General features: G+C 47.2%; 7 protein-coding genes across 24 annotated transcripts in view; 4 read left to right on the top strand and 3 right to left on the bottom strand.

The window, feature by feature from the left end:
* The first annotated feature begins 63,001 nt into the window (after positions 1-63,001).
* LOC144178481 (uncharacterized) lies at positions 63,002-76,511 on the top strand. Its single transcript, XM_077706369.1, has 5 exons — positions 63,002-63,136; positions 63,926-64,012; positions 65,785-65,935; positions 68,569-68,665; positions 71,281-76,511. The coding sequence occupies exons 2-5, from the start codon at positions 63,978-63,980 to the stop codon at positions 76,359-76,361; spliced, it is 5,364 nt and encodes a 1,787-aa protein (XP_077562495.1). The 5' UTR covers positions 63,002-63,136; positions 63,926-63,977; the 3' UTR covers positions 76,362-76,511.
* Positions 76,512-83,132: 6,621 nt separating this feature from the next.
* Positions 83,133-100,576, bottom strand: LOC144178482 (uncharacterized). Of its 14 annotated transcripts, none has more exons than XR_013324017.1 (12): positions 100,306-100,576; positions 98,770-98,836; positions 97,120-97,197; positions 96,159-96,193; positions 92,407-93,018; positions 90,948-90,989; positions 90,338-90,379; positions 89,942-89,980; positions 89,097-89,288; positions 86,934-87,064; positions 86,054-86,092; positions 83,135-83,383 (listed from the first exon to the last, which is right to left on the bottom strand). XR_013324017.1 is itself a non-coding variant. In XM_077706379.1 (12 exons), exons 5-12 carry the CDS (start codon positions 92,563-92,565, stop codon positions 83,318-83,320), a joined length of 750 nt encoding a protein of 249 aa, XP_077562505.1. In that variant the 5' UTR covers positions 92,566-93,018; positions 96,159-96,193; positions 97,120-97,197; positions 98,770-98,836; positions 100,306-100,576; the 3' UTR covers positions 83,135-83,317. The 14 variants fall into 14 exon arrangements, 13 of the variants coding, with proteins under 13 accessions (XP_077562507.1, XP_077562506.1, XP_077562505.1 ...); XM_077706379.1 differs by having other exon boundaries at positions 86,934-87,107; positions 90,338-90,376; XM_077706376.1 differs by having other exon boundaries at positions 83,136-83,383; positions 86,934-87,107; positions 97,116-97,197.
* Positions 100,577-100,770: 194 nt separating this feature from the next.
* Positions 100,771-112,545, top strand: LOC144178477 (uncharacterized). The gene is made up of 5 exons (XM_077706362.1): positions 100,771-101,035; positions 102,380-102,687; positions 103,591-103,766; positions 107,471-107,760; positions 109,706-112,545. The coding sequence occupies exons 2-5, from the start codon at positions 102,403-102,405 to the stop codon at positions 109,981-109,983; spliced, it is 1,029 nt and encodes a 342-aa protein (XP_077562488.1). The 5' UTR covers positions 100,771-101,035; positions 102,380-102,402; the 3' UTR covers positions 109,984-112,545.
* A 2,201-nt stretch (positions 112,546-114,746) lies between these two features.
* Positions 114,747-125,674, bottom strand: Rheb (Ras homolog enriched in brain). 3 transcript variants are annotated; one of them, XM_077706365.1, is made up of 9 exons: positions 125,463-125,674; positions 125,224-125,317; positions 124,549-124,620; positions 124,398-124,465; positions 123,850-123,932; positions 123,691-123,747; positions 120,164-120,211; positions 117,632-117,713; positions 114,747-115,705 (listed from the first exon to the last, which is right to left on the bottom strand). In XM_077706365.1, exons 2-9 carry the CDS (start codon positions 125,270-125,272, stop codon positions 115,616-115,618), a joined length of 549 nt encoding a protein of 182 aa, XP_077562491.1. In that variant the 5' UTR covers positions 125,273-125,317; positions 125,463-125,674; the 3' UTR covers positions 114,747-115,615. The 3 variants fall into 3 exon arrangements, with proteins under 3 accessions (XP_077562491.1, XP_077562492.1, XP_077562490.1); XM_077706366.1 differs by having other exon boundaries at positions 125,224-125,329; positions 125,464-125,636; XM_077706364.1 differs by having other exon boundaries at positions 125,224-125,635.
* Positions 125,675-126,122: 448 nt separating this feature from the next.
* On the bottom strand, positions 126,123-133,565 carry Cych (cyclin H). The gene is made up of 10 exons (XM_077706363.1): positions 133,276-133,565; positions 133,058-133,165; positions 132,811-132,884; positions 129,367-129,568; positions 128,530-128,637; positions 127,553-127,608; positions 127,400-127,470; positions 126,633-126,744; positions 126,389-126,461; positions 126,123-126,289 (listed from the first exon to the last, which is right to left on the bottom strand). Exons 1-10 carry the CDS (start codon positions 133,396-133,398, stop codon positions 126,230-126,232), a joined length of 987 nt encoding a protein of 328 aa, XP_077562489.1. The 5' UTR covers positions 133,399-133,565; the 3' UTR covers positions 126,123-126,229.
* A 212-nt stretch (positions 133,566-133,777) lies between these two features.
* On the top strand, positions 133,778-135,987 carry LOC144178480 (uncharacterized). The gene is made up of 2 exons (XM_077706367.1): positions 133,778-134,363; positions 135,698-135,987. The coding sequence occupies exons 1-2, from the start codon at positions 134,104-134,106 to the stop codon at positions 135,918-135,920; spliced, it is 483 nt and encodes a 160-aa protein (XP_077562493.1). The 5' UTR covers positions 133,778-134,103; the 3' UTR covers positions 135,921-135,987.
* A 5,434-nt stretch (positions 135,988-141,421) lies between these two features.
* Tsp97e (Tetraspanin 97E) overlaps positions 141,422-141,769 on the top strand; it is a 16,042-nt gene continuing 15,694 nt past the window's right edge. For 2 of the 3 annotated variants that reach the window (XM_077706357.1, XM_077706358.1), the window contains exon 1: positions 141,423-141,619. In XM_077706357.1, the coding sequence (XP_077562483.1) occupies positions 141,560-141,619 (60 nt within the window). In that variant the 5' untranslated portion in view covers positions 141,423-141,559. Of the gene's footprint in view, positions 141,620-141,769 lie in introns of all 3 variants that reach the window. The other variant, XR_013324015.1, reaches the window with a different exon arrangement.

Raw genomic sequence — 141,769 nt, 5'->3', positions numbered from 1 at the left:
ATACTACTCAGCCTCAAATCAAGCACATAAGAGAAAGCCATGACAGCGTATTGATACAATCCAGGGACCTTCCCGTCCTCTCCTAACGTAGCGTGGTTCCCCGCCTCCCGTTACTCACCCTGTCCTGTTAACAGTGACAACGCTACCACACTCGCAGCAGTAATTTTACTCTTGTTCCCTAGGGGTTAAGTGGAGCCGCGCAAAGGTGGACAAAGAGATACCGCTCCTCCCATGCGCTGCTCATAAAAGGGCCTCTCCGTCCACGACGACGACCCTCCCTCCTTCCCCGCGCCCTCTCCCTCTTTCCCGCCTACTTCCGCAAAGTCCCACGCTCAGCGAGCACGCCCGTCTTTACCGCATCACCGAGAGAGGAAGGAAGAGGAAGAGCAAGATACTGGAGGAGCTTCGCGTGCCAAGCCGAGCGGCGACGACGGCGCGCACTGAGCACACACACACACACACTGGCGGCGTTTTCACGCGTCGCCGGCTTCGGTAATCGATATAGGCCGCCTGGTCGGGGCCACCGCAGCAGAGGCAAGGCGGCTGGGGACAAGTACGAACAATAACCTTGAGGCAGCCGACCGTGACGCGCCCTTCATAATTACAGCTGATTAATCGGCTCGCCTAACCATAGGCGCGCGTCTGTGCGTGCGCCCGAGGAGACCGGAGGAGCGTCGCGTCCGCAGGCCGAAACTTGGCAGTGGGAGGAGTGCCCAAAGCCCTGTTGTTTCATCAACGATAAGAGGATCCTAGCGGGAAGGGAGGAAGAAAAACGTATCCTCCCCCGAGTGTGTAGCGTGTATGTGTATGTCCCCGAAACGCGCATTAATTAATCTTGGTCTTTGATCCCGAAGTTCCTTTCCATCCTTCGTGCCCTCCCGTCTTCCACGTTTAGTTTTTTCTTCTTCAAGTTCCCTTTCCTCGGTCTTGCCATGGCTTCGTCAAGAGGCGGCGTCATATCGCGTGCACCAGCCTTGCAATTGCCACCACCCTTTTTCCTTAGTCTCTTTTTCGTTTTCTTTTACGACGTCTTACTTGCTCCGTCGATGACGGCAAGACTTCCTCGCCCGGGGGCACTTCCGACATAGACAAATATTAGCAGAAGCCAGCGACCAGGAAAGACATGTCCGGACGCCAAATTAAAAGTGCCCCCCCCCCCCCTCCCTCCTTCTCCGCGCACACACACACACACACACACACACACACACACACACACACACACACCGCAGTATCGGAAAAACGGGAGAAACAAAATTAAGGTAGCTAACTAGGAAAAATCTTGAAGAGAAATTCGCCGCTTCCGTACCTGGTCCGTGCTGCGAACCCTTTCCGATGAAGCGAAGAGTCGCGTGACTCCGAGACACGGGAGTGGACCTTCTGCTTTCTGGGGCATAGAGAATCTTTTTATGTCTCACCTGTGCTGTCGTTTTGCCAAAGCGCAATGCAGGAAAGCCAACTTTGCGGAATGAGCTTTAGAGAATGACGGTAACGAAGACAATGATAACGATGATGATGATCATGACATGCAAAGACACATCAAGCGACTCAAGCGAAAAACCCTTCCCGGGGTCAGAATTGAACCTGGGTTCCCATTATTTTGAAGGCGACGTCTATCCGATTGCATCATTTTGACACGGTCGAAGCGATTCCAATTTTGGGGCTTGTCAGTTTGACTTGATTCAGGTTGCATGAGAGAAGGCCTCCGGTCCTAAACGTCTTTTCTTAGAAAAAAAGGCTTTGATTTTTTTCGGAAAAGCGCAGCAAGTTACGCGTAACTGCCGCAGAAGTATAAAGTGAGCCATGTCAATGGCGTTTTTCTTAAGTTTTTTTACTTGTTTACGCGATTATCAAAGCCAATCATTAGCTGTATTTTTCCTAATCTACAAACCTAATCCTACAATGCAATTAAGCGACGTGTTTAGTTTATTAACGAACTCTTTATGGTGCATAGACCGGGGGGCACACACAATCCTAGTGTTTTGTACAAAACACGCACTAGATATTTAATGAGAACATGTGAGATATTCGAGGAAAGCCGACTTAAGAGATAGAAAACTGCGTCAACGAGGCCCACTTCTGAAAGTGCTGTGAATTACTTCAAGCTGCTTTATGCTGTTGCCACCTGCATACGTTTCTTGAAATGGGGCCCGAAATTCACAGAGCAAGGACGCATATTAAGCCGCCACTCCGAAATTCCACATTGGGATTTTAAAAACCCAGGAACAACCCTGTACCTCTTAATGAACAGAAGCTTCCCACTTTAAAATGTGTAGCATGCTGCGTCTACATCGCGTCTCTGACAGAAACTGTGGTTTCACAAAACATCATTTATTTCAATCCTGAGCGATAATGCACCTTTTCAACCACATACTAATCTATGTAAGTACAGCTACTTCCCCCTAACAATTAAAAAACGGAATTAACTACCAGGTGAAATTAGGGCATTGCCTTTAGAAAAATTTTTGTGTAATTTAAATTGATTGTGTTGCGTAAATTTTTGTATAATTCAGTCCTTCCTGTATTTGCTGTTACCTGCTCTGTCTCAACTTCTTGGAAACATGCGCGAGTTCTATTGAGTTGTAAATTATGCCGGAATTGATCTGTGCAGAATTGTATTTTTGCACTCTATGTACATACCCACTCCTGCGATAGCCCAATAGGGCTGCAGTATGAATGAATAAATAAATAAATAAATAAATAAATAAATAAATAAATAAATAAATAAATAAATAAATAAATAAGGGTACACTGAGGGTAATGGCATAATTATTTCTGTTAAAATTCTATTTCTATTTCAATTACAAATTGCAAGAGCATCCTGCTTTTGTCATCCACAGGAGAAAAGGACACTGTGGCTCTTCGTGGACCTTGTTTAATACCTTCTGGGGCACTCCGTGGAATGTCTTGAGACGTTTTACTATGCAGTGTTTCCGCGTATTCTTGCTGGTCACAGCTGGTATAGTGTACTACTTCCCACTGGTACCAATAGCAGCTGCAATCCAGATGGCGGTTGGCTCCCCCAATAAGTCCCAGAGATCGTTCAAAACACCGTATACGGCACCAGTGAAGCAACGAATCGATCCCAAGGCCTGCCAAAAATCATGGTTTCGTTTCGTTTCCTGAGTAAACTCCAATGCCGCACGTCTCAAGTTGACAGGGGTCAGTCCAATCCATCAGGCTGCTCGAGTCAAAGCTATTGCCGTCCCTCTCAACTGCAGTCGATAAAAAATATTCGTTTATGTTGCATTGGTTGCATTGACGCAATGCAGAATGCTTGCTCAAGACAGATTGAGCATTTCTTTGTCTAAACCTCTGTTCTTTTATTGTTATTCACAACAACTAACAAAAATGTTAGTTGTGGATAACAGGCTTACAAGGAGCGTTCTTACCGCACTGTGACTACAGCCTCTGTGATTGTACCCTTTCCTTCGTATATTTTCACATGTCACATAAACCGGCGAAGCGAAAAAGAATAACACTCGAGCGCAGCCTTTTTCTTGCAGGCTTCGAGCAGCGGCGTGACACTTGGCTCGCAGGGCAATATCTTTCAATCAACCCACAGGCGGGCACTTGTTCCGAAATTCAATCGACGGCCCCGCGTTCACCTGTAATGAAAGGGCTGCCGGCTGGGAAATCAAGAAAAATGAAGGGGCCACCGAGGCCGCACTCTTACTCTCTGCTCCCGTCGCGGCTCGAAACTAAGTGTCGGGGGCCCACTCTTCGGCGCTGGAAACTGCTTAGGAATGCACTTAAGACCGGCCACGCGTTGAGTGCACCACGCGTTCGTGCTGGTGCCCGGTTGAGCACTGGCCTTAGTATTATTCCTAGAAATAGGCTGTAGGCCTCGCTACTCAGGCCGAGCAATAAGATTCCTTTTTTTTTTTTTTTAAACGAAGCTGTCCGTAATATGGGTTCAACGGCGGCAAGTACGAAGGCCCTGCTACGGGAAAAGAAAAGCCGGCTTTCAGCTAAATTAGGTTACCACTGATTATCTGCAATATAAATGCAATAGAGTTTCTCTGCTAAAGAGTACTGTCTCGAGAAGCTGTACGAAGAGTTTCTCATTGACTTCACCTCCTGTTTAGGGACCTACATCATGCACCTAGAAGGCCCACAACATCGAGTCACTTGTCACCCCTGCTCGCACTCCACACTACCAATATACACCAAGTGTAATGATTTTTTGTTTTTTGTTTTTTTTTTCACGGAGTTTTAAAGGCGCCGCCGCACAAAAAATCCGATAGCGGCAGCGACGTTGAACGTGAGAGAAAAAAATGTCCGCGTATCTGCTCCTTTCGTTGAAATGTCGACGAAAGACGATAGTCGACGGGCGCCCCTGGTAAGTAAGTGCCTCTATTCTCTTTCCCGCTCACCTCTCATGCTGTTCCTGTCCCGTCTCGTTCCTTCCAAGATAACACGCTAGAGGTTTGCCCAAGTCAATTTAAATTTACCGCGTTCCACTGCTCCAAGTCGGGTGCCTTGATGCCAGCGCTGCCGTACGGCGGAGACGCGCGTGAATCGAGGCACCTTACTTCAACGTTTATAGAACCACGTTTCCCTACTCCACGAGCGTTCCAAGCGGAACGTTGAACCTATCTAGTGGAACCTTTCTTTGCTGTTGCCATTTGATTTTGTTAATGCCCCCAGGTAGCGCGGGCAACAGCAGGCGACGGTTTTCTGGAGTTTATGTAGTATTTCATTTTCTATCGCAAAAACCAAGCATCCGTTAATTTTTAAATAAAGGAACACTGCAAATATCACCCATGTATTGGTTTTATGCCTTACATTTGCGTAATGTCTTGTTCTTGTTCAACAATATTGACAATAATTAACATTACACCGGACTTACACGTTTAGATTTGGTTGTGGGTGTATAAAGACTATTGCGCAGACTTTGTTTCAGTTTGGCCGGGAGGCTGAATCGAGTCACAGACAGACAGGCAGACCGACAGACAGACCAAAATTTCTGCGTTTAAGTAGCCCAAGAGCGACTATCGTCCTTAAAATCCTATAGCGCCACTTGCGGTGCCCACTGATACCCTCGGGATTGCATCACGCTGCCCCAACAGATGATATGCGAGCTGGAGCTAACCTAACCAGATTTAAAAAAAAAAAGACATTTCCCCCACCAAACGGTCACAGCATATACCAAAACACACCAGTTTTTGTATGTGCTTTCGCACGCTGTCTGTGCCTCCTATTCGTGCACCCCTCTGTAGCATCATATTTGCGACGATCTCGCAAAAACTTGTTTGCTATCGTAAATTCTTTGTGCCAACAAATACGTGTGCACGTTTGATTCGCAGGGTAAACAGTGATCCGGTACGGATTGTTTATCGTCAGCTTCTTCGGAGTTTGATCAACGAACAGAACTAAATTGAAACATTAAAAATGGGAAGAAAATCCGCTGGTGGGCAAAAGTTGTTTGCCATGCAAACATCATTTGAGAAAAAAACCTTCCGCCAATGTTTATGCTCAGGCGTCTGCGCGCGTCATAATTTAGGCTTTTTACTAATACAAACTCACTCAGAATGGAGGGAATAAATCTAATAATTGGGCGCCCCTTGTTTAAGCATGCTTGTATACAAAATTTAGAAACAACAATTTATGCAGACGCATGTCAACTAACGCAATCATCGCTACTGTTTATTCATCCTTCGCATGCTCTGTCGCTTGGTGTAATTTTCCTCGTTGCGCGCCCCGTTCACAAATTCACGTATTTGATTGCTCTCTCAAACGTTAATGTATAAATTGTCTCCTCTATCATATCTTTCGAATACTGTAATTTGTCGCTGAACTTGTTGTACTCGTTGTTCAAAATTGTAGCTAAGCGCCAGCTTCAGCAGACGTGTTGTCGAAAGCCCAAGCGTCTGCGCAGCTCAGACGACAAAAGGGAACTTGGGGCTCTGCTCGTGCGTGCGTTTCACCAGTCAAATTAGCGCGCCACAAAGGGAGGCATCTCGGGCCTGCATGTCATCTCACAGTCTCTTGTTAACCCCTAACATGGCAGGGTAGGAGTTCCACACGCTTTTCTCCTCTGCACATCCACGTTGAACGGAATTATTTTAGGGCGCAGCCCTTTGGCAGCCGTCTCTGGGCTGAGCCGCGCTGTCGGCGTAACCTGGTATGGCAAGACCGACGAGTGAAAGAAAAAACGAACGATGAAAGACATCAAAGGAGGCGAGTGTCGCGAAATTGGGAGGGGAGGGTGGTTCGCTGTGGCGGCGCGAGCCAGCGCTCTCCAAAAGTATACGGTGGGGGAGGGTAGGGGGCAGTATGCTGTGCCCGCACGAGGCGCTCGACGGCGCGACGCTTGGAGAGAACGTTAGGAGGAAAGGGGAAGGGGGGGGGGGGGGGGGCGTACGCATGACTATGATGTGTGTTCGCTTAAGGCGCAGTTCGCGGTCCCTTCCTGCGACGCACTTCGCGCCGCTGATGCAGAGGCTCGTCATCACTGCGTCGAGAGAATCCACGAGTGAGTGCTGCCTCAGAGCACTGCTGCTGCACCCAAATATCGCATTAGGGAGTATCGAAATCACCAGACAATTTTGTAGCGTAAGCTACACTGGCCGAGGTTGAGCGGTTTCGCGTGTGCCGTGAAGGGCCGTTCGGCGCAAGCGCGAGAAGCATTGGATTGGTTTGGATCGGATCGGATTGGCTTGGATTGCATGTAATTTGGATTTAATTGGGTTAAATTGGATTGTGTTGGATTGAAATCCAATGCAATTGGAGTACGAGTGCTGAACCTTAGCTCACACTAGTATATCCTGGCATAGCCGAGCTAAGCCACTGCTAATTTTTATCGTTTGGGAGGACCAATGATCCCGCTCTTTTTTATTCAAAGCCCTTCGATGCCAGCATTGTAGCATATACCATATACGTCTAACGTGTCAATGCCCAGTGCGTGCTCCGTTGAACCTCTTTAATAATAATCGCTGCGACTGCAGCGATGAGGGTCTAAACTAAGGTGCGGTGCCAGAACGCTTTGCACACATTTGTGGGACTGTTTTTGCGCCGCGTTTTAAAGGGACACTGAAATGATCTGAAAACATTGCCGGATTACTAGCACAAATTGAGGTCTAAATTCTCTAGGCCATGTTTAGACCCCTCCCGCTGCGTTTACGCGACTTTACTCAGTAGAAAAATCAGTTCAGAAATGCCTCCTCTTCTTTGCATTCTCCTTGCCGATTTACTATGACGTCTTGTATGACGTAATCATAGGTATGACGTCTTGTATGACCCCACCTCAAACAAGATGACTTGGCTTGACTGCGCTACGGCATGGCGCACCGACGCTCCGACAGAATCAGTCGGTCCAGCGTGTAGTCGGCCGGCCGCCGGCGGGTCGTCGCAATTCGTTCGCTGAGTTGAAACTAAGACAAGAAGCGTTTGTGCCTGGAAGAATGTGCCGTTAGTTTTTGTGTTTGTAGACTATCAAGCTCTAAGTCAAAGTAGCTCCCCACAAGCGCACCTGCGACGCTTCACTGACTGGTACGCTAGTAGACAAATCTGAGGCCAATTAAAGGCGGGAGAAGAGTCAACGAAGTCAATATAGGTACGAAGAAATAAAATCAATCGAAACTTTTATCATACAGCGTAAAACCAAGGTGAGGGAAGCACTTTTTGAGCTGGGTGCACTAGCACAGTGGTCAGCAGCACGACCACACATCTGCGAAAGCTTTTCCGCCAAATGAATGCAGTCGCTAGAGATGAGATATTTGTGGAAATTTGGGGGACGCTTTCTTCACGAGCGCTATTCAAGAAATACGCATCTACGTTGCTTGGAATGCTAAAACTAAATAAAAATGTAAACTGGCTATACATGATAAACTACCGTACTTACCCGATCCTAACGCGCACTTTTTTTCCGGAAAAGTATGTCGAAAAATCGCATGCGCGTTAGAATCGGATACGAAACCGAAACTGCCAAAACAGCGAAAATTTCGTCCCACCCATCGCCATCGCCATCTCAAGATGGCGCGTAAGGTCTTAGCAAATTTTTCGGACGCAGGAAGCATAGGCGCCTAGGCTTTTCTATCGGCGTTCACACAAATCGTCAAATCGTTCCACTTGCGCGCTTGATAACAGCAATGGCAGCAGCGGCTCTCACGCGTTCAATTCGAGCGGTCGGCTGGAGCGTGCGCCTTTGGAGAAGCTCGCGGGATGGGCGTGCGAGGCGTGGGCCACGATCTCCCTTGCGATCTCATCGACCACGGTTGAACGTTCGTTCAGAAGTGTGTCATCGCGAACGCGCTTGACGGCACCGAGGACGAGATGTTGTGGTCAGCGGAGAGCGACGGCGAGTGAGATGAGTGAGATTACTTCGAGAAATAAATCGCCCTATTCTCGCGCATTCGTTTTTCTGCCTCACAAAGTTCCGTGCACATTTACTCAGAGGTGCAAGTTTTTTTCTGTTTTTTTTTTTTGCCAGAAAAATCGGGTGCGCGGTAGAATCGGGGGCTCGTTAGAATCGGGTATTTACGGTATATTTTCGCCCCTGGCAGCGTTGGCTTATTGCTGAATGTTCTGGAGCACCAGGTGCATTGTTTTGCAAATCGCAAGTTACAATCAACGACAGTGCATGCTTTTTAGATGCGACGCATCTCTTTGACTCGCCTTGTCCCTCCATCCATCCGTAGTCCGCACGCCTCCCCCATTCTCCTCGCCACGCCAGCTGCGCGGTAACGCCGCTCTCACCGCAGCGCCATCTTGCGTTAGCGCTCGCTCCCCTCGCCATGCCAGCTGTGCGTCAGCGCGCGTTACCGCTCGGTTAACACATGCGCATGCGCTACTCTCTCTCATTCCCCTCACCGTTAACACGCGGTACATATAAACGCGATAACTGCGCCGCTCCGCTCAGTCGCTCCACCGCCGCCGCTCCGATGACATCCGATGACCACCGATGATTTGAATGGAGACTAACAGGTCTGCTACCGCGATGGTCGGCGCAACCGTAACAAGCACCGCCCAGATGCGTCGCATCACCCCATGGTTTCCCCCCGCGGAAAGATGTGGTCAATTTTTTAAGTTGATTTATTTGCTTCTGGCCGATGTTTTCTATGCTAAATTCACCATTTTACTCTGTAACGTTCATTGCTCCACGAGCGAGTTTGCAGAAAGCGTGCAGACTAACACTGACGCACTGGCGAGTTCTCGTAGGCGTGGTGTTGCCATATGCCCCGACTGCTTGCGGGCACAGTCCCGAATAAGCTAACCCTTGGCCTGGTGATAATTTGCCTCTTACGATACAGGCACGATACAATCGCATTTGACATACTATACGGTGACGCGGAAGGCGTTCATCCACTGCGTACCCCTCAGCTAGTGACCGTAATGATTATCTGGCGCATTTTTCAGCTCAAGACATGGCAGAAGCGCGTTATACCGACCACTGAGATATCAAGAACGCCCAGCCAACAATAACGTCGGATGCCAAGCATGTTGTTTCACAGACCGAAACCGAAATTAGTTTGAATTCTAATCTTGTACGTCGTCCAATCACCGTAGCACCTCGTTGGATGTCACTGCAGCCACCGCAGACCACGCATGGTAGTTCTTTCTTCTTTCAAGCTTTATAAAATTACCATCACCTTATTGACCGGATAAACTATGAGAAGTGCGTTTATTTGAGTCTACGCAGTGCAAGCAAGAACAAAAGCTTGACAAATTCACTTCAGTGTCCCTTTAAGACGCACGTCTACGCAGGCAGCGACTTCAGGTCTAAAACTTGCGTCAGAACTGATTTGAAGCCAGGAGTTCTGGGCTGTGTGCTCGTCGGTGAAGCTCCCCAGGTGGGCATCTTCGAAACGCACTCCGCTGTGGGTGGGAGGAGGCAGGGTAGAGACTTCTGTCTCAGGCCTACCTATTGCCATTTTAATAAACCGCTCTCTCCCTCCCCTTCCAGTAGGGAAATTGCGCGTTAAGAAGCGCAGCCGTGCCCCAAGCAGATTAAACGAGTAATTCGGGGTGGCGGGCTGACCCTCAGAGACCAGGGGTTTCCATATTTTGCCCGAAGCGATTCTAATGAGCTTAAATCAAGGTGCGCGTGGTGGGCTTGTTCTAAATGGTTTCGTATGTCTCAGCACGACTGGACGGAGGGGAATGGTAGCTCTGAAAAGGGACCGGTACACCTACCCGGCTACCATAAGGGGGCGAACTCTGAAGGTTCCGTTTGCTCGCGAATTTAGCTTGGTCTGTTTCTAAAAAGGGTATTTTGGGGGGCGGCTGCGTAACGCGAAAATTTTGCTGTGCCCTGCCACGCGCCCGTGCCTGTGCTTGTGCTTGTGCATGTGCTTGTTCTTGTGCTTGTGCTTGTGTTTGTGCTTGTGCCTGCCTGCTGGCGTGCTCGCCAGTGAGTCACTGCATCACACTGTAGCAACTGGTGGTTACAAATCAGGGACCCACCCGAGGGTAACCGGTAGGTCACTTGACATAGACGAGGGAGGGGGAGTGTAGATGGAGATGTGGAAGAGGAAGGGAAAGAGAAAAGGGAGGAGGGTAGGGTATGTAGACGAAAGTAGGTGTGGAGTTGGAGGGGAAGGATAGGGGATGTCCGCAGAAGTGTTTCCTGGCAGAACCGGTACAAAAGCTATCGCCTTTTGGCTTGATTTTCCACTGAGCAAGCGTATACGCTGCCATTTTCTTTCTGTTCTAATGAAAAACTCGCCCTTTAGGAAGACGGTAAATTCTATTTCTCGGGCCGCATGAATGTTACAAGAGTTAACACTCACCTCACTGAGACGGCATTGATAATGAATCCTAGTACGCGCCTTGTGAAGGTGTGCCACTGCCTCGTTATCGTTGTGCTTTTTTGTACAGGTAGGAGGTGACGCTTAAACATTTGGGCTTCAAAGGCACCCTTTTTAAAACCAACAGCCGAGTAATCGGCAGACTTTCATTTCATACGTGCACTTCAAGCTCCATTTGTATGTTTTTGCTTGGGGCTGCGCCATTGTTATCATACATTAAATGTTTTTGTTTATTATGTATCTAATTCGTATTTTCTCGGCGTAGCCTAATGTACAGGTATCATGTTACACCCAGCCTTTCTGGTATTCGCCCTAGACTTTTGTACTCTGCCTAATTCCGTTTGAAACATATGCAAAAATTGCAAACATCTTTTCTCGTTCCTGGGCAGAGGGTCCTGACTTACTCTATTTAAAGTCACAGTTCCCAAGCCAACTACTCCCTTTAAACTGGTAGTCAACAAGTACACATTGCCGGTGGCATGCAGTAGCGACAAAGACTCTTATCGCTTTTTTGGGGCTTCGCTGGTGTGAAAAAAGTTGTCCGTAAACGTTTCAGAAGAAATTATTCCTGGGGTAGAATTAAATAAAGATGTTGGAGGAGGGTAGGCAGGATGAGATGAAAGAATATTTACAACCACCCAACTAATTTTTCCAGCATTAGAGAATAAACACGTTTCCTAACTAAACTGAGTGCTATAATTGTCGGTCACCATGTTCTTGGGAGCAAAAGAAAGAGGATTTGTACTTTTTGCTCTCCATCAACATCCTGGAACGCAACACAGTGATTAACCTCCTGTCAGCTGCATCCATTTGATTAGAGGCAAGTAACATTTCGCGATGATGTACAAGTGCTGAAAGGGACAAAAGTCGCAAGCACAGAAGCAATAAAACCAGCATTGGAAGTTGCAGAAACACAGTAGGGTCTCTCAAATGACAGGTTTCAAAGCGATTCTAGGTTAGCAGCTCGTCGGCGTCGAGACAAAAGCTGTTCGGCCAACAACACTGTAACCTCCATCTTCGCCTAAACCAACCCAAGACCTCCCTTTCAAGTGCGCGTTTCTGACTAAATAAAAGCCAAAATTCGCGGTCGTTGGCATCGACATCGCTCACTTCTAGCGCGCTCGGTGTCGCAAGCGAGGAAAGAGGCAAATGGGGAATAAAAATTAGAGCCGCCTCTTTCGCGCTTTCCCTAAGGGCCCGCTGTTCCTTCCCTTCCCAGTCTCGAGCCCATCATCTGTGAGGTCCCAGACGGAGAGCAAACAGCACAACACGAGTGAGCTTGTCAGTCTCCCCTCCCTCTCTCCCCTCCCCGTACGCAAACAATCGGCCTCCTCGTAATCCAAGAACAAAGACTCGTTCTTCTATTCCTACGGGAGCGCAAGAAAGAGGAGCTCCGGTAACGAGCGGACGAAAACACTAACCCAAGAGTGGAGGGCGAACTGGGGAGAGAAAAAAAGCGGCCACGCACGCGAGCGTCTGACAGCGCGCAAGAAGGAAGGCAAAAGCCGACAAGGTCCGCAACGTTGTTTTCTCCTGGGCCGTAGCAGCTCGCCTTTGTGCGTTGGTGCGCGAGCAGCCAAGTAAGTTTCCTGTCGTCGACGCGGGCATGTCAACCATCGCCGTGAGACAATGCCGGGGCGCGGACGCACGAAAAGAACAGGGCGCGCGGGAAAAAGTAGAACGGTCCAGCCGGGACAACGCACAGCAGAGCGGAGCTGGCAGCGGAAACAAGGCAGCGTAATTGGCGCTCGGGAGCGCTGAGCACACGCCGGGTGCGAGCCGCGGTAACTGACAGGCGGCAGCGACAGGGCGGGCGAACGAACAAACCAAGCAACGAAGGCCGGCCCCAGGTCAGGCAGGCACGGAGGCCCGTCGCCGCACAACTTCAACTCTCGTCGCGTGTGCTTGCTGCTGCTGCTTCCTCTTACCGCCTCTCATCCGTCGTTTCCCGCGACGTTTCTCACTCGCGGGAGCGTTACGCACACTCGTCTCTTCCCCCGCGCTTTCTACCTTGGCTCGGGTTGGGGACGGAGGAGGCTCGACGAGGCAGCACGCAAAGAGGATTAAGGGCGTTGACTCAGCACCTGGTAGACAATCGCTGCGATGACAACCGGTCCTCGGAGAGGTTTTACCACACCCCGCGGAGAGGAGAGAGGCGCCTTATGTCTCATACACGGGTTGTCCGCGAAAGTGCACCGCCGAATCATGCGGCGATTCTGGCGTTGGCTTGTGTAATGCACGACAGAGGCGTTCGTGATTTTCTTGCTGCGGTATACGAGGAACGAGAGGTGCCGAGAAAAAACGGCGGCTCATTTGGTGCCTGTCAGTGGACGAAGTGGATGTGGGGCGGAAATATTAGCTTTTGGTGTGGCGATAAATTGGCCCATCAGGCTTGAGTGATTACGGTTCGTAACGACCGCCGTATATCAAAGGGGTCTATGCTTGGATTGTTTTATTTGACTGGCCATTTTACCAAGCATTGGCCGATTTCTCCCTCCGGGCAAACCTGACTCAAATTTCAGCATCAGGTGAATTTTTTTCGTGGGTTAAGATTGATTGATTGATTGATTGATTGATTGATTGATTGATTGATTGATTGATTGATTGATTGATTGATTGATTGATTGATTGATTGATTGATTGATTGATTGATTGATTGATTGATTGATTGATTGATTGATTGATTGATTGATTGATTGATTGATTTACCTTTAATCTGTTCGCTGATTCCGCGCATAAGCCTTGTGTGGCCCTGCTTGTGGTGGTAGGGCACTTAGTCCAGGGCTCCGCTGGTGTGGGCTTGACGCGCTGTATCAGAGCTCGTTGTTCCTGCTCGACCTCGCTATGTGGGGTATGCGAGGTCTTAGAGGGTTTTTGGTGCATTCCCACGTGACGTGGTATAGTTTTGGCGTGTATCCGCAGCGTGGACGTATGTGTTTATACCTCGTTGGGCACATTTCAACTTGACTGAAAAATGAGTGTATTAGCTGTTTTATAATGCGTTGACTAATACACCCCTTCGGGTATGTGCTATGTAATACTTTGGCAGGCTTGAAACATCAGCATATTCATTTCCTGATGTCCGATGGCACCCGTCCTCTGCTGACACATTTCACACATACACCCGCGACACGAATTTCCAAAGTATGCCCATATACACTCTGCCGTAAAAACCGCATCACTATCTATTTGTATTCATAACGAAAGCTGAATATGGCCCATTGAGCGAAGAAGCTGGTGTCGGCGTCTGTAGCGGCTCCTAAATTACCTTTAACTGCAACCAAAGATGTAAGAAAAGGTCAGGCGAGGCCCTGACGTCACGTTTTGTGAAGCCACTCCCGCAATGTCGAGATGTCCCCTGGAACAATGACCCTTTCTCATTCTCCTCTGCTGCGCTTCGCCTTCTCCGCCATTACTTCCGTTCAAAAAGCAACAGTGATAACGCATGCCGGGGCACGCGAACGCCCAAGAAACCTGCTGACGCCGCGAACTCTGTTGCAAATCAGCCATACTTACTTTCTCCTCCACCAATTTCGCTCGCACCCAAAGTTCGCTCGGCGCATGGTTAAAGAAATTCAGCGGAATTTAGCCAAATTGAGCCGCCGTGGCTATAAAAAGACAATCAACACTGCCCGTAGACTTCTTAAAACGACGTAACTTCCTACACACTTTCTGCAATGCATTGGGGATGCTAAGGACCTCTTCTGAGTTTTCTTTTCTCGATGGCCGTGACGTATTATATTGCGTATACCTTAGAAAAAACACTAAGTAAAGGAGAGCGCCCATTGGCTGTGCCGTGTTCCCTAGCGCTTGCTTCTAAAATAAAATACAGGAGAAGCACGCCGCTCATAAATAGTGCATAAGAAAAAGCGTGCAGGCATTCATACATCAACGTGCAAAGGCGGAAGGTGTCTCTGGTTAAACCGGCTTGATTTAGATAGATAGATAGAAACTTTATTGTTCATGGGATGGTGGGGCCAATCAGCCGCCTCGGTCCAGGCAGCCGCTGAGGGCCCTGATGATGTGGGCCGCCAGTTCCCGTTGCTGTTGGAGACTCGCCGCAACAGCCAGCCACTCTCCGTGTAATTGTGTGGTTGGGTTGGGTTGTAGGGGCACTCCCACAGAACGTGGTCCTGGGTAGGGGGAATAACGCAGTGGGGACAGAGTGGGACAGGAGTGTCTGGCGTGCGTTGGAACAGATGGAGCCGAGTGGGTGTGTGCAGTGTATATGTTTGCGCCTGCCGAATGACTACTTGCTCGCGACGGGTAAGCCCGGAATGGAGGGGAGGGAACGTGCGGCGTATGCTTAGAATGTCTGCTAAGGTGGGGAGCGGAGGGGGAGGACAAGGATTTGTGTCGCGAGCGTCGACAGGGGCCCGAAGGAGAGCTTCGCGGGCAAGCTGATGAGCGCGTTCGTTCCCTGCAACGCCTGCGTGAACAGGGATCCAGTGCACGTGAATAGGCCCTTTAACGTTGTTGAAGAGGGACAGTGAGGAGGGGAACGCAAGACCTTGAACCAGGTGGTAGCATGCTGACTTCGAATCGGTGTAGATATTGGTCGTGCGGACGAGGGATGTGTTGTCAGCAGCGGCAAAAGCGATAGCGAGAAGTTCGGCTTCTTCTGGGGAGGTGCAGCGTCGAGCGATGGAGTAGTGAGTACCCTCTGAAGTTATGAAGGCGACCGCACCGAGGTTATCTTCAAATGGCGCATCTGTGAATACGTGGCGGCTGTCGGTATCACGGTTTACTTTCTTGGCGTAGTATGCGGCACGAATAAGACGGCGTTAAGTACTCGACCCGGCGAGCTACGCACCGCGGCGCCTCTGATACACTCACTCCACGGATCAGCAGTCACCAATGATCATAGACACTCTGCGCCGTAGCAGCTTGCAATTGGACACTCAGTGGCGTTCAGGTGGAAATTGTTGCTTTCAGATTAGCCTAGGCGACGTGGCGCTCACGCCACACGGAATTTTTACGCTTGGGCGTATATGCACTTACCTCAAACAGATGTGCAGCAAGATAGGATAATGATGATGATGGTGATGATGGTGGTGGTGGTGATGGTGGTGATGACGATAAGAAGGAGGAGGAGGAGGCTATCGGTGTTTTTGGGTCATACCCACAACGAGAGAATCACCGGGGCTAAATCATTGCATTCCTTCGTGGTTTGCAACAGGTGTAAGGGCTCTTTAAATGCCTCGAAAATGTTGAGAGCCAAACAGCACCGTTCTAACGCGGCGTATACGCGCTTTAGACAGTACTATACAATGCCAAACAAGCAATTATGCATTCCATAATACTCCTGTTGTCCGAACATGGTCACCCTGATTAGAAAAGAAATGCGTCTGGTCACGGTTTTTGAGCCTTTACGTGGGAGTATTGTTCAACAAGGCCTCAGTAAAGTTGCAGCTGATTACAAAATTTTGGGGCAATACATTGTCCCTCTGTGTACGTGTCCTGAATGGCACCCAACGATACGTGTAAGTGCTTCGCATTTCGACTACAATGGGTGAAGTCATTTTGGCCTCAGCCTTTCTTTTTTGTGGTGTGTCGAGACTTTAGCGCACATTAGCATTACAGATAGCTTAAATGAATAAACTCCCAGCCCGGGTACATGGCAAGTCTCATAACCCAGATGCGTAAAAGTCTCAATTTGAGCTGTTTTGTTTTATATTCGAGCGCCTTCTTTGTTTTAGCTCCCACCTCCTCCGCGGCGGTTACCTTCAAACTCTATGATACGTAATTTGTATCGTTTAGCATGACATCTAATATCCTTTTGTGTGGCTTATAAATCTTCAACTGATCGTATCCCACTCTTGTCTCTTTCACCAAGATATTTCCCCCACTTCAAAGCCTTTCTACACGGCTGCTTGTAAAGCGTGCTCCACCTTCAACAGAAATGTAGGTGGAAGAAGCCTACTTTTGCACGCGCATTAAAAACGGCGTTGAGTCCGACAACTTAGTTGAATTGACCAACTGTTGGCAAGAATTTTACGTATTTATACCCATACCGGTGATGCTAACTACAAGCTTTCGCGCACTGGGCTCTTGTTAAAAACGTAATAAAAAGAAGTAAGTGTCCTCCCACTCTGTGAAGGAGGATTAACAGCATTGCTGGGCGCAGTCCAAGGAGAGCAGAAAAGAAAGCACGTTGGTAATTTGCGATTTAAGCATACTTTTTGGCTAATAAGCTGCATGAAACTTGAAAGAACAAAAGTTTTATTTTAGCGGGTGGGGCTGTCAGTTTCCGTTCCGCGTCATAGGCATCTTACTGTCTGTGTAAACAGCAACCCAAACCTCTCGATCACAGAGGGCAGCAGTCAGGCCGCATCGGGCCGTGAGACGGCCACGTTGAAATCTTCCACCTGCATGGCGGGCTCATCGGTGAAGACATGAAGGTTGTAGCCGCGTGTTTATTTCCTCCCCTCCACGCCCCCCTGTTCCTCACCGCTGCACGCATAAATGGGTGGCCGAGGATGTGCGCGTGCTTAATGGGAAATACACCAACCAGAACGTCGCTCCAGAAGCCCTTCAAGGTGCTCGTGTCTGGGTGTGAAAAACACCACCAAAACGTCACTCAAAAAATCCTTCATTAAGGCAACATATTCACTAGCTCAGGAAACAAAAAAGTTCACGCATCTCCACGAAGTGACTCTTCCGAGTGGGCGAAGCACTGGGGATCGTTCTTACCGTAAATCACCCGTGGCATTGCCCACTCGCGCACGTTAATGAGTGATAACGCGTGTATACAGTATATACAATTCCAATCCAATCCAATCCGATACCATTCAATATAATCCAATCCAATCCATTTCAATCCAATTCAATTCAAATCCAATCCAATACAATCTAATCCGATCCAATCTGATCCAATCCAATGCTCCTCGCGCATGCGTAACACTGTGTACACGGACGCCAAGCCCCGGACAAAGCGAGGTCCTAAGGTGCTTCGCCCCTAAAAGAATCCGTTCTATGCGATTTTGCTGACGGACACGACAAGTGTACTGTAAAGTTCAAGGCCATTTACAGCCTTCGAAGGTGGAGGACCAGCGGAGCTGTATAGCACCGGTAGCGAGGGTATGGTACTTGTATCCGTTTGTCGTACAGAGCCGCAGCGCAGCAGTGGGGAGTCGGTTATCCTTGCACGTCCAGCGCACTTTGAACCTTGTCACGTCAGCCTTTTCGGGAAAGGTACGCGGCAACACGGGCATTTCGCGTTCACGATTCGCGACATCTCGAGCGTTACCAATCACCATTAAAACATGCTCGAACCACAGACTGTCGCACATCGGAAAACTGAATCCAAAATGTCCGTCCAGAAAAATCGTCTAAAATTTCGCATACGTACCCTTGAGCTCGTCCAATTGACTGCCGTGATACCCGCGTCGCTTCACTGCATCCTCCGCTCTGCGGCACCCATCTTCCTGTCGAACCTGTCACTTACGAGCAGCCTCTCGGGCACGATCTTCCCTGCAACTCGACGCCCGCTGCTACCGATCGCACTCGCGTTCATGTTCGCGGCGTTTGGCTTCTTAAGTGGCCTGCTCCTTCTCCGAGACAGCCGAATACACTGGGCCTCCTCGATTATCAGTCCCGGATCGTCCGCGGCCTGCTCGAGACGCAATCCGGCTCTCGATTTTTCTTTGTATTCCCATGGGACTTCCGGTCCGAGCGCAGTCCTCGGAATGCCCGCGGACCGTCCAGTACTGCTAAATCAAAAAGGTTCGTTATCGCACGAGCGCAGGACGCTGCGTAGTAAGGGTTGTTTCCCAGCTTTCCTCTTGCTACGTGCGCGCCAGATGTCCGCACATGCCTTCCTTGTATGCTTTGCCACCATATAGAGAACGCTCAGGAACATCCGGGTCCAGACACGAAATCTCTATGGAAAACTAGCCAGTTACAGCTCCGCTATTAATTTCCACGTTGCCAGCGATTGAACAAGAGTTGACATAGCGTGTGCGGCACCGACGTCATATCGCGTTACAGGTGAAAGTGACGGCACTTAAGTAGAACAGGCGCACACCATTCATGGAGAACTCTGTTTTCGGGGCTGTGGCGTTAAATGTCATCAGTCTACCTGTCGAAGTAATTTGCGCCAAAATACGGAGAAATCAAAGCTAAAAAAGAGACGCACCCGCCGTGATGGCTCAGTGGCTAAGGCGTTGTGCTGCTGAGCACAAGGTTGCGGGTTCGATTCCCGGCCGCGGCGGCCGCTTTTCGATGGAGGCGAAAAGCAAAAACGCCCGTGTGTTCGAGATTTCGGCGCACGTTAAAGATCCCCAGGTGGTCAAAATTAATCCGGAGCCCTCCACTACGGCGCGCCTCATCACCTGCGTTGCGTCGGCGCGTTAAACCCTACAATCAATCAATCAATAAAAAAGAGACGCAGACAGGATGTAGCAGTGTAAAAGCAGTAATCTCCAAGTACTGTCAGGGGTATACATAATGTTTTCGCCTTCAAAGCACGTGAGCAGACTTGAGTGCCCGAGAATTCTTTTTTTATTTCCAGCCAGCATTCGCTACTCATGATTCCTTATTTCCCCATTCTTCGCTTTCTTTCTTAGAATTTTTTTTTTATTTCAAAAGGCTAAGAAAGAAAGGTGTTAGGAAAAAAACATCAAAAAGGTGTTTCGACAGAGCATCATGCTTTGTCCAAACACTGACCCATCATTACTGAAGACCATGCTAAAAATATTTAGCAAGTAAGGTAGGCGCTCTGAAACCTACTGAGAGCTTCAAAACAAAAAAGGCAGATGGGCTGTGTTACAAGAATTACAGCAACAAGCTTTTGATCGCGGAAAATCAGGCGCATCGAGTGAGTTCGCGTAACGGTGATTTCAAGAACTGTGCACTTGAAGAATGTTCCCATAAGGCTGTTTTCCGGCCAAATCCCACGAAAAATTTCGATAGTGCTGCGGATGAAGCCGAGTAGCCCCCAGGAAATGACTCGAAGAAACGACTCTTAGGGAACTCTAAGCGAAATGAAGAAGTATTTTGAGCTTGGGAGTGTCGCCCAGGGAGTCAACCTAGTTTTACGCAATTCAGTCTTCAGCGGGCGAAAAAAAGGCGTGAATCCCAGCTCCTAATGGCGCTCATGAATCATCGTACTTGAGACTTAAGTCGACTGTAGCAGTAAGTAACGGCTCGGGGGTAGGGAACGGTAACAAAAGCTTGAAAAAAAATAATGGGAGTCAGGCCAATTCTTTCTACTTAGCGCGCTTTCGGCAAAACTCCATTAGAAAATGCCGGGCAGGCGTGCTAAAATTGGGCCCTAAATCGCCCGTCCGGGCATTTTCATTCCACCTCCCCTATGATTAACGCTTTTTCTGTCCGCTTGCGTGGCAGTACAATGGCAAAACGAGCATGATGAAGGTTATAAAGGCGTCTTCACGTTTAGCTATGCTTCTGTTACTGCATTTTTAATGAGAACCATTATTCGCATCGTCATCCGAGTTTCAAAAGCCTGTCTATCTGGCTGGTTGCCTGGCTGGCTGGCCTCTAATCACAAAGGCATTTGGAACGTCGTAACATAAATTACCGAGTAGTTACAACAACTGCGAGTAATTTCAAGTGATTCCAAGAATTTCTGGGAGTAATTCTTCCAATACGAGCAATGCTTACAATGAAATGCAATCATACAAGAGGAATTCTGCTTCTATACTTTTTATTGCGAATGCAGCCTGAAAATGTTTCGACAGTCCCAAACTTTTTGACGCCACTATTACAGGGAGCTCGAGGTAAAGCCCGATATATTATTGCTTATTTTAGTAAAGGTGGTCCTTACGGGAATACCACTGCTGTATACCTGGTCTGCGAATTCAGTATAGTTTGCATGTTGAAGAAATAGCGTAGTTATATTGAAGCAAATACGATATATTTGCTTTTTTTACCTTTTACTTAAGCAACTTTGAGTTTGGTGTTGGTCAACGCACTAGAGTGCCGGTTGAGATGCGGCGGCTCTACCTCTGACGGAAATGAAACACGAAAACCTCCATGTGGACGAGATTTCACCGTGTCTTGAAGGAGCTCCGCTGGTTTTTATTCAACCGTAGAGCTCTCCAGGCTACCCGTAGCCAGAATGTGAAATCTAAGTTGATAGAAAACTTCATACTCCATACATAATTTCGCACGTTAAATACTAATTCCAAACTTGAATCTAGTATTGTGTTTGCGAAGAAATATTGCTGCTGAATAGCGTCGCAAAATGTGCTTACCTCCCCCAGCTTTATTTGCACTTCATCAGTATAAATTATGCAGTGCTTGTGGACACTACAAATTGAAAGTTTACCAAGGCTTTGAAAATAGAACTACAAATTCACTTCATCGTGTGAACTAACGTACTCGTTGCTGCTTTCTGCTAAGAAACCCTAAGAACGAACTAATTTTTTTGCATGTCCTCTGGTCAGTTTTTGAAACGACGCTAAAAAAATTTAACAATGGATAAAGTTCAAATGACGGAGTATTCATGAACCACTGCAGAATACACAGGTCTCGCCACAGCCTAAAGTGTTCAAAACACTGCCCACTCCGTAACAAACGCTAGCAGAAAAGCCAGTTGTGCATTTGCGCGACTTTTTGCGGGCAGAACGTTTCTTACAGTGACTTCAAGCCAACCGGTTTTTTCTAAGACTGCCATTGAAGGATAGGTTAAATCAGGAAAGATTTTATAATTAGCGCCTTGCCTGCGTGCACATTACCATCATTATCAAATTCATTGTCTATTTCCTTTCCTTCTTTAAGCGCCTCTTCCTGCGCTTATCTGGCTATTCAAGGCAAGACATTTTGCTAGGCTAACAGCTCCATCATGATAAAGACCCGCCCCCTCCCTCTCTCACTCTCTCTGTCTCACCCACACACAAAACCACACAACACACACACACACCCACACACACACACACACAGACACACACACACACACACACACACACACACACACACACACACACACACACACACACACACATACGCACGCACACGCACACTCACATTTTACTGTAGCAAAACTGAATTGTGCAGTGATTGAACGCGGGTATTTTCTCCGCAATAGAAAAGTTTAGCTTCCCTCGTGGCAAAAGTTCTTCCTAATTTCTTCGACGACAGTGTTCGTGGTCCATATAATTAGGTGGAAACAACGTCTACAGATTGTAGCTTGGTGCATAAAAAGCAAAAAAAAACGAGTCTTTCGTCTAGTAAACGCGAAACCGATTGTTACTCGTCTAATTTGTTTTTGTTTCTTTTCCTTCTCTTGGTACGAGGTGTCTCGGGTTGTAATTTGGGTTGCAACCCGAGACACCTCGGGTTGCACCACAAATGGCAAGCAGGATAACATTGTTTTGTCGGCACAGTACTAAAGCATAACGAAAAATTATCCAAGCAAAATTAGTTGAGTAATCAACTCAGTGCTCTAAACTAAATTTTGAAACAAATTTCGTGCTCCTCCCATCACTCTTGTCGTTGTTTCAATTATATTTTTTATTGACTTCACCGGTGCTGCCGATGAGGAGTTTCCCTGTTGTTGGCACTGTTCGTTTATTACAGATGCGCTAAGTTTATCGTTTCACGATTTACTGTGAGAACCCCTGCTTTGTTCATTGTAGGGAATGTAGGGGAGTACCTTCGGCTCAGTGAACAGGGCTTCCGTATGGAAGTCGAAACGTCCTCTTTACCTTTTTTTAAAAAAACCTTTGGTCGGCGATCAGACGTTTTTAACTATGAATGACGCTTTCGACAGGGAAATTAGCATCATTTTCTCTCATTTTGACTGGCTTTTTGTTAGTTTTGTTGTTAACTAAACCACAGTCTTGACACAAACTGTGTTAAGAAACTAAATCAAAAGAATATCGCAGGTAGGGGGAGAAAAGGTGGAGGAAGAAATGCTTTAAATTTGAAGACGATCTACAACCATGTCGCTTTGTCGGCGCCTACAGATTAAAAGGCACCTCGTGCTTCCTATTTGCGACGGTGATAACAAGAAACGAATGTAAATGGGAGCACGTGAATTCAAAGCAACAAATGTACCTATGTCTGTCTATTTTATTGCAGCAAAGCTGATTGCGTATATGAATGTAGGCCAGGAGAGCAAAATTTTCCTGCCGAAAAACAACAAACGCAGCAAAAAGAAATTATTTCATTGTCATCTTTGGTCAAGAGACAAACATTCAGGATTTCTTTACTTGAGTTCAGCCAGCGTTTTTATAGTGTGGTTTCTTTTACAAAACGTGCCACATCAGCGGTCAATTCGGAGGGCAATTTTTTAACCCATCGCACGGGCGAGGCACGACTTGTCGCTTAGAATGCCTTAGGGCATATATTTAAGAGAACAACAAGAATAGCCATTTTACGATGGGTTGGTTAATAAAATATATCGGTAATTATCTGCTCCCAATCCGATTTTGCCTTTCACAGGGTTAATCGGTATCCATAAGCGTAAAGATAGATTGAACATCGAATACCAATATTATTCGCATGTGGTGCGTTGTTGAAAGCTACAGTAAATTGCCGCTCACGTCTAAAAACAGGAACGCTGGCGAAGCCGCATGTAAAGCGACCCGTAGCGCTGTTTAGGCGAGTGTTCTACATATGTCCATTGGGCCGTTTGCGTAATTTAGGTGCTGACTTGTGGTTTACCAGTCATCAATGATTTCTAATATCACAAAACAAAAGCGCTGCTTTCTTTCTGACTGCGCAGCTTTGTCGATATACAAGCAAAACGAGGTGACAACAGGTCCATTTTCCTGCAAAACTCACGGACAGAATTCTTGCCGAAGTCAAATGCCGCTTCCTTTATCCTCTTGTAGCTCCTTTTAAGGGCACAGCACTTTAGGCACTCGCCTTGTCGTCGTAGCTCACCGGCTGGACCCAAGTAAAGCAACAGGGCGGCCCGGGGTAACGCTGTCGTTCGCGGCGCACCCAAGAGGCCGCGAAAGCCAACCGGTTTATACAGTCATAATCGTTCGAAACTCGTGAAACGCTGGCGCTTGTCATACATCTCCCCGCTGTTTAGCAGAAAACTATAGGTACATTTGAGGCAAAATATACGTTATTAACCGGCAGCGCACGCGTTCATTTAGTTTGGATCGTTCGTTGGGTTGGTTTTTGCGATAGTAAGCGAAAAAAGCGACCGCGCAAGAAAACAATGGCGCGTTCGAAATGCCGCAGAAAGGCTCCAGCCTCGCAAGAAAACAATGGCACGTTCGAAATGACGTAAAACAGCTCCATCATACGAAATTAAAGCAAGCACAAAGAGAACATAACTCCCGCTGGCGCAGTTTCAGGCGGAGGGCGCGCGAGCACTGCGAAGGCGGGAAATTTGAATTGCATGGGGTGGTAGCAGTGAGCGGATAACGGTGATACAGCCCATTATGGCGAATCACTGCTCTGCACTTCCGACAGCTTTCACATTGAGTAGAACGGCTTTAATATTTTTTAGTTAGTATCCGCATCCCCGTTTCCCCCAGCCTTCCCCGACAATAAGGCATGCGATACCCAAGCTACCGACAATCTCTACCGACATTCCTTTGCCAAGGCATGATCGCCGTCGCTAGGTGGCTTGGACATGTCCGTCCAATCCTCCCTCCCCAAAGCCATTTTTTTCGCTAACTATCGTAAAAACCAACCCAATAAGCGTTCCTAACTAGTTAAAGGAACGCGGGTGCTGGAGGTTTTACGCATATTTTGCCTCAAATGTACCCGCAGTTTTTTTTTTTTTTTTGCGCTAAACAATGGGCAGATATATGAGAAGCGCCAGCGGTTCACGAGTTTCGAACGCTTATGACTAAATAAACCGCTTGGCTTCCGAAGCCTCTGAAGGACGCCACGACCCACGACGACAGAACGCCGTGTGGGTCTACTTGGGTCCAGCGAGCGAGCTACGACGACAAGGCAAACCCCTAAAGTGCTCTGCACTTAAAAAAGCGCGCCACCTGCACGTCATAAGAAGCGCCGTGAGTGACGTTTGGCCCAGTGTCGCAATACAGGTGTTGCCCCATCAGCGATGTTTGCCAGTCCATTTCAACGTGACTCAAAATCGCCGATAGCTGCGCAGATATTGAAATACGCCTTCTGTAGAGTGCTTGCGAACATTTGCACATGTCAACATCGCTTTACCGTGTTGACATTATCGCATTTCCTACTTTATGAAAGGAAAAAAAAATGCTGCATTACAGGTCTCCAACAAACGGCAAAGGGAGCACACTTCGGCATAACGCGGACTTCTCGCTTACAGGCCAGACGGAAATCCCTAAAAGGCGATAGAGCCTTCCAGCATTGGTGCTGACGGAGCGTATGTTGCCCCCAATGCGCTAGTGCTTGTTCAATTCAGAATTTTATTTTAACCAGAAAGAACTGATTTCTCGCGCCTAAAAATACGAATAAAAATGCGTGAAGGGGGCGGTAGAAAGTGCTAGCACCTAGCAGTAGATCGTTTAAGAAAGACAAGCTAGTACAATGGCCGCATTTTTCCATTTTTATCAGGCTCACCACGCATCGATGATGGCATGAAAAAACTGCTTGGTACTAAACAAAAAGTCGGTTAAGCGGCCTAGTACTGACCTATCTAACCAGCGCGCACACATTGCTGTAAGCCTGATTCTGAATCAGAACGAAAGACTTGATACACGGGGCCAAACAAAATTATTCCAAGCTAGCAGTTTTGCGAAATATTTATCTTTCGTTCAAGGTCTGAATAGGGACGTTAGTTCGGTTGCAACTTAAAGAAACAAGCGGAGCAGTGGTATACGCCCGTAAGTGAAGAGTTTGAAAAGGCCTGAAGCACATGACGCCAGACGTCTCTGGCCGTCTCAACTTTACGTATTAGCCCTGGATCAGGCCAGCCAGTCTACAGACGTTCAACAGCCCGTGACCCCTCGCGGTTGAGGCGAATTCCTACGCCCTAAGAGCCCCATTCCCTCACAACAGTACACGCGCTATCCAGTCCTCTACAAATTTTCCTTTACCGCCTAAAGGAGTCGGAATGGATGTGTGGTCATCGTTAACTCAATAACGGTAACACGTTAACGTTTTGGGCGTTTGCCGCCCACGTGGCTAGATCTGCCCCAGTTTCGTGGCACTGGTTAAGCTGTCTTTTTCTCGCTCCCCGTTTCTGCATGTATGAGAGATAGAGAGAGCGCTTTTTTCTCCAACAGCCCGAAATAGTCCTCTTCCTCCCAAGAAACTTGCCTTCGTTAACTTTTCAGTTCGTGTCGTTCAGACACGCTGAAATTTGACTCGTGAGATGTGGCAAAACAAGCCACTATGGACACGCTTAACAGAAAAGCAAACACCGAAAATTCGTAAGCTGTGTTCATCATAGGCGCTGTTTCACCTTTTTTTTTTTTCTGATTAGCTGTGTGAAAGAAAATTCGGGATCATGACGACGGCATCTGGATCGCGATCACGATGTGTTCGGCGTCATAGTGATTCTCAGCTTCACACACGCTCGGGAGTCTTCGGCTTTCTGTGGTCTCTTTTTTAATCGCAATTTTTACCAGCTTACTCTCGCCATGGACGAGCGACTGCCCTGGTAGTGGTCATTGAATAAGTCTCTCCTCTTTCCTAGCTTTCCATGCATATTCTTCGTGGGTGCATGCACTGACAATAAAGCGACGGGGTGAACAGCCGGTGGGGTGGAACCTTGTCGCCGTTTCTCAACTCGGCACCCGATACGAACAAGCGCTTGCGGGCACGCGAGCACGTCAACGCACCATGTCCGAGAAACGTTGGCTGGCCTTCTGAATTGGCAAATCGCAATCCAAACACATTCAGCCGCTGCACGGGGCGACGCACTCCTCCAGCGGGCCCCGCACACCACTCTGAGAAGTCGGCCGACGGCTGATCTCACCCGTAGATGTTCTCATCACGAACAACCGAGACGGGCGAGCAGGGGGCGGTTTGCTTGTCCACGACGCCGCAGGGTCGATTGAGCAGTGCAGCTGGCCCGGTTCTCACGCGACGCCTCCTCCAGTTTCTCGCAGTTCTCAGGCCAGCGTGTGTGAATCCCTAATTCTCTCCCGCCTGGTAACCGCCGGCGTCGCACCAGTGAGGACCACGACGTCTTCGTACGCTGTGCTCTCCACTGGCATCCGTACGAGGCGTACGAGATAACGAACTAATTAGGGGCGAGGTTAAAAGGAGTATTTTCAACGTAACGTATCATTCTCTTAAAACCTTTTTCCGCCCTTAGTTGGAAGGTTATGACTAATTTTACTGGTTAAGCCTGCTTCGCTGGCCTTTACTTCCTGTTTCCTGACGTAAACGCGTTATCATTCTATCCCAGGTAAGAATTGCGACCCACACGTCTCTACTTCTCAAAGCCTCCAGCACGTTCCGCGTGAAAATGTAGTTTTTCTTTTCCTCTTTTTAAAGACGATAGTCTTTCTTGGGCTACTTAAACCCAGAAATTTTGGTCTGTCTGTCTGTCTGTCTGTCTGTCTGTCTGTCCGTCCGTCTGTCTGTCTGTGACTCGATTCAGCCACCCGGCCAAAGTAAAACAATGCCTGAGCAATAGTCTTATATAGTCACAGCTAAATGTGCCCGTCTAAGTCCGGTGTAATGTTCATACTTGTCAATATTGTTGAAGAACAACAAGACATTACGCATATATAAGACAACAAATTAATACAGAAGTGATATTTGCAGCATTCCTTTATAAAAAATCGTACATGTTTGATTTTGGCGAGATTTCATCAACTGAAGAAAAAAATATCACTCCACCGTCGCCTGCTGTCGCCCGCGCCATATAGCTTCTGGCGGCATTTGAGGAAATCAAGTGGCAAGAGTTACGAAATGTTCCACTAGATAGGTTCCACGTTCTGCTTAGAACGCACGTGGACTAGGAAAACGCGGTTCTATAAACGTTGAAGTAGGGCGCCTCGATTCACACGCGTCTTCACCGTACGGCAGCGTTGGCATCGAGACAACCGGTTTGCAACAGTGGAACGCGGGAAATTTCAAATGATTTAAGCAAACCTTTGGTGTCTTTACTTTGGGAGGAGCGCGACGCAACAGGAACAACATGAGAGGTGAACGGGAAAGCGAAGGGAGGCATTTACTTGGCAAAAGTCGATAAAGACTATCGTCTTTTGACGACATTTCCAACGAAAGCAGCAGATACGCGGCCAATTTTTTTTCTCCTTTCCCTTTCCCCCCTCAATTTTCAGAACAGTGGCTGCAGAGTTCCACCGGCGTCAGCTGTGAGCTACTGCTGTTAGGATTGCGACCGGCGGGAAACAGGGTCCACAAAAAAAAACTGCAGCTGCTCTTCAAGCTATGCTTCCGTCTGCGTGCAGTGTCTTGTTTTCGTTCAGTAACGCTTTCCTTTAAGCCGAACCAAGTTGGCGCCGCTCGTGACAGCGCGAGGCAGGTTTTTTTTTCTTTATCTTTTGTTTTGTTTACCTTTTGTCTCGTGCCTATTTGACATTGCTTTTCAACCTGCGCGTTTTAACAGTGAAGCTGTTGTTGTTGCCAGCCGTAATGCGTGCGATTTGCAACGTCATCAAAAATAGTCATAGTTACTCCAGCCGTTCACCGCGCTGGTGGGCACGCGCTTTACGAGGAGCGCCCGGTATCATCCAGGCTCGCGCGTGGCGCTCGCAAAAAGAATACCAAGAAAACAGTTCACGTGCGTCCGCGCCTTATAGGGGAAGCACAAGACAGCTCGCGCTACAGACGCCCAGTTCGCGAATAAGCCGGTAGTAGCCGGCTGTAGCACGTGCTGACGCGTTCCACTTTGGAACAAAATGTGAAAGCCTGCGGACAAAACGATCCGGTCCTACCAGTCATGCATGAGGAAGACGACGATATAGATGGATATGACGATGACTACTTCTACCACAGTGAAAAGCGTCGACGGAACATGTAAATAAACAATTTCAAGCCTATATATGCAATGCGTGGTGGTATGTCCTTCAGTGCATACATAGAAAGAAATTCTCCAGCTTCGCTATAGTTCAAGCCTTGCGCGTCTTAGCACAAGCTTCGCCATTTTTTTCTTTTTTATTATCGAAGAAACCAATTAATTGGTTGGTGAAAACTTTATTGGTAGCAACCAATCCGGCGCGAATTTTTAACCAGAAACGGCTGAATTTTTATTCGGCTCTTTGGATTTTGAACTAAATATGCTCATGGCCACTTGTGCGCTAAGCAGTGTTGAGATGTACGAACCATGGCACCAGTTGTAGTGGGTAGGAATCACGCTACCTGTATACAGGTGGATAAAAATTAAGTCGACAGTTTTTTTTTTAAACTAGGTGCTTATATTTACGAGAAGACCACCTCTACACTAAGGTTTTTCGCCCAGGGGGACACAGAATTAGGAGGTAAATATTGATGTCGGCGGTTTAATTAACTAAAATGGAATAATTAACTTTTTAGGGACTCCAATAAGCAGGCATATTTGTATTGAAAAGTTAGACACAATCGTGTTTCGACACAGTCTCATTTGGGAGAATGCTTCTAGCGTATCTGTATTCCGAGATATCGAACTGCGATGTTTAATTGCTGTTCCGTTATTTCGTATGCAAGACAGTGAAGACCGCCGCAAAGCTCCTTTCTTTTGTTCTGTGTTTCGATAGCGGTTCAGAGTAGTGCAGATTGCGATAACGCCAGCCAAGACTGAAAGGGTGCCAGTTATTACTTTTTTCAATGCCTCCACCTCGTTGTCGAACTATACACCGTACACAGCAGGCACGTCACAAAAGGGAGGAACTTCGCGTCGGTCTTCACTGTCTTGCATGCATAATCATGCGAACGGCAATCAAAGTTCGCAGTTCGGTATCTCGGAGTACGGATTCGCTAGAAAAATTCTGCAAAATGAAACTGCGTGGAAACACGATTGCGTCCAACTTTTAAATACAAACATGCCTGCCTACTGCAGCCACTAAAAAGTTCATTATGAAACTTTAGTTAATTACGCGACCCACATCAATGATTACTACCTTATTATGGGTACCTCTGGGCGCATAACCTCAATGTAGAGGTTCTTCACGTAAATCTAAGCGCCTAATTTTAAAAAGACCTGTCGACTTAACTTTGATCACCCTGTATGGCGAGCCTACTTCTTCTTCCAGCTCGCTACTAAGGAAACCACATAACGCAAATGGCTTTTGTCGTACCAGGAAAAACTACTGCAGCGAATGACCGAACCCCTGAAAACCCGAAACTACTACATCCAAATAATGCTACGCATTAACAAGAACGGCTTATGTGCCGATTCCTGTGCGTACCATGGGACTGTGGCGGCCATTCGGAGATAATCGCTGTGCGTGGTTTTCCCTGATGAACATAAAGGTTGTAGCGAGTGAGTGAATAAAGTTTAATGCATGAAAGATGGCGACTTGACCAGGTCTGGGGAACGGAGGCAGCGGCGTTTATGTTTCCTGGCGTCTTCACATCTGTAGGTGGATGCCGCCTGCACGAGCAAAGTCCAACCCGCCTATCGATGCCGGTTTTAAGGGCAGAGAGAGAGAGAGAGAGAGAAAAGACTTTATAGAAAACATCCGGCGTGCGGGAGGTCCCCGGCCACGCAGGGCGCGGATACTCCCTATCTATAGACTATGGTAATGGTCCATTAGTCTTAGGCCTAGATCTCGAAGATTCGTGCCCCGGCTAGGCTGCTGATACTCGGATCCCTCCGCTCCCATCACTGCCTCTGGCATTTCTGCCGTTGGCGGTCGGGGCGTCGGGTCCCTTTCTCCGCTGCTTCGCCAGGGCTTCTTCGAGCCGCTGGATGGCCTTCCGTTGATGTTTGAGTTCACTAGAACACACACACACGCGCACTTCCTCGGGATACGTGTCTCTCGAGCACTGCACATCCCCAGCGCGCACCACACTTTCGCACCCCCCCCCCCCCCCCCCACATGATGTGCTGGAGGGTGGCCGGTTCTCGCTTGCACACACTACACGTAGTGTCCTCGTAAAGGTCCGGGCACATGTGCCGGGCCAGGGTCGGCGTCAGCACACACTCCACCTGCAGTTGTCGAAGCCTCACCGCCTCCGCTCGAGACAGTTCTTGGTGCGGAGGCGGGAAGGTTCTTCTGGCTTCGCGGTGCCAGGCCAGGATCTCGCCGTAGTCGGTGAGGGGCTCCGCGAAGTCTTGATCTTCCCCGCATGCCCCGAGGTGGCGATCGGCCGCGACCCGGCACGTGGTGAGACCACGGGCCGCAGCGTCCGCCTCCTCGTTGCGGTTCACGATGTTCGGTGTTAGCTCCCTGCCCGCGTGGGCCGGGAACCACTCGAGAGTGATGAGTCTGGGTACGGTCTCCCGAGCAGCCCGCGAGACCTCGGAGGATCTTACTAGCCACTCGGTGCCCCGCCAGACTATTCCTCGGGCGAAGTTGCTGATCGCCGACTTGGAGTCGCTTAGCACCGTGCGCGTGCCCGGTAGGCTCATGGCCGAGGCGATCGCCATCTCCTCCGCCTGGCCGGCCGTTCGGGCACGCAAGGTGCTCGCCGTTAGGAGTTCCCCGGTGGTTGCTCGAACTGCCACCGTCACGAAGGCACCGCTCCTCCCCGGATACCTCGCGGCATCCGCGAAGACTGCACCTTCGTCCTCTCGATGTTGACGAGCGAGCGCTAGCGCGCGCGCCGCCCGTCTGTCGCCGTCCCGTTCTGGATCGGTGTTCTTTGGTAGCGGGTAGATGACTGTTCTTCGGACCACCTCGTCGCCCAGGGGCACGAGATCGTCCTGGTCGTCCGTCGATTCGCCGGGAGGTAGTAGCCCGGCTCTGTCTAGCAGTCTTCTGCCCGCTGCCGTGCTGCCCAGGCGGCTCAGCTGCGATGCGCGTTGGGCCTCGCTGATCTCCAAGAGCGTGTTATGTACTCCCAGAGACAGCAAGGCCGACGTCTTGGTTCCTTGTAGGAGCCCGAGGGCCCCCACGTAGGCTTGGCGGATTGCCGCGTCGATTTTCTGTCTTTCCGCGTTGGTCCACCGATGGAAAGCCCCCGCGTATGCCGCATGGCTATTGACGAAAGCCTGCAGCAGACGCAGGAGGCTTCCTTCTCTCATGCCTCGCTAGCGAGACGAAATCCGCTTTACGAGACGTGCCGCGATGCCCGTCTTGGTGACGATGTTCTTCACCGCCGTACCATTGGTTTGGGTGCCGTCCACGAACATACCCAGGACTCGGAGCCCCGGGACGTGTGGGATCGGTTCCCCGTCGCCCGTGCGTACGACGATGTGACGAGCCGCTTCTTGGCTTGCGCTCTTCCTGTGCCGTCCTGGCGGTGGTAGGATGAGCAGTTGTGATTTTTGCGGCGAGCATCGCAGTCCCGTGCCCGAGAGCGCGGACTCCACGGCATCCACCGCAGCTTGCAGGCCTGCTTCTATGTCGCCGTCGCTGCCACCCGTTGCCCAAATGGTGATATCGTCGGCGTACAGGCAGTGTCGGATTTTGGGATCGAGTGTCTCCAGGTTCCTGGCCACCTCTATCATAACGAGGTTGAACAGGAACGGGGAGATTACTGAACCTTGTGGAGTCCCCACGCTGCCCAGCTCTCGCTCTTCCAGCTTCGTTCCTCCCACCTCTAGCCGAGCTGTGCGGCGGGAGAGGAAGGCCTTGATGTAGTCGTACGATCTTGTTCCCAGCCCCAGGCGGGATACCTGAGCCAGGATTGCCGAATGGCGGACGTTGTCGAACGCACTCTGCAAATCTAAGCCCAGGATCGCTCTGTTGTCGTTCTTCGGGATCCCGCCCGGGAGTCCAGGATTTCCCGTTGAAGCAAAAGCATGGCATCTTGGGTTCCTAGTTTTGCTCTGAAACCCAGCATGGAGTCCGGGTACATGTTCTGGGACTCCAGGTAGCGGTTCCACCGGGTGTTGAGGACATGTTCCAGCACCTTGCCCACGCAGGACGTGAGCGAGATGGGGCGCAGGCCCTCTATTCCCGGTGGCTTATTTGGCTTTGGCAGCAGGATGGTCTTTGCTGTCTTCCAGGCTTTGGGCAGCTGCCCGCTGTGCCAGCACTTGTTGTAGAAGCGCGTGAGCGACGAGATGGCCGAGTCGCTGAGGTTGCGCAGAGCTTTGTTGGTGATTCTGTCGGGTCCGGCCGCCGAACGACAGTTCAAATTTTGCGTGGCCTGGCGTACCTCCCACTCTTCGATGTCTCGGTCGAGGGTAGGGTTCGGCGGACCCGCGTAGCTCGGGTGATCTTCATGCTGGGTGGAGGGGAGATAGCGCTCGTTCAGGCGCCTGTGCATCTCTTCCTCCCCCAGTTGTCTTGCGGTGGTGTACAGGATTTGGGCCATGCGCGTGCGTTGGTATTCACAGCTCTTGGTTTCGTCCATGAGCTGCCTCAGGAGCTTCCAAGTGCCGCCACGGTGCAGCCGCCCGTCAGCCTGGCTGCAAAGCGCAAACCATTGCTGGGAGCATAGCTGTCTACTGTAGCGTTCAATTTCTCGTCCGAGCTCTGCCACTCTTTTGCGCAGCTTCCTATTGTGCCGCTGCCTTCTCCAGCGTTGTTGGAGCGAGCGCCGAGCCTCTAACAAGTGAGCTAGGCGTGGGTCCATCTTTTCGTATTCTTCTGGTGCGTCGACTTCGTCTGTGGCGCCTTCTGTGGCTGTCAACACTCTCGCTGTCCAGTCTTCGATATTGTCAATTTCTCCAAGTTCCGCGTCTCGGAATTTGTGCCAATTGACCAGCTTGTGCTTCGTTGTTTTGCCGTAATTCACTCCTTCGTTGGGGTGACTTAGTGGCACTTCGATTTCTATGATAAAGTGGTCGCTGCCCAAGTTGTGTCCCGTGTTCTTCCACCTTACGGCCCCGCCGTCGGGCAGGAACGCAAATGCAAGATCCGGGTTCGTGTCTCTGGCAGTCGACGTTCCAATTCTCGACGGATGAGCTGGGTTCGTCAGTAGCGTGAACTCGGCTACACTTGCGTCTTCTAGGAGATCTCTCCCCTTGGATGTGGTGTGGGTGTATCCGAGTTCTGTGTGTTGGGCGTTGAAGTCGCCGCAGATGATTGCTGCCGCGTCTCCTCTTTTCGCCAGATCCTTTTGCGTTTGCATCGTGGCGTTCTTGACTTTTTGGAACAGGGTTCTGAATTTCTGTTTTCCATGCTGTGGGTTGCTGTAGGCGTTGGCAATGTGTATCGTTGTCGACGTCTTCTTCTTGCTGCCTCGAGTCTTACGTCCCTTGCTGGAAATGACTAGCTCGGTGACGCAGAGCTCGATTGCGGTGTCTCTGTTGCCCAAGAATTTGTCGTGTTTTACGTGAGCGATGCCTTTGCGGACAAACGTGCACACTCCCTGCGCCGCACCCTTCCCGCATGTGCGGGCGCTCGGCGGGCAGGCATGCGCACGGTATCCGGGCAGCGTCGGCGTGTCTTCCATGTGTGTTTCCTGTATCGCTATTACGTCTGGTTGTTCCGACGGGTCAAGTGATTTCAGGTGCTGTTGTAGTATTGCTTTGCGGCATCGGAACCCATTTGCATTCCAGTGCCATATCTTCATCGTGCTGTCGCTGTTTCTATCCATTATTGCGGCGACAGTTTCTGCGCGTTGCAGTAACGTTGCACCGCCGTCTCGATGAGTGGTTGCAACTTCTCGGGGCTTAGTAGTTGTTCGATCGCCTGCTTTACTTGCAGTTGTATGGTTTGGGCCAGCTGTTGCTGGATGGTTTGGGTGCATTTAGTCAGGAGTCTTTGTTCGAGAGCCTCGAAGTTCCTGCCCCAGCGGTTCACCGTTGTGGTGAGTTGGTTGATGCGTCTGTTGAGCCCGGCATATCCAAGAGGTTGCCTCTTAGCCTTGTCCCCTCCGTGTGTTGCAGTGGATTTGACGGAAATGTCGTCGTCTTCATCGTCTTCGCATTCGCTGTCTCTGTCGAGCTCCTCTGTAGGATGCTCTTCTATTCTTCTTGCGGCCGCAATGATGGACTCCCTAGTCTTGGGAGTCGTCGCCTTAGCGGTGAATTGAAAGGTCTTGGGTACGGTGGTGTTGATGCTGCAGCTTGCCGAGGCTTTTGCCTGGGTGCCCTCGTCATCTTCGTCGGCGTCTATCGACATCATGGTGTTGTTGGCTTCGCTCGTTGCTCTGCCTTCCTTGAGCCATGCCTTCGTAGCTCGCCCCACGGTATACCGTAGTCACGGCGTCCCTCACAAGCTTCGAAAAATAAGCGGTTAATATAGTCATAACCACCCGAAACTCGTGAACCGCTGGCGCTTGTCATACATCTCCCCGTTGTTAAGCGCAAAGAAAACTGCAGGTACAATTGAGGTAAAGTGCCTGTAATTAAGTGGCAGCCCCCGCGTTCAATTAGTTAAAAATGCTCGCGGTGTTGGTTTTTACGATAGTAAGCGGGAAAAAGTGGCAGTGCAAGAAAAAAATTGCGCGTTCCTAACTTCGCAGTAAGGCGCCCGCACGTGCGGAATGAAAAACAAGCACACACAAAAAAAAAGAAACAACTCCCGCTAGCGCAGTTTCAGGTAGAGGGCGCGCGAGCTCTGCAAAGGCGGGAAATTTGATGTGTTGAACAAACCTCCGTTGAATTCATCAGGAGACTGAGAGTGAGACAGGGCGGCGAAGAGCGTGATGGGTGGTAGCAGTGAGCGGATAACGGCGCCACAGCCTGTTATGGCAATTCACTGCTCTGCACTTCCGACAGCTTTCACGTTGAGTGTTACGGCTTTAATTTTTCCTTTCACGGAACGTCTTGGACCATAGGAGAGGGGATAAGCAGATGAGCGCATCGATGCTCACATCCCGATACCCGCCGCTGGGACTTCTATATAAGAGACCCCGCAGCAGGAGCAGCCCAAGTGCGCATCCTTCCCGAGACCTGGGGCCCGCTGAGACCACAGATACGGCCTAGGTCTCCTTGGGGGTTCGTCAGAAGGCTAGTATTGACAATAATGTTACAGTTGCCCCTTTTGTTTTCTCTGGAAACGATGTTTCTCTGAGACAAAGCCGGCAAACTAAATGAAAAGCAGCGGAAATAAAGGAAGGCACAGAGGCGTGCCAAAGGCTGAGTGGACACAGTCAACTCGGAGTTCATGCAAACAGGCACCCAAGAACAATGCACTCTGCACTTGCCGTTTATAACACAAATGTACAGTCATGAACAAATGAAACACGATCATGAAAATATGAACTATAGGACACACAAATAGCAAGATTTCTTTCCATGCAAGTCAAACTGACGCGTGGCTTAATTACAGCAACAAAGTTGGGTAAGGTTGATTTCCAATAATGCAAATAGCGCTCCATCACTGAACCTCCAAGAACAGTATTTTTCGTTTTTGCGTGTTCTGGTTCATATTTTCGTGTTCGCGTTTCTTGTTCATGACTGTGCTTAAAATTTATTTCTAAACAGACATAACTAATGAGCTCGCTGCAGGAATGAGAGCTGCAAAGCAAATGCAGAGCGCAAAGATGAAAGGATGCATACACATTCAAAAACCTGGATCCCTCCCAGAAAACAAACGTATTGTGCATTAAAAAAGAACGCGCGATCTGTCGCCATCTGTCCTCACTTTCTCCAGCGTTGGTCCGCTGGTGCGAAACTATCGGGGGGAAGCAAAATAAATTGTTTCCCGAACGACTGCGCCCTCGGCGCGGAAGAAACGACGATCAAGAGGCCCTTAAAATCAGCACGCATCGATGTAGGCTCGGGAGCGCAACTATAAAGTGCGGCTAGCGCAGCCATGGGCGCGTCACCAGGCCGGAAAGCCTGCAGGCGTCTCGAAAACCTATAAACCCCCTCTAAATCGATTCAAGAAAACGATAACAAGATAGAAAGGTTTTCTGTCGAGGCTGATGTTTGCGAGCGCCAAGTGAACAGAGGCGAGCCATGTGGGCTCTATCGACTCAAAGTCGTCGATTGCATGGTGGACTGGCCGCGAGTTTAGCGAGAACTTCGCGTCCGCGACAACGTCGCTTCGACCTTTGTCTACTCTGTTTTTTTTTTGTTTTTTTTTTAGTTCTTGGCACAGCGTATCTTTTGGCGATGAAAGCGTTATATATAAGTGGCTGACGCCACTCGGCCTCGACAGCGGCGAACAAGTTTTGTTTTGAGGATAATGTCCGCAGTAGTGGGAGGAAACGGGTAGCGCCGATCTATTTTCCGCGCTGAGTTCGGCCCGGGGAGGGGTTGATGGTCGACACGCGATGGGCTGTTTAGATTTAATGTCACAACGCTTCTTTTTTTATATAGACTACGGTTGTTATTGTGCCAATGTGTCTTCTATTGTGCCTTACGGCAAACAACCACCTTATTTCGTCCCTTTTCCTTTGAATGCGCTGACAGCGTGCGCATAGAACACACCGGCACATTGAAATAGACGGCAACGTATGGGCTTCAACGCACATAGGCACGAATTTATGACGCGAAGCTTCAAACGAGCACATAGGCACAAATCTATGACGCGAAGCTTCAAACGAAACGAAGAAGAATTGGAGTGTGCCGATCGAGAGGGTTCCGCGGGAGCATCTTCGGCTGCGCTTATGAATGCCCAGGCGGAACAGGAACGGGGCGAAAGAGTGGCTTTATTGTTTGGCCTTACGCGCGGGCGCGGGAGTAGGGAAACGTTCCCGAACGAGACTCTTCCAGAACACAAAGAAGGGGGCAGCCAGGTAGAAAGAAAAATAATATCGGCTGTAATCAAACGAGGGACAAACTGAAGGCTGAAAGAGGGGACGAAATGACGGAAACGATGGGGAAAAAAAGAGGGGCCTGTGTGTATGCGGGAATAAGGGTTCAATATATCGGGAGAGTTCACGCATTCATCCGCTCTATTTGCGCGACTTTGCGCGGATGGTGGGAGTGCCGCCGCTGCGCTCTCGCCGCCTCACGCTTAGCAGCCGTCACTTCTTGTTTGCCCGAGGAAAACAAAGCAGGGCAACACCTTCTGTTTTACTCCGCTTTCGTTCCCATTTTTTCTGTGTGTGCGCGCGATTGCGTGTGGGTGCGTTTTATGGGGGGAAGTTAAAGTAAATATCAAACATAACAGAAGGGGACCTCTGGCTGCGTCTGCGCAATTCGGGCTAGAAGAGGAACGGTAGTGTCGATATTGCGGGAACTCTGGGACCGCGTACTCGTTGCGTGCTGATGAAAAAAATACAATTGAAGAAAATCTCTTCGTGAACTGCGCACGCACTGCGGGAAATGGACAGACGAAATTTATTGGGCAGAAACATTCAGATGGCAGCTAGAAACTACCCGCCGTGGTGCTGCAGTGGCTAAGGCGTTGTGCTGCCGAGTCCGAGGACGCGGGTTCGAACCCGCCCGCGGTGGCCTCTTTTCAGATGGAGGCCAAAAGTGGAAGCGCCCGCGTGTCGATATTTAAGATCATGTTAAAGTCCCCCAGGGGGTCGAAATTAACCCGAAGCCCTCCACTAACATGTGCCTTGTAGCCGAGGCATAGCTTCGCCGCGTTAAGCCCTCAAAACTTGAAATTCCAAGCTACAAACTGGAGTCCTGTTCCAGTTTTATTAATTTTTATTCGTTACTCTTAAAAACTTTCGTCAGGATTATATTATTATTTTTTTAGCTTTCCTCTTTCTGCGAGTAGTATTATCGTAATGGCACTTTATTTTCTCTCATACAAGTATTGCTCCAAGTGCCGATCAAAGTTGTTAAAGGGACCCTGCAACGCTTCCTTCGACTTTTTCTTATATCCTTAACGCTTTCAGAACGTAGTCAACGAACACACTCGGCACTTTGAATAAATGGCCACAAAGTACCTCAGCCAAAAATAACTGCTCTATGCCCATCAGATAACTTGCTCAAATAGATTTTCTCTCTTTCCACGTCTTCGCGTTATTCGAGCGCTCTGATTACGTCATTAGAGTGATGTAGCGGCTATTGGCCGGCTCCCTTTCAATTTCAGCAATAAACGCATTTGTTGGCCACTTTAGAAAACTGCCACAAAAGCAAAACCGATGCCAAAGGTGCATCTGCTGCAACGAGCGAATCACGTAGTGTCGCTCCGGGCTGGCAATAACTGCGGCTTTCGCAGTGCTTCCACACGCGAAGAAAGGAGTGAAAGCGTTTATCGGCAATGTTTCAGAGTCCCTTTAAGTTCGTACCTTGCGCGTCACAAGCGGCAGGCTTTGGAGTCGCACATGATACTACATAAAGTTCATTTCGCACAACACCTTAACACGGCAAAAAAGGATTTACAAAACAATCCAAGGTAATCGCTGTGCGTCTACTTTATTCGTAATGCAAAACATGCCTGAGCGGGAGCCTATTTACTAACCGAAAAACTTCTGGCCCGCAGGTCGACCCAGAACTAGATATGTTCCACTTAAATGCCGTCCACAAGCGTAGCAGATGACCAGTTTCAACAGTCTTCACATAAGCACGTTACTGCAGACTGCAGCTATGGCGGAACAGTGGATGCTGCCCATTGGGTTCTTCCCATACATTTTTTTGCAACAACACTCTAGAGAGGAGGCTCAATGCTCCAATTACGTGCCATCGTGGAAATTATGGGAAGAGGGCGGATTTGTACGAGCTTCGAAATTGGCTGAGACCAACGCTTTACGGAGTGTGGAAACACGTGAAATGCAGCTAAAAATCCGGGAAAAGTTTCAATGACAGAGGTAAATAATAAAAATGAGCTATAGCAATAAAAAAGTAAAAATCATTCATTTTTTGTTCTCTTTCTCTCTCTCTCTCTTTTCGTCTGTGATTCTGACTCACCGAGCAAACCGTAACAAAACTCTTAAATTTCGCAATATCTCACGAAAGCACATTTTATTCCCTCATCCTTACTTAGGAGAATAAATTATCCCAACAACCTATAAAAATGTAAATGTATACAAGAAAACATTTGCGCCGGTTCGTAGCGTCGGTTAGCTTAGGGTTACCGCTAGCAAAATCTAGCGCACTAAATTCAGGGCTAACCGCGCCAGTTAAACAAACTGTCATTGCTCATTGTTTGTTGCTCCCAGACAAGCAGGGTGAATACAAAGTATACTTGTCTCGACGATTCGTAAACATACGCGGTTTAATGGGGGCACTATTGATCAAACGGGGTGTCAGAGGCGTGATGCTCCAGTGAATTCACTTCAAGGTTCCCGCTCTCCCATCATCCTGTCCTTCACTGGCGTTGCGGTTACTCCATCTGCCCACAACGCCAGGAACTAACTCCGGGCGCGAATGTTCAAATCATCGTACGTTAGGCAGTGAAAGTGCGCTGTGCTTACCCTTGCCACACCCCCAGCATTCGCGGCCTGGCATCTGTAGCAAACTGTTGAGTTCTGATTATGGTAAATAATAGCTAACGAAGCACGCCGTTGCATTCTTGGGTGAGGGGGATACTTGCCTTGAACCAACTATACACAGTAACTTTTTCACCTAACTTTTCACTGCCGAAGCACTGCACAACAACCGAAGTGTTTGTCTGCTGTACACACAATGTACGAAAGAAAAGAGAGTTACAGCAGAGCGGAAGACCGGTACCGGTACGGTACCCGGTACGCCTGCGCATGCGCACGAGCAGTTTTCCAGCCTCTCCGGTACCGTACCGAGACCTGTTCTCCGCTCTGCTAAAACTCTTAAAGATCCGGATTCAGACGCGACTAACCGTCCCACTGACCGCTCGGCGCAGCCGGTTGCAAGAAGTAGGAAAACATGCTGCGGGATCCACGAACGCCTCTCCCGTCACCTGCACTGACGTCCCATGTCCCGTGCTGTCACTGGCCTCAGCCACCTGCCGGCTGATTGCCTACGCAGCAAACGCTAATGGCGAAAGGAGGCGGGGGGGGGGGGGGGGGGATATTTAGAACGCTTGATTCGCGTGCAGGGGACGTGGGTTCGGATCCCACCTGGCGGGCATGGGAGCCTGGAGGCTGCGTAAAGGAAGTGCCGGGCTTCTACTGTCGGGGAACGGACTACCGCCACCGCAAAAGAACACGTACAGAGGAGGAGACAGAAGCGTTGTGCCGAGACCACGGCGCAAGAAAATGATATCTTGCACGATGGGGAGCGTAAGAGACAGACGGTTTTGAGGGACAGTGTTACCTGCTGTCTATGTCTGGACAAGTGCGTGCTCGTGTCATGCCATCTGATTTCTTAGGGGTAAACTGCGCTAACGAAGACGCCACACAGAGAGAGGTACACAAGGACGGCGTAGTAGTACACAAGGACATAAGGACAGGCGCAGGTACACAAGGTACAGTTTACCCCTTTTGAGAATATGCACCAACTCGCCCAACAACAAGTCCTTCTACCACAGAGAGAGAAAGAGAGAGAGAAAATGTATTAAAGTTGTTTTGAGCAAACGGTGGTGGTTGCGCCGTAACTCGGTTGGGATTGGTTGGCCTCAGCTCAGGTATCCTTAAGGGGCCATGCAGACGAAACACAAGTTTGGTTCTGGTTCATCGAAATATTTCCTCGTTAGAATTATGCTGACACCACTATTCATGTAATCTTCGCTCAAATAAGCTGCATGACTAGGAAAAAAAGGGGAATGGTCTTGCAACCCACTAGCTCATTTCCCGCACTAGAACCTATGGCGTAAAATGCCCAGATGTGCGATTGGCTGAAGCCGGCAAATGCAAACGCAAGTTAGGCAGGGCATACAAGGTTGCAGAACGAGCTATTTTCACTTAAGTGTAAGGCGTATTCATTTTATAGCAGTGAGAATGGTGGGGTAAACATTGAAGTTTCGAAAGTACACGTAAACGGAGAAGTACCAGTGCGTTCTCCTGTTGGTTCATTTGCTATATGTTCATTTCTTTTGATTTTAGAGTGTCTTGGTGCGTCGTAGTTTCCTGTTCCTTCCTTCTTTTTTGCGCCCGCAATCCCACTGTGTTGCGTATTGTCCTGCCGCCTTCAGGCACACCTGAAGGTGTCCGGAGTTCATGTTTTGACAGCATGCACGCGTATAGCGCTCAGTCACTGCCTCGTGCGTGCACGTGGATCATGTATTTATTTACAGATACCTTACAGGCCCTTGGCGAGGGCATTGAGTAAGGGGGGCCAACAAAGGCATGAGTACAAGTTTAACAAATACCACAAGTAAATGCGTAAAAGGAGCCAGGAAGCAAGCGGGAAACATAAGATGGAAACTAGAACTAAATATCTATAAGTGAAACATGACATATAATCACTGAACCACATAAAGTCAACTCACGGCACATAGCATTAAAAACTATACAATATCTGTAACTGGCCGTGACAAAACTATGTAGCATAACAAACAGGAAATGTCATAGCAGCGCTTACAGGAAATCTGAACAGATTGTTTAGGTAGGGTTTTATAAACAAAAATGAACGAAGAAAGATCAGCGGGCAGAATGATTAGCAAAAGAACTTTCGCAGAGCATAAAAATACCATATACAATCAAGAACAAAGTACTGAGACTTTAAGTTATCAACTGAAGTGCAATACCAATTTGTTGCGGAAGGAAACTGGGTTGGGGTCTAATACCAAGTTATCGGGAAGATCATTCCACAACGTATATGTATGTATATCTCTATATATGTATATATGTACATCTATGAAAATAAACGCTGCGTTTTGAAAAGAAAATCGGATTCATTAGCGTAGGGGTGGGATCTTCGATTTTGGAGCGAACGTCTTGGGTTCGAACCTCAGCACTGTTGACTTCTTTTTTCCAAGACCCGTGATTTTGTTTACTGTAAAATGTCCTCAGCTCAATTCTGCTGATTTATTTTGTATATGATGGTGATTTGGTTATTTTAGGTGGGTGTAAGGGTTCGGCTCGTAATATTAACACGCTTAATTGACGTTATGCATTTCGCCGGAAGTGCCTTGCTTGTAGTACCTTTCTTGACCAGAATATTGCGTAGGAAGATAGAGTGACGGATGGACGCAGTGTAATAAGTGTTCGTAAACGGTGCCAGATGAATGATTCCTCCGTAATTAGTCGAGGGTAGGGTTGAGGTAGAGTAAAGTGAAGGTTGCGATGATGGTGAAGGATGTCGTGATGGCATGATAGAACAGGGGAGGTGAGAGGCTGAGCCAGGGGTTGTGACCCTGAGGAAAATGCCTCGTGTAGAAGGGCGTGGAAAGTGGCGTGAACCGCCTCATTTTACTCGAAGGGCGGGTGACCAGGAGTCTAAACGATGTAGGGAACGAGGGATGTGCAGAGGCGATGTAGAGGTTTATTACAGTGGCGCTGTGGAGTGACGTTATCCCGTTTGGGCTGTCGCAAGATATACGTGGACAAACGGGGAGATGTATTAATGATCGGTTACGCGCGAGCATGCTAACAGTGTACAAAACGCCAAATTAGGCCATTTAGCCATTCACTTTCGCGACTGCGAATTCACTCCATTGTTCTATAAGTCCTACATCATAGCGAAGAACAGGAACCAGGCAACCCGAGAGATTATAGAAGCTGAAGAAATCGCGCGTGCTGGGGACTGTTGTGTGAGCACTCCCTCCCTCTCACTCACGGAAAAGGAATTGCATTTTCTAGAGCAAGCTGGCGTAAATGCAAACGTAGTGACACGTGCTCCTAAAGTGTGGTAACGCACAGGGGAAAAGATTTGCATCTGTGTGCGTGTGCGCGTGTGTGCGTGTGCGCATGTGCTCGCGTGTGTGTGTGTGTGTGTGTGTGTGTGTGTGTGTGTGTGAGAGAGAGAGAGAGAGAGAGAGAGAGAGAGAGAGAGAGAGAGAGAGAGAGAGAGAGAGAGAGAGAGAGAGAGTATGAGGTATGTGTGATCTCTTCTTAACAAAGTTAATAAGGTGTGTTAAAAGTTGCGCTGTGAGTCGTGTCGTCTCTTTTCAGTTTTCGTCGTTTTTACGGAATTGAAGTACAGTACGCTCTATAAGGCCACACAGAGGGAAAAATACACCGTCAAAGTACGGGACATGTGCGCGCTAAACTTGTTGCCGCAACATGTTCCGTATTACGGACTAAGGGATATATAAGCCGTATTGCAGGAATGCGGAACGTGTTTCGTATCAAATATACACGGAATATATTTGTTTAGGAGGGCTACAGAACATGTCCGTGTCCTGCTACTGCGGGAATTGTTCCGTACTCCAAACAACGAAAAATGTTCCGTGTGAGGAACCTACAGAACACGGCCGATCAACAGGACTTCGTAACGTAACCATTGCGCCAGACTGCGGAACTTCGCCGCACTTCGTAACCACAGAACAAAACTGTTTTATCAGGTCACGGAACATGACCGTTTCACCAGATTACCGAACTTAGCCCTATAATGTCTCCACAGAACATGACTAGTTCACTAGGGCACTGTACGTTGCTGTAAAACGGGACTGCGGAACATGATCGTTTCACCAGGCTGCAAAACGTATACCCGTATCACAGGACTACTGAAAAGATCCGGTTGCAAGGGCTAGCAACTTGTTCCGTTATCCCTGCTCCAAAATTTTTACTGTATAGCAGTACTACAAAACGACTCCCGCTCCATACCAGTAGTGCAAGACATAGTTGTCTGACAGGACTGTGGAGTATTGTCCGTATCGCTATACTACGATACATATTCCGTGTCACAGGGGAACGTAATGAGGCTGTGCCGCTGTAGTACTGAACTCTGTTAAAGGGACACTGAAGTGAATTTGTCAAGCTCCCGTTTTTGCTTGCACTGCGTAGACTGGCTCAAATTAGCACACTTTTCATCGTTTATCCGGTTGACAAATCGGTAATTATTTTACAAAGCGCGAAAGAAGAAAAACTACCATGCGCGGTTTGCGGCGGCCGCACCAACTAAGGCTGTGACGTTGAGAGGAGGGGCGCCGTGATTGGACGATGCCCAAGGTTAGCAATCACACAAGTTTCGGTTTCGGTTTCGGTTCTGTAAAACATAACCAATGGCTTTGTTGGATGGGCATTCTCAATATCTCAGTAATCATCGTACCGCGCTTCTGCCATGTTGTCGGCTGTAAAATGCACAAGATAAGCCTCCCAGGACGGCTTGTAGTCGTAGCATTCACTAGCCGAGACCTACGCAGTGCATGAACGCCCTCCGCGTACCCGCAGACGCCCAAATGTCATGCGCTTTTCCCCCATATTTGGAGCTTGCCTCCCTCATGCCTGTATCGTAAAAAGCGTGTTCGCACCAGGCCAAGGGTCTTTTCATTCTGGCCTGTACCCACTGCCTGCAAGCAGTCGGTGCTTATGGCAACAGCACGCCAACGAGAACTCGCTAGCGCGCCAGTGCCAGCCTGCGCGCGTTTTGTGAACTAGTTCGTGTAGCCATGAACGTTGCGGCCCCAAAAAAGGTGAACTCAATATAGAAAACATCGGCGGAAAACAAAAAAGTTAACTTACAAAAAAAAAGCACGTAACCGCGGGGATTCGAACTCGTGACTCGCAAAACATTTGGGGTGAATTCCCAGCGCCCCAGACTGCTAGGCCACGGAGCGGGACGGGAATGTCTTGCTAATATAGGGTATATATTGTACAACCAGTTTACACTTTTATTTAGTTTTGGCATTTCAAGCCGCTTAGGTGACTATTTGTTGTACTGCGATCGTGCAGTAAGCGTCGCCCGAGTTTCCACAGTAGCTCACGTCTAGCAATTGCATTTCGTAGACGGAAAAGCGTTCGCAGATGCGTAGTCGTGCTGCTGACCGCTGTGCTTGTTCGCCCAGCGCAAAAAAGTGCTTCCCGCGCCCTAGTTTTACGCTGTACGGTAAAAATATCAGTTGATTTTATTTGCTTAGTACCTATATTGACTTCGCTGACTCTTCTCCCGCTTCAAGAGGCCTTATATTTTCCTACTGGCGTACCAGTCAGCGAAGCGTCGCATGTGCAGCGCTTGTGTGAAGCGACCTTGACTTGGAGCTAGATACAGTGTACAAACAAACCAAGTAAAGAAAGGCACATTCTTCCATTCACAAACGTGTCCTGGCTTCGTTTCAACTAAGCGAACGAATTGCGGCCAAGCAATTTTTTTTAACCTCCTTGATTGCGACGACCCGCCGGCGGCCGGCGGACGAAACGCTGGGCCGACTGACTCTGTCGGCCGGGGAGCCGTGCAGTAGCGCAGCCGTGGCGCAGCCAATTGCCAGCTCATCCCCTCCTGACGTCACACGAAAACGCCACAGAAAATGGGCGAGCGTAAAGAGAGGAGGACAGCGTTTTCGAATTAGTTTTTCTACTAAATAAAATCGCGTAAACGCGCCTAGAGTGGTCGAAACATGGCCTGGGGACTCCGGACTACAATTTGCGCTAGTAATCCCGCAATGTTTACATATCACTTCAGTGTCCCTTTAATTGAGAAGACAGCAAAATAGTTTTCGTATCGCAGTATCATCGGTTCTCCACTGTGCAGGTACTTCTTGACTCTGAACAGTACATCTTGAACTCTGAGGGGGAAGTTGCAGCATGAAACATTTATGAATGAACTATCATGGTACCGCAGTAAGATAAGTGGTAATTTTTCAGATTCCTTCTGCGTAATTACTCGGACAAAGGTGTAGCACACATAAATTAGGGTCCCATCAGCAGTGTTACATAAGATATTCAGCCTACACGTCAAGGATTTGTACATATCCACTCCTCAACATGAGCCTTTAGGGCTCAAAATGTTTTCAATTTTTCCGTGGTATTAGAAGAGTGTGCTTTGAGGTGAACTGAAGGCAGGCAGCCTACCTGCAGATGCACACAAAAGGACAAAGCTTAATAAATATTGCAGGAAATAGAGGAAGCAAGAGTTCTACTAACACGGAATGAAGTTATTAGGATGACAGCGTGCAAAAAACAAGAACAAACACCAGCATAAAATGAGGTTGTATGCGTTTTGAACTAGTGCAACGCGAACAGATTCCAAAGCCACTCGAGGCACCTGCAGCAGTGAGCTTATTTTCAGTAAACTGTCGAGCTTCAGTATAAGGTCCACTTATGAGATTAGCGGCCAGGCGCCCGGGCTGCGAGTGAGAACCCGCCGCTCTGTCTGGTGGCCCAGCACTGTAGACTCTACGCTGCAGCCGTCGCCAATTCATCACGGCGCGCACGGGAGACGGATTGTCTGGCCCACCGCATACCACAGGGATAATCCCCCATTGAGAAAGCAGACGACGCCGCCGTATTCTGGGAACCGTCTGCGTGACGTGCGGAGGTGGTGGGATTACCGGCGTCGAAGCGCGCGCCGCGCAAGACACCATTGTTAACGCGCCTCGGCCGGCACAGTGCACTGTCGCCGTCTTTCGCTCTCACCCCGCGGGGTCGTGCGCACCTGCTCGTCTGCGAGCGTGCCGTTGACCCAAAGATGGCGGCGCCTCATTGAATATTCCGTGGCGTACTGAGTGACAGCTGTCTACGTGAATTTGGGCACTCCCTTACGCGTGTACGAACGCTATAGGGGCGTTCCCGATAGAGTGTGATCTCGAGGTTTTATAAGGCCGAACTTGGCCGTTGGAAATCGTTCTCGTCTGAGCGCCGAGCTGGGCAGTTCCCGGCGGGACAAGGAGCCTCGACCGTTAAAACTAGGTCGGGATTTGTGAGCCCCCTAGGCAAGAGGTTAACGCGTCGGAGGTTTAAGGTGCAGCGCCGTACCGGGCAACTAGACGGATCTTGCGGCGAGACAGAGTCTGGGCCGTCGTTTCTCGAGCGGTTTGTGTACGCTCCGAGGATAGGAGAGTTAGACGAAGTTGAGAAGCTCAAGTGATTTGTGCGCACTTGGAGCTAGCGTCTAGCTGAAGTTTGCAGTTTCTCCTTTATTACGCATGTACCCAGTTTTCCTACTGTAAATAGCTGTATATAAACTCTTCGTTTCATTTAATCAACCCGAACGCCTTGAGTTCGTCGATTCGACCGCCGTCTCCAAGAACTTCAACACCATCGCCCTGCCAGCCTCCTGCCAAATCAACCGGAGCCCGGACGATTGGGTTCCTGATCGACACCGGACTTTGGGGAAACAATCTTTACTGGCGCAGTCGACAGGATTTTGGCAGAAGAAATCGCCAGGCCACGACCAGGGGCAGCAAGCAGACGCAAGCCCGCCTTCATCGGCAGCGACCGAGCCCCGCGCGGAGTGGAGCGGCAGAGCCAACCAGCGCACAGGGCCAACGACGCGGCAGCCGACCACCGGAGGTGCGGGTGAGTGGGATTTCTCGCGCTACGTTGTGGCGGTGTAGGCTGAGTCTGGGGTTGCATGGTAGCCACGCGGAGCATGCTGGCGAACAAGGCGGAAGGAGACGGAAATGGTCAGACACATGAGGCGCCACCTCAAGGGGGAACGGCGGCAGGAGGGGTGGTCCAAGCGCAGTCTGAGGCAATAATTCTTAGACGAATGGAGTTGGAGTTTCAAGAGCGAAAGGAGGAAAGAGCGCGCGAAGCGGAGGAAAGAGCGCGAGAGGCGGCGGAGCGAGAGAGAAGAGAGGCGCGAGAATCAAAGGAGCGTACGCAAAAACTTCGGCTCGAATCTGAAGAGCGGTTGCGAAGGTATGAGTTGGAGCTGGAGCGGAGAAGGCAGACGCCCTTGCGCTCGGGCACCCGCAAGCAGAAACAATGGGGCACAGACCCAGCGAGTTTTATAGCGACAGTGAAGTCGAATGGCGCCGGCCAATGTTGCGGAGTTGAACTTGGCGATGCCAAAGTAAGTAGCCGTGGCTCCCTACACGAGGCTAGCATTCCCGCCGGTGTCGAACGGGTGGAGACGGACGTCGGGATGAGGAGCGACGAGGTACGCGCGTCCGGTGATACCGTAGAGCGGTGTAATGAAGTGATGCTCGAACATGACGAGCAGCCTCGCAGGCAAAGTTTGGGGATGGAGCTGCAGCGCATAAGGCAGAACCCGTTAAGCAGGCCCAGTTATGCACTGACAGCAAAGTTGAATGCGGGCAGCCCGTTTTTAAACTTGAAGCCGCGCGAGGACGAGATAAGCTACCTTGGCCGCGCACAGGTGGCGAGCGGCTCAGCCGGGAACAGTTGCATGGAAAGGGAAGCGAGCACGCAGAGCATCCCAGCGAGCGCGTCCGGTATGGGAGCAGAGTCAAGGGGTAGCCCCGTTGTCGCGGGTGTAGAGCCGCCAGCTGCCTTTGCACCGGACACTGCGCTAATGCATGCTGAACTTGCTGGCACGGGCAGTACCCAAATTCTAATCGGTAGACCGGAGAAGACTGGAATCGCGCAGGAAAGTCTTGGGGCCCGCCGCGCCCAGAAGAGAAAGGAGATAGAAGACGAGAAAGCATGTGACGAGACGGAGCGAAAAAGAGACGGAGTTGACGAGCCGGCTGAGGAAAAGCTGGAGTTAAAGGCGGATAAGGGAGCTGAGAAGGTAGACTGGGTTGAACATGTAGAAAATGGAAGAAAAAGCGAGAGAAAACGCGAGAAAACGGAGGATGAGGAGCTCAGAACATTTGAAGAGGGTAGGAGCGATACGGAGATGTCGTGTGGATTAGGTAGTCTTGATGGTGAGAGTGTAACCGAGGAGCCTGATGGAGAACACCAAAACGCATGCGTGGAGACTGCGAAACCAAGAATGAGAGCTCCCGAGGAGGTTGCGAAGGAGAGGGAAAAATTCCCCCGCATTTCCCCGAGGGGGAGAATGTGAAAGTGCGAATGCACGGTTGTCGGCCCGCTTGCGGCGCTTGCGCTCGGCCCCCGCAGCCCACCGCCTCGCCGCCTTCTCTTCCATCTCTTCCATCGGGTTTGTAGTATCACGTGTACACCACGCAGTTATCAAGCCGCTATAACGCCGCTGAGTCGCCAACGCACGCCGCTGACGACGTAGTTTGAATGCGTTAAAGATATAAGGCGCGTCACTAACACTGATATCACCGTCGAAACACAACTACAAAGCCAATTGCACTTCTTGCTAGGCATTGAGGCTCAACAGCCTGGAACTTTTACAAAAGAAATAAGAGAAGTTAAAAATAAGTTGGAGGTCATTGACATCGAGAAGTACAGGGGTGCCATAGTGCGCGCACGCGCAGAGCGACTCTGGTTGGGCGAAACGCCAACCAAACGTTCCCTGAGTGACGAAAAGGGTTATGCGCTAAAGAATGAGATTAAAGCTATTCGATACAAAAACTCCCACCTCCCCTCGCGGGAACCCCTGTGTAGATGCGACGCATAGGCGGAGCGGCGAAGGGACCGCGTTTTATAGCGCGCATAACGTTGAGGGGACTGCGTAAGCCGGTCCCAGTCGATGACGACGTTGGCGTACTTGTAAAGCGGCGTGGACTCTAGGTGTTTGAGCCAAGCGTGGATGTTGCTTCGCCGGAGAACGGCACACCGGTTATATGCGCAGCGCGCCCGAAGGAGAGGAAACCGCGGAAGAGATAGTACTGCACGTGTGCCGGCCCCAGCGCGTCTGCCGCGGCTATGACGCAACGTGCCACGGCTATGACGCAACACAATCCAACACAATCCACTTTAATCCAATCCAAATCCAATCCAACCGAATCCAATCCAATGCCCCTCGCGAGAGAGTGTTCGTTATCGGAGAGGAGAGGGGGTGAGCGGCGGAGAGCGCAGCTCGCGCGGCGAGGAGAATGGCAGAGGGGTGGACAACGCCGACAACAACGACGACGACGCCGGAGGGACAAGGCGAGTGAATCAGATGCTCTGCATCTAATAATGTGGTTTCTAGGGACCCTGAAGTCGTGGAGCGCGCGTTTTTTGAACATTATAAGGAACTGCTGGGAACTGAAAAGCAAGGCAGTAAAGATTACGAGCTAACTTTCTTGCCGGCAATGCCAAAGTTAAGCGATGATGACAGAGCAAGCATGGAGGCGCCGATCAGTTTGCAGGAGATAAATAACGCCATCGACGAATTATCCATAGGGAAGTCACCGGGGCCAGATGGATTGGGAACCGAGTTTTACAAGTTCTTCAAAGAAGATATAGCATTAATTTTGTACAGGGTCATAACGGAAGCGTATGAATCCAAAAGAACACCGCCTTCGTTCCGGAATAGTCATATTGTGTTAATTCCTAAAACTGATGATCCTGAAAAGCTGTTGGTGGTAGAGTCGTATCGGCCAATCAGCTTAACGAATGTTGATTACAAAATTTTCATGAAGGTTTTGGCTAGAAGATTGCAAGGAGTAATAAAAACAATTGTTGGAACCCATCAAACATGTGGAATTCAGGGACGATCTATTTTTACCAATATTCATGTCGCAAGAAGTGTATTAGAGTGTTGCGACGCTCTAGGGGGCCACGTGGCGATGATCCAAATTGATTTGCAGAAGGCCTTTGACCGTGTTGCGCATAGCATTCTTTTCTCAGTGTTAGAACACGTTAACGTAGGATCCGTCATCCTCGAAGGTGTAAAGATGTCGTACACTCAGTGCTCAGCTCGTGTTATTGTAAACAAAAAAGTGGGACGAAGTTTTGATATACTCTCGTCAGTGAAGCAGGGGTGCCCCTTGAGTCCCTTGTTGTTTGCGATTTATCTTGAACCCTTTTGTTTAAAGATTCTTCAAAATGAAAATATACACGGATTCCGTTTGCACTGCAGTGAAGTTAAAATTTTGTCATATGCCGATGACATCGCTGTTTTTTGTAGTGATAGGAAAAGTGTGAGGGAGGTGGTGAACGATCTAAAGCGATTTTGCGAGTTGTCTGCCAGTGCAGTTAACTGGAGCAAGTGCATAGGATTTTGGCATGGTGACTGGCAAAGTAAGCCAGTGTTTTTCGAGAACATGCCTTGGACGACAACTCCGGCCAGGTATCTGGGCATCCCCCTTGAAAACTATATGCTAGAGAGTACTGGGACGGAGAAACTGATAGAGTTAGAGAGACATTAACACAATGGGGGGGAAGGGATCTGTCAATGTTTGCCCGTGCATCAGTATGTAATGTGTTTGCTGTTGCTAAGGTATGGTACGTCCTACAGGCGATTTGTATGTCAAGAAGGAACATACAAAAGCTGCACAGAGTGTTTGCGGTGTTTTTGTGGGGCTCAAGTTGGGAGCGCATGAGTCGAACTAATTTGTTTCGCTCGGTGAAAAGTGGTGGATTGGGACTGGCACATTTGTTTATCCGACAAATAGTTTCTAGGTTTATGTTTTTGAGAGATCAGAGAGATTGCTTTCTACGTACTGTGGTACAAGCCCGACTACGTGATGTCATTCCAGGCTATGTAGTTTCAACTTCTGAAATGCGATGTGTACGTGTGCGTGGGTTCTTGCGGGAAGTTGTGGATGCTTTTAGGATTTTAAGGGTTAGGTTTTCCTCGGAGTATTTGAGTAGTGTACCGCGAAAACTTTTGTACAAAGATATGATTGATGTGTGTCTGCCTGTTCCGGTTTATCGTCAGTTATATGCAGTGGGTTCAGGAAAAGATGTTCTAAAAAGAGTGAAACGAATGCCAGTACGTTCATCTGTTAAATCTTTCTTCTTTAAACTTCATTGCGGCACGCTTCCAGTAAAACCCTGGCTGCAGGAAAAAGGACTATATATACACCCATGGTCACTTAACTGTAGACTATGCCAAAAGCTAGAAACAATTGAGCACATCTTTCTGGACTGTTGGGATGCGGTGTTTCACTGGGACATCCTCCAACGAACCCTGAAAAAAGACTTACCATTAACGCCTTATGGCATTCGCTTTTTGCCCGTAAACAACGATGGAGGCGTGCCCTATGATATGTTCATGGCACTTAGTCTGCATTCTATGTGGAAAACTCGCATGGCGGTTCAAAATGCCGAAGAGGATGCTCGCACAGTGCGAGAGTACTTCATTGAAAGCGTTGCTTATATAAGAGAAGTTTATCGAGTGATGCCGAAAGAGCCTGAGTGGTTACCCATTCTGGATGTTCTAGCGCAATTTAAGATGTTTTAAGCCACTCCCTTCAGCCGATTGGTGGCTGGAGCTAGTAATTTGTGTACTGAACAGTGCGTGTTGTGTTGTCGCCAAGCAGGCAATAAAGAAAAAAAAAAAAGTCCGTGGCTTGGTCGGTAGAGCGTCGCGCTGCGGCCGCAAAGTCCTCGGATCGAAACCTGGCGCCGGATGCTGTTTCTTTTTTAAATATAGAGGAGCACTGCGGACGCCGCCGCCGCCGCCGCCGGCGGTGGATGGTTTGGGGTCGCTTATAAAGTGCATTCGCACTTAAAACCATGTGAGGAGGCAGCTACAGTTGAAACAGAGGAACGAGACGCAATCGGCGATCTCGCGAAACCGGTGTCTGAGATAGAGCTTCGTAGGTTTAGTGTCGGTTGCGGCCATTACCGAGATTTAGTCGGGAGCCGCGCTGGAAGGGTTGACGCACTAGGTTCCGTTACCTGGCCGTGTGTCACAGGCCCGAGTTCTGAGTTGTGCCAGGATGAGTGCGTACTGGGACAGCCGAAAAACTGTCTTGGTCAGGCCGCCGCTCAGAATGCACATAGCGCGCACGAGCGGTTTTTGGTAATAACAGATGTTTGTGAGGTTGTTGATGTGGGGCAGTCTGTGTGTAAGGGAAAGAATGATCCCGAGAAGGTCGTCACGTTCGCGGGCCGCCATTCCGCTCCAGCATCAACCCTTCGCTCACGCTGCCAGCACGCAGCATCGCCTTACGTTGGAGCATTGGAGAGGCATGGCCACTTGGCCTATGGGACAGGAAGCGAAGTCGCATTTTGTGATACCACTCCGTCTTCCCCGAAGTTGTGTTCGCCTCATGGGGCTAAATTGTCGAGACTTGCGTTGACATTGCAACGCTCCACGGTCGGGGCCAGTTGCAGAGGGTTTGGAAATACGCGAATGCACTACCCTGTTTTCAGAATGTTGCTTGGGGAGGCCACTATTGAATTGCCTACCAGCCTTAACGGACGTGAACGTTCCCGTTCACCCGTCCTTTTTCTTTGGTGGTGTGTGTGTGTGTGTGTGTGTGCCGAGGTTGTGCGCGACGAGATGCCTTGGGTGCTCGATCCGTGCACCGAATTGATCGATCCGTGCACCGAACCGAACTTTCTGTGCACCGCAAGTGAGCGAAAGCACAGCCGAACATTCTTGAAGGAACGTTATCAGGCTACGCCGTCAAGGAGGACATCAGCGCGCGTGCGCATAGTGGCAATGCAAACTTTCTTAACGTTTCATTTTTGTTGACTGCAAAATTGCCCGTGTTATTTGCCAGTCCTTATTCCTTTTGTTCTTGTTGTCGAGTGCCGGAATGTTTGTGCGTGTTTGCAGCTATAGCGCGCATCAGTGTTATAGGTTGAGTTGTCTCGTTGTTCGTGGCGTTTACGCGCCCCGGAGACACGACCCAATTTCTTTTTACTTGCACTTAGTGTTTTCAGCATTTTTTGTATTTTCGGCTTGCTAGAGTATTCCGTCCCGTTTGAACGGCTAGTGAATAGGTTGTGTTCGTAGTTTAGGCGAGAGAGAGTTCGGATCAGCTGCAGAAATAGAAGGGGGCTCATTTGTGGTTATGCCAAGCTCCTTCCACGTGTTTTTTTTTTTTTTTTTTTTTGTTCCGCTGTTATTGCTGAAGGAGAGATGAAACTAGTGGCCCTTTTAAATTCTTTTCGGATTGACTGAACCAAGAGGTTCAGTAACCCTCTTAAAGGGGGCAGTTGAAAGGTCCACTTATGAGATTAGCGGCCAGGCGCCCGGGCTGCGCGCGAGAACCCGCCGCTCTGTCTGGTGGCCCAGCACTGTAGACTCTACGCTGCAGCCGTCGACAATTCGTCACGGCGCGCACGTTAGAGACGGATTGTCTGGCCCACCGCATACCACAGGGATAATCCCCCATTGAGAAAGCAGACGACGACGCCGGATTCTGGGAACCGTCTGCGTGACGTGCGGAGGTGGTGGGATTACCGGCGTCGAAGCGCGCGCCGCGCAAGACACCATTGTTAACGCGCCTCGGCCGGCACAGTGCACTGTCGCCGTCTTTCGCTCTCACCCCGCGGGGTCGTGCGCACCTGCTCGTCTGCGAGCGTGCCGTTGACCCAAAGATGGCGGCGCCTCATTGAATATTCCGTGGCGTACTGAGTGACAGCTGTCTACGTGAATTTGGGCACTCCCTTACGCGTGTACGAACGCTATAGGGGCGTTCCCGAGAGAGTGTGATCTCGAGGTTTTATAAGGCTGAACTTGGCCGTTGGAAATCGTTCTCGTCTGAGCGCCGAGCTGGGCAGTTCCCGGCGGGACAAGGAGCCTCGACCGTTAAAGCTAGGTTGGGATTTGTGAGCCCCCTAGGCAAGAGGTTAAGATCGCGTCGGAGGTTTAGGGTGCAGCGCCATACCGGGCAACTAGACGGACCTTGCGGCGAGACAGAGTCTCGGCCGTCGTTTCTCGAGCGGTTTGTGTACGCTCCGAGGATAGGAGAGTTAGACGAAGTTGAGAAGCTCAAGTGATTTGTGCGCACTTGGAGCTAGCGTCTAGCTGAAGTTTGCAGTTTCTCCTTTATTACGCATGTACCCAGTTTTCCTACTGTAAATAGCTGTATATAAACTCTTCGTTTCATTTAATCAACCCGAACGCCTTGAGTTCGTCAATTCGACCGCCGTCTCCAAGAACTTCAACACCATCGCCCTGCCAGCCTCCTGCCAAATCAACCAGAGCCCGGGCGATTGGGTTCCTGATCGACACCGGACTTCGGGGAAACGAACCACTACCATCTTTATTTTAAGTGAATGTCTACAAATATTAAAAACAACAGAACTTTGCAGAAGATCGTTGTACAAATATTTGTACTATTATGTGTGGGAACATTACCGGGTGGAAGTCGTACAAAACTTCTGCTGTAATAAAGTGGTAACCATATAAAATTATGCCTCGCAAAAAATTACGACTCCTTGAGTACTGCTCTTGCAAAACTAGAAAAAAAGTCCTTAACTAATGTCGTAAGTGAATTTTATTCACTGCATATCAGGTGAAGTGGAAAGCTAAGTTATATTACCACTGAAACATTTTGGAAGTATAGTTCTCACAGGTTCCCAGACAGTTTATCGAACGCCGTTTTATCGAAAAAATACCCGTTTTATCGAATGCCGTTTTATCGAACCACCTACCTCCGTTTTATCGAAAGTGTGGTTTTGCGGGTTTGATTGCAATTTTCGGGGTTCATTTTGTTTAACTGGCCATCGCGTTAACCTAACCTTCAGTTACCTTCAGTCTACATTGTATCTGCGGCGCATTGCATACAAAAACCTGCCTATATATGTTGACGTGTCTTTCCCGTGTTTTTGATCACCTTTGTTTTATTCGAATTAAAAAAAATTGTGTCTTCATTGATTGCACTCAAGCATGTATGCCCCCATTGTTTATATTACAGAATTCGCCACTATAGTAGCAACTATAATAGTAACCCCGTGCGCAATAAATATTTCCTACATGTGTATCGGTGTATTAAGGTTCGTGTTGCCAAATGTATCCCCTGCGCCATGGTTCATATCATTACGTGATCCAAAGTGTTGACCTCCCCAATTTTTCACGCGGTTTGCACACGACTTCTACTCGGACCATGTGGTCAGATTGTTTGTATCTGGAGAAATATTGGGCCAATAACTTCGGAAAGATTACTGCCATATGAAAAACAGGGGGGAGGAGCGGGGGGTTCCGACAGTGAAATTAAGTGAGGCCCCAACAGAGGTGGTGGAGTCTTAGAGAACCCGTCACAAGCGAACCCGTCACGACCAACTCGTCATAGGCGAACTCGTCAAGTAGGACAGGTCATCATAGCACCTGTTGGTCATGCTCGAATAAAAAAAAATGCAGGATTTCGTATAATTTTCTACGTAGGCGTCGGCACTCTTACGGCCCTCCGATTCACCAACCTCAAGTTTACGCCAGACCAGACAGCGCACTTTGTTGATTTTTTGTGTGCTTTTTTCAGCTTATCGCAAGGGCCATATTAGATTTTGTTTGCTCGTTATCAATTTTTTTCAATTTTACTTTTTTATTTCCATGTAATCGGGTGACGGCGCTCTAATGAGCAGACCTTCACGATTTCTCTCTTTTTGGTGTTTACTATTTTGATCTTAATGTTTTTTTTATGCCTTGCGATAAAAAGGTGAAAGAGTACGGGCTAAAAACCCCAGACATGCTTTGGTGCAACGAGGGGAGAGAGATGAAAACGAACCAGCCGGTAGTATGGTGACTATTTTTGTAACTAACCTTTTTCTCGTTAGTTCTAAGATAGGCATTGAGAACAGTAGGGCATAGCTTTGTAACCTCATAGCAACTTAACTCATGGCCCATTAAGAATTAGGAAGGCATAAATCGGGAAAGACTTTTGCTGGCGTTCCAGTTAGGTTTTTTACATTGGACCCACAAGCGCCAAGAAGTGTCTTACTTATGTAGAACATACGCGGCGAATTATTCATTGTGTGCTGATACAAAAGGGGTGTATACAAAAAAGTACAAGGCATATCGCGGAATTATTGTCTATACACTACAATGCTGTGATATACTTCAGATCAGAGGGGGGACTAGAGACACAACTAGATTCATTATGACAGTACTACCTGCTCATGAACAGAACGAAAAAATTGCGCAGACAAATTTCACGCATAACAAAAACAAAAAGCAGGCAGGACATAAAAGACAACTAGTACAAAGACTACACATTTTGTTAAGTAGGCTAGCTGTGGAGACAAGATTTGCAAATTACATAGCTAGGAGGAAACTAAGAAACGTACTGCAAATTTTGTTACACGGAAATGCCGGCAAAAACACTTTCGATAAAACGGCTTCGATAAAACATCTTTCGATAAAACGGCGTTCAATAAAACGGCGTTCGATAGAACAGCTTCGATAAAATGGCGTTCGATAAAACGGTGTTCGATAAACTGTGCGGACCACGTTCTCACAAATATTTGGGAAAGATGCTGCAAACGACACCCCAAGTGAAAAGAATGCAGTGTAAAAAAAGTCGTTCATAACATCCTAAAAAGTGAGAGCATTTTTTTTTTATTTCACCCAAACCCAGTATTGCTCGACCGTCCCCCTCCCCTCCAAAACTTTATAGACATTTACGGTCACAAAATGGGCGGTAGCCTCCAACAATAGCCTTCTGACGAACGTAAAATACATTGACGGCACTAAGTTTAACAGCAATTCCTAATCAATAGTATATACGTCACGTCAGTGAATTGTTTCACCATTACAAAATCTAGTTACTTCGTGATGGCCTACAAAAACTTGCTTAGAAGTTGGTTTTGCCTGTCCACAATTAAGGTTAACACATAGCTCCAGACATCACAAAAAAAAAATTCAGGCGCCCTCGCTGCTTTTAATATAGTCTCGGACGCTTTTAAAAGTTGAAGTGACTGCGTCGCCGAACAGCGAAAATGGCCACTCCAGAACAGATATCAAGCTTAGTTCAACAACTTTGGGTTCGGTCTGTCACCAGTCTGTCCTATTAAACCATCGTCATTTTTTTTTTTTTTCATATGAAGGGAATCAATGGCAGATGGGAATCAATGGTAATGGTTGGCAGATATTTTAATTTACTTTTTTGTGCTAGAAAGTGGATAAATACTACATGTTACTTACGAAATATAGTGCCGAATGAAAACGTGCGCATTTAGAAGTAACATACGCAACTAAACGGTTGCACTTCTGTTTTGCGGTCTTATGACATGAAAATTATAATGGAAGCCATATATTTTTACCATGTGTTAGCTCCTGACAGAAATAAGAATGGTATACGATCGTGCTGCCCAGGCGGGTCATGATGTCACCCTACAGTGGCTTCCTAGCCACTGCGGCATTGTCGGCAACGAAAGTGCGGACGCTGCCGCCCGGCTGGCGCATCAAACAGCGACAACTGTACTCATCCCATTGTCTAGGACAGACGCAGCTAGGGTCCTCCGCATTATTTCCCGGGAAACAGCTATCTCTCAATGGTCTTCAGAAGATTTCACATGCGCACGTATTGGAGCCTTTGACCCGCACCTGCAACGTCCCTTTCCACTAGGCCTCCCACGGTCTGACGCAACTCCTACTTGCCGTCTCTGGCTGGGGGTGGCATTCACAAATGCTTACTCGTACTTAATAGGAATGGCAGCAAGGGCGGAGTGCGAAACGTGCGGCACATCGGAGACGATACGCCACGTTTTATGCGAGTGCCCACGCTACTCGGCTGAAAGAAAAAAGCTGTCGTCAGCGCTGAGGAACCTGGACTCTCGGCGGCCATTTTCGGAGGGAAAGATTCTGTGCCACTGGCCTTCTCAGTCATCCGCTCAGAAGGCGACTAAGGAACTATTACGTTTTCTACGGGTGACGAAGTTGAACACTAGGCTATAGACTTAGAGCCTCCAGTGTCAATCACTGTCAGTGCCTCAATGCTGGGCATACGTGACTGGTCCAACTTTTCCTCTTTTTTTCCTCTCTCTTTTTTGCCCATTTCCCCTTTCCCACGTGCAGGATAGCAAACTAGGCTCTAGCCAGGTTAACTTTCCTGCCTTTCTTCTACATTATTCCTTCCTTCCTTCATTCCCTAGTCGTTTTGTCGGGGCATTTAGGAGTGAATCAAATTCTGCAACTAGTGGCATCAGGGCAGAGGGTCCCTCTTCGGCATTCTTCAGTGCTGAGAGCACTTGATCAGCATAAGGCAAGAAAGTCGATCCGTGCGTCGCTCTGGTAAGAAAATAACAATGCAGAATGTTGCTGGAGCATTGGCATCCTGTGATGGTAAAGATTTTTATAATTAGGAGATGCGTTTCTACATTTTGTTTCGCAGTTTGTGTAATCCCAATTAGGCAGCCTGCACCTTATTTAATCAGTATGAGCCTAATGGAATGCAGAATACAACTGGAAGGGCTATCTCAGCTATGCAATTCTGGGAGTAAAATTATTGACCCTCGGTAATCTGAGATCAACTCTCCTGTTGAACCTATTCATCGAAGCGCCATTTGCATAATTTTAGTTCTGAGTGTACAAGTTGTACGCATAGCACTCTCTCCAGTGTGCGCTAAACTTCTACAAGCACAAGTTTTACAGAGTAGTTGTAGAGAACTAAGCACAACTTTAGACAACTGTCATTTGTAAAAGCGGGTGACATGCCAGCTAGTGACCAAAAGGAGCGGGCAAAAGATGTGGGTGCTGAACCTTATTGAAAAGGCATTCGCATCTGCACTTTAGAAGACACACGTACCACCTTGGTACTATGAATGAGACAAACTGAAAACTGCGCTGACCGAGGGTGCCTGGTAGCCTACAGATGAAATTGCCAGCAATGCATTAGACATATTAATGACCCCCGCTCCCTCCTCTCCTGTAGTAAACAAGTATTTTTTTTTATTAGTTCAGTCGGGAAAGAGCGCACGCTCGTCATGGCGCTGCCGTCGCGTTAGGATTGCTCCTCCTGCTACTACCCCGTGTTGAACGGCGCAAGCGAGCCATTTTTGCATCAGTGCATAGGCCTTCATTAAAGCAGCTTGGAAAGTGCTAGTTGAATACACGCCGTACCAGTAAAATTAAGAGGCTTGAAGTACCCACACAGAACTGGAGTTATTTTGTTGAATCGAGAATGGCTCGTCCGTATTCAGCTAATTGGGCATCTGTCGAGACGAGGTACGTGGTCAGTGTAAATGAATGTTTAAGCCAGCTAACAAATTTAAAAAAAAATACTTACAAAGCACCTAGCTACTGTGTGAAGCATCCAAGGCGAATGACAAAGAAAGGCAATTGTGATTTCGGATTTGCAGCCTATTAGGCGCTGCATAGATGCCTTGCTGTCAGGTAAATAAAATGTAAATAAAAACATTACTGCTTAAGTAAATTAATTACCGTATCACTCGAAGGACGTATCACGTACGCTGTTACCTTGCCATTTAAATTAACTGTTCTGAACAGCTGCAAATGAGGCTTGTTATGGTAATACGTATTACTGGGTAAGGAATGATCAAGCGTCCAACCAAACAATAGGTGCATAGCCGGATAATTAACATACAGAGTGAGTGAGAAACATTTTATTGAGCCGGTGAAGTGGGAGTGGTTCCTTATTCCAGGAAGCCATGCGATGAGCCGGCAGCCTTCGCTCTGGAGGCCAAAAGTGTCTGGACGTCCAGATCGCTGCTGGTCACCAGGTTCTCCCACAGCTCAGGGGTGGGAAGGGGGGATGGAAGAGGGGGGAGGTTGGGGTTGTGCTTGCACTCTAATATGATGTGGGGAAGAGTACCGTGTTGTAAGCAGAACTTGCATGCGGCCGGGAATCGCGTTGGAAACATGCGATGGAGGCGGCCTGGGTGAGGGAAGGTATTGCTCTGCAGTCAGCGAAGTAGGGATTCTTCATCTTTTGAGAGTTTAGGATGCGGAGGAGGGAAGTGCTGTCGTTCGAACCGGTAATATTGAGTGATGTCTTGAAAGTCAGTTCGGTATCCTCAGTAGCCTGGAGGGACAGGGCGCAGGCTTGCTGGTGAGCAAAGTTGTTGCCCGTCAGTGAGGAATGGCCAGGAGTCCAAACGAGGGTGACTTTCCGGCAGGGTTGATGCAAAGACAGTAGTTTTAAAGTTGAGCGGGCCACCCTTCCGGCTAGAAAGCTTCTGCAGGCTGCTTGATAATCTGTGATGATTACGGGGTTCTTCGTATGAATGAGGGCTAATGCGATGGCGAACTCTTCGGCAATCGATGTTGACGACGTCTCGATTGTTGCTGAAGCTACGAGGGCGGTCTTAGTGGTGACTACGGCTACTTGATGCTGTCCGTTAGGGTAGGTGCTCGCGTCCGTGTAAGAGACATCTGCACGCTTTCCATATATGGTCTCGTGCACTTGACTTCGCGCTTTTCGGCGGCCGGGTTGTAGGTCCGGGTGCATATTTTTTGGCAAGGGGCGAACCCGGATAACACTTCTCCAGTTATGAGGGAGGGGCTGAGAGGCAGTGGATTGGCATGGGACGTGAAGACTTTTCAGGAGGGCTAAGCCCACAGGTGTTTGGGTGAGACGGAGACGTTGACTAGATAAATGGCCTTCAATAAGTTCTGACACCGTGTTGTGGAGGCCCAGTTGTAAAAGACGGGCCGTGGAGGTGTTCATAGGAAGATTTAGCACTTGTTTGAATGCTTTCCGTATAAGCCGGTCAATGGTGTCCGTGTCACTTTTGGTGAGGATAAGGTACGGTGACACGTGAAATAAGGAGAGACTGCACCAGTCGGACCATGTCTTTTTCCTTCATGCCACGGCGGCGGTTAGAAACACGTCGAAGCATGTGGGAGACTTGGTTAAAAGCCTTGGAGAGCTTAGATAAAGTTTCATTGTTGCGTGTATGGCCGTACAGTATGGCCGTCGAGGTGGATGCAGACTGGTTCTTTCTGTAGAGCAGGTGGAAACGTACAGATAGGCAAAGCATTTCCTGCTTATGAGCTTTATTTAAAGGTGCACGAGGACAAAATACAACTTTGTTTAATCTGGAAGAATTAGGCACATTCAGCTCCATCACCTCATTCAGCATTAATACCCCGGGCGAGCACTCCTCTTGGTCTTACGCGTGGAGCAGTCGACGTCACTGGGTACGCCCTCACCACATACCGAGACATCACACAACACTACCGCCTCACCCGCAGAACACTACCCCCACCCAACGCCGAACTTACGATAGAGGAAGCACAGATGTGGCGCACTCTACAAACCCACTCCTTCCCCCATCGCACGCAATTACAGCACTCCCACCCACACCTCTTCCTATCCGCAGAGTGTCCGAGATGCCGCAGCCTCGACACGCTGTACCACTCTTTATGCGAGTGCCCCGCGGACCCCTACCCCCCCTTCCCCACCCCCACCCACTGGGAGCAGGCCTTGGGTAGCTCTTGCCTCATGGATCAACGGACCCTGACGCAGCGTGCACTACAGGTCGCTTCGGCCATTTGGGCTGAGGCCACCCCCCCAACCTGAACCCGGTGTCTCACCAATAAAGTGTTTTTCTCTCTCTCTCTCTCTCAGCTCCATTTTGGCCACGAAAAACGTTTTCAAGTGAAAGAAAAAAGCAATAACTATTCAAAACCTTCAAATTTCGCGCTGTGACGCGTCACTTTATGTGACAAGATATTTAACTAATCTGTTGCATGCAACGTACATACATTGCACGGAGCAAAGACATTGCAATGAACAGCAGCAGTTTAAGCAGTTTAAATGTGTCCGCGTTTTTAATAAAGTTGACCAACGAGGGCAGGTGAAAATTTTGTCATGTTCTCTCCCTACTAGTACATAGGTTTAATTAATTTGTTGTTTACAACGTACGTACAGCCGCATGGAACAAAGATATTGCAACGAATAGCAGTTTGAATGGTTTAAACATACCCGCGCTTCTAATAACGTGGACCAATGAGAACGGACGCTAAGTAGACGTACACAAGCTTCCTCAGAGGAGTCTGGCAGTGGTTGTACACTAGCGCTCTAGCGGACCTTTACAGAACTAATTTGATAGCTTTCTTTTTTGAGTGAGTTGTATTTGCGTTTTGGGAGTTTTGTAGGGTTCAGTCGATTTTACTGCCTGTGGCGCCGCATCGTAGGTACTCGAGGTATTATTCAAAATGGCTGCGAGTTTTGTTTAGAGCGAGTTGTTCGCGCTTGCCAAACGTTTTGTGCTGTTCTTGGTGAATACAAAAACCAGGGGAAATATTTGTCATGGTAAGCAAAATATTATGGATACGTTGTGCGCCGTACTGTCTGTGCACGCGTGCTGTGAACCTAGCAACGATTCAAACTTGGCGAACATGAGATGCTTTAAAACAGCGTCTTAATCAACAAATTATCTGTTTTAGTGGTTTCCTACAGAAAATTCAGCTACATTTGATGTGCGTAGCCCCTTAGTCTTTGCACATGTTTGTCTTGAAATGTCAGTAATGTTGCTTACCGCTTATCTGAAGCGATTAGCATCGCTGCAGCAGCAACGAGATCGTTCCATCGTACCCGCTTGTGGCCTTGAACCTTAAAAACTGTGTGATTTAGTGGTTGCCGGCTTAAAAAGTAGTAAAGCGTGGCACTAGAGAACCGAAGTCATAAGCTCATACTGTCAAGCTGATCTTCTTGCCCTACACTTGCTGTAAATGTGCTTAGGAAACAGCGCGGATCAGCTGTTGAGTTGCTTCGAAACACGAATCGCCGCCAGCCTGTAATCAGCCGTTGGTTCGTTTGGCTTTTTAATACTTTTACATTCTCCTGGTATATGCTTAGCTGTAATCTTGAGTGTCCTGTTACGATCGCTTTGGCCTTGCGGAAGCGAAAGCGGTCCGCAAACAACCAGATGTTTTTTAACCGACTTCATAGCTTCCTACTACGAACCGTCACGGCTGAGCTGAGAGCCCTAGTCAACTAGCTCTTCTTGCGTTGCTGTACCCTTGGACGTTACCTTTGCGAACGGTGCCACATTAACTGTCTCAACTTTTTTTTTTCTTTCGCAATGTTCTCATCATGCAGAAAGTTCGCCCACCACTGGTTCCAGTCTGGCCTGCACAACTCTGTCTGTGCTATGTCAGAACAGTATAGCAGCGACGAGGATGCCTGGTAAGCACTACTGATTTCGCAGCACGAAACACCAGCGTGCGATGTTTTGATCGTCGTGGAAAGCAGTGGCTTATGGTATTTAATTTGAGAAATGCGCTTCTAAACTGGACAGCTACGAACAGCCAAAAAAATTGGCGCAACAAATTCTACAAAGATAGTGCTTATGAATAAATATTCAAAATCTTAGGCTGTATTGCAACACCAAGCCCGTTGCAACCTTTTCACTTCCTCTCTAAACATGCCACAAGTTATTAAATGCATCATAAATGTAGGATACATACAATCTCTAGGAAAAAAGAAAGTGTAAGAAAAACTGAATAATGCTGAAGCATTGTGCCCTAATGCTGAAAGAACTCTTTAAGCAAGTGATGGCTATTCTTAGAAGTGTACTTATTTAGTTGCTTTTAAATGCTTGACAAAACCACTTCAGTGGTGTTTGGAAGTGATGGCCGTCAAATTGAATAGTTAGCAAGTGCTGTCCCATGGCAATTGACTTCACATGGTCAACTGTGTTTCCCATTGTGTTATTCGAGAAACGTTGGGTCGCTTGACTGACAGCCTCCTTCTTGGCACACTACTAAACATCCATTAAAGGTACGAAAAAAAAAAAAAAAGTAAACGAACTTCAAAGTAAAGTTAGTGCACCTTTATTTGCATCGTTTGTTTGATTGTGAGGTCTAACGTGCTGACGCTACACAGGCGATGAGGTGCATTGTAGTGGATGGAGGGCTCCGGATTAATTTTGACCAGCTGGGGATCTTTAATGTGCGCCGAAATCTCAAGCACACCAGCGTTTCCACTTTTTGCCTCCATCAGAAAAAGAGGCTGCTGCGGCTGGGAATCGAACCTGCGTCCTTGTGCTCAGCAGCACAACGCCTTAGCCACTGAGCCAATGCGGCGGGGGCACATTTTTTTGCATTTTTATGCTATACAGACGCTGATAAGCTGTGCAGTCGCAGAGCTGTCGACACCAGAAGGAGTAGTCAAGCTACTTCAAAATTAATAATTTGCATCATTCTATTGAATAACAGCTGAAAATTGAAAGATTATGTTTTAAAGTTTTCATTAAAAGCAAATTTCTTCTCTTAACTTTTAAACTTTTATTATGTTCTCTGCCATGTAGTGTGCACGAATAAAAGTGTTTAGTAACCTATGGAAGTGGCCTATGGAAATGCTTTATCTATTGGAATCGGCAGTTTTAAAAGGTTTCACTTTGCATTGTTTTCAGTGAACACCAAAGCGGCTCTCTGGGAGAGGTATTATACATGGGTGACATGGTTGTTTCGAAGGCTTTCTGAAATCCTTCAAACGCGCTGCCTATCGAGTGGCCCATTATCTACCTATAGGGCGCACTTGTAAGTGGTAAACTGTCAATTGAAAGTTTCCATGTAGCACAGGTGTTAGACGTGTGACAAGGGCAATTCTTCAGTGCAAAGCAAGTGCTGAGAGGGAGGGTGGGCAAAAACCAGTTTTTTGTAATCATTATAGCGTGAAAACTTTTCCATGTTGTAATTGGGCCTAAGCCTAAGATTACTCCCGTCAGTACATGCGTGCATGCATTCATGTGCGCATGCGTATTCTGTGATGATCGCCTCATCTTTACAAGCAACCCAGATGAGCTATGATATACATGCTTTATTGGCAGAAGTTTTTGTATTTCTACAAATTCGGGCTTCCTACGGTGTGCAGACGAACTGTGAAGCGAGTCCTTTTTGAAACTGGGATCAAAATGCGTTGCTGATCCTTTGCCTCCCCTGTGACCTTGCGTGCAGTGTGTGCAACGGAGAGGTGGGGGGTGGCCGTGTGGTCGTCCACAAGCGCAAGGAGAACCACAATGAGGTGGAAAGGCGGCGGAAGGACAAGATCAACATCAACATCCTGCGCATTGGCGACCTCCTGCCCGACAAGGATCCCAAGAAGCAGGTCTGCACATCCTCCCCTCGCTCGTTTTTACCCCCGGATTGGGTCTTGGGTGGCTTTTGTGGCCTTCATTTTGAAGCGAATGCCTTAAGCGGTATTCTGTGCCATTTCTCATTTCTTATAAGGACCCAAAACATCCCAAAAAATGTGAACGCGACAGCGGTGCATCCTTGTGGCAGCCGTCAAAAAAATAAAGCTGTCTCGAAAATTGCTAGGTTAATTTTTTGTTCGTTTACAAACATAAAATTTCCCACTTTGAATCGTACTCCTTTTAATCATAGTTATCATGATTGGCCGATAAGTGCCTACCGTGGGACAAAGGCCTTTTCCCAGCTCTTATCCCGCTTATTTTTAAATCTCATCACTTTGCTTTGTGTTCTGTCTCGTTACGTTGCATTTCTGGTCTTCTGCTAGCCACATAGTTTCTGTTATTAGTGCATAAACACTAGGAGGCTCAAACCCCACATACCTACCATAGCTCAAGCACCTGGGCAAAGTACAAAATTGATTGTTTTTTTTCCGACTACCTTGAAACTTGTATCACACGCAAGAGGGAAGCCCAGTGTGCACTGCCATGCAAAAAAAAAAAAAAAACCTTCTGTTGTTGCACCATGAAAACATATTGCATTCTTGCGTATGATTCGATTGTGGGGTTTAACGCGCTGACGCAACGCAGTCTCCGGATTAATTTTGACCACCTGAGGATCTTTAACGTGAGCCGAAATCTCGTACACACAGGCGTTATTGCTTTTTGCCTCCAGAAAAGCGGCCGCCGCAGCCAGAAATCGAACCCACGACCTCGTGCTCAGCAGCACGCCTTAGCCACTAGCCACCGCGGCGGGTATTTTTACATCTGTCGTAGGTTGCATTTAAATGTCCAGAGTAAATAGAAAAGTATACGTCACATGAAACAACAACCATCTTGAGCGCCATTATTTTTGTAAAGACACCTAAGCAGACGAAGACGACAACATTGAAACTCTTGTAGGAGGACGAGGTGTGGGTGGGCTGAACCGGAGAGGGGGGGGATTCAACTGGCATCACTTTAGCGCCTTTTGCTGTTTGTTGCATTTCCAGCAAACTTTTTAATAATTTGAAGATATCGGATCTGCTTTTGGCTTTGGTGCCTCCTGCCCTGTTACTCTTAATTTATGTGGGCTTTGTGAAAAGCCAGCCTGCTTTCCTTGAGGTGTGGGCGGGGGCATCTTCATTGGCAGCAGTGACAGCTTCGCGACCCAGCTCTCGCTTTTTTGATGTCGCAAGTGTAAACTTCCCTGTCAGTTCTGTGGGTTGATACAACAAAAAATGTTTTCAAGGCAAAAGCATAACATCTCTATGTTTCATGGAACGCATTATGATGTACAGAGCGAGTACATTACCTTGTGGTTGTGTAACGTACTCGCTGTGCGAGTACATTACGGTGCATTATGAGGTACACCCGGTGGCAAAATGCATTGCCGTGCCATCTGACGTTGCACTTCTGGTGTCGAGACATCGATTTGCGCGTGCACGTCCAATTACGCTAGTTATGCTGTCTTTTTCTTTACTTCAAGCGGCGAAGCTAATCACATTCAGCGTTTTGCAATAGGGGTCACTGTCCTTGCTAACACACCTCGCTCGCACATGCTTCGCTGGCAAAAGGTGAGGGTGAAGTGCACGTTCCTCGCTCTGCCCCAATATGACAGATAACATACCTTGCCCCTCTCAGTGGCGAACTTGTGCTACAGATATTACATCTTGTCTTTGTATTTTTTGCCTAAATATGATGCAATAAGTTGGTAACTAAAAATGAGCACACCAAAACGGGAAGGACTAGAGGTGAGGAATAATTTATTTGAATAGAGTGTAATGAGAGGTCACCTTGCACCCGTACTAAACAGGTACTGACAGGAAAAAACACAAAAAGAAATTGGCGCGGTCGAGATTTTGACCCAGAAAAAAAAATAAAAAAATAATGTTTCCATATGCGTTCAGTTGGTTGACACAGACACAGGCCAAAATTTTCCTTTTAGACCTTCAGACAAACTATATTTCCTTTAAAACTGTGATATTAAAATTTCATAGCAATACGTCATTTTTCTGAGCCAAGCAGATAGAGCAAAGCCCGCTTCATCCCTGTCGTCCGCCGCCCAAGCGTGTGCCAGCGAGATGTGTTGAGTGCAAGAAGTGGCCCCTAGCACCAAGCACTCAGTGCTAACAGCTTTGTCGCTTGAAGCCAAGGAAAAGACAGGGTAATATACGGGGGTTGGAAGCACACGCGTACAGCGGTGTCTCGACACCAAAAGTGCAACGCCAGGTGGCGGCGATGCAGTTTTCCACACGTTCGCGTTCCCCGGCTTATTTTGCCGCCGGGTGTACAGAACGAGTGGAATGAGCTTTGGAGAGTGTGTCCAGGGGGCAGGTCAAGTGGTGACGGGCGCAGCAGGGAACTTCAGCGGAAAGTTCAACAGCAGATCAACAGGGGGTGTAACTAGGCTTCTGCCTTTAAATTCTTAGAAACGTCTCGGCTGCGAACTTTTTTTTTTTTTTTTTTTTTTTTTTGCAGTGTTTGGGTGCTGGCAAGTTGTAAAATGTCTGCTATTCTGGTGAGATATGCAGGGCCTCTACAGCGCTGCTTTGTGTTTCTGTCCTTTCAGAGCAAGAATGAGATCCTTGAGCGGGCATCGGATTACATAATATACTTGAAAGATTTGAATGAGAAGCTGGTCATGGACAAGGTCACCAATGTGGAAGGCAAGTGCTGCTTCAGGCATTCTCTGTACTTGCACAGCTTGCGGAAGCATTTTCCTTTTGTTGTTGATGCTGTGGGCACCTGAGCACTTGCTCTCCTTCTTGGCAAATTTGCAAAGTATTCAGGGAACGGGGTATCTGGAGCCGTTTTCTGGATGCTACGACCCTTACTGCAGCCTACATCCACGAACTTGCTTCATGTTCAGTGTACTACAGTTGACTGGCGTTAATATGTAGTCCACGGAGACCGCAAAAAACTCCAGTTGAACAAAAAGCACAAAAACAGCATTATTAGTCCGCAACACGTCTCCCTTCTTGATATTGCACAGAATCTCAGCTGTCGTCGCCAATTCAAGCATTTGATACGGGTAGCCCTGAATGTGCTGACTTGTTGCTAAATTGGAAGCCTCAAGTGTACGCCATGAAAACTGCTCACACGAAGGTGTGCGCAACAAAGAAGGTTAAAGGGGCCATGCAGACAAAATACATGCTTGTTTTATTCAAAAGATTTTGTGTTTTATAGTGCACCCAGTGCTTGCCCGGCAAGCAAATGATGCCGTATTTACTGAGAAATTAATCCATTTAGGTTAAAACTTTTATTCTCCCACCAAATCGTGTGACTGCAATGAAGTCATACTGGCGCCTATTCAAATGAACTTCTGCTGCGTCATTCGACTATGCAGCCTTGCTTGCCATCAAACCTTGCAGATGGCGCTAGCATGCTCAGCCACGGACAATTCTGTGGTTGCTTTGTTTTTGACCATACTACTACCTGGCTTGTTTTTGCTACTGTAGAAAGTGATCGTTTCGTAAAACATGGGGTATCCTCGACAAACAGGGTCGCATAAGACGACCTAAAAGCGGCGGCCTGCTGTGCAGCTAAAACAAGCATAGTGCGCCCAGTACTGAAAGCACTGCGCATCGGTACTTCTATGCTTATGTGTATTTTCTCAACTTTCATTGTTTACCGCACCATTCTTACTGCTGTAAAATGAATATGCATTACATTTAAGCGCAAATAGCTCGTTTGGCAAGCTTATAAGCCCTGCTTAATTTGCGCTTGCTTTTGCAGGCCTCAGCCAGTCGCATAGCTGGGAATATGACATCATAGGTTCTGTTGTGGTAAATGTGCTAGTGGGTTGCATGGCCATTCCCTTTTTTCCTAATTATATAGCTTATTTGAGCAAAGTGCATTAAGAGTGGTGTCCGTGTAATTCTAACTAGACAATCTTTCGATAGAACCAAACTTGTGTTTTGTCTGCATAAGGGACACTGAAGTGAATTTGTCAAGCTCCTGGTTTTGCTTGCACTACGTAGACTGGCTCAAATTAACACACTTTTCATAGTTTTTCCGGTTGATAAGTCGGTAATTATTTTATAAAGCGCGAAAGAAGAAAAACTACCATGCGCGGTTTGCGGCGGCCACACTAACTAAAGGCTGTGACGACAGGAGGAGGTGCACCTTGATTGGACAATGTCCAAGGTTAGCATTCAAAAAAGTTTCGGTTTCAGTTTTGTAAAACAACATGCTTGACATCCAACAGCATCGTTGAATTGGCATTCCCTATATATCAGTAATCATCGTATTGCGCTTCTGCAATGTTCTTGGCTGTGAAATGCAAAAGATAGGCCTCCCAGGATGGCTTGGAATCGTAGCAATCACTAGCCGAGGCCTACGCAGTGGCTCAATGCCCTCCGCGTCACCGCAGACACTCAAATGCCATGCGCTTTTCCCCCATATTTGGAGCTTGCCTCACTCATGCCTGTATCGTAAAAAGTGTGTTCGCACCAGGCCGGAATCTGTTGATTCCGGCCTGTGCCCACTGCCCGCAAGCAGTCGGGGCTTATGGCAACAGCATGCCAACGAGAACTCGCTAGCGCATCAGTGTCAGCCTGCGCGTGTTTTGTGAACGGGTTCGTGGAGCAGTTTACGTTACGGCTGGCTCAGCTGGCTCAGCACAGCAGCCTACGTCATCCCTCCATACTCGTGATAAACAAGGCTGAAAGGGTTCTCTATCATACCCATAAATGGCCCAGTACATTCTGCTTTGACCCTTCGAGTTGAGGCAGCAGTCCGACAGTACAGCCCTCGTTATCGCCGCAGTCACTAAGGGCTTAACTGAAGCTCGCATGCATTTTGCACTCCTGATCATTTGGGCATTCTACACAGACACTCTGAAAATGAGCTCTTGTTTAATTTCAGTAAGGCAGCTAAACCATAGTGTAACCTTCTTTGCAAAATCTTTGTTGTCTGGAGTAATACCAACATTGAAGATCCCCGATGTCGGTGTGCATGTCCAACTGATTTAACCGAAGCCTTGTGTGGTCCTTTTTTGGATGATGATAGTTATCCCGCACTCGACTTTTCTTATACTGTGCAGTATGTTCACTCGCTTCTAGGAAAATTGCAAAGGGAAATGAATAATGGGCTCCATTGTTCCCAGTTTCTAAGACAATGTGTTTTCTCTTTTTTTTTAATAAGCAGATGCTGAGAAGGGCTGGAAAAAGTGTCAAGTTATGCTTAGCGCCCTGTTAAATGGGGGCATTGATGCGATATTGCTGCAGTTAGGTGTCCACTCCGTGCTTACAAGTGTGATGCTTTCTCTCATCCCAAACAGCTACCGTGTTTGCCGGGCTGCGCAAGCAGATAAAAGAGCTTGAAGATCTCAACGCCAACTACGTGAGGCTGCTGACTACCGCGGGCATTCCCCTGACAAGTGGCCCCGAGGAGATCTGGGACCACAAGCCCAAGAAGTACTGCCTGAAGCAGCCCCCGGACAAAGCACGTGCCTTACTCGCCTCCGCCGAGGTCAAGACGATCCTTCAGCCCTGCCAGCATCATGGCGGCACCGTGGTGCCGTCACGGCCAGCCGAGCCTGCGCTGCCGAAAATGGTGCAGCCCGTCGCAGCTGCGGTCGCACCGCCTCCGGCGACCGCGGCCCGCGACGCCACGCCCGGCTGCACGCTGGTGACCCAGGCCCTCCCGTCGGCGCCCGTCATGTCCACGGCGCAGCCGTCGGCGGCGGTCACCGTGTTCCAGCAGCAGCACCCGCTGACGGCCGTCACCCCCACGGCGACGGGTGTGGCCACGGGTGCGGGCGGGGTGGTCTCCCAGCCCATCCTGGTGTTCAACGACCAGGGTGTGCCCGTGCTGCAGAACGTGGTGACCTTCCAGAACACCTCCATCATCCTGAACCCCCAGGGACACACTGTGGGAGCGCGGGCACCCGGATCGATGGTCTCCTTCGCGGGGCCGGACATGCTGCCCCAGATGCACCTAGCCGGGCAGAGCCCGGACGACTTTGCCCACTCGGCCGCCCTGGGCGCCAGCCTGGTTCACTGCGACCCCAAGCTGAAGGAGGCCAAGCTCTGCGGTGTCCAGCACAACACGGCGTTCCTCTCGAGTACGGGCATGGTGATGAACCAGCCGCTCCTCTCCCTCGGTGCCGGTGCCACGATGATTGCGGGACAGACAGCGCCAGCACCTCAGGTCCCTTCCGCGTTCCTTCTTCCGTCGGGCCAGATAATTCCCGTTGTGTCACAGCCACAGGTGGTCAGTGCCCCCGTAGCACCGGCGCAGCCCCTCGGCGGCCAGGTAGCAGCGAACGTCCCCACGAGCAGCTGCGCCGCTTCCTATGGGAAAGTGGTGCACTGCGAGCCCACGCAGAGCTACATGTGCCGGGAGCACGCGGCTGCGATGCAAAGCAAAGCCCCGGCCACACCGGCATCATCGTCCAGCGGTGTTGCAGCGGCAACCGCAGGGGCTCAGCACGGAGCTTGCAAGAAGCAGCATCACCTCTGCCCCCAGCACTCGTCACCGTCATCATCCAAATGCGTCGCAGTACCAGACAGCTCGAGGGCAAAGCCAGCATGCTCCCACACAGCGTCGAAGCAGCAACTCTGCTCGATTAGGCCCAAACCGACTTCGCAGACGCCGGATTCTAGTCAGGCTAAGCCGTCGTGTGCCCGCAAAGGTGGCGGTAAGAAAGTCGCAACTCGGCCATCTCTGGAGACACCAGCCAAAAAGGCACGCACTGAGGGGCCTAGAGCAGATGATGAGAGCGCCACCACGCAAGCTCCTTCCAGTTCCTCGACCACAACTGCCGCTGTTGCTCAAAGTACTGAAGGTGTGAGCAGCACAAGTAACAAAGAGTTGCCGCCACTAGCCGCGGACATCTTGGCCCAAGCCACGGAGTCTATATTCGCGTGTGGAAGTGTTGAGGCCACTGCAAGCCAGGCAGTCCAGTCTAGAGGCAAGAGCCCAGCGAGCCTAAATGATCGACCCCCGATGGCTGCTGCTGCAGCCACCACAGCTGAGGCTGCAACCCTGCAGGCGACGACTGTAACTACGGTAGCCTCACCGCCCAGTACATCTGTTGCACTGACACAAAGCCAGTGCTCAAAGACTTCTACAGTTGCAGAAGCAGTGTGCAGCAGTGATAATCTTCCAGCCAACAGCGGCATCGAAGAGGCTTCCAGCATCAAAAATGACTTTCAGAGTGGAAGGCCTGCTCAAATGGATGCCGAAACGACTTCCACGAGCCAGCCGTCGGTAGAGAACGGTCCCGAGTCCGTTCCGGCAGCTGAACAAGATGACGGGATGCAGGCGTCTGCGAATGATCGGGGCGAACTGCCGAGCCTCAGCTTGCATTCCATTGTGATGGAGGAGAATATTGACATATCTCCTAGTGTGAGCTCAACAACATTCACCGAAAGTTACGTGTCAGTCGGCCCAAGCAGCAATGGCCACAACACGCCCCAAGGTACGACCAAGATTCCCGACTGTGCTGCTTCCATCCTTTGCCAACTCACGCCACCTAGCAGCAAAGGTAGTGAAGACAATAGCAAAGCCTTTGTGTCAAGCACAGACAGTCTGACGTCGGACCAAGAGCTGCCTCTGATATTGAGCATTCCAGAGGACGATGGTCATGGGTCCCTGAACAGCAATTCGAATCCAGGTTTATCTTTCCCATCACTGTCGCCCGGTGATCAGTTAGAACAAGAACTTGGAAACAGCAGCGTTAAGACAACGGAAAGCACAAGCAGCCTCTCCCAGTTTGTTCTGACCCCACCGACGCCTCACGCTCCGGCAAGCAATTCACAAGTGTCGGTCACCTCAAGCTTGAGCAAGAAGAAAGATTCACCGGAGGGCAACACGTACGCCTACGTCACTTCCGAGAGCTTCCCAGCGTCCAGGAATCACTCCACAGACTTGCATGCCGCTGGCAACAACAGTGGCAGCAAGCAAGACTGCCACCATGCCTCCCGATCTCCGCAACTTCAGAGCTTGCCTCCCGCCAAGTTGCACACGGAGACATCGTGCCACAGTTTTGCTTCGAATGCACCGCCTGCGCTCCCAATGTACACAAGAGGCCTGCAGTTCTCGACCGCGCCCGCAGCGAGCACGCACAGTCAGACGCACCACACTTCGCTGCCCGGATTCAGCACGGCGCAGGGCTTTGCCGCTCCCAAGGAGCCCGAATCCCTGCCGTCGCTCAACAGCGGCAAGCCGCCCCCATCACCTTGTCGGATGGTTCGTGACTCTGGCAGATGCACTACGCCAAGCAAAAGCCCATCAGCCCAGTTCTCGATGTCCGTAAACCCGTACATGACCACCACATCCTTTCCCCTTCCACGACCGGAGCAGTACACGGCCTGTACCAGTGCCCCGACCCCCCAGAGTAACACGCAAAGTAGCACCAACACTGCCTTGTCGTGTTATTCTGCCGAAGCTTTGATTGGGGCTCAGAACTTTCTGCCGTCATCGTACCGGCTGACGCCGCCATCCTGTGCTCAGGTGCCCACCACACAGCGGTCATCGTGTCAGCAGTCCTCGCGTCCCCAGATTTCGTACTCTGCGGAGAGCCTCATCCAGTCTCAGGCGAGTAACCCGAAAAAAGATCTGCAAGGCGGCGCTAAGGAACCTGGCTTCTCGAACCATCCCGGATTTGCGAACAGGCTTCCCTACCAGCCTCAGACCAGCACGCCACAGCACTCGATCGGGCAGTCGCACCAACGGCAGCTGCCAACAGCCAGCACGACCCACCTGGGTCACCTGGCTAGCACCAGCGTCGCTGGAGACAGCCGGTCCCAGGCGCTGCCCATGTCGACAGCGGTGGCTCCTCAAGCGGCCACCGTGCACAGCAGCTACAACTCTCAGCGCAGCTTAGCGACCACCCCCAGCCGCTACCCCGTCCACCCTTACCACACGGGCAAGGAAGACTTTCCCATGCTCCCCTCGGCCCCTCTGCACACACCGCCCCTGCACACCATGGCGCCGCACGTTTCGCAGCCGTCGTCTCGTAGCCACCACATGTCTGCAGAGGCTAGCTCAAACCAGAACATGTTCCAGCATCAGAACTACCCTTACCCCAACTTTTCCCTGGGCCACCGGAGCCCCAGCTTCAGCTCCTGCACCACCACACGTCCCGACGTTCCGATGACCAGCCGTGCACCGGCCAGCTGCCTGCAGGCCACATCACCGAGGCAGTCCCACTTCGGAATGCAAGTTCCCACCTCACAGCAGCAGGGCTGCTTCTTCCCGAGCGCCTCCGCGGCACCCATCCTGCCCCTGACGTCTGAATTCGGTCCCCAGTGCTCAGGCACCCTCGCACCGCCTCCTCCCACCATGTTTGGGAACCTGTCCCAGCACTGCGTGCAGTCACCGCACCTTATGAACAACCTGATCCCCGGCACGTTTGCCACCGCCAGCAGCCCAATCTGCGGAGCCCCGCTGGCGCCGCCGCTCGGCACAGACCACGGCGAAAAGCAGGCTGGCCGCAGGGAAAAGCAAAACATGCACCCGCCGTCCGAGGCCGGCTGCCCCGAGCCGGAAAAGCAGCAGCCAAAATCAAAATCCAAGAAGAGCAAGCCTTCAAACACCCTGCACACTACTGTGGCTAGCATACCTTACTTTCCGGACTTCAGAAACGAATCTCACAATCACCACGCTCTCATCACGTTGCCTCCTCCCCCCGCGCCTTCGCAGAAGTTCTCCCACCCTCCCTCCTTGACGTCCACGTCCACTCCGTCGTCGTCGTCATCCTCATCGACCACGTCGTGGCCGCATCCACAGCAGCAACAGCAGCAGCAGCAGCATCATCAGCATCACACACACCAGGCTCTGCACTCGAAGCACGGCGGCCCCGAAGCCGATCGCAGCGCCAGCATCAGCAGCGCGGCCTACAACCCGCTCTTCAGGCCCCAGTCGCAGCAGAACAGCATCAACCTCAACCTGAACGGGTCGGCACCGCCCACGCCGCACTCGTCCGCTCCCCCGTTCTCGCACCACCACAGCCCGCTGCAGAGAAACCTGCAGCACAGCACCGCGCCCACGTCGTCGGCAGCATCCATGCCGTCCATGGCGGCGCCCAGCATCCCGGCGGCCCCTCCCATGGCCCCCTACACAAACTGCGCCGTGGCGGCACCGTCGCAGCACGTGCCCAACTTCAACTTAAGCAACATCTTTCCCGACATTGGCTCGACGGACCAGGGCCGAGCTGGCGCTGGGGCACCCCCACCACCGCCCTCCACACACTTCTATTCGTCCAGCCGAGTGCTCCACAACTCGTTCAATCACATCCTGCCTCCTCCGCCTCCGCCCCCGCCCACGCACAACAACTTTGTCCACTCAGGCCACCACGCGCCTTCTTTCTCCAATGTAATTCCCCCGCTCACGTTTCCTATGCACGAACACTAGACATCCTCCTGCTCTCCTCCCAGTTACCTCTAAGCGGGTCAGGTGGGAAAGGTCGTGTCCCCGGCATGCGACACATGGCGCTGAAAAATCCACAGCTGAAACAGCATTCATCTTTTCAGCGCCAGGGGCACGGCATGCTCGCTGGGAGGCTGGTTTCTTGTGTGCTTCACAGCCATGCTGTGGGCCTCCGTAATTGCTCCTTGAGCCGTAATTGCTCCTCAAGACACTTTGCAGGCACACAATGCAACATTCGTTTCTGTGTCTATCTACAAGACTTTTTGTCCAGGAGCAGTAAGTCGAAGATGCCCGACACGTCTCCTTAAGTATTCTTCCAGCTGTGGTCAGCTTTAAAACGTAGTAGAGCACAGGCATGAGCATACTCCTATTTTAGGGATTTTATGCATTTGGGGCAGCAGAATAAGCGTCTGTAGTGGCAGACTGTGCCTGTCGGGACATGAAAGCCGCATTAGGCTAAGCTTTCGCTCAGGAAATTGATGCGCGTGGTTTTCGAAATTTTAGCTTTGGGTGGTTCATTTGCGGGGGGCCACGCTTTTCCCACTGTGCGCTTCTATTTCACAGTAGTGCTGCTGTTGACGCCCGTTTTGTTACAAGAGTGCTGGCCACCTTTAGCTACACTCACCACGCTTGGGACGGAGGCAGCCTCGCTCGCAAAGATGAATGCATGCTCCCGCTTTTGTATTCGTCACCTCGCTTCTTTCCTAGTTTGAGGCTGGGGTGGTTATAGGGGGGTGGTTCTCGTGATATTTATTTTCCATTGTTCCCCGTGAAAGTGCACGTTTTGTTAACGTCGGCGTTAGATGCGTGGTTTTCGGCTGCTTGCTTCTGGAAAAGGCTGACCTGGGAGCATGAAACGATGCCGCAAGTGTTTGCCTGACACGTACGGGGTGTTTTTGAGCATATAATACCGCTCACCTCCTGCTCAACTCTGACCTCGGTGTATCGAAGCTTGCGTTTAGTTTGCTGCGTCTTTGGCGCTTGCTTGAGCCACGGTCGTGTCTGGAGCATTCCATGTGCTTTGTACAGTCTCTGCAAAGTGTTGATGTGTTTTCACACGTTTTTGGAACGGGGCAGATGTGTGGTTCTGAATCTGCTCGGAGCAATCGACTCAGGTGATCAAGTTTTCGACGTAAAACGAAGCTTCGAGTGGAATACGTAATTGTATAGCAGGCACTTTTTTCTTGTTTGCTTCATCGAATGCAGGTATACGTTTGTGGCGTTATATAGCATAATATGACCACGGTATGACCTCTGCAAGCTATCTGTTAGAGGCAGCGTCATTAATTGATGCTTGCCTTTCCTTATTTAACCGTTGGGTTAAGCTGATGTTCTCGAAGATATTTATTACGAATATTATCCTGGTACTAGTAGCAACGGCAGGTGGGCTAACTTGCATTGTGAATACCAATGTGAAGAATGCAAGACAATGAAGGGAGGTACATTAGGATAAGGACTTGCTAACGAATGAATTTTGCTGGAAAAACTTAACACAAAACACACACTATGCATGCTCGAGCTGCCAACAAACGAAGCCAAATTACTAATATGAGTCAAAAGCACACTTACACATTACGAGACCTCACATGCTTGCATGATTTCTCCCTTCTTTATAAAAGAGCGATAAATCATCCGTGCACACCATGCCAGATCGTGGCCTCCTCACAAAAGATTTTGTTGAATATAATATAAGCTGTCTCCTCTTCTAAGAGGGACACAGACGGGACACTAACACACGTTGCATTCTGGTTCTAAAAATTTGGTAGACAGTTTGCTTTCCCCAACCACAGGATATTCTGTGAAAGCGACTTATATTTCTGCTTTTATAAGCATTAATCGAATCCCCATAGTGGATATGTGCTACTCCGTAGTTTTGTATTGGCCACGGATTACCAGTGTGGAAAGACAAGGCAAAAGTGACTGCTTGGAATAATTTGATTTTCGAGTTATAGCAGCCAAATATGCCTAATGATAGGGCAGTTTTGTTAAGATTGCTGACCTAAAGCAGCAGTTCCTTTATGATAGGGGAATTAGGAAACCTGGTAACCAAAAGTAGTTTTACACTCGTGCAGATAGACCCCTACTTAGCAAGGAACCGAGAATTCGGAAAAAGGGGTTGACTTAGTCATGTCAATATGAACCCGCTGTCACATGTTGTACACCTATTGTGACACCTATGTTGTCACTACCTTTGTACTGAGAAAGTCGCTCTCCCCATCTGTTTTGTAATCTGAAGAGGCTGCACTGGCGTTTTTATTTCCCATTGTTTATGAAACCATGTTTGTTGTTGAAAATACTGTTTTCTTCTATTGGGCTGTGAAAATTAGTTTCATTGTGCTTTCACAGCATGTCACATAACTGGCTGTGTGGTTAAAAAACTTGTGTGTGTTAGGCTTAAAATTTACGAATGGAAACTGTGTTTAATTAATGGTCCGGGTCTACCAGTGAGGCTTTAATAAAGGGGCCATGCAGACAAGACACAAGTTAGGTTCTTTCAAAAGGTTGCCTCGTTAGAATCATACCGACACCACTTTTAACACACACTTCTCTCAAGTAACCTATATAATGAGGGAAAAAGGGGAACGACCCACTAGCTCATTTCCCGCAACAGAACCTATGATGTATGTGCCCAGCTGTGCGATTGGCTGAGGCCTGCAAAAGCAAACACAGATCAGGCAGGGCTTATAAGCTTGCCGAACGAGCTTTTTGCGCCTAAATGTAATGCATATTCATTTTAGAGCAGTAAGAATGGTGCAATAAACAAAGAAAGTTGTGAAAATACACGTAAACATGGAAGTACCGATGTGCACTGCTGTTGGTACTGGGCGCACATGCTTGTTTTAGCTGCACAGAAGTCCGCCGCTTTGTAGTTGTCTTACACAACACTGGCCGATTGGTGTAAGCGACGTATTACGGGACCTTGTTTGTTGAGCATGCCCCATGTTTCACAAAAGGATTACCTACTTTCTACTGTAACAAAAACCAACCAATTGTAAATACGGTCAAAAACAAAGCAACGGCGGCCAACGGTTCGTGGCTGAGTATCGTAGCGTCATCTGGGAGGACTGACGGCAAACAAGGCTGCAGAGCCGAATGACGCAGTGGAAGTTCGTTTTAATATGCGCCGTTATGACTTCATTGCAGACGTCGCAGCAACACGATTTGGTGGGAGAATCAAAATTTTAACCTTAATCGATTAATTTCTCAGTGATTAGGACATCATTTGCTGCAGGACAAGCGCTGGGGGCACTATAAAACTTGGAATATTTCAAATAAAACAAAATCTTGTATTTTTGTCTTAATGGCCCCTTTAATGGCACACAGCAGTTATCTTTGGTTGGTGCATGGATGTTTGCTGACTTGAATTTTGACTTGGATTCCAAGTAACTGTTTCAAGAATACCACAGGTAGCATGAACAACCTTCACTCATGTTTCAGTAATGTGAACATTTTCAGCTGGAATTTAAAATGTCGAATTCAAATCTCTGCACTGTATTTGCTGCAGATGTGGCTGTAGTTGACATACGTGAAATTCATATGTGTAGTAGTACTATTTTATCAAATCCACACAATAACAGGAAACACATAAGCTGGTTTTCTCTTTTTTTTTTTTTTTTTTGCACTTAGAAATTAAGTGCACGTTTCTGTTGGGGAAAATATACAATTGTGAATTGTGTGAATACGTAATCGCAAATTTTGTTGCGTACCGTGCATCTGTGTTTGAGGCTGATTATCCAGCAAGAAGAATAGGCACTAATTTCTGCAGCTATTTACTATGCAATCATTTGTTGCTCTTAATTTATTCTTAGAACCACTGAAGATTTCCAAGTTAGGAGGCATTGAATGAATTGTCTACGTTCTGTGATGCTGACAAATAGGTTTAATTTTAGCTAGTGCACAAGCACAATGTATGCGTAAGTTACCCGGCAGTTTGGTTCGGGGTGATTTTCTTTAACTCACGTGGTACCGAGAAGAAACCCCAAATGTTTCTTTACAGTGAATTATTGATCTTTTATCTGAATCACGTTAGCTGTCCCATTCCAAAATGTTCTCGAGGGAATACTGCTTGTTTATTGTTTTCTGGTACCTATCATGTAATGCTTAATAAGAAGCATTGAAATTAGGCCACGGAAGTGGTGTGTTGCTAAGTTCCATTTTTAGAGCTGCCTGCCGACGTAAGTTGGTCTGAGAGCTTGTAACTACCACATTGCTGGACCTTGGGGTTCCTTATTTAAATATTCTTTCTTCACCATTATTGCAGCTTATTGCCTTTGTAACAACTATCATTGCTTTATGACCTTTGGGCCCATTATTCAGAGAAAATTGCTTATGTGCACCCACTGTTGCCGACGAATTTCGACATCTCAAAAACAGAATTGGGCACAAAACGTGTTCTCTCGAGTCTGCACAGCAACGCGTAGACAAAACTTCAAAGTGTGTTGTATCTGCATAAAGATTCAGTGCTGTCAACTGACAGAAGTTGGTGCGGGTTTCAAATACTTCGAGTCTTAACGCGGGGGTGAGTTCACCACTCTTTGAGCTCCTGTCATCTGTTAACAGTGCATTGACATCAAACTTGCATAGCGTCGAGCTGACTACTGGACCTCAAAGTTCTTGTTGTGTTTTTGCAAGGACAATGTTAGAAGTAAGCTCGTTCAAGGGGTGCAAAAAATATGCTTTTGTCGCTTCATGCAAAACCACATGCATCTAGTCAGTGCATCTGTCCAGCTGACTGCACACTTGATGTCTCATTCGCATTGTAGATACCTTGACTTCGGTCATCAACGCTGTAAGGTGGTGCAATCAAGGGTGCAAAAACCTTCACATTGTATAAAGAACCCCCTTTTGTGCTCGCCCCATACAGGCCCTCACATGCAACTTTTATAATGTAGGTTAGCCATCACCGAAAAGAAGTGTATGCAGTAAGCTGCCCTGTGGCACACCAAAATCTCAAGTTTTTTCTGTGTAGGCAGTTGGTGTCGATATTTCACAAAGTGCACAGAGGCATGTACAAAGCGGTCGCTGGTGTGTTAGAAACACTGGTTTACTCACTGCATGGTGTGTGTTGTCGTTCTTTTGTTTGTGCGTTCTTTTCACCCTTTCGGGGTCACTTTGTACGACTTTGGCTGTAAATAAGCTCGGTGTAAAAGTGTTTTTACCAGTTCCGAGGTGCGAAGTGCTGTATATATGTTGAATAACTGTGCATCGTTGTGAAGTGTTTGTTGTCACACGTGTATGATATGCTCAAATTCTCATTCATGGTAGAGGCACAGCATGGAAAGCTTTTGTAAATTCTGTTTCTGGGCCTGCTTGCTCTTTGAATGTTAGCGCACTGTGCCCCTGTTGACGCATTTACGCAGCGCGGCATGTTTGATAATCGTCCCATCTGGCAAAAACGACTGGTTTGCAATAAGCCTCGTGTTTCTTTGGTTAGGCCGTTACGTATTACGCCAGCAAAGCCTGCCTGTGCTTACTGTGTATGTATACTTCATCAAGACTGGCTGTGCAGATGGTTTGGCCATTGTGGAATTGACGTCTATGAAGTACGGCTGTGTATATTTTAGAATGCAGAAGGCTTTGTAATCTGGCAAAAAGATACTCCGAATAAACAGCTCACATGAGTACGTTCATATATAGTCCTTTTCTTTAATTTATTTGACCTGCCTGGACACCTTCTCAGTGGTTTCTCAGGCACTGCACATGATTGACTGATAAAATAATATTAAAAACATTGGCTGCCTACTGTGTGTCATTGTATGATATTTTGCCTTGCAATGTTAGGAGTATTTGTTAGGTATAATATAGCTTAAGTGCCCTCCATACTAAAGTATGTGAAACCATCTTGTCCTAAAAAATGGATAGCTAGCAAGCTTTTCAGTGTGCCGATCCAAACACATATCAATTAAACATAACTAAATGCACATTGGAAGAGTTTCATTTTGTCTTAACTGTGATGAGAATCACCTTGTGGTGACCGTCTGCAAAGGCATGTTAATGACTTTCCATTTCATTCCGAAATTTCCCACGTCACGTGTGAGACAGCGAATACGCGTAAACGGAAGTTGCGGTGCTTGTTGCTGTTTTTGGACAGCATTGGGTTCTGGCAGGGGGGCCAGCTTCTCGGGGCACACTCAACCAAACGTCATGGAAAGAAGCAGGATTTCGCGTTTCAGGTGCTCATGTGGTGTTCCCTTGGCAGCCCAGCAGAGAGGCATAGAGAGTGACCGTGCCACATTCATTCTTTTCATGAGTTTTCTTTCCTTGCTCTCTAGGGGAAGTGTCATTCATTGCCTTCGCCTACGCCTCCTCTCTGGTTGAACCTGTGCTGCACCTGGAGACCCACAAAAAACCTCGGCCAAAAAGAGGCTCACAGCTTTGGTGTAAGACATATGCTTGGAAGGTGTGTGCATTTGTGTGTGTGCAAGGGTGCTAATACATTTCTTTGTTCTTTTGACAGCCACAATTTCTCCTGGCTAAAATTGCCTCAGCTTAGCCAGGTAAAATTACTCTGCCTTTGTCAAACATCTGAGAGAGTTTATCCACGTGAATCATGCTGAGCAAGGATCCTGAGGCCCTTGGATTTCTTTAAAAACAAAACATTCATCACGTGATTGAAAGTAGTTGTACCACAAAATATCTTCAACCTAAAAAAATTTTGCTTCACATGAGTGCCCTTTGGAAATAGCTCAGATGTGCAGAAGTGTCTGTGCTCTTTAAAGTGTGTAAAGGGCTTATCTATATTGGCCCAAAGAAGAAAGGTCCAGCTTACAAATGAGTCCCAGTAATAATGAATTTATTGAAAGAAAAGCAGGAGTACAATTTTTAAAATCTGTCTGTACTGCTTGGGCCAGCCGAGTCGGCCAAAACGATCAAATTTTAAGGAGGAGAAGCTGGCACCACTTCAAGAGCTGTGTTCATTGAAGACTAAACGTATAGTGCCGTTAGACCTTCTTGTTTGGCGTCGGACCCCGTCGTTTCTTCGCCTGTGACTGCAGCTCCACAAAATCCTGCAAAATTTGCACAATCCGTGTAAATAAATAATAACTGAATGTCGTGAGAGCATCTCCTGTGACTCGCGAGTCGGAGATATAACTAATTTAAAGTCGAAGGGGAGCATTACATGCACACCTGCACACTTAAAAGCCTTGCTGTCGTCAAACAAGCAGGCACGTCTAAAAACAGAACATCATGAGGAGTGCTTCCAAGCAGTTTAAATGAACATTGTACATGTTGCTCCTGTAAAAATGTCCTTCCAGCCATGCTGTTGAGTAGAGTACGGAAGCTGACTTTAAATGGCTCGATGTGTAGGTTCTATTCGCTGGCGTGGTATGCATGCGGGCAACCATGTGTGTGCGCCGTCACTGCTTACGTCGGGCTCCGCGAGATGGCGGTACTAGCCATGCTAAGCACACGACATGCGTTTGATGTTCCAAACTGTCCCCCACCGAACGCAAACTAATGCCTCGAGGCCAATGTGAGTGCGATTAATAACGTATCTGTTGACACCACTACTGCAAATCGGGTTGAAACGAGGCAGACAACGCACGGCGGTGTTTTTTTTTTTTTTTTTTTTATCATCTAGGTGCGGGCGCAGTGGCACAAGCCGCGCCATGTCTGTGCCAAAGCGGCACATGCATGGCCATTTCCAGAGATGCCAAGCGAAAAAATTGACCGCTAACCTTTTCAGTGAATACCATCTATAGCAGAGCGGCTTGCGGATTCATTGAACATTTTACGCCTGGAAGTTTCTACAATTTTAGATGCGACGCTGAGAGGAGCATCTCTTGCCGGCGGCCCTGTCCTGCGTGCGTCCGTCGTCCGCATCCGCACAGCTGCGTCTCTCCTCCGCTCGCCTCCTCTCCTCTCTCCGATAGCGAACATTCTCTCCCAACATCTGCGGTTGCGCGGCGCTGCGCGCGGCTGCGCACTGTGCGCATGTGCAGTACTCCACGGTCTCCTCTCCTTCGGGCACGCTGCGCATAGAAGCGGAGTGCCGCACTTCGGCCGGTCTCTCAGTCGACGATCGTCCGCGCTTGCGCTTGCGCTTGCTGTCTTGCCGTACCTGACGATTGCTTGATGCGAAGCCAATGGAATCCCCTTCAGCGTCGCATCACACCAGGGTTCCCGCGAGAGGAGGTGGGCGTAATTTTTTTTGTATGACTTTTTTAAGCCAAATTCAGCTAACGGCCTCTGCCTCGGCTTGTATACAAGACAGAAGTATTTAAAGGTACCAGTGTTTCTCAAGTTAGCACAACCTTCAACAATAGGTTACATCACTCCTTCTAACTGAACTCGTAAAAAGAGCACATTTCATTGGGCATAAACATTCGTCAGATCAGAAAAGCTTTAAACTACAAACTGTGAACTACATGCTTGCAAACTGCTGCAGAATTTCCGGAGAGGATCGTGACCTTAGTGAAGGATATGGTGTGCGCTGCAACAATGCCCGCCTTGCTTCCAAAGGAATGAAGACGTGAAACGTATAAATTGTCGCAAATAATCTTTAGTGCACCTATACTATGAAACAAATTACACCACGTTTTTCCATGCTCAGAAAGCTCAACATACATCCTGGATTATAAACAAAAAATCTTTCATCACAGTTTCAAAAATTGTACGTACTTTGAGGTTACAGCATGGATGGCCAGCGAAGCTGTACGTTGTTTGAGCAGGTGTAAAATATTTGTATAAATAGAATTATTTGAGTGTGAAACATCTGTGTTCACTTCAGCTTCTCTTTCGCTGCATGATCCACTATAGTTCATCTCATAAGCTAGCTGCAGCACTGTGGAGGCTACATTGTTGTCCCCCTCAGGGCGCCTAACTCACCGCGAAGGAAGCGACAAAAGGCGCCGGGGCCGTGCGGTGCCACTTGCCGAGAGGGGAGAAGGGAGTGTCCTTTCAGGACCCCCTTCACGGCAAATTAGGCGCCCTCAGTGGGCGCACTATTGATAACAATGTAGCCTCCACAGTGCTGCAGCTAGCTTGTGAGATGAACTATAGTTCTGATGGAAGGGCATCGCTAAGTTGTGTGGCATCATTGCTATGAGAATTCCTGTCACGACGTCACTTATGATGTGACTTCAGGTCCTGATGTAGCTCCCCATTATGTATCGCATCTCGTCTACTACTAATGGTTCCTATCAGCTTTTTAAACAATTTTGTACATCATTGAAAGATGTCAACTTGTGCAAGGCTCCCACCACTGACAAGTGCCACTCAACACTGCCTATCAGTACAACGGTAATAGTTTCACTAAGGGGTTGCTAAACACACATCAGGCCAGGAGAGAACAGTTTCTCCCACAACACGGAATGTTTTCTGTTAATGGGCAGCAACTCGCAATGAAGTTCCTAAATGATACCGAAGTAGTACACTAAGTAGAGCATGCTACCTGGGTACGCTAGGCATAGTATGTAACTAGAAAATAAGCAAATAACTTAGCCAATCATTTAAAAACAGCTCTAGCAAAGCTTTGGTTCTTTTTATTATGATAGTATTCTTAAGTTTACCACATAGGGAATTTACTGTCACAAAATGTGCATGCCATTTCAAGATGATTTAAGCAATGTATTTGTCTCACATTCCCTCCGCCCATCATTAAAGAAGCAACTGTTTCCTGTAGTTGAGACCTTTGGACTGTTGTGGCTAGGACAGAGAGTGATCGCACGTCATACCTCATCTGAAGCGTCCCAGACGTTTGTGCTTCTATGGCCCTGTGAAAGAGAGAGAAAGAAATCGTATTGTAACAAATTTCAAATATCCTGTTATCATTCCCATCTTTTTCAACGGTTCCTTCGTGGTCCACTAGTGTCGCGAAGAATTTTCGTTGTGATCTTTGGTTCCAGGCTGATTTGAACCCATATATCATCGGAATGCAAATCAAAGTCATCGCAATAATTGAAAGATGCCAAGAACTCCACTCAAAATTTGCATTTTGGTTTTTTGGAATTCTAAAAATTCCAATTATTTTTAAACAAGCAATGTCATTGAGTGAGTACATTGGTAGAGGCAATAAATGCAGACAGGAAAAAGAAAACTAGCATGCGTACTGTGAGTTATTTTTGTTTCCACATGCACACCAGTAAATGGCACCAGCATGGTTTATGCCCTGAATTGTGGAGCCACAGCGTGTTTAGCAGTCAGTGCAGTCCAGAATATTTATGGCATCATCAAATATTTTGTCATAAGTGAATATTCAAAGATACTGAAATCAAGTTTTCAAATCAAATGTAAATCAAGTATTAAAATGTCTTCTATGCACAATTGAAAGTACACTATTACCCGTGCACTCGTTTAAAATGTGTGAAATATCAGTGATTAGTGAAGTATTAAGTAACGGCGTATATGCCTTGTTTCTGAGCATGTGCATGAGAGACATTTAAGCACAGTAAAATGCATTATCAGATCCGTATCCCTTTGTTGTTGCAACAGAACACACGTAAATTTCAAGTGGACACATTCTTTTACCAACAAGACTGTGTGCAAGTGCAGCAACTCAAAACGGTCATCGGTGATTCCAAATTTGTGACATCGAGTCACCACCAAAGCACTTACTGACTGGTCATTTGGGGTCGATTCGTGACGAGCAGGTACTATTGTTGCTGAAAGTGAAAGTCTGGTCGGCGCACGTGGTGTTGCAGATGCTGCCGGCCTCTGGCCCTCAGACGCACAGGTCGCCAAAGCCACTGCTCGCGTGGCGACGGCAAAGGTCTCGGCAGCAACCGAAACCTGGTAGAATAACACGGCCAAATAGTAATACAATAAGTTGCATAGCAAACCATGGCAATTTTGTCTTTTTGAGGAAGGGCAATCATTTCTTCTGCTGGTTAGTGAACTGGTGATGGTTGCACAATGCCATTGGTGTTGTTTAATTTCCAGTGGCAACATCAAGGTTTTCTTTATAAAAACAGAGGCAATTTGCTTTAAGAGCTTTGAGTATTATTGAATATTTGGCACCACCAGGCAGAGGATATACTTCGAAAAATCAGCATTTTAACAATATGATTCTCCAAACCACTAAAAAATTGTCCACAGAAAGGGCTATTAATTAATTCATACCTCCAAAGGGAGCTGCCCGTTTGCTGAACCAGTATTTAGAAGAAATCTGGTAACGTGCAGATCAAGACATCGCATAAAGAATAAGTGCATCCTTACATATTCGGTGTGGAATTTTTTTTCTTGCGTACACCCCCATGAGAAAATTCAAGATATCGGTTCAATACATGGCAGCACACAGAGAGCCTGGATACTTTGGAATCGGGGGATATCCCGCATTTCATATGGTGGGTGTGGTGCCATAGGGGGATCGCTCTTATCCACTTCATTTGTTTGGGCATAATTTATGCAATGTTACATTGAATTGCAATATCTATTGCGGGACAACACAGGTGTGTGTCGTGCCAAGCACATGACAGGAAATCGTTCTCCCTCGGATCTTTATCATGGGGAAATTGGTGATAAACACTGCCTTGTCATATAGTGATTACCTGTATGGCAGCCTTTTGACATAGTGATGCTTTAACCCGTTGGCCTGTGGCCTTAATTGGGACAGCAGGCTTTGCTTAAGTTCACGAATAAGCGTAACTTTGGCTGTCCGCAGCAACACTTATTGGTACAGTCACGGGTACAGTAAATCATGCAGCCTTGAGTGGTGCACTAATAGCGCGTTATTTGTGGTTTCATGGTTCAGCACAAAGGCAACTGAACATGAAGCAATGCTTTGAAAGAACTACAAGGATATATGCTACCCGTCTCTGCATATCCCAAGCTGTAGCCATGATAGGTCAGAAAAAGTGCAAGTCCTATGTCATACTCGCATCTCATCATTTCAGAACAGAAAGAATAAACATACGTATAAGAGCAGACAGTATTGACATGAGATTCCATCCCAGACCCAGTAGTTTCGCACTTTGTCACTTCATTTTAGAGAGAGAATTAAACTTGCAAGAGCATAGGTGTGGGTGGATATATGCTGACGTCACTACCAATGGGCATCTCCTGGTGGGATGGTTGATTTGATTGATTGATTGATTGATTGTAGGGTCTAACGCGCCGACACAACGCAGACGATGAGGCGTGCCGTAGTGGAAGGCTCCGGATTAATTTTGACCACCTGGGGATCTTTAACGTGCGCCGAAAGCTCGAGCACATGGGCGTTTTTGCTTTTTGCCTCCATCAGAAAAGCGGCCGCCGCGGCCGGGAATGGAACCCGCGACCTCGTGCTCAGCAGCGCAACGCCTCAGCCACTGAGCCACCGCGCCGGGTCCCTGGTGGGATGGGTTGCCCCAATCCAGGTACTTATGAGAAACTTGGGTGCACCGAATTGTATCATCTTCTTTAAGGTCTTGGTGTTGGTTAGTGAGAATTTGATGAAATTTCTAACTTAAATGGCAGTGGGAAAGGATATTGCGGCACTGGATTTTGACTTTCTTTTTTGTTTGAAAGTGTGCACGTGCCTGTGTATAATATTGTACACATCAGTGGTTCTTCCCTACCACAAAAACATGAAACATATACCTTGTACTGAAGGATGTGTGTTCGGGGCACTAAACACATAAGGGCAAACACATTCTTTGATTTGTAGCCCGTTGTTGTTGTAGCACAGCACGTATGTAAATTTAAGTTGACGCATTGTTTTACTTACAAAGCTGCAATAACTCAAAAACAGTCATCAACGAGTCTAAATATATGACAGCTGGTTGCTCCAAAAACACCCACCAATTGGCCACTTGAGGTTGATTCTAGACAATTGGGTTCTGTTGTCGCTGCTGTCAGAAGGCTGGCTGGTGTGCCCGATGTTGTAGGTGGTGGTGACGTGAGCTGCTCCTGTCCTTCTAATGCACAGCTCGCTGAAGCTACTGCTGATGAGGCAACGGCCACGGTATCCGGAGCGGCCAAAGCCTGATGGAACTGAATAGTCAGACAGAAACATTGGTACTATGGTAAGGAATCGGGCTAGCTGGTTTTCGCGCTTGGGGTTACCAGGGGCACACTCTTTAAAGAAGACAAACGGACGATGTGGACAGCACGAGCGCAAACTAACAACTGATTAATTAGAAGTGGAGCATTTTCTTGGGCATCAAAACACGTAGAAAGGGTTACGAGGTACAACTGGAAAGGGGGGAATTGAAAGATTTTTTTTATATGCACAGGCGCTAAACGCCGTAATTTCGTGAATGGCTCTGTATTTTTGTTTATAGATGTGAGCTGCAGCGTGATCTGTGCCTGACGCTTTTGGTTCCCTAGCCATCTTGCTATGAGCTGCTTTTTATGAATTCTATGTCTAGAAATCACACAACAAGAGCACACGTGAAATCTGGGAAGCCTTTCACATATCAACACAGCAGATCGAATGCGCGTGAGCTCATGGTCAATCGAGCTGGCCCCACCCGAAATAGAGTGGAGTGGAGGGAATGGAGGAAGGAAGGGCAAAATGGAATGGAGGGCAATGACGGGAATGACACAGGATATACATGCTTTCACTGTGGGTGTGCATTTGCGGCAAATGGAAGGGTACTCAGCACAAACGTGGCATATATATTGGTGTAGTAAAAGCAACTCACCGCACTTGATGCTTTTTTTGTTCTTTTTCTTGGCTTATCCTGGAGAAAATGGTAAGAACAAATCTGGTCAAGCCCATCTACATGTAAATAATCGTAGATTTCAAAACTACTTTCATCTTGTGGAGCAATCATATTGCACGCAAAAAGCGCTGTTTGTTTGTGCACGCATATGTGACACGACAGGAATGTTACAAGGCATTAACGTTTTGAAAAATGCCAGCATTTGCATAATTACATACAATATGCCTTGAGCTGTTTGTCATTTAGCAATAGGCAACAATGTGACATCAGGCAAAAGAGATGGCTTTTATCACATTTATGAAGCCTTTTGTGAATAATTTGTTGGGCCCGGAAACCACCAGCTTGCATATTTGGCATATAAAGAAAACAACTCACTGCATCTGGCGCCTTCAATGCACGCTTTTTTGGCTCTGTCTGCTGTAAAACGACGTAATAAGGATAGGTACGGTCAACTCATCTGATATATTGAATACAGCAACGATATGTTAAAGCAAGCTACTTAAATAATAATTTTAGAACAGTCTTAAAAGACAATAATCAGTTGTTCTGCGGTAATCTTACAGAACCAAAAACAAGCTATTTTAAAAAAACTAAAAGCCAGACTAAAAACCAGTTAACAATAACATCAAAGTACATTCTGCTGCAGTGGCAATGTGGGCAGTGCAGGCAAAATAGAAAAGAAGCAGAAAAACCCGGAGAAAAAATAAGATTGCCCTATCCCAACAGAACATTAAACAACAACAATAAAAACTTCCATGTTTCAATACGTCTAAAATACATTATTCCAGCCCGCACTATTATCGGATGCAGTCGATAATTTATCTAGTTCAAAGGCTTACATTACCAATAGTTGAAAACGTAAGTATTAATTTGCTACAACACGAAGTTATAGCTGATAACTCTAATGGGGCATTGAAAAAAATGTAAAAAACAAAACATGTGGGGACAAAACCAAAAAGATTACTTCAACCGAAGAAAAACTCACCGTGCCAACCTCCCCTGTTACATGCTTTCTAGCCAGTTGAGACTAGAATGGTAAGAACAAATCTGGTCAGAGTTTTTTGCATTGAACAAAAAGAAAAGCCAAATATTTCAAAAACCCCTTTCATCATTGCATGCAGGCAAACACAATACATTGCTCTTCAGATGACAATAAACAACAAATAGTTTGCAGAGACCTAACTATAAAAAATTGCGGCCATTGTATTAAAATACATTAAACTTCGTTTAGTAATGCATATCAATATACTGTATTTTCCCGCGTATAACCCGCACCAAAAATGCGAAACTTTTAGCGGTGATGTAGCGCTGCGGATTATATGCAAGGCATTTACGCAATACGGGGGGATATATATTTTTGTTATTCGTCGACGGAAAGGGGATGCGGGTTGTATGCAGGGGTGGGTTATACGCGCAAAATACAGTATTGGGCTCAGAGAATTTCCACTCGAGTCTTGCTGCAAGCTTTTAGAAATATTTATGACAATATTGGTGAATACACTACTGCTGCCACCAGTAGTTGCTGCAATAAGACTGCTAGAAATTCTTTTCACCTAATGGTAGGATTTGTCCTGAAGATAAAGCTCTCTATACATGTAGTCAATTAATATATCTTCAAAATACAAGTACAATTGATAATGATTAATGTAAAGGGACACAGATCACAATACACTGCATAAGTCAGACTCAGTAATCCATCAATTCAGTACAATAATATGTTACCACCTTTTAGTAACATATGATCTTTTATCGTAAGCTTCTGGTATCTGCACCTTCTGGGAAAAATGCATTTGTGGGTCGTCATACGGGCATAAAATTGGTTCAATTGCACAAATGGTTAGGTATAGCGCCCGTGCATAACTATTGGTGCCCACATCAAAGCTTTCCTAGATACAAACAATAAATTAATAAAGCGGTCACGTGCTGTTATCCCATCTTCCGGTGAATGTTTACACATTATGAGCTCAGCCAATCCCCTTTGATGATTTGTGAGATCACAAGTCATTGTGGGGCATATATATATATATAGGGCAGCGATAATTCATTTTCAAGCCTTCTGGGGTTTCTTTTTTTCATTATTACATGACCGTTATTGCCAAACATTCAGTGTATACTTGTATTACTGCCATTGCATTCTAGCAAGATGGGCTGCCTTGCATTTTGCCCTTTAAAGTCCCATTGACAGTAAAGGTCTCGGATGTTCTGTATTTCAGTAAAAGTATATATGGCATCAAAATATACATTACAGTAGCTTGTATCTTTAGCTGAAAAACTGTTTGTAAATAGCATGCACCCAGCCTCTTAAAAGCAAAATAATTGTGCACAGACAAGCTACTGCTTCAGCATGATCGTAACAGCAGGTTAGCTTGAAAACAGAAGGTCATTTAGAGTCCTAAACTTTGTCCCCAAAAACTCAGCTCCACCGTTGTCAGACGGAAACGTACTCTCAGTGCCTGTTCAAGCATGTGAATTTCCGCGTCCTGCTCAAGAAGGAGCTGTCGATACTCATGCTGCTTTCGTTCTGCGGCAGCAGCTTCCACCTTGGCCGTGGCTAGGGACTCCCTAATGACACAAAACGCAAGAGTTAGCACAAGTGCATGCATGGGAAGAAGGAAGGCGCATGCAGCAATGTGTGGGTTTGATTGTCACTTGTTATTCTGATTCATTGTCTCTTCTGGGGACGTGGGATGACGCGCAAAAAATTAGTACATAACCATGCAGCTGTTTTGGTTGAACATGCAAGCACAAGTCGGTTGTAAAGTATATATTGAAACTTTTTGTCACATATCCGGAGTTTTCAACCTTTTTTTTAAGGAAATGACAGCCTGCTGAAATCGTTATTCCATTTCTTATTACCCCATTTTGCTACTCCAATTACACAAAGTATTTTAGCAGTTATAGAGAACCTCCGTATTTAATACGCGTTAGTTTGGCTTCAAATTCCTGGCTATATTAAAACAAGCAAACAGAAACTGGCAAGATAAGAAGCATAGTGAAATGGTAAATGCTTCCCTAAGAGATGTTATTTCCATCTGCTCTCTTGTCTCAGGAGGCTGCTGGAAAAAAAAAGGGAAAGAATTGTATTAGCACTGGAAAGCTTGCAGAGGCATGCCAACGACTGCTCCACCCAAAAGAGCTTCTCTGAAATTGTACATAGAGCACATATCACCAAGTGGCCCACTACGGTTTGCAGACTCCTCTGAGCACGCCTCCTTAAAGGGTTGGTTAAAAATGCCTTTAAATCCAGGTTGAGAACACCTCTCTGGATTTTTTTAGTTATACAGGTACCAGGAAAGATTCAGGGCTTAAATAAAATAAGAATTGCATACTGTGTATTACCTGCAAAGACTAATTGGAAGTTGAATATTTTTCTACCGGCCAATCAAAATAAATTTAGAATACTCGTGCGGGTGATGTATGGACCGGTGCCAGTTGTCTGCTACTGAAACTGATTTTGAAATTTGTGGAGTTGAAATAAATAAGCATAAATAAATAAGTAAGCGATATTCTCATAAATAAGGTGATGGCATTATTACAGGTCATATTTAGGTGATAATATGTCTTTCAATGATTTCGTGATTTTAATTAAATATCATTTCACTGTTTTATTGCATTATTACTGATGGCATGCAAATACCCAAATTTAGGACTGTGAATTTAATACAAACAGTAAAAACTGGCTGAGAATCAAATAGAATATTTTCGAATACCAATATATTTGCTCGTATAGAGCTCCTAAAACATATATATACAAAAAAGATGCTACGCAGTCAGGACTTAACACATATGAGTGAATTCTTGCACTAGCACTTGATAAGACTTAACACATATGAGTGAATTCTTGCACTAGCACTTGATAAGAAAATGGTACAAAGAGCTAAAAACAAAAGACTAAGACAAGATGGCAAAGCAGTAGCAGGAAAATTTGTCCAACATTTCAATGAATGAATGCAGATTCCTGCACACTCTGTGAAGACTGCAGAAGTATATTTCACAGGCTGCAGTTTTTTTTCTTCAAAAAGAGGCCTTTGCTAAGTATTCTGGGGACTGGTATGACAAGTATGTGCTATTAATCATACATGCAGTGAGATATACCTACGGCAAGCATTGCTAACAAGTAATAACTGCATGTCGTTTTTTCATCATGCCACTTACATTGACAAAGAAACTTTTTTCCGGCCTGTTTACACTATAACATCCACAAGAGTTAGTTTCACGCGTCAAAGCTTGTTTTAGGCTTCTTTGCACAGCTTTCACGCCGTGCAACAAAGCCAACCCAAAAGGGCATGCCGTGAGGTGAAGCTTTAAGGTTTTTATGGCGTGCAGATGAGCTCTGCCGCACGCCATAAAAACCTCAAAGCTTCACATCATGGTGACACCGCATTGCATTTTCAATTGGAACCAATTGAAAATGCAATGGGTTCCATAGGTCCTATGGTTTTTTTTTCAGCTAGGAGCAAATTTATGGTTCGATTACACGTAAATTTTCATTACATACTCTAAGAATATACTTCAGACGGTGGAACTGGACTGTGAATCTGTCCTAAGCCTAATCGTCAATAAAATATCAGCTTGTTACCCGTTCGTCTTCTTGTTCTACTTTTTCCATTATATCCAATATTTTTTACGCATATATACATACGCACACATACAGGCACAGATTCCTGTGCGTAAAGAAAAACCGACATTTGAGGCGTATAAGGCTAGGCCTCGGTTGCACACAAAAACCTATTTCTTGACCTGTACTAGCGCAACGGAAATTCTATAGCTTTGCAGAAACGATAAACTCTATAAACATATCTGTACCCTCCCAAGCATGAAAAATCACGCCGTCTGATTTTGCACACTTGACGTATCTCTCACCCCTGTGCATAAAAATGAGCATACCAGGTCTCAGTTCAAGGAACTGCCCCAAATTTGCTTCCCACAACTCGCGCTTGCCAACATCAATGCCAGATATTCACATGGCCCACATTTTTACTGACGGCTCATCTACACCTCAAGGTAGTTCATCTGCTGTCTATTTCGTCAACCAGCAAAGCGCTGTCCTACCGCCTTGAACGCGCAACCTTATCCACGTCTGCCGAGCTGCATGCAATTAAGCAAGCCATCCGTATACATTATTCGTCAGCCACCAGCACAATGGGCTATATTCACTTGTTGCAAACCTCACGACGTGCCAGCTGTTTCAGCCTTGCACCACCTAGCCTATGTCCCCACGGGCTCCGTGTGATCCTATACAATGAAAGCCTGCACAAATTGCACCATTGTCGGTAACGAGAAGGCAGGTGATCAGGCAGCTCGCAGAGGGCTACAGCTGCCAAATGTAACGAAATTTTTCTTCACAAAGCACGAGACCGCAGCACTACCCAGCCTACCTTACAGGAATGAAATCGCCTCTGGTCTTTCCCTGAAACTCAACATCTTTTAATTTCCTGCACCATGCAGAGTCTGGCCCCAGAATGTGGCTACCAAAGCGGGTTCCACGACAGCTTGAAACTCTTAACCGGTTGCGTATATCACCGCAGCACTCACAAATTCCTAGCGCCGGCCATCACCTCGGCCAAACCGCGAATCCTTATTGTGACAGCTGTGCATTGCCAGACACAGTTGAGCACGTCTAATTGCTAGAGTGTCTGGAATACAGTCAGGAAAGAAATCGCCTCGCACAGAAGATCAAGTGCCTCAACTATGGATCTTTATCTGTGAAAGCTCTTTTTGGACCCTGGCCCTCCATCACAGGTCAGCGGAAAAGTGTTGGTTGCCTTATTTATTTACACGACATCGGCATTGCAGAGACAATCTAGAACTCCATATCCTCACCTGTGAGACCTTCTGGACTTTTACGTCGCCCACGCAAAGCTTCATGTTAACTTCTTTTAATTACCACTCCCTTTCTTCTCTCTCTCCTCTTCCCTACCTCTTTTAGGGCCTTTATTCCCCTCTTCCCATATCGGCAGAGTAGCATGTAGGCGAGAACACAACGGCAAACCTTTCTGCTTTCATCTTTTAATAAAGAGCTCTCTCTTTCTCTCTCTCTCTCATATGCATATTCTTCCGAGAAAAGAAAATAATCTATTCTGCCTTATCAACAACCCCGAAAGCTAGCTGGTTGGCGGGACACGAAATAGATGTTATACAACACTTTCAGGATTAATAAAACAAGCCCAAATTGTCTGGATGGACAATTGCGTACCAGGACTGGTAGTTTGGTGATTATGCTGCCATCACCTGCAAAGAAAACACATTTATTTATCTCGATAACGGTGCATAATCGTAGTAGAATTAATTCTGCCACACATTGTGTAGCGGACCTAATTTCCTGACAAAACGTGAGCAAATCTTCCTCCTTCAACAGTAGGTTGAGGGGCAGACACATGCGTGTCTCAATTTTCTTTTTTTGTTGTTTTGATTCCCGTTAAGCCTAACGCCATGATTTCAGGGCTAACTTTGTCAACAGGTACCTGTAGCTGGACATGCGCATAATGAGCGTGACGTTGGTTGCACGTCGTAGGGTTAACTTGAAGGTTACTTAACCTTAAGCCTAAATAAAGACGTCAGGCCTAGCATCAGGCTTCGGTCTCGTCAACCGCTACCATTGGAAAAAGTGCTCAATATACTCAATGTACTTACATCAAGCTTCGGGTACCAGTGACATCATAAGTCTTCAAAGCGAAATGAAGACACATATATCCGGCAGATACTGTTTGTCTAGCAAAGTGAACCCTACCGTGAACACAATGTTAAATAAACTGGCACTACTACTACCATAGCAAAAACGATGCATACTTAAAGAGTAGCACATACCCGCTGTGGTGCATTGGAAAGCGTTTTGTAATCATGATGCAATCAATTGCTTCGGCATGCACAATCAAGATCAATAATACCATCAATGATCTATATTGAGTGCCATTATACTAGGGGGGAGGGGGGGGGGGGTCGACCACAAAAATGTGTACTGTTGCTCTAAATTTTGTGTGCATACTATATGAGCCTACGAATTGAGTTACATATCGAGGGGTACCTACTTGGTATGGAGTATTGGAGAACGCCTTTTATAAGCAATATACGCCTACAAGGTAGTATACCAGAACACCTGTAATCTTTTCAATTTTTCTGTAGTATCTTGTACTAGCCTTATAAATTTGCGTACTCACTGAAGATGACACGAAGCCACTCGAACTCGGCGAGCCATTGTTCGAAATATCCAAGATCGCCCTCCGTCGTCTGGTCCCCTGCACGACAAATTGAGGACTAAGCACTCCGCAACGCCACGAACCGCAGTGCCGCTGCAGCCTGAGAACCCTATCTAGCCATGGCACTCTATTGCCACAACTGCCTAGTACCGGAATCACGACTTGCTAGAGAGCTCAGACTGAATCAAGAAGCCATCTTCTGAAGATCGAGTGTCTTCTGCCTGGATAATAATGTTATCCCTCTTCTTCAGGGGAACCCAGTGCATAGAACTACAGTTAAATCTGGATGTAACAAACCTCCATGTAACGAATTCCTGGATTTAACGAAGTTTTTCAATTCCCCATTGAAGCCCATGTGTTTGCGACCTCTGTGCGTGCGACGGTTAATCTCGATGTAACAAATTTGCTACGCTGATGAGTCATTGTCTTTTGTAGTTTTTTTTCCTAAAAATTGGATAAATTTAGCGAATTTCGCCCGCACCGCAAACTACCGTGCGTTTCTACGTGTAAGTGTGGAGTCGGTTAGGTGTTAGGTCTGCCTGTTGGCATGTAGTCACGCGTCTCCACTGCTATCTGTGGTGTCAGTCAGGTCGTCAATGATTAATTCTGCTGCCAGAAAACGAAAAGTTTTTGTCTTTTCAAGACAACCTCCCAATTTTAAACTTGTCTCCTCCGGCGAGAAAGAATAACGTTGCCACTCGGTACAGTATCCCAACTAGCACCCTCTTAATAATTTTGAGTGCGGAAAAGAGCACCAGGTTCGCAAAAAGGCGCCTGTTCAGTATAAGTTTGGTACTTCAAACACATTAAAGTAGTATTTAAAAATGTCAGGGCAAGAGTGATAGATAAATTACGTTTGTGGATACGGGGATGAGTGACCTTGCTTCTTTGAAAAATTGCGCAGTTCTTTTTTTACTGTGAAATAAATCCTTGAAGGGTGAGTTAACCTTCCCTGAAGTCTAGCATTTTGGTTAGGTTTCTGCTTCATTCACGCAAGCGTAACGAAAACCTGCATGTAACAAAGAATTTCGCATTTTTGTCAAGGTTTAACTGTAGTCGCTTTAATCGATTGTCTTCAAGACTGCCGTATGTCTGCGATAATTAATACTGAACATCGTCGTTATTTAAGCGCAGTTATCTCATCATGTTTTGCCAAACATCGTGATGAATAAGTCTAGATGCAGCGATACTAAAATTTGTCCATACAGTACGTGCCATGGGGACCGGTTCTCCGATAGCAGAGCGGAGCACCAGTCCCAGTACGGTTCCCGGTAGGTGACCAGCACTACTGCGCATGTGCAGAGGCGGAAAAGCTGGTTGTGCGCGTGGTGTACCAGGTATCGTACCGGGACCGATTCTCCGCCCTGCTATAACTCTCTGCTTCCGAGCACTCGTAATACGTACCCCATAGAGGATTTAGTAAGCCTAGAAGACTGTTTACGATGTATGCTGGGGCAGAAGTTTGTTATGAATCCCGATTTGCCGGTAGTACAAATGTTTTCAAGGACGAGGATATCCCATATCTCAGCACAGATACGGCACATGATTCTGAAATTCTATCTTTTTCCTGAATTGGTGCACATGCTGGCACAAAATTGTCAATCGTGTTACCTGGCTCAACCATCTCTGGGCCGGTGTTGTTTTTGTCCATGATGAGTCAACAGCTCTGGCGGTGCGTCTGGAAAGAATCCAAATTTAGGGGAGCTCGAATTATGACGATTTATAAAGTGTCGACAGGTGCTGAACCCAGGAAAAGCTCATAGAACTGTACAGCTGTACTCGATCAGTACCCATGCTCGTGATAAAGCATGCGGATGAATTAAGTGGTTCACGAATATGTTTCGTGAAAAAGAAAAAAAAATATTCTGGAGCACTTGAGTCTGTTTACGTCGCTTTGTTGAGAGGGTGCTCCACCAGACCGGTATTCTGGAGGTCGTGAGTTCGTATCCCACCTGGCGGGCATTTTTTTCACCACTTTCTTTCTGACTCAAAAAATCCTTCATCTGTTTCTATGACCTACCGCATTCCCCCCTTTGCTTTCCGAGGTTTTCTTGACTGCCAAACCTTATTCGCTATATATATATATATACATGCGCACTGTCGGCTGGCACTGAGCCATAATGCACTGGCGACAGCTGTCCGCCTCATACGAATTCGCGAGAGAAAAATTAGTCACATTGCGGGATTGTGTAGACGATCCAGTTATGTCCGGGGACGTCCTGCTGGATTCCTTACTTACCATACTTACCAGAGTTGCGGCGAGCAGTGGGCATTTAAAACTGTAATGACGTTCTTGGAAAGCGTGTCCGTGAAGAGACATTTCCATATTTTTAATTTTGTTGTTTTAGTATTCTTCCCTTTCTTGGCACTGCGCTCCTTCTAGTTTTGCTTCATTTGTTACTTCTACCATTCTCCTTCTACTATTTATCTTTGCATTTTGTTTTATTTCCTTATTGCGTTTTATTATGAATATATTTCCGCTTTCCACCTATAGTAGGGCTGATCTCCCAACTTATCATTAACGAGCCATATGTCTCTCTCTTCTCATACTTTCGGTTTTGTGTGATTGAGAATACCTATAAATAGAGCAGCTGATGCTTGGTCATGCAGGTAGACAACAATATCTTGGTGTTGCTGTTGGCATTTATTGTTCCAAAATCTTTCAATAGCGATAAAAAAAGTATATCCGGATCAACTTTGTTAGAACAGCTTTATTCCACAGAACAGTTATATTGCGCAAACCAGTTATATTCCACGGAATAGTTTACTGTGATTTCAAATGAAGGTTGTGTATTTTTGTTCTTTTCAAACCATATAGCTCTGCACAGAAAATAGGTCGAGGGTTAATCTGTGCTACTGCTCCAATTTGTTGCGCGCACCACACCTCAATTCCGTCGAGGAAAGACGACCCGGTACATTAAATATAAGGTACGCAGTGTGTGCGCAGCATATTTCAAATAGCTTACCTTCAGAATACACCACGAAAATTGAATGCCCGCACAGCGCGGTACTGCCAAATAAATTTATAGCGCAGCGTTGAGCATATATAACTCGCCCTTAACCATAAGAGCAAATATATTACTTGCTTTACAAGTAATATATGTTAGGCGTAAAGGAAGGAAGCTCTTAAATCATTTTAGTACTTACGATGCGTACGGATCGTTGTGCACCGTCGCACGGTGCGGACTCCCAAAATCAGACGACGGGCAGAATTTCAAGGCTTGCAAAGTCAATAATTGCGCATCAAAGAACTCAAAATTCTAGCTACATTTTAAATGTAGATTTTGCGTTTCTTTACGGTTTAAGGAGCACAAAGAGAAATAAATGAACCTGCTGTTTGTGAAAACTCTAGCAGACGATAAGCAAGTGAAAAGCGGCACGGTAAAGCGTGAAAGTAACGTTGCGTGGTTTCAGCTGCGTTCCCCATTTCTGTTTGTCGTCAAACCCAAATGCAAAGCCCTTGTGATTATTTTTATTTTTTTTTTTCAGTAGGAAAGCACTGAAAATATTTTATTTATTCGTTTTAGCACACTTAAGAACCGGCCATTAATGGCTGTAAAACTGGCTGTGACTCGAAACCGGCTCCGCGTACCTTCGCTCAATCCACACCGATCCAAAACAATCTCATGACATCCAACGCAAACGCAGCGACCGAGCTGCTCGTCGAAGTTCTGGCAGTTTAGGATCTCTTTTGTGCTGGCCACTGATTTCACTGTTCCCGATCACTTGCTGTGTGACACGTGCTCATTCGGCTGGAATATATTATGGCTATCCATGTAGAACTGCTGCATTGGGTCTTCTAGTTTTTCTTCTGGTCTGCTCGCCCTCTTTAATCACTGCAGTTCGACAGCTCTCTGTGCCGGAAACATTTCCTCTGGTAAGTCGTCACGCATGCTTATTTTCGCGTTTCGCGTTACTAAATTGTTTGTGCTTTGACACACCTGCTTGGAAGTCGTTTAGTATTCCAAATGTTTCGGGGAGCAATGCGTTGTTTTAGGCAGATTCAGCAGAGAGGAGCTCGATCGAGGACGTGTTTACGATTGAAGTCAGGTCATTCTTTTACGCAGTGCGTTCCATTTTCCGGCGCAGCGCATGTATTATATGTGAGATGGTTGCTTCTCAGTGTTTGCCTAATTCCAATTAAATGTGCTTCGGTGGAGACGTTTGTGGATGCTTGGAACTGATTGCGTGGCGTCTAGACCGTCGTAATTAGGGCGACTCTATACCAGTGCTAGATGAGGATGCGGCTCGACTGCCGTTTTTATTTTCTTTTTGTTTGTTTTTTTACAGTTTATACCTGTTTTTGTTTGGTCGTTCTGCCGTTACTTGCAGACAGCGTGGGGTCACTAGTGCAGGCGATTTGCCCGATCGCACAAAAAAACTTAATTGATCGAGTGTGAACTAAATTTGGGTAGCGAAATAAACAGGGCTACTACACATGTTCCGCATGTCAAACAGCAAAATGTGAGAAGAATAGAATGCACGGATGCCGGAAAGAAGTGATTGTAATATCTATCAGTGGACCTTTAAGAATGCGTGAGCATCTCGTCCCTGTCCCTCGCGAACTTAACGCTCGTCCCGATGCGCACGCCTTAAATTCCATAACCCGGTGTTTCTCGCGGTCACCACGATTGTACACCGTGCCAACCGTGCCTTGCGTTCTGTCTGACTGGTCACGTTTACCAGCGGCATTGGGTGCCTGACCAAGAGTAAACGTAAGCTAGCACTAGCTGGTTTATGATGAACTCCTTAATCGCAATTATTAATTTATGATTAAAAGCTTAATCGTAAATGTTTAGCTGTTTCCAGCTGAGCCCAGTTAAGAATTTAACCCCAAACTAGCTGGAACCAGCTAGTGCCAGCTCACATTTGCAATTATTTTTGTTTCCCACTACTATCGGCATTTCACGCCGTCATTCTCATTCCTACCTCTTTTCCCGCTCTGCAACGGCCACACAGTCCATTTTATAATGCGTGCGAGCAGTGACAAGAGTGCAACGGTCACAACGGCAGATGCAGGGGTCGAGCCACGCTTCAGCTCGACGTCTCCATAGCAACGTTGGCAGTGATGTGAAGACAGCACCACTGCAGCCACGCGCTCTGTCTTTTACTACGGCTTTTCTCTCGCTCTGTTGACAAATCAACTTCGAAAATTTTTGCCAGCATGCCTCATCTAATGCTCCCGCAATTAAACCGGGAAATCATATGTTGCTTGCTGCAGGCGCACAGGAGCTGCGTGCGGCCATGACGCAGCGGCGGCTTCCGAGCACGGCCACGGCTGCTCGAGACGTCAAGACTGGTCCGGCCACCGTGGCCGACAAGCAGCTGATGGGCGAAGAGCACTGCAGCCTGCAGGTGGCCTTTGAGGAATTGCAGTGCCACCTGAGGCAGTCCCGGGACGAAATCGCCCGCTTGGAACGAGTCAAGGCCAAACTTCGCGCTGAAGTGGATGCCAAGAATATCAGCCTGGGCTACCTGCAGCAGAAGCTGGACAAGCGTAGCCGAGAAGCTGAGGAGTTGAGGCTAAAGGTGGGAGGGGCGTTTGTTGTTTCGGCATGGAAGTTCCATCGTAAGGAAGAGTTGAGACAGTTTGCTTCATTTCAGTTCGTGTTTTTGCGGTGCAACACACAATATTGTGAAGGAGAGTTTGACATCCACCTCATACAGCCGTACAGCTACAAAGAAAGCTGTATATTTTTCTGGGAAAGCCCTATAGATAGCTGTAAGCCGAGAAAGCTGTATAGCTTTCCTTTCTAAAAAATCGCAGAAACTTACTCCACATTGGGGATTTCCCCTAAATCTGGTCGATTAACACACAATATTTTATGAGCTGCCAGTGTTTCATGTGACCTGTTCGTGGAGCCTTACTGTCAAAACTGGATATAACGAAACAATGGTTATAGCAAAGCAGTTACTATTTCCCACTACCATTTCTTTCCTTTCTTTTTTAATGGAGTCTGGGCATAGTAGCATGATCTTTTCTTCCGATAAACTTTGCTGTCATGAATCTGGACAGTGTAGCTAACATAGACCAAGACATTGTGGCACCAGGAATAAGCTCCCATGGTGCTCAGAATGCATTTGTGTATAAGTAATCATCTTTCTTTGCTACAGCATAGAATATATCCTAAACTAGCCCTTTATGTAAGGATGCAGTATGTTTTTACAGATGCAGTATGCTGCGATGTTGCATTGTTACAGCGGAGCTGCTCTGATGAGGGGTGTTCTTTTTTTTGTTTGTTTGTTTTTTCTGTTAAGTTTTTTCTTGGTATAGACATTCCAGAATTGCAAAAGTAATCTGGACTATTATTCTGCTGGACTGCAGTCGAATATGTGAATTTACTTTTATAGACTAATTTGCCCGGACTTCATTGTCTCAGGAGAAAAGCTTTTGTGTCTGAATGTCTGCACATCATATGCTCTTTGATCCAGCTTGAAGAGGAGAGCTCGAAGAATGCAGAGCTGAAGCAGCAGCTTGCAGAGGCCCAAAAATCACATGGTGGCAGCTTCCCCTCTTACCCGTGGCGAGGAGGCTCCGCAAAGCAGGCCTTTCGCTACCCCGTCGAAGTGGACTCTGAGGATGCTGGCCCCGAAGACCCCTCTGTGTGGTAATGCGTCGCCTTCTCCTGCTGTGGACAGTCCTCTGGCATGTGGGCCTGCAATGCTGACATTGTGTTTCAGCCGAGCCAACTTGCAAGGGGCTGCTACGAGCATGCGTGGTCGCCCTTAGTCCTGGCTTGCTTACTTTCGCTTTAAACAGAAAAGCATTGAGAATCCGGTCAGTCTTTTTTAAAATTCTTCATTGCTATGATAAAATAAAATTTCTGGGACAAGGGAGCCAATACAGTTGAGCCTGTTATCACAACGGACTATCGTGCCAAGAGACAAGGAGTGAACTGGAAAAATGCTCAGTTGGCTGTTATTTACGTAAAAAAGTTGACCCGAAGTCACAAAAGGTGTGTTGCTATTTCAGCATAGCTAGGGGTGATTTTGGCTTTGTTTAAATTGAGTGCCACTTGTCACTATTGTGTTGTGATGTTGCAGCAGATGCTACGCACGGTTCCTGCCTGGTGCATGCTTGTTGGTAAACTCCTTTACAAGCACACAAAGCGCCTGGCCAACACTGACCATTTCCCTCCACTGCCCCCTGCACTTGTTATGAACTCCTTTACAAATATGCTGCCAGCACACTGTAATCATGTGGTTTGTGCATGCCGAGCTAGTGAGCTGCTTGGTGATCTGCCGAGCATGGGAGGTGAACACTTTCCTTGTGAAAAGCCACAGGTCCGCAAGGCAAAGGCAGTTAATGCTGTACAGTTTTGCCAACTGTCTTCGGCGCAATGAAAATGAGAGCAGCAATTATGACAAGTTACATGTAGCTTCTTGGCCAATCCCCTACATTGACAAATACAATGGCGGCAATAATGATGATAGCTTTAGCTGCTTACTGCCCACGTGTTGGCCAATCCTCCATCATTGGTGACGGTGACAGTGATAATTTTTTATGCACCAACAAAGCAAGCAAGCTATACCGTGTCCTCCTGAGATAGCGTGGCATAAATAGTTGCATTGCAGCAGCAACGGCTTGCAGCAAAATAGGCTAACAGGCCGCGAGTCTTATTAGACAGTTATCCACCTAGGCCTTTTGCGCCCTGCTTTCTTTTCATTTTGGATTGCTAAAGGCACCACTCAGTTCGACAGGGGCCAGGGTTCTAAAGGCAACAGCCAGCTGTCAGTGTTCATCCTGTCTACATATCGCCTCTTGTGCTGTAGTATGTGCTCTATGCCATACCAATTAGTCTCAAAGTCCACATCAACTAGTCAATACTGCTCGTGCCTTTTAATAAACTCGATGCTGCCTTGTTTCAAAACTTAAATGTGCTTTGTGCTTTTGCTGTAGCAGGACTGCATAGATTTGGCATCCTCCGAATGCATCGGTAACACGTGCTCTGGTCAGTGCACGTGACTAGCCTGTATGTTTCTTCCCTGGGGTACTTCCAGCATGTTATGTCATATTAAATGAGCTACACGCTTAAACTTCGCTGATGAATGCTTAATTTTTTCTGTAAGCAACATCCACTTTTGTCTGCACCAGAGGAAATCCTATTTATCTGTGCGCGCTTGAGGAGTAATTAATTTGGTGGTGTTAATTTATAACGAAACCGGCTTTGAGATTAAGATTTCCCCACTCAAGTTGTGTGAGTTGAGACTGCAAAACTAGAAGCAAAAATGAATTCAGCATGAGCGAATGCGGGATTGCAAACTATTAGAATTCGTACCAGCGAATCAAACATTTAGAGGGCAGTCAGTGAGTCCCAGCTCCCCATAGGCATGCGCTGCTGAGGCCATGTTCTTCACTGGAGAAGCATGTGCCTGCCCCTTTTCTGGCATGGCTGTGCATCATGATCTAGTAAAAAGGCTACAAACTCACCTCGTCAACCACTGTAGTCTGCAACATAAAGTGCAAGAAACTGGCTTGTATTCTAACATGTCCAAACAGAATGGAGGAGAACGGGTACAGTCAAACCTCGTTATAACGAAGTAGCATCGGGACAGAAAATTAGTTCGTTATAACCAATATTCGTTATAACAGTAGAGGTGAAAATTGGCTATAAAAAGTCGACAACCTATGTCGCGCAAAAATACTTGATACAAGAATGCATTTTTTGGAGCTTCGGACCCACTAACAAAGGTCACCCTTACCTTTCTCCTTGTTGCATTTTGAGTTCAATGAACCGGAACATGATTACGTGAAATTACAACAGAACAGAGTTCACTTAACAAAACAGGGCTGCGTCCTTATTTATTTGATGAAGGATGCGATCTTTGTCTGATGGATACTCACAGCACTGAGCAGAATGAAGTTTTTCACAGTGTTCATGAACAAAAGGGCCTTTATACTTCTGCAGTTTAGGACTACAGGGTTTTTTACCAATTAGCTTCTCAGCCTCCTGGTCAAATATTTCTTCGTTATATTCGATTTCGCGCGGCCCTCACAGTTTCAGTTTCGCTATAAAAGAATAAGTGTCATTGAAATAAAGTGTGACCAACCAAAGTCTGTATTTAGTTCGCTATAGCTGATGATTCGCTATACAGTCAAACTCCGCTACAACGAAATTCGCGGGGATCGCGAAAAATTTCGTTGTAGCGAGAATTTCGTTGTCGCGGAAAATCAGTAAATAAAGAAAACAGGGCAGGCGTCTAACTGGCGTCGTGAAATCTCCCACCTACCTTTTCGCCCCAATGTTGCCAACTTGCTTGGAGCTCGCTCCGCCAAAAATAGCACCCTTTTTATAGCACGGAGTTTATATCCTAATTTGCGGTCACAACGCGTCTCGCGGCGCTTAGACCAGCGTTGTAATATGCGCGTTGTACTCGTGGAGATCCGCGCAAAAGCAGGCGTCAAGAAATCACAGCGCGGAGTTTATATTTTAATTTGCGGTCAGGATATGCACGACACTCTCGGAGCATTTTATTTCCAAAACTTGAAAAAATCGCTGATTTTTGACTGTTTGCGCTTTCGCACGAGCAACGGGAGAATGCGCTGCTCACAGTCTGCGAGGAGCTGCATGGCGACATCATCGTTATGGGCGCCAAGGAAACTACGTAAAACGTCCAAGGAGTCCATGACCTGCGACGCGGTCACTGACGTCGGGACCGTCGGAACACCATGCCCGACTTCTTCGTCGTCGGATGAATCGGCGGCGGCGGCGGAGGCGGCGCGAGCACTCTTGAGGATCTCGGCATCACTCAGCTCCTCGTAGACGATCACGTCCGCGTCGGCATTTACGTAGTCGCTCAATGCTACGTTCTCAGGAACAATGCCGGCTTCCTCGAGAGCTGCCCATGCTTCGGCCGTTTCCTCCTCCACCGCCGCCGCCGCCGCCGCTTTTGAGCGCCGTCGGCGCCGGTAATCCGGACATCGAGAAGCGGCAGCTTCTCGATGTCCGGATGTTCGGAGAAAATGTTGCTACTAATAATTTACATTGTTAGAATTTATGAAAATTAGTTAGAGTGGTTCAGTCCGTTGCAGATCGAGTGACTTGTGTCCCGGGAAAATTTCGTTGAACCGGGAGAACAATAAAAAAAGTGGTTCGTTGTGGAGAGAGTTTTAATACATTGGGGCCTATGGGATGCGGGCGGGGAATCGAAAAACCTTCGTTGAAGCGGGAATTTCGTTGTAGCGGAGTTCGTTGTAGCGGAGTTTGACTGTATCAGTTCGTTATAACGAGGTTCAACTGTATAAGGTAGACATATTGTGTTTGCGCAACCTTGGCACCCCATTCCCTCCCTTCCTGTGCTGTTGTTTCAGGACCCTGGACGGCATGTCGCAGCTGCTGATGGCTCGAATGCAGCGGGAGATGAAGACCTTCGAACAACTTGGCCGTGAAGTGATCGAGGACCTTCCGGCCGGCGACCGTGCGGCGTTCCCCCCTGCCGAGGCCGGCGCCCAGGGGGACCACCCCCAGAAGCACCCCCAGGATGGCAGCGTGCAGGCAGGCATGCGGCTCATCGCTGCACTGGGCGCCCAGCTCGGCACGGCCAGGGAGCGGCTGCTGGGACAGAGAGCGGCTTTGCTGGCCACTTTGGCCAGGCTCAGTGGTGAGTGGCGGGGGCTGTGCCAACCACGGTCACGCTGGAGGGGGGGGGGGGGGGGGGGGCAACTGCAATCGTGCCAGATCATAGCTGCCTGCTAGGATCACACCTATGAACATAGACCGTAGAGCAATGCGAAACTTGCATGCGATAGTTGGGGAACCTGGAGATTCAGCTGTTGGCATCGGGCCTTCAGGATACCATCCAGTGCTCGGCGACTCAGCCAGTTGATGGTCCCGTGCTGATAGTGTGACTGGATTGGTAGATGGTAGGCAACAACGATGTTGGAATACTGAATAGTCGAAATACATATTGCCACCTTTTCGTTGAATCCGGCTTTGAGGCCAGCTCAGTTGCTGGGTGGTTCAGAGATTGGCAGCTATTGAGTTAACTTGTGACCTTGGTGAGCTGTTTGGTGAATTACTTAGCTATAGTTGCTCAACAATGAGTGCAACAGATGTACACAAAATAAGAACTACCCAACGGACACCAACACGGGCATAGTGTGGGCAGTTACCTGCTCCACGCACACAAAGTTGCTGATTCAACAAGAGTGAAGCAGCCTCGTCCTCAGCGGCCGCGGCCTCGTCCTGCGACCTCGTGCTCAGCAGCACAACGCCTTAGCCACTGAGCCACCGCGGCGGGTGGCTCGTTCGTGTCATCTGCCGGGTCGCGCAGGACCATTCGTAACAGCTGAAATTTTTCTCATGGCAAAACAGTCGAACACGGATATATCGAACTCCAAGGGGATCGCGAAATAGTTCAATATATGAAAAATTCGATATAAAAAATATGGGCTCTGAGACCTCACCTATGGTGGACGATCACTTACTGATCGTCGCATTCAAGAATGACAACTAATTGCGCACTCACGGCGCAACAGGATGCTTTATTTCCGTGAAAAAAAAATCGCTGATCTTGGCCTGCTTCTTCGTCCTGGAAATGAAATGAAGGCTGCACAACTAGAAAATTCCAGCAGTACGCTGCGCCTTCGCACACCATGCACAACACGCACGCAAAAGAAGAACAGCGCGCACGTACCACAAGAACTTTGAAAGTAGCAATTCCAAGGCTCTCTGAACGGGCTCCAACAAAGCGCTCGCGATGGTCGTCTTCGAGAGAAACAGTGATCTCCGAAAGGTGCGGGACAACTCGCCAAACAGCAGCAACAGCAGCAAAATGCAAAAGAAGGAGGAGGCCGCCAGCGCCTTCGTTGCCTCTTCCCTTTCCCGAGACGACATCGGGGGAAGACAGATTTAGAGAGAGAGAAAGAAAAACTCTTTTTCGGCAAGCCGGGGAACGTATGCAGCCGAAAAAAAAAAGGGACGTGCGCAGTCGGGGCATCCCTACCTCGCACTGTCACATTTTCCGAGCGTTCGGGCTTGTGTGCCTAGAGAGATTTAGCATACCGGGCTCAGTCCGCTAACGCTACGGCGGCCGGTAGCGGGGTCCGACTGGGCAAGCGCAAATTCGTTCCGGTAGGGGGGATTAGTTACGGGAGCCAGTCTTCGCCATGCCCGCGCATTCCTCCACATCCTGCTCAACCTCAATCGGGGGTGCAGCGACCGCCGAAGAGCACCTTCCAGCTCGCGCGGTGTTCGATATACCCAATGTCGGGAAAAATACGGTTCGATATAAACGTACGAATTCCTATACTTTTACGCAGAATTTTCAAGGGGATAATTTATGAGTTCGATATAGACAATAATTCGATATACCCGTGTTCGATATATCCGTGTTCGACTGTAATGCAATTTCGCAAGGACTTCTCAGAGATTCGTATCATGCCGAAATTCATATCACCTACTGTAGCTGCTTTGCTTTGCAACCGGCGTCTGAATCTCTCATTAAAGCTACTGTACAATCCAACACAGCTCCCCAGTTTTATTTGTCACCAATGCACAGCAGAGGGTCTAAACTAGATCATTACGGTCTCGCTTGCGCGTCCCAGGTGAGCAGCCCAAGAGGCAAGAAGAGCGCAAGAATCGGCCGTCCTTCACTGGACCCCGGCCGTCGGACGAGAGCTTTCGAGTCTACTTCACCCAGCAGCTTTCGGCGGGCAGCCCCAACGCGGATGCCAGCCCAGGGACGCTCCCGGAAGAGGAACTGGAAAGGGTGTGCCCAATCTGCGAGGTTCTCTTTCCACGACGCATCTCGCAGGACGACTTCGAAGGCCACGTTCTGGAACACCTCTCGGGTCACGCAATGGTGTTTGAGCAAGCGCAGTAGGGCGTCACAGGGTTTATTCACACGTTGATGTGACTCCTATTCCCACTCTCCACAGTGTTTCCAGTTGTGTGTACATACGTTCCCATTAGCGCTACCGTTTGTTGTGTGCACAGTGGCTTTGCGACACCGGTGAGGTTGTTGGAAAGCTGTCCGGTTAAACTGCCTGGCGGTTTCCGCATGGCTGCTGAAAAATGAATTTGTACAGATGTGTGGTTCAGAGAGCTGTGCACAGGCACCATGCATGGGGGTTGGGTGAAGGTGCGGTTTGGTTTAGATAGAGCAGGTCGAAAAATCGAACTCGGAAGGGGGGAGGAAGTGCTCATTTGCGATTTCCCACCTGTAAGAAAGGAAAAGAAAGGAATTCCTTGTACATAGCCTCCTTCACTTCCTTTCTCTGATTGCATTTATAAGGGAAACGTGGTAGCAGCAGTTTAAAATAATTTTGTCGTTTGGCCTGGTGCCAACCAAAGCTACAGTGGGATTACTGGGTCTTTGGGAAAGGAAAATTTTGTTTTTTATGTAGTGTGGCCCTGCATACCTTCATTTTTGTTGGCGCACAGTTATTGACATCCGTCACTCCGGTGATGGTGAGATAGTGAGATTGTTGCATGCATGTCATTCCTGGGTAATACAGGGCGAACTTGAGGCATAGTGTTAGTGCAGCACATTGGCTAGTGACTGCTTCAGTACTCCTGTTAGAAAGTAAGCAGAAGCATCACAAAAACTTGCATGTTTATAATTACCGGTATGGTGTGTTTATTTACACGGCATTGGAGGTAAACACTGCTTTTTGAAACTTACCTTACACTGTATGAAAGCAAGGTCTGTCTTTTATTTTATCCTTTTTTTTTTTGTTTTGCACAATTACGAACTGCCAAGTTTAATGCCTGCTTCATGAAATAAGTAACGTCAATTTCTTTAGAAGGTGCTGTGTGGAAATTAGGCGTTGTTCCTGCAAACACAACCGTACTCCGACCCTCCCAATTAGGTGCACAGTAGTTGCGTATATCTTCCAAATATGAGGAGTGGTCTCCAAATTTTCTCCCTCCCCCGAACACGTCACACTGCCAGTGAAAGCAGGTGCCACTATAGAGATCTTACAAGTTCCGTTTGTGCAGTAGCAGATCCTATAGCTCAGTGCTTGTTGAACAGGGATACAAACATAGCAGTTACTTTCTACCAAAGAAGATTACAGCCCTTCCCATTTGTTCACTGCTTGTGTGTGGCCGACTTTAGTATTGGAAAGGCTGTCCCTGCGGAATTTGTATGCAAGGTCTGAAATTGTTGGCCGTGGCAGGTACTCGTTGCGGGACTTGCATTTCTGTAAGCTGACAGATGCGTGCAACTGATTGTGCTTGCGTGGATGCAGTGTCATCTTCGCGACAAATGGTGTCTATAGTTAACACGTATAATGACCAGCTGTAGCTGTCGATAGGTCTACTGCCAGCTCTCCGCAAAGTTGGGTTTTTTCTTTCCACACAAACAACGAACAGTAGGGTGCACTTCCCAAATTGTACTTTTTTTTTCCCTTTCTCCTTTTTTTGATGAATATATGCTGAGAAGCAGGGTTTTTGGGGCAGAATTTACCAGCTTGCATTTGCCCGAGCTGAAACACACTGATACGCACATGTATGCACATTGAGGTTGTTAACTGTGTCGTCTAATAACAGTTAGCTAGCTGCTTTTGATGCTAAAATAAGCGTTTATACTTTTCAGTGGCTAGATATTCTGGCGCGAAAGCTTGCCTGTGGTGCGTGCAGGTAGCCTTACTTAATCATATCGTTAGTCGAGCATTGTGTGTATTTTCTGAAAAGTTGTTGCACAAACCTAAATTAACACAAGGTCTGGGCCTGCTAATGAAATAATGGGGCTATGCCATATTGGTGCGGTTTATCTATTACTTACGTGAACCAGCATGAATGAACGAGTGCTGGCACCGTTGTTTCTTGCTTGGTTGTCATAGTGCAGTGTCACCCCATCATTGAATTATTGCGCATTGTATGCCACCACTGTTGCATTGAGATTTTCTGCTTTGCATCTGTTTCACTGTCTTCATATTCTAAGTGAACCTTTATCTAGTTCAAGATAGAAGTAACCATATCTTGAACTTTTTCACACCGTCATCATCAAATCATTTTCTTTTTAATTAATTTTTTGGACGATGGTAAAATTTTGATGGCTGTGTTCTGTGACATCTGACAGCTTAACTTCTGTTATGCAAAGGAACATTATTCGTTCCTCATTGCGGAAACATCTGCTTCACAATGAAATTTTCCCGCAGAACTGTAAGCGGTGTCGTTCTTTTGATAGGGACCTCATTTTCACTGCCATGAGTAACAATTGATGTGGCCATTCCTGTTCACCAGTGCAATATACCGTTCCCACATGTGTTGCCTAACTGCGGCGTTGTAGCAACACCACCGTATTTTGACACTGAAGCAAACAGTGTGCTCATGTTTTCTTTAAGGTAAAAAAATGACAGATGCATGGACTGGAACCTAGAAGGTACCCACATCAGCCTTGTGTGCACCTTCAACAATAAAGCTCCTATTATAAACTGTTTGCCTGATGCCTTACGTGATCCACAGATGACCTAAAGGAAGATCACGGAAGCTTATCCTTTCTGCTCTGGTTATTCCGTAAATTGTTCAGCACAATCTGCTTCACTGGTGCATTTGTGACCAAATGAAGCATCAAATAGTGAAAGTTTTCCTCGCGCATTTACCTTTTTCACTGCTTACATTCAGCATTTTTATGTCTATGTAGAATGGTGCTGCTTAAAGGGGCCATGAAGACAAAATGCAAGTTTGGTTCATTCAAAAGATTGCCTCGTCAGAATCATGCTGACACCACTTTTAACGTAAACTTCGCCCAAATAAGCTGTATAATTAGGAATAAAGGGAGTGGCCATGCGACCCTCCAGCTCATTTCCCGCAACAGAACCTATGATGTCATACCAGCCAGCTCTGCGATTGGCAGAGGCTAGAAAAGGCAAACGCAAATTAGGCAAAACTTATAAGCTTGCCGAACGAGCGATTTGCGCTTAAACTTAGGGGACATTCTTTTTACAGCAGTAAGAATGGTGGGACAAACAGTGCAAGTTGCGAAAGCACAAGTAAACATAGAAGTACCGATGCGTCCTGCTGTTGGTACTGCGCGCACTATGCTTCATTTAGATGCACAGCACTGTGGGGCTTTGGGGTTGTCTCGGACGACACTGGCCGATTGATTCAAGCGACAGTGTCTTACGTGACCTTATTTGTCGAGCAAGCGCCATGTTTCACGAAACAATTATTTTCCCAATGAACAAAAACAAGCCAGGTTTAAAAACGGTCACAAACAAACCAAATGCAGAAAACGGCTTGCCGCAATGTGGTGGCACCATCTAGGTTGACTAACAGTAAACAAGTCTCCACTCCACACCAAGTTTAGCTGAAAGACCTGTTCTTATGATGTCATTGCAGACGTCGTTCGAACACACATTTTGGCGCGAGAATCAAAATTTTAGCTTAAATTGATTAATTTCGTAGTGAATAAAGCATGGTTTGCTTCCTGACAAGCACTGGGGCCACTATAGAACACGAAATCTTTCGAGTAAAACAAACTTGTATTTTGTCTTCATGGCCCCTTTAATGATCCCTAAAACGCCGGAGAAAATGCACTGTTTCAAATACACTAGAGTTGTGTGGCAATGAACTGAGATGCAATTCAATTAGGATGAACTGGCGTACGGCTGACTTGGTCTAGAACAAAAGTTCGGAAGCAGAGCTTGTCCTTTTCAGAGGCAATATCTGTGTCAATGTGATTAGCATTGTATTGGTGGCGGTGGGTGTGTAATGGGCAACATTATCCCCTAAGATGACCATTAGAGTTAGCCACCACAGTGGGGCAATAGAGAATTGCCATCACTGATCATTTCGCTTGCATATTTAGCACATTATGGCATCTTGATGCATGGTAACCTTGGGGCGATCACTCCAGTTGTGGTGTTGACGAATTGAAATCACTTTATCGTACCTCGTCACTCCCTCCAAGCTCTTTGCAATGCCAGGAATTCTAATCATATTGAAAGAATGAATTATTGGGACGCCGTTTATGTATCCAGTTTACACTCGGGACCAGTTTTCAGGTATGCTTGCGTGAATCACCATAGGCTCAATATCTAGAGCAGCTCAACAGTTGCGCAGATAACTCAACTGTTGTTAATGGATTATTTGCAACACACAAGTTCCAGCACGACGTGCCCTATGGACTTTGCAGATGGCTGCATTATTCGTGTGCAGGTAAGCCAGTCACCCCACAGAAAGAAATTTTCCACTCGATCTTGCCCGTACGAGAAAATAAAACCCGATTCAGAATGTGGTAAATCAAGAGCGAGTGTAATTGGCATGGCATCTGGGTGATGAAAATTTTTCTGGATGTTAACTTTTAACAATATTTATTCAATAAGACATGCTTTTAAAATTACGACCCATTACATAAGTAAATGTTTAATGGTTTGATGGCATTTCTTCAATAGCTAGTGGAAGCAGCCGGAAACAGCCAGTTACTACTAGCTTTTGTCGACACCTAGCAGGCTAATTCGGCTGCCCATTTGCCCCCAAGCCAGGGGAGCAAACGGGACTACAACTCTACATATTGAGCAACTCTGGTCCACAATTAGCTGCAAGCGGTGCCAAGGTTTTAAGAAAAATTGACGTTGTTTGCCTAAAAAAGTGAAAACAAGAGACTCCCCAGGTTGTTTACTCACCACAACAATCAAGTCGACTCTGTATCACAGTTTTATTGCAATTTGCAGATCGGCAGTACATTTTTATTGTCATTCTTGTGTCATTTACACACAGTCTCTCAGTCATCGCCAAGTGGCTACATCCTATGGTAGTAAAAGCTCATGGTAGCACAGCATTGTATACAAAGTGGTGAAGGAGAAGAGAAGAACAAGGGAGAGTAAGTACAATTTTTACACCGTTCCCGCAGCTAGCGGGAACATCTCAAGCGGGAGCACGCCCCCGCAACTGGAAGCGTTTAAACCACGCTGCCCCCAAACAAAGCAGTCTCTCTGCGCTTCAACTTGACCCTACGGGGACACACACACAAAGTCGAAGTGAAATCCTTATATAAACCAAACAACACTGCAATTTGTACACGAAATCTAGGCAGGTTGTGAAGGAGAGGGGGAAAAAAAGGACGCAAGCACAACTCGCCGGCACATCCCTCTTATTTCCTGAAAAAAAGAAATATAGTGCACAGAGTCTTGCACAACTTTTCCAGCTTGTACGACAGGATGGCAGAAAGGGGGTTTCGTAAGTGAACCCTCGTGTGAGCAGGTAAAAGGAAAGCGCAAGCACAAGTGTAAAAACAAACAGTGCAGAGTGAACCACTTGGGGCCTCACAAAGTCACTTTTCCCTTCAAGTCACAGCAGTGGCCCGAACCTATTTCCAAGCGTAGCTGGCACAGTCTACAACAGGTCGTTTTCACACGCATTCCCCCAAAAGCACAGCACAAGCCTACCCCGCAGCAGCCTTTTAAGCAAAATAAAACTGTCAGCCCAACGCGTTTATTCTGTCCGTTGGCCAAACACTGCAATGCGGAGCACAAAAAGAAGACTTCTGTCGGAGGAGGAGGAGGCTTTTACGAGACGACGCAGGACTGCTTTTCGGGTACGTTGCCGTCCGCCCTGTCGATCTGTTGTATCATGGTGCTGAAGATCTCGAAGACACTCTGCAAAAGATGGCCCCTGCTGTGAGCTTGAAGAAGGCAGATGCAAGTACAGTAAAAGCTCATTAATTCGAACTGACGCCCTGCCCTAGTCCCGGCACAGCCCTGTATATTTCAATGGGAGAAAACTCCCGATAATTCGATTGTGTTGGTATCCAAAACGGTTAATTCGAACTGGCATCCCCTGCTTTCCATCCCTACTCGCAGAAGAAGTCGGCCCAGAGTGGTTACAATGTGTTACAAATCCAAACCAAACCAAATTTACTGCAAATCAGCGTCGAGGCTGGATGTTGCAGCTTATTTCTCAGCAGATGTGAATTCCGACGCTGCGCCGGAGCTCTTGGGCAAGTTCCAAGCGATGCTCATGGAGTTGTTACAAAAGAAATGCAAGCAAATGTACATTTCCGATTACTTTTATAATTTTGATTGCCTCGACCCTCAGGGCCGAGTAAATAAACTCGCTTTTGCGCATAGACAGCGTGATTATTTCGACAGTACAGCTCACTGCTCACATAAATGCAATGTCAGTGCCTGCTTTAAATGCAGAGCATTTCAGCAACTCGCGATGTCACCCGCGTTGACGTCCGTAGTCGTAGTCCACACCCCTCCCCCTACACTATATAAAAAAAAAAAAACTATTCGGCGCCTGGTTTCGATCCCTCGACCCTGCGGGCGGAACGCAATGTACATGGTGCTCTACCCACTGCGCCACAAAGCCGACACAGAATGGGAGGCTACGAACGCGCCTTATATCCTTGACTCAATCAAACTACGTCAAGAAGCTGCTGATACAACGCATTCACTACCACCAACTCCCCAAACACTAAACGTTAACGCAATACACCCACCCCCTATGCGACGCATTTACTCGAGTCCCCCTCGCGGGGAGATGGGCGCAATTTTTTGGCGTATACCTGACTGATCCATTAATTTCGTTCGCTGTTAGACCACAACGAACATTATTTAAAAATCACCTGCCACAAACATGCAGTAGCGCCTAATTTGCGATAACAAGTTCAGAGGTGGCTTCTTTGTGTTCTGCCTGCACAGTTTGGCGCAAGGTCCATTCATTCTAGCGCCCACCCGCTAATTCGAACTACGCTTAATTCGAACAATTTGATGGTCCCCTTCGAGTTCGAATGAACGAGCTTTTACTGTACTGTTTTCACTTTCGCAGCTAGTGATTTTGCTATGTGGAGCACATTAGCTCCACATAGCAATTTGATTGTCTTGAGAGACTCGAAAGAAAGCACCTGTACTTAGCAACCCCGCAAAGTTTCTCACTAATGCAAGTGCATGAGACTGGCTAACACTGGAACACAATCCCCACAGTTGCAGGGGCAACAGAAAAAGAAAATAACGAAAGAAGGAAATCGTAAAAAGGGGGAGGAAGGCATTCTTTCAGCCACTTATTAGGATATCAACAACAATTCAAGTGGCTAGCTTGGCAGAAGTTAAACATCCACGACGGACAGCTTTTAAAAAAAAAAAACACCAAATTCAAAATATTGTGTCCCATTTGGAATGCACAATGTGGCAGATATTTAGGTCAAATTCATTCCATCTTAGTTCATTTAATTTCATTGATTCAGCCAGATTTCACGTTTCCACGGAGGTCTAACGCCGTACAGTGGCTTCAGTCCATCCAAACTCGCCCTTCATTCAACCAGTTTTGCAAGTACCTCTGGGGTACCAGGCTGACCACGTCGCACACAGGACAGTGGCTAATCCAGAGGTTAAAGACGGGAGGCTCAAAAACCTTCTGAACTAGCACTGCAAAATCTGCATTACACGCCTTCCCCACCCCTCAAAAAGGTCGGCCTGAACACTTCCCTGATGTGCAAAAAAGGCAATGACCCTTTTTTTCCCTCATAAGTTTTGTTTTCACATCAAATTCTAAGGAAACGGCCAGCACGCCGCACAACTCACCTGGTTCTGCTTTGCAGAAGCCTCCATGAAAGCAGCCTTCATGTACTCGGCAGCTTGTCTGCCTTCCTCGTAGCTCACGACCCTGTCACAAAAGTGGAGATTAGCGGTTGACACAGTGGCATGTCCTGGGGATGTCCTGGGGACGTTTGTTTATGGTTTCTGAAACTAAGATGGCGCTAGGCAAGGCCGTGACATGTGACAGGGTCAAGGGCTAGTTTTCTGAACTGCGTGCACATGCACCCAGACTCATTTGGAGCACGACTAGTCACTAGAGGCTTTCACCTTTGCCATCCCCTCACAACTGGACTGAAATGTGGAACAGGCAGCATTCTCCTGTGTGAGCATTTTTGCGAAGAAGAAGAAACTGTATAGGTCTAACAATCTGTTTTCCCAGTCGCACATGGACTCCTTTCCGTGCGCAAACAGCGAACAGCGACCCGAATGTATCCAGCATACACTGGATTGCCCATCACCTTCCACAAATACGAGCTGTTAGCCCTGTGTTAACTAAGGTGAAATTGCGGCAATTTTCCAACCGGCGGAGAAAGAGAGAGGTACAGTGAGAGTACGAATGACAGTGGCTCAACTGGCTTGATTACTAAAAGTACTGTGCACCTTGCATCAGTTTGTTAAAACGACCATTTTTCAACTGAAAGTGCCTGTGCTGTGGTTCTTTCCAGTGATGCTCAGACTGGCATGCTTAATTTCATTAGAGTAGTCATTAGATATGGCAGGCACAGTATAAACTGTTATATTCAAATCTTCCCAGGCTGCCTATGGGACGCTCGGACACCACCAATATATATAAAAAGATAAGCGAAATTTTCACGCATTGCATGGCAGGCTTCATTTCAAATTCCCTGCAGGGAATAAAGTGAATTGTTAGACAACCAACTGTTTGTTGCGCTGCAAACCATTTTCTGTTTACACCAACACGAAAGTCTTGACTAATTCAGGGAAATGGCTAAAACCCAGCGGAAATGAAGGGGAAAAAAAAAAAAAAAAAAGACGAAGTACAATGCACATGTATGGCGGCACCACATTCCACACAGATACCCTCGAAACATACATGACAGATTGTAGGGTGCCAATGCCAATGGTCACCTACGGATACTGGGCCACTACGACCTCCACGTATTTCGCAGCACGAGGAAAAAGTTGCTATATTTCCTCACTCACTCACCCATACAGACCCACAAGCGGAGAGATGAGGGAGAAAGCATGCTTAGTGATACCAGTGATGCTAGGATAATCCTATGATCAAAGCAAGTATCAGAACTGAGTTCTCTATCTTAAGAATTTGAAACAATTACTTTCTAAAGTGAATCTACGGCCGTAGTATGTACATACAGGCATGATTTCACTGGGTTTTCTGATGTACCATTGCAATTAAAAAGAAAGAAAAACAACAAAAGCCTCACTGGGACTACTAGTTGAGCTTGTGCTTTCGATGTTTGTGACCTGAGATGTCAACTCCACATTACGGGGCCGAACAATGAGCTACATTTAGCAAAATCTTAAGCAGATATGCACAGAGGTTCAAAGCGTGCAACCACATGGTGCAATGCTTGTGTGAGGAGTGTGCTGTCTCGTCGGCACTAAAAAAAAAAAACCCAGTAAGGCAGATCTTTCTATGTTTTGTTAGCATGTCATGCAGCTCCTTTGTTTTCTTCTCACACTAGTAGGAGAATGCATTGTGTATTGTTTCACGGTGTTGCCAAGGCGAACATCCTTGCTTTTCACGCCTCGATAGCAAACCAACACCAGAGTAATTATGCACTGTCAAATTCTCGCAGACACTTGAGCATAAATTCCTTTTTACTTGCAACAGCTCGGTTGCTGTGCCAGCTGGCTTACTTTTGCACCTGACAACAATGAAAGCCTGCACAATATTGTCCGGAGATCAGCAGTTTGTAAAACGCATCTATGCTCTAAGGCCAGGGGCCACGCTGCCTTCAAGCTCTGTGGCACACCTTGGACAATTGTGAAACAATGAGGACAGTGCACAAGCTTTGGCTAGCCTCGCCAAAACAAAATTCTACAGCTAAATACCGTATTTGCGCGCGTATAACCTGCACCGAAAATTCGATAATTTCAGGGCTGAAGTAGAGGTGCGGATTATATGCCAGGTATTTCCTTTGGTGCAGCTTCACCGCAATCCGCGTTGGGCCGTGATGCCCCTACAGCAGTAGTAGCGACTAAGCCAATGTTATCCCATTGACGGTGCTCATTTTGCACACACAGCTCAATAATATACCAACCTGAAAAAATGTTTGCGGCAAGTCATCTACTTACGTGGTCAGCTAGGTAAGTTCTTTTTGCATAAACAAATGTGTAATGTTGCTTGAGTAGTAGATTTGGTCGATCCTCTTATGTATAAAATATGCGGGCAATACGCGGGGATATACATATATATTTTTTATTCGTCAACAGAAAGTGGGGGTGCGGGTTATATGCAGGGTGGATTGTACGCGCAAAAATATGGTAATAAGTTAACAGACAGGAACAGAAGAAGTCTTTAACCAGACTCACCTTTCCACCCTCAGGTCGACCTTGTTTCCGACGAGAACAATTGGAACACTGCAAAGAAGCGTTAGTTCTTAGTTGAATGTGCAAATATCGAATACATTTGCATTGGAGGCATTGATCGCAGCACTGTTCTGCCAAAGTGAAAATACACAAAAAGCAGGAATCATCGTAGCACCACTGACTGGCCATGAAATTTCCTACAGCATTCACATCACAGATGTTTAATTTAGTTGCACGCAGGGAACAAAGGTACAAATAAAAAGAATAACTAACAAAAACAGAAGCAAAAAATTCAGACAACAAGCAACCAAGTGTCATTCAGTGATGCCCAGATGAATTGCAAGTATGTAAGAGCTAACCTTTAAGTGAACTCTTATCTTTGGAGTCTAAAAAAAAAAAGAAAAAGAAAAGCACTAGTTTTAGTTATGGTCTACAAGTTCTAAAGAAAGCACTTGTGCAACAGGTGTTATAGTCCCATCATCAATCTTTACCGAGCTGCCACACTCCAAAGGCCTCTAAATGACAATTTTTGCCATCCTTTCTGAACTTGTTTCCTTGCTCTCACAAAACTAACTTTTCCACCATGGGACCAGCTGTTGCTTGCAATTTTGCAATGCATGGGTTAGACTTGCATCATTCCTGTTGCATTCGAAAGCTTATTAATCGGGTGGCCTCTTCCTATTCCAGAAAGTCGTTGGCAAACACTGCTACTCTAGCCCTGGAGACCAGGCATTGATTAGACCGCAAGCTATTATCACTCAATTGGAGAATAACAACCTTATCTAAAATCATCAACAACGTGGATTTCGATCTGGGCTCTCAACAATTACACAGGCCGCCAAGATAAGTGACTCGGCCAATGCTATTAATATCACCAAGCCAGGTTGACACCATATTCTCAGACTTTTCCAAAGGCATTTGGCTCAATTACACATGAAAGTTTATTTAGAGCAGTCATGGGCACGTTACCGAAAAAAAGTAACAGTGTTACAGTTACAGTTACCTAACCCAAAAAAGTAACTCTGTTACAGTTACAGTTAGGAATTTTCCAAAATTAACTAGTTACAGTTACAGTTACTGCAAAAAAGTAACGTCGTTACTTTTCCGTTACTGTATAAAACTACGTAATAGCTAAAAAGATTTGGCTTATTTAATAGAAACGTACGAAGGCATGCAGGTAGTAAAAATTACACGTAGTAAAGCTATACACGAGGGGACCTAAAATGATGCACTCATACCCAAACAATCGTTGTTTACGGTTCACTTTTTTATTACGGAAGTTTTGCTATCCATCATAAGGAACTTTATTTTTTGGTTGCTGCACTTTCTCTGCAAGAAATTTATTTGCAAACATCATTGTAGCATAGAATTAGTTGTTTTTCAAAGTTGGAATCAGAGAGGACGAACTGGAGGACAACACAGCCGAAACAATCTTTCAATGTCAACTTAATTTATTTTCGCCTACAATGCCGTCTCTTGACCGCCCTGCGCAGTGAGAGAGAATGAAAAAAAGGGGGCGGAGGTGGCGGATCGACGGAAGGCCCTCGTAGGAAAGGGGAAACGGGCGTGGGAGTACATGGGTTCTCGAGGTGTTTTTGAAGGATACTAAAAAAAAGCACTTGGTTGACTTTTTATTTCGTACTTGTGGTCGGAGACGGAGACCAATTTGAGCCATTGCCGAAGCGGCGTTTTTCCGGGGGCCCTCGGAGTCGTTCTCCCGCCCCAACCCGCAGCCGCCCCCATCCCCGGAATGAGACAAGATATTTCCAAAGGGAATAGAAACTGAAACGAACGCTTTACTGTTTTCGTCCTCCCCTTCCTCTCCTCCCCCCCCCCCTCCGCCGTCCTCACAAAGGCGGATTTTGCGTCTCGACCGGAAAAAACTGCTCTCACAATCCCAGCCTGCCACAGCACTCACGTCTCCGATCCCAGGAACCGCTCCCTTCGTTTGCTTTGAGGCATAGGCCGAACGAAGCTCACCCAAGTATTCCTTGCACCCAACATTCAAAAGCAGATGTAGCTACTGTTTTCGTTTCGGCCACAGCCCTCGAAACGAAGTCGGGAGGCTTCCCAAGAACATTTCTTCGTGCAGTGGCACTGTGGTCAGACGTCTGCCGGCCAAGATGCTGGCTGGTGTGAGGGCACTCGGGGGCCACCATCGTTGGGGGCGTCGTATGTGTGGAGGGGCGTGAAATTTATTACTTCCTAGACCTCGTTCGAGCACTTGGTGCAGCTCGATGGAGCCCCTAGACCAGGGGTCCCAAACGTGTGGTCCCAAATACGGCCAGGGGTCTCTAAAGCGAACAATGGTCGCAAGCAACTGCGACTTGTCAATCGAACACTCTACAATGCGCACAGGGCTGGACGAGCGTGAGGCCGCCGAGAGACTCCCCGCGGCGTTTTATGACCCTGCAAACGGGGCTGCACGTCGCTAATGAGAAAGCGACGCCCTGACCGGAGTTTTCCATGCTTCCGCGAAAGTGAAAAGGTTTCAGTGCATTTTGTGGGTGTTTGTTTTCCTGTTCGCCTTTGTGTCAAACACTTTTACTGCCCTCCAGATGTGGCGAAAATGCATCCACGTGCGCTTAGGCGCGTGTCGCAGCGCTATTTATGGCCTGGGTGAGAGCGATGTCACGCTGCTGAGGAAAATACTGCAGCTTAGACTTAGAAACTTCGAGCCCTTAGTAGACCACGTGGGACACGACGCACACGTGCATGCCTAAACATTTCTAGTCCAGATGTTTTTTACCCATGAGAAGGGAGTGAGCTGGCATAGTTTTAGACGAAGGTTCTGCGGAAGAAAGGCCGAAAAAGGGAAATGGGCAAACTGTACACCGGTCGTTAATGAGTGTTGCCGTTGGATAATTTTTTATAGAAATAAAGTAACTGTAACGATATTTCTCGTTACAGTTACTCAACAAAAAAGTAACAGTGTTACAGTTACAAGTTCCTCTAACTTAAAAGTAACTAGTTACAGTTACAAGTTACTGAAAAAAGTAACTAGTTACCGGTAACGCGTTACTAGTAACTAGTTACTGCCTAAGACTGATTTAGAGAACTCCTAGCTTTTAGTACTGATGACACTATAGTCTTGTGGATTTCTGGCTTCCTACGAAACACTTGACACCACTTAGTTAATTTTTGCCATCTGTTTCTTTTTCCACTTTTAAATTTTTCATGCTCAAATTCTGAGCCTAGCAACGCTCTTTCTTGGTCACATGAAATTCTTGCACACTGACCTTGACTGACAGGTGTCATGCTTCGACAGAATGACACATGCAATTTTATGAAATGGGGCGAAGTCAAGCTATGGAGGAAAACAGGGTCAGCTGAGCCATGAAGCTTGTTGTTAGCCTTTACTCCATGTGGTTACTACCTTTGTGCAATAAAAGCTTTATGCAAGCTTTCTGCTAGCACATTCCCATGTGTCTTTATTGATACTTTAGTCCTTATCAAACATCTACATTTGAACCGCACCATCTGCTACTCTGATGCCAAGGTTGAACAGAAGTGACAATGACTGCACTTACTGCACTTTTCCGGTCATGTCCAGGAGCTTTTCATAGAGTGCCCTGACCACCTCAAAGCTGCGAAAAAGAGATAGGAACGGAAAGAAGGGGAAGAGAGTTATTACTTTGGGACAACATGCCCGACTGGCTACAAATGCAGTTCCCAATTTTGTTGCGTACCTTTTTGCCGAGTTGATAGAGTAGACCAACACGTAGCCATGGATGTCCATAGAATAGGACTGGGGGAATATGGAATACTCATCCTGCAAGAACAGAAAAAGTTCACTGAGGTGCAAAGAATGGGAGTTCTGTTACAAAGGCTTTGCAGTAAAATATCAAAAGCTAAGTCTAATCAACACTGCAACAGGAAGCACACCGAGAAACACTTTGCTTGGCTCATACTGGCCTAAAAGTGAGGCGACGCTACTTGAAACGCAGTCGAAATTAGGGTACCTTTTTTTCGATCTGACAATTTTTTCGTTTTAGCAAATGTAACTCTGTTAAATGCAACTTTGCCAGCAAATGCAAGCAACAATGGCAATGGACAATTTATCATGAATAAGGCTGTTGCAGCTGAGCGTTTTCTTTTCTCTCTCGACGCAGTTGTGCCAACAGTGATACTTTTTTATTGCTCCGCTCAATAACGGTAGCCAAATGTAACGTCTTTCGGTCTTGTGAACTTTGCCCAACACTGAACTAAATTCAAAGCGTAGTTCAGGGAACCGTACCTGACCCGCTGTGTCGACAAGCTTCAGGTGGTACTCCTGGCCTTTAACCTTCACAATCTTGTGAAATGCTGTAAAGTAGCAAAACACTCGTAAAGGCCACGTACTACTGCGCTCACCAGCAGCCCCGCGCGGAAGTTGAAAGGACACCTACTGTTTTCAATGGTCGGGTCGTACGAGTCCACGAACTGGTTCTCCACGAACTGAATAGTGAGCGACGACTTTCCTGCACGAGTCAAGGACACACGTGACCATGCATCGCTCTCACGCCAAGAGCACTACGCGCCCCTCCCACCAAACCACGCGATACGGGCTACTAGCGGCCGATCAACACTGCGACGTGCCGATTCAGCGAGTCTGGTTAGCCAAGTTTCTCGTGCTGTTGCACGGCGCAAAACTACCGCAAACTGCAAACCAGCGAATAACGTTCGCGCGAACTGTAGCACTTCGAAACATTTTGACCGTCTGCACTTTTACCTGAGAAAGGCACAGTCAAGATTTAGAACCAGACAGTGTTTGCAATTGATAAAAATTTCCACGGAGATGTGCGCTATCGAGACGCGGAATGCGACATACTACCGAGGCAGCAACATGCACACTGCGAGCAGTTTTCCGTAACACGCGACACAAGTAAACGCGCACAGTTCCCCGACAAAAATAGCACTGACAGATAAATTCAAGGTCCGTCGTCAGCATAAGCGTCTCGAAGAACGATGACGCGCCAAATAAATTTAGCAGAGCTCGCCATCTGTGCCAAGCGCAAACGAGGCGGCACGGCCTCGGTCTGTGATAAGGCGAAGTGGCTTAGGCTTAAAAGGACCACACTCACCGACCGATCGGAAGCCCATAATGGCAATTTTCCGAGACTTCGGAGCCATATCGGCGAACAGCTTCAGCCGCGGACCCACATTGACCGAAGACTCCTCGCGATGACCAGCGCGTCGAGGGTGCGGAGAAATGAATGATTAGGCGACGCAAAATGTAAACACCACGCTCGCCACGGCACAATTCGGAATCTTCCCTGGTAACATGTCGCCGATTCAAATTGGCCACTGATCCGCGGCTTACCTCAGACCTGTCCGGAGATAGCGCGCGGCGCTGACGCTAGAAATAAACAAGCGAAGTGTGTTAGCAAAAGTTTCTATGATTATGCTGCACCACGAGTGACCGAATCACAACTATCGCCTGTTTTAGCGCTAGTTTTGGTCGGGTTGCCAGACGAAGAGCGGGAAGTCGCACTCGCAGCAGACGATTGTTGCGGCTACGGCGACGCGCCGCAACTTGCGATGGCTTTAGCTGGCGGGTCCTTTAAAGGAGCTTGTAATATCCTTATCTGGCGGTACCTTTAAAACAGCTTCCATGTATTTTTTTTTAAAGTTACCTGTTTTAAATGGCGCCCCAACCCTTCTTGGATTTTGCGCTTGTACCTAAGAAATGTGTATTTTTGTCGGTTAATTTTATTTATTTCAAAATACTGCAGAACACTGACAACAGATGAGTCAGGAAAACGACCATGCTAGCCTGTCACAACAGCCGGCACAGTATGTCCATATCTCTGCTAATCCTTTTTTTACTGCCATCTACCTTTTCCTCACCGGCCTTCCCGCAGAATAGCATGCTGACATGCATGCTGGCAAGCCTCTCTGCATTTCCTTCTTCAAAGAAGAGCTTCTCTCTCTTATACATAATTGCAAGAAAAACAAATAGTGTTATGACAGTCACTCACAGTCATAGTACTTCATAGCAATAATTTATTAGCGTGTATACTGAACTGAGGATTGTGAAGACTGCAAACAATTTATTCACAAAAAATTATCATGACATCTTTCCAGCAGCTATGGAGAACCTTCTAAGGCACTTGATCCGCACATAGAGTCATCCACTTGCCGGTGCTCCTGTGAAAAAACGGGCAAAAGAAGTACAGAATGACTTAGTCAATAAAAAAGCATTGGTAGCAAACTGAAAAACAAGGCAATTTAAAAAATACAGCTCACCTCCGATGTTCTTGCATGCTTGTGCATCGATGCCTGATCATCATCCAACCCTTCCTGGATTTTGCGCTTGTACCTAAGAAAGGTGTATTTTTATCGGTTAATTTTATTTATTTTAAAATACTGCAGAATACTGAGAACAGATAAGTCATGGCGATGACCACGCTAACCTATCACAACAGAAGGCACAATATGCCCATGTACCCGCACAATCCATGAACGGCAAGGTGGCCAGGCTTGAACTTACACTTGGCTGTCCGGGTTGTTCTCCTGGTTTCTGCACTTCTCGATCTTCTGTTCACATGCACGCACTTTCTCCTTCGGTGGCACCTCAATGGCTCTCACCATCAAGTACAGCTCTGCACCGAAACAAAAAGAAAAAAAAAACTGCTCAATTTCTCACCCATTACAATGAAACAGCCAGCAAGACTTCAAGTGTCTAATTCTGACTAAACAAATTGTGACTATAGGCATGTTCCGGGAAACACACCCTTACCGTAGTGCACAAATTAAAGAACGCATCTCAACGTGTAAGCATACACAAGCCATTACCTTCTTTACTTCCTTCATGCCGGCTGCATCAACTACTCACCCAATACAGCTGTCGTGCCACTTGAAACATTCTTTAAAGAACATAAAGCCTTCGGAAGGCTAGGAGCTGCTACGACCCCGTGTCATAACCCAACATTGCCCTCATTTTAAATTATACTGCTTGGCTTTGCTTTAGTGTCAAGTTCATTGAGTAAACAATTTAAATGCAAAAATCTAAGAAGGCTAATATGTGTGAAAAGTAAATGTAACAGCCACCCTCCAAAGTGCACCAGCTGTCAACCTACTGGAAGAGCAAGAATTCGGAGAGAATCTGGCAGGTAATTTTTAGGTCACACTGCAGACGACAAAAACGTCAAGGAGGCAATGCAGTATGAGTCGACACACTTTCAGCTTTGGAGTGCTCCTTATGCGGACAACTTATGCGACCAAGAAGTGGGCAACTCTGCCAGTCGAAGAGCTCACTTTTGACGGTGTCCTTGATGTGGTGCAGCTTCTCGCGTGGACTACCAGCAAAGAGGAAGTCTGTGATGTACCTGGTTTATATGGTAGAGAAAACATGTACAAGCCAGTTTTGCAAGGACCACGAAGTGTATGCATTAACGAAAGGTAACTTACGTCTCAAAATTAGCTTGCGCTTTGTTGGCGGCGTAAAGAACTGCCGTGAGTGCTATCTGGAAAGAAAGTGACAAAATAAAGAATCGTGACTCTTCAGAGGCTGCAGGTTACAGAAAAAGTCAAAGCGAAATAGGAACTGCACAGATAGCAGTAAGCTAGCTAAAAATTCCACACCTACAGATTTGTATGTGGACATTCGGAGATTTTTCAAAGAATATCTACACCTATGGAACATTCTCGTAACACTTTGTGGTGAAAAAAAGATCAAAGCAAGCTGAAAACTGATGACTGCACTTTAATTTTTAACGACGGGAGCAAGAGTGTTCATTCAACATGTCAGGGGTTACTGCCAACCTTGTCTTGTCCTTACAGCCCTTGCTTGTACACTTCTACCACTATTAGTGCAACCTTGGGAAAAGTCATGCAATGAATAATTTTTCTAACAAAGCCACACGTGATGGAGATGCCAAAGTACAACAAGCCTCATGCCGCCAAATATGTGCAGCTAGGAATAATGGTTCGATGGTGAACATACTCAAAAGTTAAAAAAAAAAAAAAAGAAAGAAAACCCCAGTCAGTGAGTATTAAGTTTCAAGTATATTTTTGGCACCACACACTTATATGCAAGGGTGCAGGCAAAGTCAGAATTTGTCAGAATTGATAAATGCCTACACCCCTGGAACATTGGTTTCGCAAAAAAACAGCAAGCTGTACCTATTTTATTACATACGATGTTGAACCACAGAAAAAAAAAAAAAAAAGTGTGCATGTCTGTGGGAACCACCTTATTTTTTATTGTACCTTAACGAGCCTAATGGGTATCATCGTGAACCAGTTAGACATGCACTTAAGATTTCGACGCATGCTAAAACATTCCAGACAAATCAGGCTTGCCCTCATTTCAGCTTTTCTAGATTGTCCTTCAACGTTTAGGCGTGCACTCCAAGACAAACGGTGCTTTTTTATTATTTTATTACCTGAGACGGTGCCATGAGAAGCATTGCATCTGTGAAGAGTGTCCTGTCCAGGAAATCATCCATGTACATCCTCAGCTTCTCTGGGTCTGGGAACTGCGGACACCTGGTCTGAAATGAATGAATAAATAAAAGCGAACATCCTGCCATGTTTAGTACTATGCTTAGGCAAAAACTTTCTATTTCACATTATGTAATTCACACTTCACATTTTAAATACAAATTATGGCACTACGTGAGGCCAATCACATGAAAAAGAAGTGTGGGCTAAGTTTTCTTCATAATTCATGCTATGCTATAATGCTCTTCAAACAAACAAAAAAAAATCTAAATTTTCTCATACCCGCTATCTTTTTTGGTGTCGTTGTGATTCTTTCACAGAGGTACACATACACACACAAAAAAAAAATAATAAAAAAGAAGAGCTATCAGAGTCACCAGACATCATAAAGTGACATTTATGCTGGGGTGACCAAATGAGACCTGGACATCAGGAAAACAGGCGCAGCTTTGAACTAATGTGCTATCGCTGAACACATTGCAGGTAATGCGTTGTCACAGAACACATACTAATGATGACTGATAGAAAGAACTGGGGAGTTTGAATGAACCTGAGGCAACAGTATTTGGATGCATTGTTTTATCACCCAACGTGTTGCCAAACAATTTCTGAAAGAAATTTAGCTTGTAGCCATCTTGCGCACCAGCCAAGCGTGCATCCCCACACGTAGCATTAAGTGAGCGAGGAAAAATGTTTTGGCGAGTAAACAACGGCACCGACATTAGAGCTGTGCACCAGTGCCACCCCTTGAAAAATAGCACCAAGTTAAGTATCTGTACCTTGAGATCGATGAGCAGCCCTTCGAGTGGCCTGTAAGGGTTGTGGATGGTGAGGTGGTACTTCAGCTGCTGCATCAGCGGGAGCTCGTTGTTTAAGATGATGTCAGTGGCCTTTTCCCGGTCGCCCCGCACGTTGCTCACAAACTGCGCGATCGAGACGTTGAACTCCTCCACTTTGCATGCCAGGTAGACACACGTCACCCTGCGAAGTTTGCAGCCGAAGCAAAGAGTGAGGCTTATCCGCAGCTTCCAGCGAGGAGACTGGCCTAGGGTTCACCAAACACTGTGCAGACCAAGTGGCAACTGCAAACAACCTCTTGACAGAAGTTCAAAGGTGCACTAAAAACCAAGCAAGACCTACAGTAGAAGAAGCCAGAAGTTTATCTCAGGAAGACATCTACGTACCGTTCGATTGAGCAATTGCAAGCCAGCAGGCAAGCAAGAAGGGAACCCGCAGTTCTAGCATGATGTGCAGAGCTAATTCATTCTCAGCCAATCTCTCAAGCTGGTGCAGCTTTTGTTTATAACACTTATCTACCTGGAACAGCTTTGCCTTGACACCAGACCTGTCTGGAAATCAATTAGCCTTGGCCAATCCTCCACTTGTCATCGTAAAAAAAAAAAAAAAAGACCTGAGACAGTTTTTTTTTCCTTTTTCTGCACCAAACGAACCTCCAAATCTATTTTGCGTTGGCCTGTGTTTTTGCCACTTCTGATTTCAGTCGAGGCAAGTTTATAGGAGCCATTCTTGCACCCTCTGGGCTTGTGCCTCCAGGGTACTGCAGCCAAAAAGGCTCCTATTGCCCACTTCAGAACCCATGTGCTCCAGTAACGAAAAGGGCATTTTATTCTTAAATTTTGTGCTAGATGAATCTACACATGCACCTGGAATTTGAAGATGGGTTAGGCTCTACTATAGACATTTTATGCCCAAACGTTTATGGGCTAGGTTATGGTATTTCAGGGGCACTGGAGCAAGAACTACTACTAAGATCTCATTGTATATAGCAGGCCATTACGGCCTCATAGTGACTTTATTCACTCACATTAAACTACATCTCATTCACTTAACACTTTACTTAACATTATTCTTTTACAATTTTTTTTCGAAACGCAATAAAACCTGTTTTTCTTAAATGACAATAGAAATGAAATGAGAGAACACAGAACTTGCAGCATTCGAGAGGCATCCCAATACCCAAAGTAATTTTTCGCTCATTACCGCAGCACAATACCTTTTGCTTTTATCATAGAGCTTTAAGGGCCACTAAAGGCTGAATGACTTTTTGTCTCAACTAAACGACCAGGCCTTTCAAAGCTGTTTCAGCATTTTGTTCAATCGCAAATGATGCATTGTTTTTTTTTAGAGACAAACAGCCGAGGCTGGAATTCCTCCCTCAAGATTCCCTGCCTTTTTTCTGTGACGTAAAAGATCACGTCAGCATCGCAACAAAGGACCGCCTACAAAACCATTCAAGCAGGAGCAGTTCTGCAAACCGGGAGGACGGGTACAAGTATCGGCACGATCCCATAGCATGTCGGTTGATGGCTGGACAGCGGACACAGACAATGCCTTAGTAACCTCAAACTTTTGCCGCTGGTTGTCGTACAATAGACCCTGGCAGTATAATGGGGCACCAGCTTTCCCGCTCTCCCACATAAATGGGAAAAAGTAGCCCCATAAGGTTCGGAGAGACCGCCGTGAAAACGGGTTGTAACCGCTACGTTTTTATCCGCTTTCATCAGTCTAATTCACTGAAAATATTCCGCTGTATTGCAACTCTCAGTACCTTGGCCACACTTTCCTGTGAACACCACCCCCGGCCAATACCTTCTTAATAGAAATCAAAATAATTTTATGTCATTATCATATGCCTTGATCACACATGTTGATTAAAATAAAGAAATACATTAGAACGTGGGCATGCCAGCTTCGCAGTCATTCCAATCATGAATTAGTGGATCGCATTTTTTTCTATTGATGTTGATATTTTGAAGCAAACATTCAACGCTCCAAAGCTAGGAGATGCTGTTGTTCGCTTGACAAAACAGCCGTCTAGCATGTTTTAAAAATCTCTTGTTAAATCTGCTGGAAATATACAAACTGTCCCAAGCACGCACACCCACACTGGTCACGAATGATTTGATATGTTCGATTGAGTGGGTTCTCCTTGGGAAAATCTAGGCCAGTGGTCCTCTAATGGGGGTCGTGAAAACATCTGAGAGGTCCGCGAGCCTACCTCAAAACTTTTCCACCCGCCATTCTTTTCTCGATTTTGTCAGCACTTCCTTGCACTGCAAAAATGTGGCTTCGCCGCATTACATGTACGCTTAAATTCTCCGTGTAGCACATATTTTAACATCTACTTTTTGCACAACACGCCAGCTCTGAGAAAAAAAAAAACAGACACAGAAAAGGCAGCATACCAGTGTTTAGAAGACTTTTAGATTCAACAGCAAATTGTTCATCGTTATGAGGCACATCGTCATTAACGTCAAACAGGAAAGGCGGGCATTGGATAAGTTTGTGGGCGACGTAAGCTGCAAATACAAATAGTTTGGAATTATGACACTGATCAACATATGCCTCATCGTGGGGTCTCCCATCACTTTAGGAAGCCCAAAAGGGGTCCTCGGGGCAGACATGGCTGAGAACTACTGATCTAGACGATGCAAAAGTAACAGGGTGTAATTATGCGAGTGTGGGATTTTGAGATGAGAGAGAGGCGAGGGGGGGGGGGGGGGGGTGCAGGGGTGCAAGCTGATGAGCAAAAGGCTCACTCTGCTGTCATGTGCTTCTTTATTATAACCAGTATGCCGTAGAAAACCACAAGAAAGAAATCAATGTTTGTAGGCCATTTTGTTTGGAGGTATTTAATGAAACACTTCTCCCGCAAGGACCATGCGATTCAGAAGAGCAAATAAATAGGCAACGAGCCCGACGTAGCCAAAGCGTGCTGACTGTGCAAACGTAGCAACATTGCCGTATATCAGGTGAGTTCCACCATTCTCAGAGGTAAGGCGGTGAGTGGCAGCGTTCCCTTAAACAGCGTATTTCCCCTGGTGCTGCTTTATCGAAGCAAGAGGCAGTCGCGAAGAAGCAAGTGATAGTGGCATGCATCCAATGCTGATTGGCCTCGCCTCCACTATGCGCGGGTCTTCACAGCAGGTGCTGCACAACCAGATAGCGCAGCGGTTAGTTTTGGCCACCACTCCCATCATCCGTAAACTTAAGCTCATGGCTGTATGTACTGCATGTTAAAAGGAACGCTTGTGTTCATTGGCTGCAACGGGATAGCTAATTAATGAACACTTGGTAATACATTACCCACTAGCAAACGTTGCTGGAATGAAGAAACACCAGCATCAAAATAATGACAGAAGCTGTGAAGCTTCAGCGACTCATGCCAACAAGAGTGGTAGAAAAATGCACTTGATACTCACAGCATGTGTTTAGGGTGATAGTCCATGACAGAGTTGTTCAGGTAAAACCGCTTGAAGTAGTGAAACGATGTGCCCTGGTTTAGAAGAAGAGTACTTGAATTACTAGCCGACATCAGCAGGGAATAAGCATGTTTCAGAGAGGATTCGAAGGATTGGTTCGTGCAAAAACGAACCATTAGTTAAAAGCATGCATTTCTCAGCTGGCGCTCAAACGACGCGACACAAAAGTAGTTCACGTAAAGCTTACGATCACACTACGGGGGACGGGTGGCTGGAACTTCTTCAGGAAATCCCTGAGGGTAAATTCGTAGTGCTTGTAGATGGTCCTCTCCTCTTCTGGTGAAAGAAAATCGTCCTGAAATCATTCCATTGCGGTACTTAGCATTTCCGCGTGTTTTACAGCACTTCAAGAGGGTTTATTACATTTGAACCAAAAAGCCATAGTCAGAGCTTCAAAATTCTTACCGGGCTACGATTTGAATTATTTTGCCTGCTGATGAATCTGTCATTTGCCGCTTTTCTCAGGCTGGAAATTTGGGCTTCGTCCTTAAAAATCCAGCACCGGCTTTGGGAGCTCGTGGAAAACATTGTTCTTTCCTAATGACGTCCACAGCGCACTGTTACCACTGTTACCAGTATGAAATACAACGCTTCTCTAGTCAGGTTTTCCGGCAGAACGATCCGCACTGCATGTTCCGCTGTCTCCCACGCTTCCACTGTAATCGCCGCAATAACAAAACAAGCAAAAAGCAAAACTACGACAGACAAAACACAACTGCGGTCATATAAATGATAATGGATTTCCGATCATTGAAAAATTTTATTGTAGAAATTGGCTACCTTTACTTATTTGTGTTTGTAAAAAAATACTGGTTGATTAAAACACGTCGGAGCAATTTTATTTTGTTGCTTGTTGCACAGTTGTCTTGTGCGTTTGCTGTGTTTGAACCCTGGTTGGATTGCATTTTTATTGGGAGCTGCTAACCGGGCCAGACCGCAATCCACTGAGCCTGTGTGCGTGGTTTTTAACTTGTTTGCTGTGTGCGACGCGACACGGATGATTATTCCGAGTGTTTCTGGGCATGCTCTCGTTTGAAACTTTCTGGGCAAACCCGAGAGTCCGCAAACCGGTGATGCCAAAGCGCTAATCACAAAGTCGAACGAAGCCTCGTCATCTTGCCAACGACCCGTGATCTCGCGCAGCGTTCGCTTCCCTTGTTTCCTGCGGCCCGGGTTGCTACTGAATCGGACGAGTTTGGCGCCCCTTATTACAGTTTCTTTTCAAGCTTCATCATGAGCGAGCTGGACGAGAAGCCGCAAGGATCGAGTAAATCGGATAGTGAGCCTTCGCAGCTGTGTGTGAATGAGCCTGACAAGGAACCCCCGAGCCTCAGTGAATATGAGTGTGAACTTTTGCAGACCTTGGAGGACAAGTTTTCATACATATACACAGACGAAGATCCGAAATACGTGGAGCTTTCCGACCAGCCATATCCGCCACCTCCCTGTGTCTCTCCCTGGTTTGTCCAGAATCGAAGACCGTATGACAGAAGGTATGCATAATCTATCACATGTCAACATAAAAGCGATTTTTCTTTTTATTTTTCGTGAGTGGGCAGTGGGAACGCTTTTCAGTGCCTTCACTCAATTTGTTTTCAAGCTTGTAATGTGAGCGCTACTACTTGTACTTGAGCTTTTATATCCTTGCTAGCTTGTGTCAAGCTCGATGCGCTAATTTGCGTGCAGCAGGTAACGTTTTGCATTGGCACCCTGCGAAACCGATTCTCACAACTATGAAATTCCTCAGTATAAATACGCGAATGGTTGTCATGGCTACACAACTAGTAAATCCTATATATAATAAACTTGTATGCACACACAGCAGTCTTTCTTGAAATTAACCCTGTCAAAATAAACAGCTACAATACCAACGGGACACTCATGGTTCCCTTGAGTTCGTCTCTATGGGAACCTACTGTGAATCTGTTGCTATTGGTTTTCTAGGTCGTGTCTTTGATACTATTTACAACAGTGAATTTGTGCTCGCCATCTGGCTGCTAGTGCAAGCCACTGAGCTTTCAGGTTCCATTGCTTCTTTCTTTGTGATACACCACTTGTGTGGTGCTTGGAGCCTGGTTTTGATCACAGCCGTGAAAACTATGAACTTGTAATGCCGCTACACGACAACTTGGGGAGGGGAAAGTAGACACCTATAGAGGTTTGTGGCGTCACCTTTTGAAGAGAGACGGAAGCGCAAGTTTTTTCCTATTCCTGTGGATCACAGACAATGGGTCTCGGAGGGTGTTGCAGATGAGTTTCGATTTTCAGGTTCATCTGTAGCACCCTTTCAGACTCCCTCTCTCTTCAGTCCCATCTGTACTGTACCACCGAGGAGCATTCATCTTGCCTCAATCAACCACCAACGAACAATTGATAGTAGGGTTTAACGCACCGACGCAGCGCAGGCGATGAGGCGTGCCGTAGTGGAGGGCTCCGGATTAATTTTGACTACCTGGGCATCTTTAACGTGCGCCGAAATCTCGTACACACGGGCGTTTTTGCTTTTCGCCTCCATCAGAAAAGCGGCCGCCGCGGCCAGGAATCAAACCCGCGACCCCGTGCTCAGCAGCGCAACGCCTTAGCCACTGAGCCACCGCGGCGTGTACCAACGAACAATGATTGTGACAGTTATGATAAGGTTGCGTCATCATGACGTGCGTGCATAACATATACACATCCCAATCCATCATCGTTCCATTGCGATCACCACCTCAACAACCTTTCTCACTGCTGATGACGAGTTGGGTCATGTCTGGTCAAAGTTCAACTTTGATCTCGGCGTGCATCGATAATAAAAGCTTGCTGCGTGCCGTTCATTTTGTTGCAGAGACAACTCCCAAGGAGAGTACAGCCGTGGCAGGGGTTACAACCAGAGGGACCGCAGCGGTGGGGACGACAACTGGCATGGAAGGGACGGGCAGTGGGAAGACCGACGCAAGGGCTACCAGGGGGGCTACGGTGGCCGTCGGGGATACCAGGGTCATGGTGATGGCTATGGACGTGACTCGAGGGACAACCCATACCAGCAGAGGCCTAGGAGGGACTACTGACCTGCGGCAATGCCCGTCAAAACCGTGCTGTATCTGAAAGTTACAATAAACACCCGCAAGAAGCTTGTGCAAGTCTCAAAAAGTTGAAGTGTGGTGGTAGTTGGGCTAGTTATTTGTTGGGCAGTATTATTAGATAGCACTATAAAATAAACCAGAACGAAAGGAGTACACAGCACACTATCTCGCAGTTGATTTTATTCGTGTACAACTCAGCAGCCGAGTGGGTCGCACACCTATGCACCTTACGTATGAACAAACACCAAATGAACCGTAATGACAGTAAAATGTATAAAAAACGAGTGCACCGATTCACTGAAAGTGGGATTTTCAGCATTCCTTTACAAAAGGATCTTTCACTAGAAAAGCTAATCCCACTGTACTCTTGGCGAGGCAGCTGGTGAACTTGGGGCACTCAGTGCAGATGCCGGAAATTAAATATGCTTCGGTACTGTATTCCCGGCCTGTCACCTTATTTCTTGAAAATGTGCTTATTTGTTGAAAGAACTGCGTGATGTACCCAATTAATCTTGCACCTATTGGCGGTGAGTGCGACCACGGGCTGCGCTGCGAAGCGCGCCTTCGTGACGTCAGCTTAGGGATTCTCGCATTTGTCGTCTGCTTCACTTGGGCTCGCTCTCCCTGCTGTTTCTTTGTGCTCGGTTGATGTCTGATGCTTGTCCACGCAAGATTTTGCATCTGCGTAACTTCTTATGATAATAATAGTCTTAAAATCGCATACTCTAGCTCACGGCACGAGTTAAAATATAGTTTTGGATACCGCTACAGAAGAAATATTGCCGGCGTCGCCCCATTCCTTACGAAGTTGGTCCTGTGCAGAGCTCAAAGAGTCGGAGCTAGGCGTCAGCTTCTGTATTACACAATCTTTCAAACAAAGGTAACAGCCAGCTGCTAGTAACCGACAACAGCAACACCAAAACAAATTCCAGGCCTTCGGGGATGTCGGCTTTGGCAGAAGGCATTACGATCCCCAGTAATTGTACGTAAAGTAAAACAGTTTTACAAGCTTGCCGATCGCTTGAAAGTATTGCATCAAATCACTTTACGTTTTCAATGAAAGCATGCTGACATGCACTATGGGCTGCAAAAACTGTAGATTGAGTTCAGAATAACCCACTGTGTGTGTAGGCGTGTGCTAGTTTTTACCAGGCTTCCAACCAGTACAGAGGTTTATTGAACAAAACCAGTCATGTCATACTGCAACACTATATTTGTTACGACCTGGAGGGATATTTTTGTACATTTCCCATAGCGATATTTTCGAAATATTCAGACATGCATTAGAGCAGAGCTCCACTCAAGAGGAGGAGGAGAAAACATTATTTAACATTAAAATCGAACTGGTTTGGGGGCGGGGTCCTCAGTCCAGAACAAGAGAGTAAGAGTAATTTTTTTTTCAATTCATAGAACGCCATCCCGAGTAGACCAGGATTTGTTCTCTACACCTGGAAGGGTTGGAAAACAACAAAGAGCTGCTTGGAAATATTCATCGGTTTCGATTCATGTAATATATGGACGCATATTATTTAATGCGTTATTAGCGAGTACGGTATATCAAGCCTTCAACACCGTAATCATGTCATAATTGTTCGGGTTGAGAGTCAATTCGTCATTATGGTTACGATAGAAATTTGGAGCACAAAAGCCGCCTTCCAGTAGGGCGCGATCGCGGTGGCGTAGCACAAACCTTCTCATTGTATTTGCATGTGAGTAAACAACGCACGCTGTGGATATGCACCTTCTTGCACGCAGCCATAAAGAAAGACAATTTGTGAAGGAGGGTATGTATGCCATACAGCCCGAAGAAAATATCCACACAATCTTTGTGAGCCTCCCAAACATTCCCAAGCCTACTAATAAGACGTTTGTGACAGTGCAGAAAGATTAATGCGTTGTGCACAGGAAAAAAAACAACATTTTATCGGATTCCTACAAGTCAATTACAACGAAAAATATAGTAGACAGCCGCTTTATTTTCTGCTGTGTGATGCGCGTCTTAAGGGCCCGCTGCTTGGTGCGCAGGATTAGACTATAAGAGCATCTCAAAAGTTCTTTAGGGAAGCCTACGCATTCTGAATACTTATCGAGGAGCTCCGAGCGGTGAACCTCGCGAATAAGCTAGAAAGGACGAGTTACACACGATCTTCTGGCCGATGCTCTAAGAAAAGTTGTTCTCTGTCTCCTCGTGTGTTGCAAACTTGTGGGGGATGCAGCTTGAAATTATTCAGATGTGTCAGAAGCTGGCAAAAATAACTGCATTACTAGAAATACACTTTTTAGTGCACTGAAGCATCAAAGCGGACAATTTCTAGCACAGGCACTGCTGCCCCTCACAAATAGAGTGTAGCAGACGACAGCGGCGCGAGTCCCTAAGCCGACGTCAGAGCCAGAGGGCGCCACTCAAACATCTCACCGCCAATACAGCCATTCTGAAGGACCTGTGATCCAGCTATCTTGACATTTACCAGTGTCAAGTAGTTTCTTTTGGATGTGCATTTTGTTATTTTTCTGCCGAGTTAGCAGCACTAGACATCACAGCGACTAACATGGAGTCAAAGACCGGTTTTTACATTCAATGCAATTTAGAACACCATACTGAGAAAACATTCGCGTACTGCAACTTAGGTTCTTATGGCCCATTCTTATGCAGTACTCGAGCTAGTTGGTCATACTACCACTAAAGAAAAAAAGATCCACACGGACCAGTGAGATTCGTCAGAAAGGTTTCTCACTTAACCCTCTCTCTATTCTAGTCAGCTCGCGTATAGTGGTCACGTCCCCCTCCTGCTCCAAATACGTAATCAGGGTGTGAAGACCTCTCCAGGCATCTATACGGTCTGGCTCGAGGATGGAAGCAATGCGCTGTGGTTGCTCGCGGGGAGCCGGCAAACTCGCATCTTCGCGGAAGCTGTCGTCAACGCACATGTAGGCCACAGCATCCACGCCCTCTGGGTAAACCCTGTCCAACACTTCCTGCAGTTCGCTAACCACACACTCGTAAGCATCACTTCCAGGGTTCTCGGAAAGCTGGAACGGGAGAATGCCTGTCTGCTTGCAGGCATCGGAGATGACTTGCGACGGAACGGACATCCAGGCATCCGAGAGTGCTCGCAGAGCCCAGCGCACGGTTATGTCACTCTGCAGCTCAGCGTCCCGGCATACGGAACTGTGCAAGACAAGGTCCTTCCGGTAAAGCGCTTTCACAGCATGCGCGATACATTCACGCATCGAGGCGACATCCGAGGCACACTGGGAAGGCAAGAGCTCTATTTTCAGGTTGCACAAGTCTAAGTCGGCCAAGTCGCACCTTCTTGCTTCGTCGATCAGGATCACGGCGTGGCGCTTTTCTTTGCAGAGGTTCTCATTGAGGCTCCTCAGAGTGTCCGTGAGGATGTCTCCTGTCAGGCACATCCCTGCCTCATAGTGATAGCTGCAGTAGATGTCTGGGTCAAACAGGCTTCCGAAGCTCGGTGGCCGTCTGGCACCACCGATGACGATGGGTGTCCAGCGATGCGTGCCTGACGCGTTGCAGAGGAGGCCGACCATAAGCCTCTGTGCAGCGTGTTTACGTTTCTCTTTAGCTGTGTTTTTGCCAGGTGAGGCTGCGTAGCAGAGAAGCATCTCCTGCATTATGTAAATGTTGTTGAGACTGTAATCTGCCACGACTGCCTGAAATCGTGTCCGAGAAGTACAGGCGAGCTCTGCAGATGATTCCTCAAGGCAGCTGTCGAGGTTTGGCTTCTCGCTATGGGAGTCTGCATAGGACACACTATGCCTGGTCTTGAAACGGTGCAGCCAGCCTCTCGAGAACCGGAAATCTTCTCTTACCTCTGCAACAGCAACAAACACTGTGTTACCGAATGCACGGTTGAGTTGACAAGTAACGGTGCTTTGCACACAAAATATAATTGTATAATTGGAAGGAACCCAGCGCCATAACTTGCCAAAATTAGTCTCAGCAGTGTCTCAGGTCTATCGCATTCTTACAACAGCTACTGACTGAGAAAACTGAAATCAGTTTCTAGTGCTGAAAGAAAGTAGCATTAAGCACCAGGCTCCAGTCATCCAAACCTGACATGTCCAATGAGGCATGATAATTAATGGTTGTACAAAGCCGCAATACACTGATAACATGTAGCAAAGGCCCTGTTTGCTAAAACACCACTAAGTAACACACCCCATTCCACTTGCTTAACCAGTTTTTGGTAGTGACCGATTCAGGGTTTACTAACTAAAGAGTTTTGTTAGACCCCCTTTCAATAAACTCTGCTGGTAAGGCTTGTACTAGTTGCTCTCATTTGTTCTGTATGAAAACGAGACAAGCAATAAGTTGATAAGCAACGCTTTCCCACGCTCGACAGAATGAGCCTTAAGAAGCTCCCATGTGTCGTATTGTTTATTTTCGTGGGTGAAGTGACCGGTAATAAAAGTTCCATGTAGAGGTTCAGTGCTTAACTGGCCTAAACATGTGGCTTGGTTACGTTTCACTATGTTAGGCAGTGCTGATGATGCTGGCGAGTCACGGTTACTTTTATACCGCTGTTTTGCAACTCACTGTTTGCGCCGCAGTGAGTAGCAAAGTTCATGATTAAAAAGGCGCGGAATCGACAACACAGGACGACGCGCTTCCATAGTGGCAAATAATAATCAAGTCGAGCTGGCCACGAGAGTGACGCAGATAACTGAGATACGGAAGGCGATCTTACTCAAATATTTCCCAAGTGACCGGGCTTTCTCGACGATCATCAGATCGCTTACGTATACGCCCCGGGAACGAGCCTCGTGAATCCAAGTGACCAAGGACTTCTCCAGATCGGCCACATGCGGACTCCTCGACGACGTGCCGTCAGCGACTTCGGGCGGAGTGTCAATCCACTTGTCGCTTTCCTGCAGAATGCGGGAGACGGTCGACTTGGCGAGGTCTAGATTTAGATTGATTCGACCCCACAGCGCGACCTCTTTCAGCGTGGATCGGGGGTGTTCGCGCTTCCACAGACAAAGATCGCGCTTTTCACTCGCCGTGATTAGCGCCAGCTTGCGTTTGCGCGTGTGGCCTGACTCAAACGACGATTCGCAGCCGGGTGTGTACAGTTCATCGCTTTGCGCGGAATCGTCACAACATTCTTCTGAACTATCCATTTCCACGCGCAGCACAGAACACTACTGCTTTGCTGCTTTGCGCTTGGACGTTTGAACCACTTGAACTGAATCTAATCTTAAACGTCTTAAATTTGCTACAACAATGGCGCCATAGGCCACAGGCACAGCTACGGCTATGGCTGCTATGGCTCGAATAAAAACAAGATTATCGATTAGCTCAAAACAAAAAAGTTAAGTTTTTATTTTATTCTTTTTATTTTTATGCAAAAATGGGTTTAAAATAAAAAGCATTTTATCAAAACATTGTAATTATTTTAATATATTGTACAACTTGCAGCGCTTTTAATGGTTCAAAGGAACGATGGCAGAAGTTCCAGACGCGCACACGCCTGTGTTACAAGGAGGATACCGATCGGCTAGATTTTTTGCGATTTCTGTTTTGGGTCTCTTGCCGTTTCGCGCATGTGTCTAGTCATATGAACTTTTAGCATTTACTTTTTGTACATAACCAAATTTCAACCATGTGCGGGGGATTCACGTGTTCCAAGAATGCTCTCACAGCGCTCAACATTATGTATATCGTGAGTACTGACTGTCCAAAATCCGTGACTCGTCACACATGTTACGATGTCGCTGACGAGGCGCGGCTTCACTTGTGGACCACTCGCCGCTTTTACTCGAACACGTAGGCAGGCCAGATTTTTCTCGAATCTCTTACTTCCGCGGAAGTA

The sequence above is a fragment of the Haemaphysalis longicornis genome, unplaced genomic scaffold (assembly GCF_048455015.1).
Source record: "Haemaphysalis longicornis isolate Haplotype H1 unplaced genomic scaffold, Haemaphysalis longicornis Haplotype H1 scaffold_4, whole genome shotgun sequence".
Classification (NCBI taxonomy): domain Eukaryota; kingdom Metazoa; phylum Arthropoda; class Arachnida; order Ixodida; family Ixodidae; genus Haemaphysalis; species Haemaphysalis longicornis.
This window is presented reverse-complemented; position numbering and strand designations above follow the sequence as displayed.

Bases quoted from the DNA above. Each gene is read 5' to 3' on its own strand.
- LOC144178481 (XM_077706369.1), top strand. From the start codon at position 63,978: ATGTCAGAACAGTATAGCAGCGACGAGGATGCCTG. The intron at 65,936-68,568 runs GTCTGCACATCC...CTGTCCTTTCAG, and splicing joins ACAAGGATCCCAAGAAGCAG to AGCAAGAATGAGATCCTTGA. The intron at 68,666-71,280 runs GCAAGTGCTGCT...CATCCCAAACAG, and splicing joins CAAGGTCACCAATGTGGAAG to CTACCGTGTTTGCCGGGCTG.
- LOC144178482 (XM_077706376.1), bottom strand. From the start codon at position 92,565: ATGCATGCACTTGTGCTAACTCTTGCGTTTTGTGTCATTAGGGAGTCC. The intron at 89,981-90,337 runs GTGAGTTGTTTT...CATTTTCTCCAG, and splicing joins CATTGAAGGCGCCAGATGCA to GATAAGCCAAGAAAAAGAAC. The intron at 83,384-86,053 runs GTATGACGTGCG...CAAATTTTGCAG, and splicing joins TCTGGGACGCTTCAGATGAG to GATTTTGTGGAGCTGCAGTC.
- LOC144178477 (XM_077706362.1), top strand. From the start codon at position 102,403: ATGACGCAGCGGCGGCTTCCGAGCACGGCCACGGCTGCTCGAGACGTC. The intron at 102,688-103,590 runs GTGGGAGGGGCG...TCTTTGATCCAG, and splicing joins CTGAGGAGTTGAGGCTAAAG to CTTGAAGAGGAGAGCTCGAA. The intron at 107,761-109,705 runs GTGAGTGGCGGG...TGCGCGTCCCAG, and splicing joins CACTTTGGCCAGGCTCAGTG to GTGAGCAGCCCAAGAGGCAA.
- Rheb (XM_077706365.1), bottom strand. From the start codon at position 125,272: ATGGCTCCGAAGTCTCGGAAAATTGCCATTATGGGCTTCCGATCGGTC. The intron at 123,933-124,397 runs GTACGGTTCCCT...CTGTTCTTGCAG, and splicing joins TTGTCGACACAGCGGGTCAG to GATGAGTATTCCATATTCCC. The intron at 123,748-123,849 runs GTACGCAACAAA...TCTTTTTCGCAG, and splicing joins TCTATCAACTCGGCAAAAAG to CTTTGAGGTGGTCAGGGCAC.
- Cych (XM_077706363.1), bottom strand. From the start codon at position 133,398: ATGTTTTCCACGAGCTCCCAAAGCCGGTGCTGGATTTTTAAGGACGAA. The intron at 133,166-133,275 runs GTAAGAATTTTG...GAATGATTTCAG, and splicing joins ATAATTCAAATCGTAGCCCG to GACGATTTTCTTTCACCAGA. The intron at 127,471-127,552 runs GTAAGTTACCTT...CATATAAACCAG, and splicing joins GCGCAAGCTAATTTTGAGAC to GTACATCACAGACTTCCTCT.
- LOC144178480 (XM_077706367.1), top strand. From the start codon at position 134,104: ATGAGCGAGCTGGACGAGAAGCCGCAAGGATCGAGTAAATCGGATAGT. The intron at 134,364-135,697 runs GTATGCATAATC...ATTTTGTTGCAG, and splicing joins CGAAGACCGTATGACAGAAG to AGACAACTCCCAAGGAGAGT.